This window comes from Sciurus carolinensis, chromosome 6 (genome assembly GCF_902686445.1).
Source record: "Sciurus carolinensis chromosome 6, mSciCar1.2, whole genome shotgun sequence".
In the NCBI taxonomy this organism is placed as follows: domain Eukaryota; kingdom Metazoa; phylum Chordata; class Mammalia; order Rodentia; family Sciuridae; genus Sciurus; species Sciurus carolinensis.
In genome coordinates this window covers 45003873-45148051 of record NC_062218.1, presented here as the reverse complement: position 1 = coordinate 45148051, position 144179 = coordinate 45003873, and the positions used below count along the sequence as shown (strand labels likewise).

Genomic DNA, 144179 nt, shown 5'->3' with positions numbered 1-144179 from the left:
AGGCCAAAGTCAGGTTATGGAAGGGCCTTCCTGAAAACCTCTGTAGAGAATGGTGTCAAATAAAGTAAAATGGGAGCCCGAACAGATAATAAGCAGATTACTTTGCCACCTCAGTGATTCTCCATGGAGGGTACCAAAGTACATACTTGAGCTGCAGACAGGAAATACAAACCAGAGATGAGATGTCACCAGTGGAATCTGGCTAAATTCTAAGAACCCAGAATTTTATATTATAAACCCTCATAAGAAACATGAAACCCTAACACATTTTACAACTTTGGCCTAGTTGCTTGAAAATTACTATTTCTAACAAATATTATACATAGTCCTTTTCATGTCTTTCATTCTCACAAGTGCACTCAGGACTTATCACCTCAGAGAGGAAACAACTGAGGTTCAGAGAACAAATGACTGGGGACTGAACCCAGGGTCACCTGCCAAACACTTGCTTACCACTGAGCTACAAATGACTTACCAAAAACTTTCCAAATAGAAAATGACCAAGTCAAAGCTCAAATCCAGATCATCTTACTAGTTTTTCACTAATGCATTCTACAAACACCAAGTAAGCAGTCACGAACACCAAGCATTAGGTTCACAAAGATAGATAACTCATAGCCACCACTTTAGGGGTCTCATGGCAATTATATAGATAAATAGAAGCAATAACTATAGATGTCAATAATACCTTTTCTAAATATCTCAACATTTGTAATTGGGATGAATGTGTATAAAAGATCTATGAGCACTTTTCAAAAGTAAAAAGTCTATTTAAATGCAATTATTTCATTCTTGGATGAGGACAGCTGAGAATGACCAGCTGCAGGTGCTATAAATTGGGACCAATTTCTAAGGTCTGCCAATAATTCATTCTTCCCCACTTCCGTTTCTTTCAAGTAGAAGGCAAGCGCTGCTGATACAAGCCTGCCACCTGCTGGAGACAAACAGAACACACCTCAAGTTCCTGGGAAGTGCAATGACCAGAGTGGACCTTAACAGACTGTTCTCACCTTCCGAGTTTGGAGTGTGTGCTCACACCCTGCAACTCCTCCAGGCCACCCTCATCTTTAATAGGGAACACCTGGTGAAATCGAATACTGTCGAAGCTTTCAGAGAAGGAAGGTACAAAGGATTTGCCTGCAGCAGAGTCAAAGAAACCTAATCATAAATCACAACTTGGCCACTTCAGCAGCTATATTACCTGACATGTTGTTCAACCTCTCTAAAACCCAGTCTGGTTATCTGTAAAATGAAATTCCTGGCACTTGAATGTATTTTGAATGAATGAATGAATGTTAGAATTAGAAAAAATATATATGTAGAGCTCTTATTGTAGTAAATGGCATAGAGTCAAAAATAAATTACTATAAGCAGTTTTATTTAAATAATCCAGTCTTTCTCCACATTGAGCATCCTCAAACCTGCTTAGCAAACATGTGTGTGGTGCAGAACTATTTTAGGGGAAAACAAAATAAAACTTGTCCAAACCTCTTTTCTCAAATTTACACAAGCTAGGACCAGTCAAGCTTTCACTCATCCAAGATCCAAGATAAAGAGATAAATGTTACCCATGGAATATTATCAATTGAGAAGAAAGGTTGTTCTACCTATTTGACTGTGTTGTTGGGATTTGATGTCCATTCATACCCATGTGTGAGATTTTTAGAGATTTTATTTTTTTTATTTTAATTTATTTTTATTGTAAACAAATGGGATACATGTTGTTTCTGTTTGTACATGGAGTAACTCCCTCCATCCTCCAGTCCTGCCCCCCTCCCACCCCCCATTATGTGTCATCATCTGCTTATCAGTGAGATCATTCGTCCTTTGGTTTTTTGAGATTGGCTTATCTCACTTAGCATGATATTCTCCAATTTCATCCATTTGCCTGCAAATGCCATAATTTTATTATTCTTTATACCTGAGTAATATTCCATTGTATATATATACCACAGTTTCTTTATCCATTCATCAATTGAAGGACATCTAGGTTGGTTCCATAGTCTGGCTATTGTGAATTGAGCAGCTAGGAACATTGATGTGGCTGTATCTCTGTAGTATGTTGATTTTAAGTCCTTTGGGTATAGGCCGAGGAGTGGGATAGCTGGGTCAAATGGTGGATCCATTCCAAGTTTTCTAAGGAATCTCCACACTGCTTTCCAGAGTGGCTGCACTAATTTGCAGCCCCACCAGCAATATATGAGTGTACCTTTTTCCCCACATCCTCTCCAACACCTATTGTTGCTTGTATTCTTGATAATAGCCATTCTAATTGGGGTGAGATGGAATCTTAGTGTAGTTTTGATTTGCATTTCTTTTATTACTAAAGATGGTGAACATTTTTTCATATGTTTGTTGATTGCTTGTAGATCTTCTGTGAAGCATCTGTTCGTATCCTTAGCCCATTTGTTGATTGGGTTATTTGTATTCTTCGTGTAGAGTTTTTTGAGTTCTTTATATATTCTGGAAATTAGTGCTCTATCTGAAGTATGAGTGGCAAAGATTTTCTCCCACTCTGTAGGTTCTCTCTTCGCATTGCTGATAGTTTCCTTTACTGAGAGAAAGCTGTTTAGTTTGAATCTATCCCAGTTATTGATTCTTGCTTTTAGTTCTTGTGCTATGGGAGTCCTGTTAAGGAAGTCTGATCCTAAGCCAACAAGTTGAAGATTTGGACCTACTTTTTCTTCTATAAGATGCAAGGTCTCTGGTCTGATTTCAAGGTCCTTGATCCATTGTGAGTTGATTTTTGTGCAGGGTGAGAGATAGGGGTTTAGTTTCATTCTGTTGCATATGGATTTCCAGTTTTCCCAGCACTATTTGTTGAAGAGGTTATCTTTTCTCCGTTGCATATTTTTGGCACCTTTGTCTAGTATGAGAAAATTGTATTTATTTGGGTTTGTGTCCATGTCCTCTATTCTGTACCATTGATCCACCTTTCTATTTTGGTGCCAATACCATGCCATTTTTGTTAGTATTGCTTTGTAGTATAGTTGAAATTCTGGTATTGCAATACCCCCTGTTTCATTCTTCCTGCTAAGGATTGCTTTAGCTATTCTGGGTTTCTTATTCTTCCAGATGAATTTCATGATTGCTTGCTCTATTTCTGTAAGGTACATCATTGGGATTTTAATTGGAATTGCATTGAATCTGTATAGCACTTTTGGTAGTATGGCCATTTTGACAATATTAATTCTTCCTATCCAAGAACATAGGAGATCTTTCCATCTTATAAGGTCTTCCTCAATTTCTTTCTTCAGTGTTTTGTAGTTTTCATTGTAGAGATCTTTTACCTCTTTGGTTAGATTGATTCCCAAGTATATTACTTTTTTTGAGGCTATTGCAAATGGAGTCGTTTTCCTCACTTCCCTTTCAGCTGTTTCGTCGCTTGTGTATAAAAATGCTTTAGATTTATGCGTGTTGATTTTATAGCCTGCTATTTTGCTGAATTCATTGATGAGGTCTAGAAGTTTTCTGGAGGAGGTTTTTGGATCCTCTAAATATAGAATCATGTCATCAGCAAATAGTGACAGCTTAAGTTCCTCTTTTCCTATTCATATTCCTTTAATTTCTTTAGTCTGTCTAATTGCTCTGGCTAGAGTTTCGAGGACAATGTCGAATCGAAGTGGTGAAAGAGGACATCCCTGTCTTGTTCCCATTTTTAAAGAGAGTGCTTTCAGTTTTTCTCCATTAAGAATGATGTTGGCCATGGGCTTAGCATAAATAGCCTTTACAATGTTCAGGTATGTTCCTACTATCCCTATTTTTTCTAGAGTTTTGAGCATGAAGGGGTGTTGTATTTTGTCGAATGCATCAATTGAAATAACCATATGATTCTTATCCTTAAGTCTATTGACATGATGGATTACGTTTATTGATTTACGGATGTTAAACCATCCTTGCATTCCAGGGATGAACCCCACTTGATCGTGGTGCACGATTTTCTTAATATGTTTTTGGATATGGTTTGCCAATATTTTGTTAAGGATCTTTGCATCTATATTCATCAAGGATATTGGTCTAAAATTTTCTTTCCTTGATGTGTCTTTGCCTGGTTTGGGTATGAGGGTGATATTAGCTTCATAGAATGAGTTTGGTAGGGTACCCTTCTTTTCTATTTCCTGGAATATTTTGAGAAGTATGGGAATGAGTTCTTCTTTGAAGGTCTTGTAGAACTCGGCTGAGAATCCATCTGGTCCTGGGCTTTTCTTGGATGGTAGGTTTTTAATGGTTTCTTCTATTTCATTGCTTGATATTGATCTGTTTAAATTGTGTATGTCCTCCTGGTTCAGTTTGGGAGGAGCATATGTCTCTAGAAATTTGTCAATGTCTTCAGTAGTTTCTATTTTGTTGGAATACAAATTTTTGAATTTATATATGTATTTCTCATTATGTTATGTATCTCAGTGGTGTCTGTTGTGATATTTCCTTTTTCATCACAAATTTTAGTAATTTGAGTTTTCTCTCTCCTTCTCTTTGTTAGTGTGGCTAACGGTTTGTCTATTTTGGTTTTCTTTTTCAAAGAACCAACTTTTTGTTTTGTCAATTTTTTGAATTGTTTCTTTTGTTTCAATTTCATTGATTTCAGCTCTGGTTTTAATTATTTCCTGTCTTCTACTACTTTTGCTGTTATTCTGTTCTTTTTCTAGGGCTTTGAGCTGTAATGTTAGATCATTTAGTTGTTGACTTTTCATTCTTTTCTGGAATGCACTCCATGCAATGAGTTTTCCTCTTAGTACTGCTTTCATAGCAGAGATTTTGATATGTTGTATCGTCATTCTCATTGACCTTTAAGAATTTTTTTTATCTCCTCCCTGATGTTTTGTGTTATCCATGTTTCATTCAATAGCATATTATTTAGTCTCCAGGTGTTGGAGTAATTTCTCTTTTTTATTTTGTCATTGATTTCTACTCTCAGTCCATTATGATCTGATAGAACACAAGGCAGTATCTCTATTTTTTTGCATTTCCTAAGGGCTGCTTTGTGGCATAACATATGGTCTATTTTCGAGAAGGTTCCATGTGCTGCTGAGAAGAAAGTGAATCCGCTCATTGATGGATGAAATATTCTATATATGTCTATTAAGTCTAGGTTATTGATTGTGTTATTGAGTTCTATGGTTTCTTTGGTTGGTTTTTGTTTGGAAGATCTGTCTAGTGGTGACAGCGGTGCATTAAAGTCACCCAGAATTATTGTGTTGTGGTCTATTTGATTCCTGAAATTGAGAAGGATTTGTTTGATGTACAGGGATGCACCATTGTTTGGGGCATAAGTATTTACTATCATTATGTCTTCCTGATCTATGCTTCCCTTAAGCAGTATGAAATGTCCTTCTTTATCCTTCTGACTAACTTTGGCTTGAAGTCCACTTTATCTGATATAAGGATAGAAACCCCTGCTTTTTTTACTGAGTCCATATGCGTGGTAGGTTTTTTCCCATCCTTTCACCTTTAGTCTGTGGATGTCTTTTTCTATGAGATGAGTCTCTTGCAGGCAGCATATTGTTGGGTCTTTCTTTTTAATCCATTCTGCCAATCTATGACTTTTGATTGATGAGTTTAGGCCATTAATGTTCAGGCTTATTATTGAGATATGATTTGTATTCCCAGTCATTTGGGCTTATTTTTCATTTTTCATTTGACTTGGTTTCTCCTTTGAGTGGTTTTTCTCTAAGGTAGTTCCTCCCTTTGCTGACCTACATTGTTGTTTTTCATTTCCTCCTCATGGAATATTTTGTTGAGAACATTCTGTAGTGCAGGCTTTCTATTTGTAAATTATTTTAATTTTTGTTTATCATGGAAGGATTTTATTTCATCTTCAAATGTGAAGGCTAGTTTTGCTGGGTATAGGATTCTTGGTTGGCAACCTTGTTCTTTCAGAGCTTGAAATATGTTGTTCCAGGCCCTTCTAGCTTTTAGAGTCTGGGTTGAGAAGTCGACTGCTATCCATATTGGTTTCCCCCTATATGTAATCTGAGGCTTTTCTCTCACGGCCTTCAAAATCCTATCTTTATTTTGAATGTTAGGCATTTTCATTATAATGTGCCTTGGTGTGGACCTGTTGTGATTTTGTGCATTTGTTGTTCTGTAAGCCTCTTGTATTTGATTTTCCATTTCATTCTTCAGGTTTGGGAAGTTTTCTGATATTATTTCATTGAATAGGTTGTTCATTCCTTTGGTTTGTATCTCTGTGCCTTCCTCAATCCTAATAATTCTTAAATTTGGTCTTTTCATGATGTTCCATAGTTCTTGGAGATTCTGTTCATGATTTCTTACCATCTTCTCTGTTTGGGCAACTTTATTTTCAAGATTAAATATTTTGTCTTCATTGTCTGAGGTTCTGTCTTCCAAGTGGTCTAGTCTTTTGGAGATGCTTTCCATTGAGTTTTTTATTTGGTTTATTGTTTCCTTCATTTCAAGGATTTCCATTTGGTTTTCTTTGAGAATCTCTAGCTCTTTGTTGAAATGATCTTTTGCTTCCTGCAGGTGCTCTTTCAGCTTATTGGTATTATCATTCATTGCCTGCATTTGCTCTCTTATCTCATCCTTTGCTTCGTGAATCATCTTAATCATGTATAATCTGAAGTCCTTTTCTGACATTTCTTCTAACATACTGTCATTGGATTCTATTAATATAGAATCTAGATTTGTTTGGATCATTTTCTTCCCTTGTTTTTTCATGTTGTTTATGTATCTTCCCCTCTAACAATGTGGATCTGGGGTATTGCAGATTTCCCCCTATAGACTTATAGTGGCCCTATAGGTTTCCAAAACCTTTTCTTTAAGAGGAGATCAATATTAGCAGTGCCCAATTCAGACACTATGCAATCCTAGACCAAATAGCCCCTATGAGGACAATAACAATATTGTCATAATAAACAGAATGAGTTCAAATATTATCTTCAGTAAAACAAACAGATTTGCAATAAGGTCTGCAGTTTCTAATGGAGGACAAAGAGGATGCAGAGGGATATAGAATGTATCTGTTAATGGGATAAGAAAAGAATATACACAAATTCTACATAATAGAAAGGGTGAGAGTGTAATCAAAAGAAATTGGATATTAGCATGCAAAAAAGGGAGAAAGAGACTCTGAGGGAACTGGTAAACAAAAGGAAAAGAGAGCAAGAAAAGTAAAGAAATAAAAACTTAAATTTTTTCAATAAGGAGAAAAAAGAAAATCTACAGTATAACAGTCATATAGTAATGAAACCTCCCAGTGTTCAGTAACCTGATGCATGAGAGGTACCTGACAATGAGCTTCAAGCCTCCAGCAGGCGTCTCAGGATGGGATTTGCCCCACCTAAAGATCGGAGCTACAGCTTCCAGGATTATCCAAGATGGCCCCTCTGGCTTCCAATTGTGTTGGCAAATGGGGAGCTGCAGCTCAGGGTGTGGCTGTGGTCAGCAGGAGGTACTGGAGGCGAGGTGCAGTTGGTCAGGCAGGGGTCCTGGAGGTCGGGTGTGTTTGGTGTGGTTGTGGGATCTTGGAGGCCGGGTGCAATCAGTCGGTCTGGAGTCCTGGTGATAGGGTGCAGTCAGTTAGTCTGGGGGCCCTGGAAGCAGGGAGCAGTCTGTCGATGTGAGGCCCCCAGAGGCAGGGAGTGATAGGTTGGGCTGAGGGATCCTGGAGATGGGGCTCAGTCAGTCTGGCCAGGGGTCCTATGGGACCTGGCTGTTGTCTCAAAATGGTGGCAGCCACGTGTAATCAAACCTGCAGGTACTGTAACAGTGAACTTCCAAGCAACAGCAGGCAGCTGGTGCTCCACTGGCGGTCAGCAATCAGTTTGCTGACTGTTGTCGGACAATCGGGAGGTGAACCTCATGTGTTGGGTGATGGATAGGTGTAAGGCAGGCGATGGACAGGCGAGGGGCAGGCAAATGGCAGATGATAGGCACCTGACAGTGAGCAATCTGCACTCAAAAAAGGCGTTGATATGCTGGCAGACTGCAGGTGATCACAGCAGACAAATGGGGTAAACAGCAGGGGATCAATAAGCAGTAAAAACTGTCTCACCAAGAAACAGATATCCTCTGCTTGAAACTGGAGTTACGGAGCGACAAGGAACGCAGCCTCCCTCTAGTCTGCCATCTTGGATCTCCCTTTAGAGATTTTAGTAACAATTTTTGAGGTATTTTCTTTCATCAGGAGCCTAATAATGACAATTGTGTCAATAGCTAACATCACATGTGGTAGGTGCCTTCTGTGCATTATTGTGTTTAATCTTTATAGCAACCACGCGGACTAGACATTATTATTGCCCCATGTTGCAGATAAAGAAACTGAGGCTAAACAAACATCAGACACCAGTGCTATGTACCCAGTACCCTCCTTCCCTCCTCACTGGCCAAGCCTAGGTTTTATTCAGGTGCCTTCCCTCCTTCCCCAGGTGGCTCTGTATGCTGCTTGGAGGCTCATCCCAGGAACCCCATTCTCCTTCTGGGCATTGACATGGCAGAAGCAAGTGACCTAGTTATGTTTGGTTATTCATGGAGGAAGTCCGCTGGAGGGCTTCTGGGGAAGGATTACTAACAAATAAAAAGAGACACGTGGCAAGAAAGTTTTCTTTTTCTTCCATTAGACACTGTGTCTGGAAGCGACTCAGGGAACCAAAAGGCTAACAACGATACTTACGTATTAAAGATGGCAGAGTAGAAAGATGGAAAGAACCCGAATTCTTCTTGATGTTATGGAACTGTTAAGTTAGTCAACCCTAATTTAACAAAAAATGAGAGAACAAGTGATTCTTCTTCTTTCAGCCTTTGAGGTTGGGTTTTTGCTACTTGCATTCGAAGTCTTCTTAGCAGATTAAGAAATCTGGGGAAGATCACACATCCAGGAAAGGCAGGTCCAGCTCTTAACCTCCTGCCCTCTCACCTCACCTCTGCTCCCAGCCCAGGTCTCCTGGAAGCACAGCATGGGAAACCTGAGCAGCATCAGGACCTGGAATGCTTCCAGGGGGTCACTGAATAGCAGACCAGACAGAAAACTGGGCAGATCATCCCTGGGCCGATCCCATAGCTACTCCTACTGCCTCTATCAATGCTCTTCCAGATCAGAGAGACCTTAAGAATTTTATGTCCTTAAGAATTTCCTACACACCACTCCTTTTTTCTTGACCTCATGGTTCCCACTCAGACCACACACACTTCCTTGTCATGTGTCTGAATGCTCAAGAGTTTATTGTTTTACATTAATTTTATCCAGAGTTCTAGGACAGTTACAGTTACATATGCTTTTTTTTTTTTTTTTTTTTAAAGACCGGTATTGAACACTGTGGGTCAGCTTAACCCAAATCATGAATAGTTGTTTTGTTTTGTTTTTTAATGATTTTCAATGAAAAATGTCAGTGCCACATGTGGTTTTTTTTTTCCTGTTAACATGAATGCAAAGCAGAATTAATTTGATCGATTAAGTTACCAAGGTTATTAATCTTTTAAATATAATTTTCACCATGTTTTCAACGATTTGAAAGTAATTTATGCATTGTCTGGGCTCCAACTTCCAAAACAGTTCCTCTTGAATGAATAATGATTGGTCTGTTCTTATTTTCCCCTTTTATTCTGAGGTTTCCCCAGTCTTGGTTTAGTTGGTGCCACCTGAGAAAAGCATTCAGAGCAAGTTTGGGGTGGGGGTGTGATTTTCCAATAACAATAATTCTCTACTGCATATGCATTAGCTGAGCAGACTACAGGGTGCTCAATGCAGATTAGATTATTTAAATGAATTATTCTGTGCTCATAAAGTAGACTACTGTGGAGTCTGAAAACAAAGGAGAAAACTTTTTGTGAGTTGATATGGTGCTCTAAGAAATATTGAGAATAGGAAAAAATTCAAGTGCAGAACAAGGATATAGTATTTGCATTGGTCAAGATAGGTCCGGTTGTGCTGCAGTGACAAATGAAACACAAAATCTTGGTGGCCTAACACAGGACAGAGGTTTATTCCTAGCCCATGCTTAGTGTCCAGTACAGGCTATCAGAGGGTAATACTGTCCCTAATAATTCAAGACTGATGGAGGCTCCAGTCACTCGTGCCACTGCCATCTGGATATATGGCTTTCAGGGTTTTTATGTCAAAACAAAGGTGTAGACCATCTTGGACTGGCAGTGGCAAGAGGTATCCAAACTGCTCATAACCATTGCCCAGAATTTCTTACATGAATATCCCTAAATATAAAGGGAATGGTGTGCCATTCTCTGAACCCATCAGGATATGAGAACCAGAGAACAATAGTTACATTCATCATTGAAAATTTCTATTGGAGTTATTTAGTTTTTAAAGAAGATATTTCTCCCCTACCCTTACCCATATATCCCATATATGTATATATGGATAATATACCTCTAGAAGAATAGCCAAAAAGAGAAACTAAAGCTGAGAAGGAGAGGGGTGAGAAGGAAATTTTCCAATGTTTACCCTCATGTCTTTTGAATTTTTAACGAAATCAAAGGGAGAGCAGTACAACAGAGGAGAGGGACCAAGGGGTGGAAGGAAGGGAGGAAGGGGAGAAGGGCTTGGAAGTGATATTGGCCAAAATGTATTGTGACATTGTGTGCATGTATGAATATGTATCAACAAATCCCACCACTGTGCACAACTATAGCTCACTAACAAAAAATGTGAGGAAAAAAAATAAATGGGAACCCCCTAAAGTAAATATCCTTGCTTCTAAAAAGTAAAAAATTTAAGTTTCACCAGAAAATTTTCAACTAAGCAGTCTCAAAGTATGGTTTGGGAAATATGTCTCTTTTGAGACATTTGTGAGGTCAAAATTGTTTTCATAATATTGTTAAGGTATTTTCACTGCCTTTTTCACTGTATTATTCTGTTTTGTGTTGCTGTGATAAAATAACCATGACTAGGTACTTCACAAAGAGACACATTTAGCTCTGGATTCCAAGTTCTGGAGATCTGAGGACATAGTGCAAGATTCCTCTCGGCTGCACCACAATACAATAGAGAAGAGCAAAAGGGCCCAGCACATTGGGTGTCCTCACTTCATAATGAACTAACTACACTCACAAAATCTCACTCACTCCTTGAAACCAATATTATGTCCTTCTGAGGGTAGAGGACCCATGATCTAAACATAATCCCCTGGCACCATGTCTTGAAGGATCTACCTCTTCAACACTACCCTATTGGTGCTAAGCTTCCAGCACATGAACCTTTAGGAATACAACCAAACCAAATCCAAACCATAGGTTCCCCATGCTTATTCTCTCAAGGGATCATGATCATTTTCCAGAAGCTAAATGATGTGTGATATCACAAGAGACTGAATGCAAAAATAGATATAAGAATCCAATTGTCTTCTAACAAAAGGCATTTCTCTGAGATTTCCCAGTTATCACAAAGATTTGAAAATATTTTATAGGAATAACAAACAATGACATTCTTTACTACTTTTAAAAGAAACAAGTTGTTTTTCATAAATTTTTGGTGGAAGTATGGGCTTGTTATTTTAAATAAATCAATAAATGTTTGCAGTTTACAGTTTTTAGTTCAACACAGTGTATTAGTCAGTTTGGTCTTACTATAATGATATACCTGAGGCAGGTTAACTTTGTTGAGGAAAAATAAAGGTTTGTTTAGCTCACAGTTTTGGAGGCCACAAGTCCAAATGGTAAGGTGCACTTTCTGGGGGGGCCCCTTTGAATGCATTACTTCATGGTGGATGGCAACAGTGAGAGCGCATGCAAGAGGGTAAGAAGTGATCACATCTTGAAACAGGAAGACAAAGAGACTGGGGTCCCTTCCAAGGGCATATCTCCAGTAACCTGAAGACCTTGTAGTAGATCTCACCTCTTAAATGTTGCATCACCTCTCACATCACCCTGGGGATCAAGCCTTCAATATATGAACATTTAGGGTCACACTGCATCCAAACCATAGCATATGATAAATATTGAATGATATAATTCGCGCATACCAAAAGTTATTTTGGGTCCTCAATAATTTTGAAGACTGAACAGGAGTCCTGAGGCCAAAATATTTGAGAATTTCTGTTCTAGATTAATGTCTGATAATGTTGGATAACTTCAGAATTCCATCTTGAGTAACAGGATTAGCATACCAGTTTTAGCTCCTTTCTACTTTTCTTCTAATGAGGAATGTAATTAAACTTTTATCCACAGATTTTGTTGCCCGTACTCTCTTTATCCTCCTCCACATTAAACTTCAGCATACCTTGAGTTTACTCAAGGAGACATTTGAGCCAGTCTCCAGCCCCAGGAAATGATCATTCTGTACCTGTCAGCCACTCCACTCTCTTTCCACATATTCACAGGGCTGGTTTTCAATGCTGGCCATTCCAAGACTCTTTTCTCATTTTCTATGTCCACTCTGTTGTGATGAGTCCAACCACAGACCAGAACATACATGATAGAGATAATAGTGTTTCTACCTAGAAGGACACACACATCAGGATATTCAGGCCTTCAAAATGAGTACCTGTTTTAGTCAGCTATTTCACCGCTGTGACTAAAAGACCCAGCCAGAACAATTGTAGAGGAAGAAAAGTTTATCTGAGGGCTCACAGTTTCAGAGGTCTGAGTCCATTGAAGGCTGGCTCCATTCCTCAGGGCTGGAGGTGAGGTTGAACATCATGGTGGGAGAGTGTGGCAGAGAGAAGCAGCTCACATGATGATCAGAAAGCAAAGAGACTTGCCAAAAACAAATATATACCCCAAATCCACACCCCCAATGCCCACCTCCAGCCACACCCCACCTGCCTCCAATTACCACTCAATTAATTCAATCAGGACTGAGCTTTGGGGAAACACCTCATATCCAAACATAACAGTACCCAAGAACTCACCCTGGAACTCACCCTGCAAGCAGGATTCTGAAGTTTTTCGATGTCAATTAAAAAAAAAAAAAATCTCTATAACCTGCAGAATAGGTACAGGTCCTCCAATAGAGTCAGAATGCCTCCTTTCATGCCTTGCTGCACTCAAACATACCTGACCGAAGTCATTTTCATTGCAGTGGCTGTAATGAAACTGGGGTTTCGTCCATTCATTCAGTGAGAGGGTCAGCAGAGGGCCTCCCGCCCACAGCTTCAAGGAGTATCTGGGGCAGGCAGATATGTTCACAGGCCCCTCTGCAGGAGGCGCCAATGCTAATCTCCAATCCGTCAGGAGGTGGAGATGTACTTATATGGGGAGAGCATGTTGTGTATTCACACAATAGGGGTCCCTACTCTTTGCACACAAACAAGAGAGACAGTAGGAGGGACCATTTTCTGAAAGGTTATTTCCTTTGGGAGCTCTGTCTGTATTTACTGAGATGTGGGACAGTGTTTCAGTCATAGACTTCTCACCTTTACTTGTTTTGGGGGAAGAAGAGGAGGAGGAGGAAGATGGAGAAAGTTTCATGAAGCTCTTCAAGTCACAAAAAAGAATAAAAAGATTAAGATTCCTTGCAGATATAAAATTCTATAATCTTATAGTTTTACTTTTTATGTTCTGGAAATCTTTTGTTTAAATTCCACTGAGGCCAAACCCCAACCCCAGCACACTTTCCAGACCATCTTTCTATAACTAACTGATCTAAAGAATGTTGAAAGAAGGGCCTGCCCCCAAAGTGTTGCCACCACTGGCTTCCCACAGGGCTAGAAGCTCTCGGCATCAGAGTCAACACTATCCTTGCAAAAAGGGAGTATCCTAGTGTAATCTGAAAACCACTCATATGAATGACCCACACGCCCCAAGATGATACCGTCAACGACTCTCACAATATTAAAGCTAAAATGGCTCAGCTCTAGTCTAAGTCAGACGTGCATCTTGCACTCTTTCAGATTCCCTCATTGCTCTCTTCTCTTACTTGGTGCTTCATTCCCAGCGTTTCAGATAAATACTACACAGAGGGACATGTGGCTGACACCCTGAGCAGCTGAGGAAGGAGCCACCCCAAAGTGGAAGGAGACTTAGTCTTCCATGAAGTAAATCTTGGACAATGGGAACAGGAGATGAGGCAGATTAGGCAGGCACAGGTCCCTCCTTCCTCCCTCCTTCTTCTTGACACCCTCCACAAAATTCACAGGTGCCTAATGAAGACATGTGGCTCAGTCTCCTTGCAGCTCATCAGGAAGATGGCGCCAGCACAACGCCCCACACCACACAGCTTCGTGTGTTCTCTGATTCACCTCAGTTTGTTTCATCATCCTCACTATCCTGAGCTTGCACCTCCAAAATCCAGAGTCAGCACTTTGATCTCTCCCTGGAGAATTTCAACAGAAAAATAAATCTATTTTTAAAAAGAAGTAAGCAATTGGTAAACTTTCAAGCACAAAATACGTCAATTATGTAACTCAGCTTTGCTTTCTGGAACATCAAGGCTGAGACTGTCCCTAAGAAGATCATTGAGAACATCCCAACAAATGGCAGCCTTCTTTCCACCTAGGTCCTCAATGACTTGAGGAAAAGATAAACAAATTACCTATGCACGGAAGCCAAGGCCTGCACCTGTCCCAGTGTTACCGGGGGGAGACTGCCACATGGAAGGACCTGCCCAGGTGAGACACAAATAAGAGAGAAAGCTCATGTTTTCTGTGGGCATTATGAGGACAGCATTGAGCTAAATATAAACCACTATTCTTTCTAAATTTCCTAACTAGAGAAGTCATTCCAGTCCCTAGGGACAGAGTGAAAGGGCTCCCTTCAGAGGAAGGAAAGAAGAATCCCCACTGACTTGCTCTCATTCCCTGTGCACTCCCAATGCCGTGGCGCCTAGTAATCTGCACATCTCTTGGGGGTAACTTGCTCTCATTTCCTGATTTCACTGCATCTTTATCTTCTTACAGCTCTATAGTTCTCTGATTGGTCTCTTCCAGCCACTCTGTGCTGATCCCAATGTGAAACAGTATTTTTTCCCTAAGTTTCCGAAAGAAACCATGAAAGTGATGTCATTGAATTTTGAAGACATACTGAAGGTTTAAAGGTAACAGACAGCTCAGCACAGAGAAAACTTTAAGTCTGAATAGTTAGAAGATTTAGGATTCCAGCCCTGATGGAGTAGTTTACATTATACTAACTCTTTCTTCGAAAGCAATTATAAGGCTGGAGTTGTAACTCAGTGATAGAACACTTGCCTAGAATGTGCGAGGCACTGGGTTCGATTGTTAACACCACATATAAATAAAATAAAGGTTCATCAACAACTAAAATAATCTTTTTAAATTATAAATGTTGGACAAATCACATAAAGCAATTGTCTGAAGGCAAGACTTGAAGCGAAGGAAGCCCATGACATGCATTCCGCAGTCTTCCTAGATATTTTTCTGAGAACCTTTACAAATTGCAGAATCGGCAAATATGAAACAGCAGTATTATTGAGCTGAAAAGGCAGAAATCAGGATTTGGATCAAAGTCTTGGAGAAGGGGGCATCGTAGAGAAGAATGGTAGATTCTTAAACTGAGCAGGAACAGGATAAAACTAGGCAGAATGGAAGGAAGGAAGGAAGGAAGGAAGGAAGGAAGGAAGGAAGAAAGGAAGGAAGGAAGGAAGGGAAAGAAAAGGTGGGAAGAAAACAGAAAATAGCAGCTGTGTAGCTGAAGAGCTGGCTAGAAATGTCAGCAGTACTAGGAAGGCAATGGTCATAATTAAAGCCAAATAAAGATCAGTCCATAGCCATAGGGGAAAACTGGAATAAACTAGCCCTGAATAGCATAAAACTATCTTTTTCACAAGATCTTGACGAACTAGTCTGCCAAGAAAAAAATAAATAAATAAATGTAACCTTTGGGAAAAGATAACATCATCTAAAGCTTCTATAATTTTTCAGTTAAGACATCTGGCATTTGATCAAAAATGACAATGCGTGCCAAAAAAATTGTAAAAAATAAAAAGGATCAAATTTCTAATTTCCAGTGAAAAATATGTAGAATCAAAACAGATCTGTTGATGATTCAGATACTGACATTAACTAAGAGGGAGTTTAAAGCATATATGATGAATATGATCAAGAGTACAAAATGTTAGTCAAATAGAAAAAAATGCTGGAGAATTTCAACAGAGAAATAAATCTATTTTTAAAAAGAAGTAAGCAATTGGTAAACTTTCAAGCACAAAATACGTCAATTATGTAGAATAACTAAAGTAAATATGTACAAGATCACTCCTCTGAAAGCTACAGATAACTTCTGAGAGAAGTAAAAGAAGACCTATGTAAATGATTGACCGTAGCATGATCCTGGATTTCAAAGGGGTAACACTATTAGGACATCAACTTTTTCCAAATCTGTCTGTAGATTTAGTGTAATTCCAATCAAAATCCCAGCAGTTTTTTATAAAGTGGAAATGAACAAGCTATTTGTTAACTTTATGTGAAAAATGTCAAAAACTTAGAATAACTAAGGCAGTCCTGAAGAAAAAAAACAAAATCTGATTTCAAAGCTAGAGAGATTAAAACAGACTCACACCCACACGATCAATCACTTGATTTATGACAAAGAGACCACAGTAATTCAGTGGGAGAAAACGATTTTTTTTAAAACTTAGTGGTAGCTCATAGCAGGGGCAGGAAGGGGATAGGAGTTTTGGCCCTTATCTCAAACCATGTTCAAAAACAATATCAAGATGAACCATATCTCCAAAGTTGAAAAGAACAACAATAAAATTTCTAGAAGAAGACACAGGAAATACCTTCAAGATCTCAGGATAGGTTACAGTTTCTTAAATAGACAGAAGGAAATATTAGTAAATTGGATTTAATTAAAATGAAGAAATTTTTTTCAACAAATTACACTATTAAGAGAATGGAAAAAAGCAAACCTCAGACTGATATTAAATATTTGTTATGTGGAAATTGGCACACACACACCCTTGGAAAAAAGTTGCTCTATGATAAAATAGCTCAAGAATATCTTCTCCAACCTGTCTCATGAAGGACTGCTATGGTTTGGATGTGAGGTATCCCCAAAAGCTCACATGTGAGACAATGCAAGAAGGTTCAGAGGAGAGTCTTAAACCAATCAGTGATTTAATCCCATGTGGAATTAATTGAAGTGGTAGGGTGTGGCTAGAGGAGATGGGAATTGGGGTGTGGCTTTGGGGTATATATTTTGTATCTGTTGAGTGAGACTCTGTCCCTCTGCTTTCTGATGATGTGAGCTGTTTCCCTCTGCCACACTCTTCCGCCATGATGTTCTGCCTCACCACAAGCCCCAAGGAATGGAGCCGGCCTTTTACGGACTAAGATCTCTGAAACCGTTGAGCCCTCAAATAAACCTTTCCTCCTCTATAATTGTGCTGGTCAATTCATTTAGTCACAGCCATGAAAAAGCTTACTAATACAAGGACATTGTGCTAGGTATAATCACCCAGTCACAAAAAGACAAATACTGCATGATTCCACTTGTATAAGGTATCTAAAGTTGTCAGATTCACAAAAACAGAAAACAGAATGGAGGATTCTGGGGGAAGGAGAAGTGCTGGTGAATGGGTATAGAATTTCAGATTTTCAAGATGAAAAGCTTCTGGAGATGCATTGTACAATAATATCAATATATTTAATGCTCTGGGACTGTAAGCTAAAAAAAATGGTTAACATGATCAACTTTATACTAAGTTTTCTTAACCACAACAAAAGAAAAATATGATTAAAAATCATATCTGCTCCCTGGAACCACAAGTGATTATTCCTTCCTTTAATTCCTTTGGGATTCTAAATTTGAGGTCCACAGCTCCCTCTCCCAAGGACTTTATGAATTCAGGGATTCAATAAGTTAAAAGGGAAATTCTAGCTGCAATGAGCATTACATTTCAGTTAGAAACTCAGTTTCTTTTTTTTTTTTTTTTTTTTTTTTTTTTTTTTGCGGTGCTGGGGATCGAACTCAGGGCCTTGTGCTTGCGAGGCAAGCACTCTACCAGCTGAGCTATCTCCCCAGCCCTCAGTTTCATTTCTTAAGGAAATTTAACTTTTCCTTCGATCATATATCAAAGTGGCACTAGATGTAATTTTTATATTATATATTTCTTGTATTTATCTCAAAATATTGTTTATGCTCAGTCCTACTTCAAAATTAATGTAGTTATCAAGCTCACTAGATCATGCTTCATAATATATTAATCAAGAAACTTTTGTGTTAGTATATCACTATATTTTAAAACTTTTTTTTAACATATTGTTAGGAGGTTGGTTTCCTTTGTAATCCTATGCTTCTATTTTATGCATTTACCCTGATAAGGAATTCATAGGCTTCACCAGAGTGCCCAAGGAGTCCCTGGTACACTCACACACACAAAGGCAGCACTTCCACCCAAAAGTCCAGTAACCTAATGTAATAGAACAACTTACTGCTCTATCACATTCATCATATAACAGGTTGTGCTGGTAAATGTGTGTTGCATAGGTTCCCAGACATCTCATTCTGGCTGGAAGTCGCATCCATCACAAAGCCTACCTGGGTGTCTTGCTGGTAGAGGATGCTCAAAGTGTTTTGTTGATTTATTAGTAGTAGAGTTCAGTGCTTAGGCGTGGAGTTAGAAGACTTCTGTGCAAAATCTAGCTCTTGTATCCTGGCAAGTCACTTTACCACTCCAAATCTTGACTTTCTTATCTGCTACTATGGTCTGAATGGGCCCCCCAAATCCATGTATTAAAAACTCAAATCCAATGCTTCAGTGTTGGAAGGTGGGGTCTTTTAGGAAGGAAGTAGGGTCATTCTCTTCTGTTCTTCTGTCATGTGAAGACACATAAGACCCTCCCAGAACCAGCTTCTGGTACTGTGATTTTGGACTTCCAACCTCCAAAATTATGAAAAACAAAATTCAATCATTTATAAAGTATTCAACACCAGATATTGTGTTATAGCAGCACAAAATAAACTGAGACCCTTGCAAATGGAGCTATTTTATAGCACATATCTCAAGGAACTGTTAAAATTAAATGAAAAAAAAAAAAGTCATAAACAACCTAGCATTTTAAAAAGAGAGAGAACCTACCATAATATCTGCAGAGTAAACTCTTAATACATATCATATGTTAATGATGAACATAGGCACAATAGTTTTGGGTGACATGTTGAGGGAAAGAGAGCATTTGGGGCACAGAAATTAAAGAGATTCATGGAAAAGGAGTCAGGCAAGGGGTAGGTGAACCCCTTCAGAGTATTCTGATGTAGGGGCTAAACTGCATAGTCGAGTCCACAGGGCTGATGCTATCCTAGAGGCAGACATATCTATGTGTTCAAAGGTGCAATTAATGATTCGTGACCCCTCCTATCACCCAACTCAAAGCTGCAGGTCCTCGGTTAAGGAATCATCCCCAGAAGGCATCTGTGATAATAAATTGATAATAAACCAGCATTAATTTTCAACCACTGAGCAAGAGACAGTAGGAGCAGTGCTTGTCCACGTCTCTGGGGACCTTGGTTTTTCCTTTGTAAAGCAGGGTGTTGGTTTGGGAATCCCTGTGATGCTCTGTAAGAATGCTTATCTCTGAGAGGGTTACTATGTTGTATGAAGGAGTTGGGTCGGGAATAGCTCATCATTCTTATCCTACTCACAGACACAGGCCCTGAAGGGTGGATATAACTGCAAAGGAGGCAGGGAAGGTTCTGATTACATGAACATCTGTTCAGCACTTAAACAAGCTGATTTCCCCATGAAACTCTTGAAATTATCTTTGTCTCCCTGAGACTCGTCATGCCAAAAATTTCATGCTACAAATTGAGATCTCTTCTTTTTTTTCCATTTCTCAATTTGAATTTCAATAGACTTTCTTTCCCTGAAGAAAAGAAGGAGGAAATGTCAGAATATAAACTCCTTGAAACTCAAATGCTGCAGATAGGTGACATATTCCATCAATTTAAACTTGCCTAAAGGCTGATATATTGCTGCATGTGAAACTCATACATTAAATTTCTCGCAAACATAGAACATATTAGGTCAAAAAAGGATTCAGTCAGCATTTCATGAAGGAACCCATAGGTTGTGTAGACATGATATCAAAAAGATGGTCACTCTTGGAACCCAAAGTCAATCAAATCAGTCATTCAGCATAATGGAAACCAAATTATATACTCTGTATTTTAATTAAAATTTTAATTTTCAGTGTGTAAGCTTAATATAAATCTATTCGCTCTATTTCCAGAGGGAAGAAAATGGTTTTTAAAAGATGTATCTTTTAAAAAAAAGATTGTGAAATCAAATAGGAAAGAGATTGCTGTTAGCACTCAGCATTTCACAACGTATCTGGCACAACCACATGTGAAAGCATACTTTCAGCCATCATATGAAGAGAACTTTCAATCCCTTGACATTATCAAATTGTTGATACTGCATTTGTGCAGTGGGAGTGACAACTTAATCAGTCAAAAACTCTTCAAACTTTCCTATTTTTCTTCCTACAAATAAAGAAAATTATATTCTTTGATGATTATTGATTTAACTATTAACTCTCTGTGTCTGTGTTTTAGTCAGATTTTTGGCGCTGTGACCAAAAGACCTGACAAGAATGACACTGAAGAGGAAAAGTTTATTTGGGGTTCCTGGTTTCAGAGGTCTCAGTTCATAAATAGCCAACTCTATTGCTCTGGGATGGAGAAGAGGCAGAACCTCATGGTAGGAGGATGTGGAGGAAGAAATCAGCTCCAAGATATGGCAAACCAGAAGCAGAGAGAAAGAGAGAGCTCTACTCACCAGGGACAAATAGACAGGCAAAGATGTGCCCCCAGTAACCTGCCTCTTCCAGGCACACCCTACCTGCCTACAGCTAACAGTTAATCTATTCAAATGGGTTAATGCACTGACTAGGTTAAGGCTTTTGTAACCCAATCATTTCACCTCTAAACTTTCTTGTATTGCCTCACACATGAGCATTTGGGGACACCTAATAGCTAAACCATAACACTTTGTAAAATGAAGGTAGTTAAGTTAGCTTTTTGCTCAATATAGTTTATAATTCTCTTAATATTGGGAATCTTTTCAAGAAAAATGACAAGAAGAATTAGAGGTTAAGATTCTCCTGAGAGAAAAAGCAGCCTGGAGGCATGGCTCTAGAAAGAAGAGATAAATGAAACTAAGAAATGCCTAATGGCTTCCACTGGGGAAGATTTCCTCTGAGGCCCAGCTCTCCATCTACAAGGGCAGTTCCGGTTCCTGCAGCGACCTCATCAGCACCTCATCTCCCTGCCACAATCTTCCTTCAGAGAAAAAATCCTTTCTGACCCCTTCCTTGCTAATTTCTGCATGAAAACACCCACTCAACTGCTGCCTAGGCTCTGTCAGCATTGGACTCAACCTGGAGAGCTTGTGTATTTTTATAAAATTAAGAAGAGTCCTGAGTGATTTTCTGGGTAAATAATTCATGTTGTTTAAATAAGTCTTGGTTGATCATCTACCATGTACAAAGCAAAATGAGAACTTGAGCCCAGGTCTTGTGACTCCAAGTTCACAATTCTTTCAACCATGCCACATTGCTTAGGCTAAACTGCCAATGTCCCATCTCTAACCCCAAAATGATACTGGAGGCTTACATGTAAAAAGTCCTGAGATTTGAACCAACCTAGATGCCCTTCAGCAGACGAATGGATAAAGAAAATGTGATATATATATATATATATACTATATATATCACTAGTATATACATATATACACACACACACACACATATATATATATATATATATATATATATTATGGAATATTACTCAGCTTTAAAGAAGAATGAAATTATGGCATTTGCTGGTAAATGAATGGAGTTGGAGGATATCATGCTAAACGAAATAAGCCAAACCCCCAAATCAAAGGTTGAATGTTTTCTCTGATATGCAGACACTAATTCACAATGGGCGGGGTAGGGGGGTCACTAGGGAAGAATAGAGTTACTTTAAATTAGGTAGAGGGGAGTGAAGAGAGGGGAAGGGGCACGTAGGTAGAAAGGATAGGAGAGAGAAACAGATATTATTATCTCATGTACATATATGACTGCATGACTGATGTGATCCTACAACAAGTACAATCAGAAAAAAGTGAAATTACACTCCATTTATGTAAAATTTGTCAAAATGTATAAAAGCATTCTACTGCCAGGTACAACTAATTAGAACAAATAAAAACTATTTTAAAAAACTCCTGAGATTTGAACCTGTATGTTTTTCATAGTACAAGCTGCCAACCACCTCCCCAAACTATTAAACACCTAAGCGTGATCCCAGAGAACTGGAACCATCAGAACAGTTGTCTATTTTGAGTAACTGCAACAGCTACAGAGGTAAGACCAGACTGCACAGATGGGAGAGAGATGAGTGGACAGGAAGGAAAAACGTGAATATAGATTTTTTTGTTTTCCCAAAAGCATGTCAGAAAAGAAAGAGTAGATCTATTTAAAGAAACACTCCAGTTTTGTTTGTATTTGTTTTTAAGGCAGAGAGATGTGAGCATATGCATAGGCTAAGAAAAAGTTTCTTAAGGAGGGAAAAGGATGAAATTGGAAAAAAGATGGAATAACTGGGGAAATCATAATAGTAAACATATAAATTACTATGCAAGGCATTGCTCTAAGAACTCAGTGTAGGGGCTGGGGGGATAGCTCAGTTGGTAGAGTGCTTGCTTTGCAAGCACAAGGCCCTAGGTTTAATCCCCAGCACCGCAAAAAAAAAAAAAAAAAAAAAAAAAAAACTCAGTGTATTTAAATCTTTTTACTTCACTCAAAAACATTCTAAAGGACACATTTTGATCTTACAGATGAGGAAAATAAGGCATGTTTACAGTCTCAAGTCCCAAGAGAGGGACTGGAACCTGGTTAGTCCAGAGCTCATGGTCTTAATGGTGGTTTAAATCTGCTTCTCAGGGAAAGTTTTTGGGTAGAATGAGGGGCATTAATTATGGCCTCACATTCTTCACAGCAGAGGGCATTGAGGAGAGGCCAAGAGAAGGAACAGAAATTTAGAGCAAGAGGAGAGAACAACAGAGGGCATTCTCCTTGGATGGCTAGGCTGACTCTTCGTACAGGACAGTAAAGCCATGTTGTCGGCTCAAATGCACGCAAGGAAATCACCTACCTACATGCTGTGGCAGGTGTCATCTTCAAATGAATACACCACCTACAATTATTTAGGTGAATGTGTAAGCTTGTGCCTGGACCTAGACCTACTCAATAGCAAGAACAAATATTCTATCCCTCCCTGCTGATTTTTTTTTTAACCACAATAGAAGATGTTTATTTCTCCACTTTCAGTCCCTCCTCCCAAAATCAGTGTCCAGTGACCCAAAACCTGAAGGTCCAGTACCTGGGCAGATCCCAGAAAATATAAGTCTAAGGGCTCAAGTCAGAGTTTCAAGTTCAGACTTCGAAGCAGACCAGTGTCAGACTTCACCAAAATCAGAAACCGAGGTTCATGTGTGTACTCAGATCCCCTTCCAAGCCCTGTCCTTCTCCTCCTGCTTTCTGTTCTCCCTCCGGCTCACTGTGACCACTCCAGGGGCTCTCTCTCTCTGTCCCAGACACAGCCCTAGGTATCCTGAGCTGGGAAGCATGTGACTTGGGGCTGGGGTGCTGGTCTGTAACCCAGTCCTTGATCCTTCTTGAGGACGGCGGGTATAAAGTTGGAGCAGCCCTCCCCCTCGGGTCCCATTCCTGGTTCCCAGCTTCCCCTCTGGGGCAGCTTGAAGCCAGTGCTGGAGGTGGGCACACCCCAAGGGGAAGGTTGTGGGGCTGGGGACCCTGGACAGTGACAGCAAATGAGCAGTGGGCATGCAGTGCTTGGAGTGTTCAAAGTGGGCATCACAGGTCTCGCAGTGCTAAGGGGAGGAAGAAGGAACCAGTTCTCTGGGCTCCTTCTCTCTCCATGGCTCTCCCTGATCATCCGGGCCACCTTGGGAAAGCCTGCTTCTTCATCCAACTGAGCAGCAGCCCTGCCACCCAGCTAACAGGCCCCCACCCAGGCAGCCCCTCAGCCCAGGAGACAGTGCGCAGCAGCACCCTGGCCCGCTCAGACAGCACACGACAGCCAGGAGGCATCCGAGCGTTGAAATTCCCTCCAGCTCCCCCCGCCTCGCAGGGCTCCAACAGCCTTTGAAGTTCTGCCAGGTCCCCCTCTTGGGCAGCCTTCAATATCCAGTGGGTCATTTTGTCCTCAGCCTCAAGGAATCTCCCTTGTCCAGTCTTCCTGACACTGCTGCGGCCACTGCTTCTGCTGCAGCCTTCCTCGTCACTCTTCTTTTCTTCCTCTTTCTCTCCCTGACAGGATCAGGAGGAGACCTCTAGGGTTCAGGTGTACTGCTCCCATCTGCAATCAGGGCCTCATAGAGAGCCCAGGCTGCGCCCCACCCCGGGTGGGCTCTGGCTTTTCAGACTGTGACTGCTGCTGCCCATCTTTCCATAGTTCACTAGGGTCTGTGGTTGGAGTGAACATGATAAGGGACAGCCTGGCCATGGTATCAAGAAACATCAACCCGGCCCTTTAATTCTGCTCAATCCTATTCGGGCTCTCCTCTTCCCAAATAAAAACAGAGGTGACGTTTTTCCAGAGCATCTTGGGGAAAGGCTCCTGTCTGCATTGCTTTGTAGCTTCCGTACTGCAAACTGGCCTCCCTGTGCTGGTGGTGACATGCTTGTCACACAGTGAGCTGCAGAGACACCTTAACACTCTGGGATCTCTCCTGAGACTGTACAGCGTGGACTCTGAGCTTCCTGTGGAGGGGACCAAAGCTGTTAGAACAATGAGCTCCCCAGATTCTGAAACTATGTTTCGTGTTTTCCTTGAAGGGATGAAAAAGCAAAGCATGGAGAATGGCAGATTACAGTCACACTTTGTTCTGCATCCAGTTTGGAGACCCAAGGCTACCATTTCTTGAAAAGAAGTCAGTTACAGAATTTATTGAGAAGAAAGTTGGTATAGAATACCCAGTGCTAAATTATGCATTTCAAACTATAGGTACTGGAAGATTTTAGCAAAGGTAGTTATGTGAGTTGGCTTTTTTGTTACTGTAACAAATACTTTAAATAATCAACAACAAAAACAAATTTTTTAAAGGGTTTATAGGGCTGAGGGTGTAGCTTAGTGGTAGAATGCTTGCCTAACCCGCAAAGGCCATGGATTCAATTCCTAATAATGAACACACACACACACACACACACACACACACACACTAAAAAGAAAAAAAAAAAAAAAGACCTGTTAAACCAGGCATGTCTGAGGTACAAAAGGAAGAGGTTTATTTGGGTTCACAGTTTTGGAGGTTCCGGACCATGATTGGTTGGCCCTGTTACTTTTAGGTCTGTATCAAGGCAGCACATCCTGGTAGGAGCACATGATGGCTGGGAAGCAAAAAGGAGATAAAGAGAAGAGGTCAAGTCCCAGAGTCCCCTTCAAAGGCTCAATGACCGGAGGACTTCCCACTAGTCCACCCTCTCTTAAAGGCCCCACCACCTCCCAATAGCACTGCACTGAGGATCCAGTCTTGAACACTCAGACCTTTGGGAACACTGAAGATCCAAATTATAGCAATTGTTAGGGAAGTCGCAATTAATCCCTACTGAGCTCTATTAGGTACCAGGTACCTCATATGTGACGGTGTGGTGGTAAATCCAATTCTAAAGGAAAAAAGGAAGGAAGGGAGGGAGGGAGAGAGAAAGAAAAGGACAGAACAGAGCAGAGCAGAAAAAGACCCATCCTGACTTACAGCAATTTCTGTGGTGTAAATCATCCACCACGGCTGACTCCAACCTACCAAAACCAAACCCAAGCAAGAGCCAGTTCCAGCACATCACCAGTTTGTGATCCCATTTCATCCTCTCAACCACCTTGGGTGGGGGGGTACCCTTATTATCTCCAGCATTGTATATTAAGAGAAATATTTAGAAAGATTTAATAATTTGACCATGTGTGTAGAACTAGAACGGAGCAGAACTCTAAGGGAATCTCCAATACATATGACCCTAATAACATCTAGCCCTAAGACAACTTCATTTTTACCCAAAAAATAACTGCAGAAGTTCAGGGCAGTAATATTTTCCAGTCATTACCCAGTTTCCACCTCTGGCTAACTTCTGATACAGATTTTTTATTTGTTTTCTGTTTTTTGGTTTTTTTCCTTTTTTTTTTTTTTAATTTTTTGAGACCCTTTGAGGGCTTAGTTTATATTTCTGTGTTTTTACTTTTCAGTAGTTGAATCTAAAGCAAGGGGTGGCGGATAGTAAAACACCACATCCCTGAATGCCCCCTTTCTGTTCTCAAAAAGCTAGCCAAGTTAGAGGAACAAGAGGGCAGGCCTGGACACAAACGTCCAGATAAACATTATCTTGAATGACACGGTTTTCTCTCATGCACACCGGGAACTAGAGCAAGTTAGTGTTTTCTGTAGAAAACTACTTGCTTGCGTCTACACCAGGCCAGTTGCTCCTTGGGATGTTGGTCAAATTAAGCTAATGCTGATGACGCCAATGCTTCTGCAGCCTAACGTGTACAGCCCATTTCTCACTGGGGACAGAAGTGGAACTGAAGACACTATGGAAAGGATTCATGTCACCCATCTAGCCATCTGCCACTGGACCGAAGACCATAGGGAGAGTAGGCATTCCTGGGCAAAGCACCTTGAGGGATGGAAGTGCTACCTGTCAGTCTGTCACCACTGACTTTTCTTCCAGCAGTCTCCCATCTCTTGTAAGCTTTTCCCAATAAACCATATGTATTCCATGCTGACTCTGGGCACTTTCTTTGGCTTTCCCACAACCTACACCACTGCCCTGGCACAACTGGGTTGTGACAAGGCAGTCATAAACATCTATATAAAAGCCTATGAGCACAGTTTTTATCTAGTATTTGAAAAATATTCTAGCTTTTTATGACAACAAAGGATAGACCAACTACCTGCATCATCTGGGAATTTGCTAGAAATTTAGAATCTCTGGCACCTACCCAGGTCTATTAAATCAAAATGTGCATCTTAAGTTTGTCCCCAGTTGATAATGTGTGCCCAGGAAAATTTCAGAAGCATTTCTTTGACCTAAAATAATCAAATGGGGGCTCTCGTATACCAAGAGTGTCTCGCATTGTAAGTTGTTCTTGCAGTTGGCAGGAATTGGAACTGAAGCTACAAAACATTCAATGTTATGTCCGCTTTGTGGCAGGAAGGGGTATAGTCTGTGGTCACAAAACAGAGCAACTCTTCAGAGTGAAACTTTTGCCTCCTTAGCAACTACTTTAAGCAGTCAAACAGCCACAGGCTTCTCTTCCACTAAACGTCTTGGCAACCTCACACTTTGCTTCTCTAACTCTACAAGGAACTTGGAGGAGCCAAGTTCAATTAGACTCCTCTCAAGGACTTCCTCTCAAAAAATTAATGCAAAGAAACATTCTCCTAAACACTCCAGAGGCTGCCAGGAAGGGAGAGAGGGAGGAGTGAGATGCTGGAGCCAGACTTCTATGAAGTGATAACTTAATTCAAACCGCAGAACTTCATTTGAGCCGATCATTCACAAGTTAAAAATAGAAGGAGAGGATATGTGGTCAAAGTCAGAACTTCTTAAAAACACTTCTGAGATGTTCAGCAAATTCTCCATCCACAGAGACATTTAAAAGCATTGTGGGTTGCTTTTGTTGTTCTGCTTTCTGTGTTTTCTCAAATCTGTTGGTTTGCTGAGGAAGTGGACCCCATCCAGATGCAATTGAATGCAAATCCCCAAGGTTTCCAACTGAGATGGGAATGTAGGAATGAAACAAATGCATTTCAGAGAAAGAAAAAAAGTTTGCAAAGATATCTGTTTGGGATTTTTAAATGAAGGCCAAAATTATTCTGAGTTTTGGATACCCAGGACAAAAGCAAAGCCTACCAGACAGTATAAACCTGAATATATCCAAGTATGGAAACGGTGAGAAATCCTTTCTGTATTTCATCTGGGTGAGGTAACCTAGCAGACTTGCAGCAGGAGCAGTAATTGTCAGCAGGGTAGAAGGACATGTAGGGGGGCTTCTTGTCTGCCCAGTTATGGGGAGGGTTTCTGTGTTCTTATGAGACAGGGGCAAAGGATAGATATTGATTATCAAAGAAAAGGAAATAAGTAGATAGCACTTCCCCTCAATCAGTTGCTAACACCCCCAGAGGAGGGGAAGGATTGCACTTTTCAACACAAGTAATTATTCCCTGGGACTACTCTTTCCTTCCCATCCTCTAGGAAGACAGGAAGTGGGGGAGGGGTGCTATAAAAATCAAGACACTCCCAATCTTAGGGGTACCAGCATTGGGTCCCCTTCTCCTCTCCAGAAAAGTCTATTTCTGTTCTATTCCTTAAATAAAACTGGTTTTCTTGCCTTGGCATTTCTCCAGTGTTTAATCTTCAACACCTAGGCAATGAGGACCCTGTCCTAATTTTCAAGTCTGGTTTAACTTAGAGAAGATGGTCATTTGGAGATTTCCCCTCAAGCCTCTGGAGACCAAGAATTTCCCCCCAAGAATTCATGTTCTCCAGGTAAGGGACAGCAGGCAAGGGACAGGGGAGAACTTCTAGAGTGATAGAAGTATGCTACATCTTGAATGTGATGCTGGGTATACAACCTGTGTTCAAAATGCACCGCAAGATACAACTAAATATTATCTCACATTGGACTTTGGTTGCAAAGAAAGGCCTCTAAGTTTGTAGCAGCCCAGGAAGTGGACTGAACAATAACAACAGTCAATTCACAAGAAGTTAGGGATGAAGTTTTTACATCACAGATTAAGACAGTGAGACTCAAAATGTCACGCAGTTGGCCTAAATCACACTTACAAGAAACAAACTCACACTCACGTCCTTTCCATTCAATTTGACTATCTTTCTTCATAAAGACTCCAAGGCAGTTCTTTTACAAATGTGGATGTGTCTATACATTTTAATTTGGTTTGAGTCATGATAAATGCTCATAGAAATGTAATCGTTTTGGAGATTTTTGCATGGGAGTGGGTTCCTCCTTAGCTTTGATTTTCTAAAGTTGCTATAACAAATTCTCATAAACTTGGTGACCCTCAGACAATCGAATTTTTTTCTCTCACAGTTCAGGAGACCAAAAACTCAAAGCCAAGGTATTGGCAGAGTCTCACTTCTACCAAAGGTTCTCAAGAACAGTCTGTTCCTTACCTCTTCCTGTTTCTGATGGCTACATGTGTTCCTTGGCTCATGGCTGGATCCAATCTCTGCCTCTGTGTTCACCTGGCTTCCTCCTCTTCTCTGTGTGCCTCTTGCATGGACACTTGTCATTGGATGCAGGGTCCACCCAGAGAACCCAGGAAGGTTTTAACTTGAACTCCGTTTTATGCAGCTTTTGCATCACTGTGATCAAAATTCCTGACAAGAATAACTCAGAGAAGAAAAAGTTTCTTTTGGCTCACAGTCTCAGAGGTCTAGTCCAAGGTCAGCTGACTCCATTGCTCTGGACGAGAGACGAGGCAGAACATCATGGTGGAAGGGTATGGCAGAGGGAAGCAGTTCAGGACATTGCAACCAGGAAGCAGAGAAAGCAAGGAGCCAGAGACAAAATAAAACCCCAAAGTCAGGATGTCAGTCACATTTTTCCTCCAGTCACACCCTACCTGCCTATAGTTACCACCCAGTTAAGCTACTCGACTGGATTAATCCACAGATTAGGTTAGATCTCTGCTAATCTAATTATTTCTCTTCTGAATTTCTTGTGTTGTCTCACACATGAACTTTTGGGGGACACCACCTATCCAAACCATAACAAGCTCCTTAACATAGTTACATGTGAGAAGACCTCTTTTCCAAATAAGGTCACACTCACAAGTTCCGAGGATTTGAACCTGAACATAGCTTTTTGTGGGCCATTCCACAAACCACGAGACAAGAATATGAAAGGAACCTGCCTCTCAAAGAACACAAATGACAAATCAGATTGGTCCGGGTCAAAACAAATGAGGTGAGGGTTGGGGGTGTCATTTAGTAGTAAAGTGTTTGCCTAACATGGGGGAGGCCTGGTTCCATTCCCAGCCTCAGAAAAACAATAAATAAATAAAAGTTTATATATACAGAAAAAGTGCTTTCTGATTTTATTTCCACATTCATGCACTAATTCATTAAAAAGAAAGCAGTTCTTTAACATTATCAGTAGCATTTATGAGAACAGTTACCATATGACTGCTTGACATATCCAAAAATATGATTGTGTCTAGAATGTAGAGCCTGGTTCATTTAAATTTATTATATTAGATTTTTGTTGCAAATATAAAAAAACAAAGTGTTATAATAAGCCAAAAAAAAAAAATACAGAGATTGATAAAGAACAGGCAATTGCCATCTCCTGAGGTAACCAATATTAACAGTGTCTTTCTCAGTGTGTCTCTGAATGGATATAAACACTTATAATGCAATGAGTGGTCACTGGTCTTATAAAAATGCAACCAAATAAAAACATAATTTGTCTGCTTTGTTTAACAATAGATTAGTGACATCACAGCCAGATGAATGTATGTAATTTACTTACTTCTAATTTTCTATCTAAAGTATAAATGTACTGCCATTTACTTAGCTGCTCCTCAAGTGAAATATATTTGGATGATTTTTCAGGTTTCACCACGCAATGCTGCAATATACACGCTTGTGCCTGCAGGCTGTTTTAATTTTTGTCGTCACAAATTCTTGAGCCTAGAAACATAACCTTTCCAATGTTACTTCTAAATCCCAACCTCCCTGTCAATCACAGTCCAGTGCTGAAGGGAGCCTGAAGCCGAGGTGCAAAAGTGGGTAATTACTCCGCACAGCACATGGCCAGCAGCCTCCTGCTACAATATTTACGTCCTATTCCATTGAGATGGCACTCTCTGCTCACATGACCCAAATGCAGTTCTCACTCCACCAGGAACACTGCCGAATGCAGTCTGCATCGGCAGCTCTGCACATGCTCCGTCTGGTCCTCTGAATCCTCACTTGCCCATTGAGATTTCTGATGGTTTAAAGCTACGTTCCAGCTGCTGAAGCTCCATGACCTGCAGCAGTTTCCTGGCCCAGATCCAAGGCAGGTGGCCCCTACTGATACTGTTTTTTAAGGTTTGGGCTGTTTTATAGATCTGTTTGGAGTGGAGGGTGTATAATACTTACATACAAGTATAGCCAGTGAATGAGGCTATAAGAGTAACTGTTTTCCTGGCAGGTATTACAGGAGGAATATTTACCTATTTTCATCATTTGCCTTGATAACAACCTGCAGCTCTAACGCATCCTTAATTCTCCAATAGGGGTCTTGGCAAGCGATACCGTATCTGACTGTTGTGTTGACTGCAATGTGCGAGATGGTGTTTTATACTCTGTAGAGACCTGGATGCTTTCTGCCACTCTGATGATAGATGATGAGACAGGCTACCATGGATTTCAGCACCTCTTCTATGTTTGATCAACAAAAAGGTAAAATGCTGCTTTAATACTTCCTTTGGTTCTTAGCATCTTTAGTTTGTGGTTGCAAGGTTCTTAGCATCTTTAATTTGTGGTTATAAGGAGGAAGGTGTGTGTGTGTGTGTATGTGTATACAGAGCATTTCACCAAGAAAACAAACCTGCTCTGAATGTTCACTTCTAATTTAAAGTGTTTGGAAGAGAAAAATAAGCTTACAGTCTGTCTGTCTTGTTGAAGTGTTCCTGCCACAAATTTTAAAAATTGGGTTTCGAGTATACTGTTTCAGATAGTGTCATCTTTATTCGGGTTTTTTTTTTTAATTCTTAAAAAAATATGTTAGAGAAAATAACTAAGGAGAATACATCACATGTCTCTTTTCTGTTAACTTCTTATCTCACTGATATAGCTTCATAAGCACCTCTTGATTCCCTTCAGGAATAGAGGTCACCCACATATACCATGGGTTGATACGATATCTCCTCTGAGATTGCACATTGACTTATCACTATGTCATCACTTTCAATGACAGAGTGTAACTTCCTTACTCATAATTTCCAGAGTGGAGATAATTTTCTACGTGAAAAGGTTGCTGTGAAATTAATTCCCCCTTATGGAAAGCATGTATGTAGTCATTCAGTCTATAGATGTATAATTTGTATACACAGTATGCATTTATGCATGTATGTGTAATTATACATTTTTTTCTATGTATGTGTAGAAAATTTCCCTTCTTTAAATCTAAGAAATATAGTTTAGAATCTTTTTAAGTATCTGATATCTAAATCCCCTTCTACAGTCCCTGAGTATTCTTCAAGGTCCTAAATTCCTCTGATGATTTCACTTGTTTTAGATAAAACAGGAAATGGTGGTTTGTGAAAGCTTCATTAAGAAAACCATTGCTTCTCTTTCCCATTATCTGCCCCAAGCTATAGTGTTTACCACCCCTCCATCTATATCTGGCTTCATGGGCGAATTATTTGAGCCCAATGAGTTCCTCAAATAATTTATATTTAGATTTCTGAGTTAGCAAATGTATATCTGCATATAGTGTATTCCCAACTCATTTTGAATAGTGTTTGTGTGTGTGTCTATATTCAAAGTGTGCTGGTTCACATTGCATTTGGATACAAGCACCATAGAAAAAGGGATTATTACAGCTCTGCCCATCACCACCCTTTCCTCTTTGTACATTTTGTACCACTGATGGCAATCAGCAAAAGTAAAAATCTAAATGCAGTTCTGCATTTAGAACCAAAACACTCACACTGGCTAAAAAAATGATGTTGTTGTGCCATGTAATCCATAGAGGAACACAATGGGTTTATTTTTGAAGACTAATTTGAGGGAACTGGGACTGACTGCAGAAGAGCTAGCCCTTCATTATGAATTCATGTGTTCCAGTGCAGTACCTTCCAAGAAGAATGAGCCCAAAACAGTTAAAATAGCAATTTGGAGTATTTATTTTCTTACAATACCTCTCATGTGAGCCATCCACAGCAATCCCTTCACCCTAGATCTGATTGGCCCCCATGAAAGTTAACCCTTTCCTTGCCATTTCTATTTCTTAATCCTTTCTCTCTTTGTAAAGATGTTAGGATTTGATGGAAACAGCAGGAGCTTCTAAATCCTATAGACATAGGTCAGAATGGCAGATAGTTACTTCTTAGCTGTGTAACCTTGGCAAGTTACCTAACCCCTCTGGCCCTTAGTTTCTTCAACAATGAAATCAGGGAAATGATTCCTATGTATCAGGATTGCAACAATAAAATCAGGGAAATGATTCCTATGTATCAGGATTTGCTTCTAAAATAATACATAAGAAACCCCTATCACATTGTCTGATGTGCAGTATTTCCAATTCATACTGCTGCTGTTGTTACATTACCACCTCAGACTGGGAGTTTCTCAAATGCAAAATGCTGTACACCGCCAGCTTCCTCCAGCAGTCCTCAGGCCTAGGTTACATTATTTATTTCTGCTGTGCTGTGGCTAGGTTACATTAATTATTTCTTTCAGAACCCCAGGATATCAAGCTCTAGAGTAATAATCAACAAAATGATATCTGAATAGTTTTATTATTTCATTAATCCTTCCTCTTCCTTTTTTATTTATTTTTATTGGTGATTTAAAATTATGTATAATAGTGGATTCATTATGCCATATTCATACATGCACATAACATAATTTGATCAATCTCAAATTATGAGTTTTGAGTATCTTCCTTTTCCCTCCCTTCTTCCCTTCCCCATTCACTTGCTCTACTCTGCTGATCTCCCTTTTATTATTGTTATTGTTATTTTAACTAGTACATTTCACCTGTTAGTGTATTATAATTTTAGATACATATGTGTGTGTATATATATTATGTGAATATATACATACAATACACATATGTAAAATGAATAATATATGATTATTACACAATGAATAATATATATTATATATGGCTATATATTTTATAATATATAATATATTATATATTGACATATCCAAAATTATATAATATATAATATTATATTTTATATGTATTATTCATTGTGATATATTATAATAGATATAGCCTAATTTGCTAGATTTCATTCCCCAATACTTCTCCATACCCTCCCTTCCTCCTTCCCTCTCAATTCCCTTTCTCTACTCCATTGATTTTCTTTCTATTTTCATGAAATTCCCCACCACCACCATTTTTTTTTTTCATATTCCTTCCCCCTCCCTCTATCTAGCTTCTGCATAGGATAAAAACCATTGACTCTTTTTTGGGGGCAGGGGGTACTGGGGATTGAATTCAGGAGCACTTGACCACTGAACCACATCTCCAGCCCTATTTTGTATTTTATTTAGAGACAGGGTCTCACTGAGTTGCTTTAGCTGAGGCTGGCTTTGAACTCGTGGTCCTCCTGCTTCAGCCTCCCGAGCCACTGGGATTACAAGGTGAAAAATTGACTCTTGACTTTATGAGTTTGGCTTATTTTACATAGCATGGTGTTCTCCCAACCCATCCATTTACCAGCAAATGACAAAATTTCATTCTTCTTCACAGCTTAGTAAAACTCCATTGTGCATATTATTATCACGTTTTTTGGTTTTTTTTTTTTTTTTTTTTTTTTTTGACATTCACCTGTTAGTGGACACCTGGGCTAATCCTTCCTCAGTCTTAAAAGCATGAAAACTCACATTAGATAGGTTCAGATCACTAAAGAGATTTCAAATATTCTATCATTAGGCAAACTTTTCTCTGGAAAAGTTGAGTATGGGGCTTTAGTGGAGAATTTTCCATTAATTCTTAATATCTATCTGAAAAATTGAAACTCTGGTGGCACCCAGCTCACATGCAGATGTTGCCAGAAGACATCTGGAAGAACTGTAGAAAAGGATGGGATCCACTGGTTTTCAAACCTGACTGCTTATAGGAATCATCTGGGGAGATCTGGAAAATGTGGATGCCGGATCCCTCCCATGGAGATTCCAATGTAATTGGTGTAAGTTATAGCCTGACAGACGCCCCACAGAGTGTTCTGAGATGCAGCAAAGATTGAGAACCAGTCATCCACTTCACCCCCAGACATTTCAGATGGGTGAACAGAAGCACAGAGGTTCAGGGTGGGCCCTCTGAAATAACAATAATCATACCCCACTATTACTAACAGAGGGGACCAAGACTTTGGCATCCTCTATCCAGAAAACAGACCAACAGGCCACTTCCTGTTCATCAGCAATCTCTGATCCCCAAAGCTGCTCTGGGACGGGTGTAGGCCAGGATTGGTTTATGGTTTTCCAGAGGATGCTGGAGCAATGTGATGCAGAAAGACCTGCAGAGCTCTAACGAGGTTGGTTTGGTAAAGTTGAATCTGCCTGTATTTTTCTGCATCTCCCTTTAGCTAGAAGTATCAAGACATCCTCTGTCAGGGTCTTTGTGGCAGATTGACAGTTGCCAAGTTTTTTCATAGCCCTCTTCCATTTGCATGAACTTGGACAACTGATTGATCTCCTCTGCTTCAGTCTTCTGTAGAATGTGGGTGATATTATGCATCCACAAGGTTGCTGGAGGCTCAAAGCTCCCATTATCTGACTGGCCACAGGATCAGGGCCATGTCTCTGGCCTGCTTTGTGAACTTGGGAGGATGAAACCTGGATTTTCAATGCTCCATCCCTGTCAAATGCTTTCTGCTTTCACCATAGCAACAGCTCTCTGTTCCCATGTGCTCTTCCTGGCTGTCTTCCCTCTAAAAGCCCACATGCAGGAAAGGACCTGTAGTAAAAACATTTACTATAGAACACAGAGGTTCCTGCTGGAGTCGACATATTATGTAACTGAAGATATTTCCATTTTAAGCTTTGCTACTACTTGTAGAAAGAAAAACTCTGCTATACCTGAAGATATCCCAGATCTCAGAAACAAGGGTGGTCCCCACGTCCTCATTCAGCCCTCCATGTGACTGAATGAGGAGGGTCGAGCCCTGCCCTGGTCCTGTAAGGAAATGTGTTTGATGAGGCACAGTGGAGTGTTTGCAGGCACCTGGGAGACTCTGGGTCACCTCACCAGTTGTTTCTTTTATAGAGGTGCTGGAAGAATGAAAGGAAGGGTCTGTCTTCCAGTCTAGATTAATACAATGCATTAGTGTCACCGGCTGCTATAACAAATTACCACTAGCTGGGATGCTTAAAACAACAGAAATTTACTTTCTTGCAGATATGGAGACCACAAGTTTGAAATCAAGGTACCAGTAGGGGCCATATTCCTTCTAGAACATTTAGGGAAGAATCTTTTCTTGCCTCTTCTAGCTTCAGACTACCATCCTTCCAATCTCTGTCCCCATCTTCACGTGACTTACTCCATGTGTCTCTCTGTGCATGCCTCAAATTCCCTGTGTCCCCAGATGATCCAGGATAAATTCCTCAAGATCTTTGAGTTAACTGCATGTGTTCTCATACCTAAGGTAATTTTCATTCTTTTGCCATAAAAAAGTAAGTCAGAGGTTCCAGGAATTAGGACATGGACATATCTTTAGAGCCAACATTTGACCCACTATGTGAAGTAAGAAGTTAACTCTCAGAAAAAAGCATATAATCCTTATGACTTGATTTTAGGTAAAATCCATTCTTATTTAAGTAAGAAGGAAAGTCATCCTGTAAGAGGGGGGGAGGAGGTATCTATGGGTGCAGACTCTGTGCAGGTACTTTCATGGATAATGTAATGCTCAGAGCTAATGTTTATTGAGCATTGAGCAGAGTCAGGCATCTATGCCTAGGACTGTACTTAGATAGCTCAGATAATCCTCATATTAGCCCCATTATTTTCACCCCCTTTGACCCATGAGGCAATCCAAAAAGTTTTGACCTACCCAATATCATCACATATTAAAATGACAAAGCTGGAATTCCAGTTTAAACCTGTTTGACTTCAAGGCCCATGTTCTCTCCACCATGGTATGTTTCTTCCTTGGCCAACTATAAAGTATAATGAAGACAAAAAAAGATATCAACAAAAAGTCAAATTAATGGAACGTTTATTTTCACAGTTAAGCTGGTTTCCCTTTGTGTTTTAGATTTTTAAAGCTCCCACACACAGATGTGCTGATTTTGAATCCTAACGTCTCATCTAAAATCATGCTAAACAAAAAGATTTGCACTTTGCTGAAAAAGCAAAAGTTAAAATTGCAGTGTGACAACCAGATGCCTTGAAAGGAAGAATAAGCACACTTTGAAAGTTTTGGGAAAAAAACAGAGGTTAGGCAGGAATACCATAGGAAGTAGGAAGGAGAGGACCATGATTTGCTCTCAATTGATTTCAGGCCCAGAGACCTTGAATGGGAACTTGGAATGAAACCCAGGCACATGGAGGAGCTTTGTAATTGGTTTTTCAGACCTGCGATTGACAGTTCAGATACAGGGAGAATAGCAGGCAAATCACCAGTCCCCTGGTTTAGAGTCAGATGATCTATTACCTCTGAGGAGATAGTCGTCTTCCTCTCTTAACTGAGAAAGAGGAGCATAGGAAAGAGGAGTGGAAGAATCTTTTTTCCAATGTTCTTGCCCACTCAAGATGAAGCCTAGGCAAACCTGTTAGGCGGAAGTCTGCCCCCTTCTTTCTCTGTCTCCCTCTTTGTACCACCCCCTTCTTTTTCCCATCAACCAATACCTGGGAAAGATTGTGACAGATCAATCCATTCTGGAGTCTCCCATCTGTTAGCACTGGGACAGGCTTGGCCTCCAATAACCTGAGTGTTCCTCTCCTTCCACCCTTCCCAGATCCTTTTATGGACATGGATAGAAAGAAGTCCTGGCTGAACTTATCCAGACAATTAGCAGTCACAGTCTGAAAGAGCCATGAAACTGAAAGTGATTTAGAATCAGAGACTAGAGGGGTGGCCCCACTGTCCCAAGGGAGAGGCTTCTTGCTGAAGTATACATCCCAGAAAGGAGTCTCCAGGAATGGTCTCCAGAGGGGAAGAAGGGCTCACGGCACAAAAACACAACTTTACCAGATCGACTTCTGAAGGCTTAACCTCAATCCAGCCCCAGGCCCTGAAGTCAGCAGTTCACCACACAGAGCTTTTCCTACCATCTCTACTCATTAACTCTACAACATCTCCAGAGCTAGGCCACTCTTTGCTTAGGAATATCCATAGATTTTCCATTCGATACCACCATTACATTATATCAGGAATGATCTGAATCCCAGATTTTTTTTTTTTAATTTATCTTGTACAGTCATGATGGTTTTGCCCTATTATCAGCTCTCAACTAATAAACAGGTTTGCATGCTAAAGAGTCCTTTGTTCAGTTTCTTTTTGTGAAAAAGTGAGAAGGGCACTTGCTCATGGATGAAACTTTTCTTATTTTATTGAGAATATTAGGGGGGGAAGAGAAGAGAGGATGTTCCATTCTACATAAGAAGTATTTCCATTTCCAAATATGCCCTCAGAACATAATCTGTAATAGTGTTCTAATCTTTTAAAAACTTTTTGTTTGAAAATGATTTCCAACTTACAGAAATGTAAGACTAAGAATAGTATAGAGAATACTTGAATCTCTTTTACATAGATTCACCTACCGTTAATGCTTTACTCCATTTGCTCTATCTCTGTGTGTGTACCCCCCCCCTTTATGTGTGTGTGTGGACTTTTATCTAATCCAATTTTATCTATTGGCCCAATAATGCTTCCTATAGCATTTTTCCCCAGTAAGGAATCCAGTCTAGAATTAAGTATTATATCAGTCTCCTTAGTCTCTTTTAATCTGAAACATTTCTACAGGCTTTATCTTTATGATATCAACATTTTTGCAAATTTAGTCTCTCTCTTTTGTTAAATATCAAGTTCTTCTTTTTGAGTTTATCTGAGACTTCCTTGTAATTCAATTTGGAGTTTGCATTCCCAGCCAGAATATTGCACAGGTAATGTGTGTCTGTCTTAATTTTTGAACAATCCTGTGGGATTGTTCAAATCCTTTTAAATCATCATCTGGGGGTAGAAATGTTGCAGTATTAGATGTCAACTGTTTCTAGCAGAGTTAATTTTTTTCTAATTATGAAACTGATATAACTGTCAAGCAATACAAGAATGGATATAGTTAATATACAAAGCCTTGTATTCTCTCAACTAGCAAAGGGCTGTGTTCTCCTATCCCCAACCTGTTTCTAGCTACTCGCCAGCAAGATGGATCCATGGCAACTCATGCTCCATACTGGGACTGGGGAGTCGCTTCCCAAAGAGAAACAGGAGATCAGGCCAAGAGTATTAACCAGAATTCATAATTAGAAGAACAATCACTCTCGTTTATTAAGCAGCTTCCACATGCCATATACTGTACTGAAATCTTCATTCCTGTTACCTCATTTAATTCTTGCCATAGCCTCTGAGATAGGGTCCATGTTTGGTCCATCTGAGGTTACATGACTTGCCCAAACCACACAGGACAAGGGGCAAAGCTGCCATGATAACTCAGGCTTATGATCCCCAATCTCCCTCACAATCTCCTTCACACATATCAAGCTACACCTCTGGATTCTGCCAACCCACCCCATCAATCCCTTCCTGACATTTAGCATGAGAAGAAAAAGAAAGGTGAGGTTGCTAGAGTCCTCAGCCAAGGCCCAATTCCCTCTCTCATTCGCTCAAGCTGGGCCTGCTGCGGTGCCCATGGTGCGGGCCTCCCTCTTTGGGGAGCTCTGCCCACGGGCCTGGACTACTGTGATCACATGCTTTTGGAGCGAAGAATGGCCTCAGCCTCTGAGGAGGTTGAAAAGGTGAGGAGACCCTGGCATGTAAGGTAATGGAACCGGGATTTGCAAGGTGAGGACTTGGCTTCCCTCACCGAAGGCTCCGTGGGCGGACTCTTTATCATTCTCCTACTTAGTCTGTTTGTTCTGCACAGCGACAAGTTGACATTTCTCCAGGAGACATTTCTGAGAGCTCTGGCTCTATAAACAAGGTCACATGAAAACAGCAGCTGAAAAAAATAAAATAAAAAGAATTCTTCCAACCTTGGCATCCTGTACTTTGGACATGTTTCCACCAACTTTACTCTTGAGACTACACCTTTGATCTTTCATTCACTGTGGTAAACAGAACACAGTCTGCTATTTTTTTTTTTTAATCTCATTTTTAAAAACTGTGAGAGGGGCACCTGGAATTTACCCAAAATGACACTTGCATCCTTCTGGTTGCATAATGTTACTCTAGAGTTTGGGCTATAAGTAGACTGTCTTGCAGGGACCACTGAATAGAGAGAAGTGTTGAGATGGATGGGTGGGTATTTGGTTTCAGGTGACCACAGCAGAAACCAATTTTAGGATGGATCCTGGAGGTGATTTGCCTTATAATAGTAGTACTTTTAAAATTGTAAAAAATCTTAGTAAAAATATAATCCAACTCCCTCACTCTTTATATGTGAAGGCTGAGACACAGAAGGATTCACAGTGATACAGTGCCCTGAGCTGTATGACCCTGGAACTGCCACTTACTGTGTGAGCCAGCTGTTTAGCATCTCTGCTCCTTGATTTCCTCCCCTTGTAAGTGAAGATGATGATACTGCCAAGGATTGCAACAGACTAAATTAACTGATAAATACCAAGTGTGTGGATCTGTACTGTGTGGCCCACAGTAATTGCCCAGTTATGAGGTTATAGGGTGGTTATAAAGATGGTTCTAACAATCCTCTAAGGATTTAATGAAGTAATACGTACAAAGTCCTTGGAACAGCACCTGGTCCAGAGTAATCACTTAGTAAGTGCTAGTGATTATTATAAGTGACTCAACTAAGGTCACATGGACAACCCATCTTCCAAGGTAAGAGAACAGCCACCTTTCAAGCTGTCTCCTCCTCCACAGCAAAGCACCCATTTTCACATTCAGAAGGGCAAGAATTGGCCTAACCAGGAAAATCTCATCAGAAGGTAGTTAATTCTGTGGGGACGCTCATAGACTTCAAAGCATTCTTACTTCCCCTCTCTGCTCCCAGTCCTCTTTCCTCTGAGTCTAAGATGACTTCTAGATCAAACTCTGTCACTGACTCAAAAGCCAGTCTAATTTCTGGCTTCCACCTTCCATGTGGCTGCCACACACATTTCCGAGCTTCACGGTGCTCTAGTGACCTCTCTAGTTTTTAGGCAGAACCCCATTATTTTAATTATTACAATTTTATAATGGACTGTTTAATAGAAGAATTCTCCTTCAATATTGATAGTTTTTTCAATTATGTTGGATATTCTTAGCTATGTTTTTAATCTCCTTTTTTTTTGTTTCTTTTTGTTTTTGAAACCATATTCACACACTTTCAAGATTTAAAACACGTCCAGTCATGTTCACCCACTCCCCTGTTTCCAGTTATTCAACTCCCTTCTCTGAAAGTAAACACTGTGAACAGTTTCTGATATATCCTTCCAGAGATTTTTCTTTTAAAGTATAATCAAATACTTGAATATATTCTTTTTACTTCATTGAAACATACCCTTGTCCTCATATTGTTACAAATTAAAGCTAATATTTTCCTGACCCCCACTTCTCCCCAAATTGTAGGAAATTTGATTGAAGTTAAGACACTAAACATAAATGGATATTGGCAATAATTAAATTTTCCTTATACTATTTAGTCTTTCTAATTAGGAAAATAGTATGTATTTTCATAAATTCTACTCTTCTTTTATCTACCTTGCAATAAAGTTACATAGTTTTCTTAACTTGAATTATGAATATTTTAGAGAGGTATATTCCTGAGTTATATTTTCATTGCAATGGGTTATTTTTCTCCTTGTATTATTTATGGTAGACTATGTACTTTTATACTTACTTTTAAATTCCAACTTTGTTAACTATTTTAATCATATTGTATTAATTCTTTGGTTGACTCCCTTGCTCGACCTTATGGGTAATTACCATGAATCCCCTAAGGATAAGGGGATAAGACCCCCAGGGGATGCCTGAAACCACAGATAATACCAAACCCTATATATATTGTTTCTTCCTATACATACATATCTAGAGTCAAGTTTAAGAATTGCCAAGAGATTACCAAGCAAGAGATTACCAAGCATAAATGATAAAAACATGGAATAATTATAGAAGTATACTTTAAAGTTATACAAATGTGGTCTCTCTCTCTCTCACACACACACACATGCACACATGCACACACTATCTCTTTTTCCCTCTGTCTCCCTCAAAATATCTTAGTGTACTTTCACCTTTCACTTAAAGGAAGCACTTTATGGCTCCTCTTTGGCATATCTGAATTGGCAGCACCACTACTCTTACCCTTTGGGGCCATTATTAAGTAAAATAACACTTAATAATGTAAAAATCTACATTATTAAGTAAAAAAAGTGTTATTTGAACATAAGCACTGCAATACAGTGACAGTCAACCTCATAAACAAACTGGCTACTATTGCCACATGTCCCGCATGGGTGAGGGAAAGGGTTCCTGTAGGAGGGATGGGCTGGCTATGAAATAAGAGGCTGATGAAATTTATCAGGAATAATGACAGAAGACAGAATTATGTCTGAAGCAGGGGCATGACTGATTTAGCGGTCCATAAGGGTTTGGTTTTAACAAAGGAAGGGGCCTGCACTTTATTTATAAAAGTACAGATCAAAAGGGGACTGGTAGGAGCTTCTTCCATGAAAAACAGGATGGGGTGGAGTTAAGCAAGCCATTTGGCTCTAGCGGGTCATTCCCACCTCCAGGTCCTGCATTGGAATTTCCACAGTGAACTAACTCAGGCAATCTTGATCAGTTATTAATAACTGAGAGTTCCTAAGACCAGATTTTCCTGGTTAATAGTCCAGCTATGCTTGGTTCTCATACAGGTCATGGGTGGCTTCCCACAGGCTACTAAGTGACAAATGGGTAAATAGCATATACAGCATGGAGATACTGGCCCAAGGGATGATTCACTTCTCATGCAGGACAGAGTGGGACTGCAAAAGATTTTGTAATGATACACAAAATGGGGTGTAATATAAAACTTATGAAGTGTTTATTTCTGGAATTTTTCATTTGATATTTTCAGACCACTGTATACTATGGGTAGCTGAAACTAGATAAAGGTGAACTACTGTAAATTATTGAAATTATTTAGTGCCGCATAGTGGGTGAGAATTCTGGCTGCAGGTCAGATGAACTGGTTTCTAATCTTGCTTTACCACTTAATAACTTTGAAACTTTCAAAAAAGCCATAAAACCCTTCTTTGCTTCAATTTCTTCATACTACCTACTTCATAAAGTTGTTAAAGCAAATAAATGGCCTAAGATGAAACTGTTAGGAAAGTGCCTGTAACAAAGTCATCTATAAAAATTAGCTATGACTAAGTTATGATTGTTTTGCTCTTGCTTTGTGATTATTATATCCCACTTCCATTTTGCTTATCTTACATTATCAGTTCAAGTTTGTCATATATCTTTCTTTCTGCATTGTTTCACTATTAGGTATGATGTTTGCAATCAATTGGAAATAAATATTCTTAATGATATTAAATAATATAATCTATTGCTAAAAGCAGCTTTTTAGGAACAGATACCAAATTGTATAAAATGCTTTTCTGGTCTTTGTTCATCTAATCATATATTACTCCTTTGTCCACTTTTGTGATATATTTTATTAATGGATACCCTAAAATCAAAGTATCTTTAATCTGAAATGAGCTCTATTTGGCCATGTTATATTGTTCTTTTAACCCAAATGAATTTGATCCAGTAGAATTTAATTTACAACTTAGAATTTTTTGTTTTGTGTCTTTGTGTGTGTGTGTGTGTGTTTACCAGTTTAGGCTAACCTTAGAAAATAAAGTAGAAAATGTTCATTCTTCTTCTGTGCTTCAGTTGAGAATTATTTTTTCCTCAGTCATTTGTCATTTATCTTAACATGTTAAAAACATTCACTCTTCCCCATGTAGAACCTTTCTATCATTGCCAGTAACTTGCCCTTCCCCACCCCTCATTGTACAGCCAACTCTCCACAGCTGAGTTCCAACTTTGGGTTATGTGTCAAACTCATTTTTGCTACAGTGCGTATAAACTCTAGTGTGAATCCTAGTGAGTTCTCATGAAGGGAAGGTTGGTTTTATTCTATGCCTTTGATCAAGTAACAATGAAACCATTGTGGGTACCCAGAAATTATCCCAATGTCATGAGAAGCAATTCTATTTCAGTTGCTTGTAAGCATCTTTAGGAACCCATCATACAGTCTTCAAGGAACTACTGTCAGTCTGTGACCGTAGACTGAAAGCACACTTTAGAGGATCAGTGAAATTTCAAAGAAAATTTAAAGAAGGAAGAAATCCTGTACCATCTGAAAATACATCATTGATAACAATGGGGAAAAGAGAATTCAAATGGCAAGAACATCATGGAAGTCCCTCTGACAGAGCAAAGCCACAAGAGAGCTTCAAGGACAGCATGAAGTTCAAGAACCATAGAGCGAAATAGACTTGTTCAAACTGGCACGTGGGCCAGCCACCTAACATATATTTGGTTTTATAAAACTATTTTCAGAGGATCAAGGCACTAGGGACAGTTTTACAAGTGGCACAGGAAAAGGCCTTTACAACATCCAGGAAGACCTCCTTCTGTAAATCTTTCCCAGCCCAAAAGTCATTCTTGCAAGGGCAGGTGATTCACTGTTTGGCTCTCCACACTGGTTAGGTAGTTACAGTGATGTTCTCATCAATCATGTGGAAACTTAGGGGTCTGCCTGCTACTCAATACCAGTGTCTCCTTGAGAACTTCCACAGGATACATTTGGTCAGAACCTGCTAAATCTGGGTAGTAGAGAGGAGTACACTAGATCACAAGGTAATCTTTTCTATTTCTGAACATTTCTGTTATTCAGAAGTCTCATTTATTCCAGTCATACCCACCAGAACTAGTTTGGGATCTACAGAAAACAATCCTAAACTCTCTTTCCAGTGTTTCCAATATGCAGCTATCACGTTCCACTGGCCCCAAACTACACAAACCCTGCTTCTCTACCCACCTGTCACCACCACCCCTACCCCAGAGTCTCCAGTTAAAATAGCAAATACCTGACTCCAACCCTTGCCCTTTCTTAAAAGCAAAAGAGGTAGGTGGAGTCATATAGACTACTCCGAAGATAATAAGGGAGATTAGAGGAAGGACAGTTGACATAACACCATGTGGTTTACTTTTCAATTTCCAAAAGCTAGCTAGGCTAGCACAATCAAATTAAGATGTACACTTCCTAATTACCAAAGAACTTTCTGACACAATGCTGCAACATCAAAAATATTTCCACAAAACTTCAGAGTGAGTGAGAAAATTCATTTGAGTAGAACTTGCATACTAAGTTGATCAACAAATACAGTTACCCCACTCTGAAGGTTCTATGCATTAAAGGGAGTCTTTTTAAGAATTGGTTTATTACAGTTAAAGTGCATTCTATAAAAATGCATTCCAGAGAGTCATCTTTACTGAGCACAGACAAGCTTCATAAAACAGAAAGTCCATTTTCAAGGTTGCCCTCCGTGTAGGAGATAGACTAAAAATGGTAAAGCATCCACACTTCAGAAGAACTCCCCCCAGGAACACAGGGATGTAGAGATTCAAAGAAACACAACAAGTATGGCAGGATAAATCTGGTTACAGAGAAAAGTCTGATGTTGACCAGATATCACTCCTGAGGTAATGTTCTTGCAAGACTCTCCTCCACTCAGGGTGAAATCCCCTCTTTTCCACCCCACACCATGAAAGCTGTTTGGACTCTTTCTCCTCTCAGCTGGTACCTATAGGAAGTTTGGAGTTATTTTTCTCTTTAAAATGTTAAAACACAAGACTCTTTCTCTTCTTCGCACATGATTGACACTTTCTAAGAGAATGCACACTGAGGGAGTGGAGAAGAAAACGTGAGAAATAGCAAGCTGCTTCAGTTCACCACTCACAACAGCCTGCTGAGAGCATCTCTTCAGGGAGAAAGGTGACAGGGTGCCTATCTATGTCAAAGTAGAAATGTGGGTAATAATACTAATTAACACACTTTGAACACATATTGGTCCAGGCATTGCTCTCAAATCTTGGTGTGAATTAAGTCACTTAGCTCTCTGGACAGTTCTGTGAGACAGGCACTATTCTTATCCCATTTGACAGAGAAAAACAGGCAGAGAAATGTTAAGCAACTTGACTGAGGTCACATGGCTAGCAGGAAAGCGGCAGTGCCGGGATTCCACCCCTGGAGGTTAAGGCCCAGAGTCTGTCCCTAGCATTTTTCTATATTGCCTCCATGTATGTGTGCTGCATGTCACATGCTGTATATGATAAGGGTCACATGAGACTAATTTTGATTCAATGCTGGACAACTGTATCGATGACCTTCAACTTGTTCCTGTGTGGACAGAGTTCCAGACTAGATCTTAATCCTACCTAGCAGCACAGGCACCATCCTGGCTCAAAGCCCAAGTCAAGGCCACAGAGGCTTTCCACCACCAGTGGGTGGCAATGTTGTCACATGGAGACATCAGGGTGCAGTGAAAGCAGGCACCCTCCCTCAAGGTGGAAAGACCTCGCCTTCTCGGGGATAGTCTGTTCTGGGTGGCCCTGAGAGTGCCATTTCTGCACTGTCTCACAGCATCCAGGATAATTCTGCAGGAGGAACTCGGGATTTCAATTAGGAGATGCCTGGGAAGCCATTATTGAAGTGATTCCTCCCTGTCCTGCCATAAAGTTCCCGTATGTTTTAATCATGAATTAGACATTTGTCTTCCTACTAGGGCATGTTATGTTGCTCTTGGAGACTGAGATTCTACCACTTTTGTACCCACACTTTCACTAGTCTATGGTGGAAGTGGAGTAAATGGATGAATGAAAAAATGTGTGTTCTTCAGAGGCACTCAGTTCTAGTTCAAGGAACAATCGAAGAAAGTTCTGTAATCCTCTGTAGTTGCCCAGAATGAATCCAGACTTCATGAGTGACTCTAGGGTAGGTTTAGTCACCCAAGAATCCACAGAATAGAATAAATCAAAGAAAGTTTCTCAAACCATCTGGATTGGACTCTTGAAATTGCATTACTCAAACTGCTCTTACACCAGCCTGGCCCTTCCACAAAAGGGTCACGACTTAAGCAGAACAAGTGTCAAGCAGACCTCTAGGTAATTAGGACAAAATATGCTTGGTAATCAATGCAGTCAAGGGCTTTCCTGAGGAACTTGACAGAACCCCACTATAGAAAGCTCTAGAAAAGGGGCCCACATTGGTGTAAAATCTGAAGACCCAGAGCAAACAGCCTATCATACATCTGAAAATCCATCATTAACAACTAGGCCCTTGAGATTAGATCCATAATTTATGATACATCCAGAAACCAGTAAGTTTTTTGATCATGAGAAATGAAGGAAAGAGAGGATTTCAAGAACATTATCCTCCCAGTTTGTTGATAAAAATTGATGACAATTTAAAATATTTACTCAGTTTTTTAAAAATCTACTAGGGTAGTTTTAAGGGTCAAAATTAGTTTAAAAAGATTTTTTTTTTCCCTGTTTGAGAACTTTGTGAAATATCAAGGACTTGTTAGCTATAGACAAACTAGGCTCTGTCTTCTTTAAGAGTAGCATATTGATATAAAGCTAAGAAGTCACACTCCTCTTTCCACATTTAAGAAAAAAAAAATGCTTGGTTAACTTTGATGAGTATAAACAAATGTAAATTCATCACAGAGAATGTAGAAAACATAGAAAGTTCAGAAAAATATCTAAGATATTCATTGTTGATGCATGTTCTTTCAGTCTTTTATATGTCATATATATCACACATAATTGTTTACAAAATATAACCTACATCTTTTCACATGTGTCTTTCTTCATATTTCTTCATGTCTCTCCCATTCTCTCCATGGTCAGTCTCTCTTCCTCTGTGTACAGTGTACATTCTGGAATCTCTCTCCCTCCTCTCCTCCCCTCCCTTTCCCCTTCTCTCTCGCTCTCTCTTTCTCTGAGGTGAAGTGAGGTCGTAGGCTCAAGTGATCCTCCCACCTCAGCTTCCCAAGTGGTTGGGACTGCAAGCGTGTACCACCACACCAGCTCTGGAATCTCTCTTTATACCCTTCAATGTCTAGCTTTCACACAGAAAGGCAAGAGTCATTCAAAACATGCTCCATGGGAACAAAGACAGGCATCTGATGAATAGATGATGAATGAGTAGATGGTGGTTATTTCCATAGATCATTTGGACATCTTAAGTGCTTCTGTGGCCTTCGTAGGAAAGATTTCTCCTGCCTCCATTTTAGATTCCATAAGAGCCATCAGTTGTCCTTCTCTTTGAACCTGTTATTCCTACACCACCCGTTCTCGTTTCTGCAGAGATTCTTTGTACCCTCGTGAAGGCTAGGCTGGTTATTTGCAGTGACCACAGTTTATACTAGCTGTTTCTACACAACCTCTAGGGAGGTTCCCTCGTTTCCTATTTCCTAATCACTCTGTGGTTTAGAATCATATCCCAGGGATAAAAGGAGCTCTGAAGTACATTCTGTTCTGCCTCTCAGGTCTTCCTTCACCCTCCGCTGTACTTCATTCTGTTTGAATTCCTACTAAACACGCTTCCTTGGTGGTCACCTAGCCATGACTGGTCGTTTTCAATGACAGGAAGTTTATTACCTCTTGCAGTGACCTGGAACATTTTTTACAAAGCTGTAACAATTAAAATACCTTTCTGTCACTCTCACCCACTGCTATTTCTAATTGCTGAAGTTTCACAGAACAACTTACCCACAAAATTGACTGCATAAAAGCCCTTCGAAAAACAATCCTATTTACAATAGCATCAAAAAGAATAAAATACTTTGAAATAAGCAACCAAGGAGGTAAAAGACATACACTGAAAACTACAAAGAATTGCTGAAAGAAATTAAAGTAGTTACCAATAAATGAAAAGACACCCTATGTTTCCTGAATTAAAAGACTTAATATATTTTTTTTCTTCTTTTTAAATAAGAGCATTATATTTGTACATAGTAGCTGGGTTCATACCCAAAAAAAATCATACATGCATGGAATTTGATTTAAGTTGACATTCTCCCTCTTTTTCCTCCCCCCATCCTCCTTTCTTTACTCTACTGATCTTTTATTTTTTAAATATATTTAGTTGTCAATGGATTTTTTTTTTCAATATTATTTATTTATATGTGGTGCTGAGTATTGAACCCAGGGCCTCACACTTGCCAAGCAAGCACTCTACCACTGAGCCACAACCCCAGCCCACTACTCTACTGATCTTTCTTTCACTTATCTATTTATTTATTTCTGATTGGTTCTTTCTACTTCTACATAAAGGTGAAATCCCCTGTAGTCTATTTATTTATGCACATAGCCTGATTTTAGATTTAATATTGTTAAGATGTCAATACTACCCAAAGCAATCTGTATATTCAATACATTTCACAATGTCCCTGTTTTTACCGAAATTAAAAAATCCATCCTAAAATTCATTTAGAATCTCAAGAGACTTCAAATCGCCAAAAGAATTTTACAAAAAAAGAACAAAACTAGAGAACTTACACTTCCTGATTTCAAAATTTACTGCAAAGCTATAGTAATTTTAAAAAATGTGATACTGGCATAAACACAGGCTATGGATGAATGGAAAAGAACTGAGAGTTCATAAATAATCCCATACATCTATGGTTAACTGCTTTCCAACAAGGGCACCAAGACCACTCAGTAGGGAAAGAATAGTCTTTTCAACATTTAGTGCTTGAGCAACTAGATAGTCACATGGAAAACAATGCACTTGTACTGTTACCTCATACCATATTCAAAAATTAACTAAAAGTAGATGAAAGACTGATACATAAGACCTAGAATTCTTAGGAGAAAGCATAGGACGGGGCAACTAGGGAGGCTGAGGCAGGAGAATCCCAACTTCAATGCCAGCCTCAGCAACTGGGCCCCTAAACAACTTAGTGATACTCTGTCTCAAAATAAAACAAAATAAAAAGGACTAGGAATGTGGCCCAGTGGTAAAGCAACTCTGGGTTCAATCCCCAGTACCAAAGGAAGAAAGAATAGGTGGAAAGCTTTGTTGACACTGGATTTGGCAATGATTTTTTTTGGATATAACACTAAAAACATGGGCGTCAAAAGAAAAAAATAGTCAAAATGAACTCTGAAAAGGTAAAACTTTTGTTCACCAAAAGATAACATCAACAATGTGAGGGCTGGGGAGATAGCTCAGTTGGTCGAGTGCTTGCCTTGCAAGCACAAGGCCCTGGGTTCGATCCCCAGCACCAAAAAAAAAAAAAAAAAAAAAAAAAAAAACAATGTGAAAAGACAGACCACAGAACGGAAGAAAATACTTGTAAATCATATATCTGATAAAGGTTTAATATATAAAGATCTCCTATAAACTCAACAACAAAAAACAAACAATCCAATATAAAAGTAGGCAAAGGATGTGAGTAGACATTTCTCCCAAAATATAAAGGGGAATGGCCAATAACACATGAAAAGATGTTCTACATCACTAATCGTTAGGGAAATGCAATTGAAAACCACAATTAGATACACTTCACACTCATTAGGATGACTACTATCAAAATACAAAAACCACACGTGTGCATGCATGCGCGTGCACACACATGCACGCAATAAATAATACGTGTGGGTGAAGACATGAGGAAATTGGAACATTTGTGCACCACTGGCGAGAATATAAAGTAGTGTAACTATTATGAAGAACTCTATGGTGGTTCCCCCCTCCACAAAATTAAAACAGATTACCTCATGAGTCAGCAATTCCATTTCTGAGTATGTACCCACATGAATTGAAAACAGTGTCTCAAGAGACGTGTACACCCATGTCTATGGTGGCACGTTCACAACAGCCACAAGGTGAAAACCACCCAAGTGTTCATCAGCAGATAAGTGAATAAACACCATATGGTACATATGTACAGTGGAATGTTGTTTAGCCTTGAAAGGAGGGAAAATCTGATATTACAACATCACAGAGTGGATGACCCTTGTCGACATTATGATAAGCAAAATTAGCTAACACAAAAACACAAATTTTAATGATTCCACAAATATACGATACCTAGAGTAGTAAAATTCACAGACTCAGAAGGTGAAATGGTGCTTTCCAGGGGCTGGGGGCAGGAAAGAGTGAGGAGTTACTGTTTAATGGGAGATGGGACTTGGAAATTGAAGAGTCCTGGACATAGGTGAAGGTGATGTTCGCACAACAATGTGAATGTACCTAATGCCACTGAACTGAACTCTTAAAAATGGCTAAAATGGTATTGCCATTTTATGCTATGCATATTTTATATATCTAAAGTCTACTATCATGACTTCATAGAATAATGATCTCCAGAGGAAACACATTTATTTCCTTGAGCCATTTCTCATGTCACATGAATGAAATTCTGGTCACTCTCTGAATGCTCTCCAGCTATCTAAAAATTGTAGACCTCGATATGACACTGTCTGGTTAAGAACGAGAAGGTGGGGCTGGGGATATAGCTCAGTTGGTAGAGTGCCTGCCCCTCAAGCACAAGGACCTGGGTTCAATCCCCAGCACCGCAAAAAAAAAAAAAAAAAAAAAAAACAGGAAGGTGGAAAACAGTAGAATGAATCAGACAAAACATTCCTATGTTCATGTATGAATGCACAACCAGGGAAACTCCACATCATGTTCAACAACAAAAATGGGAAGTTATACTCCATGTGTGTATGATAGGTCAAAATGCATTCTACTTTCATGTATACTAAAAAGAGCAAATAAAAATGAAAGAAAAAAGAATGGGCAGGTGCTATCACCTTCCTCATTGTGATATCTAGACTCAGTAATGCAACCACTGTTCCTTCTAGTTTATTGGAACTAACTGTCCAAATAAAACCCTAAGTTCTTTTGTATTGTGCCACTGCTAAAACCTCTTATTTGTTAGAATACTCTCAGTGACTAAAAAGAAAACCAAAACATACACACAAGATAATGCAAATTGACTTAAGCAAAAAAAGAATTGATTGGCACATGTAAATGTTCTAGAGATGCTGACATAAGATGCAGCTTGATTCGGGAGTTTGAGTTATGTCCCCAGGTCTCAATTCTTTTCTTCTCTTGAGTCCTGTCTGTTCATCTCCTTGTTTTTAGTTTTCATACTTAAACATGGTCTAAAACCATGAGATGTCACCACATTCCCAGGTTCATGGGTAGTCTAACTGGGTCACATCCCTGAATCAGTCTCTGTCCATGATAATACAAATGTAGAGTGGTTTTGATTCAGGTCACATATTCTGTCCCCTGACTAGGATACAGTCAATTCAACTGAATTAGCCTATGGGCTGAAAATGGAACAGAGGTGGTCCCCAGAGAACATTCAGGTTCAGGTTAACAGCAGGGTGAGGGAACTTTGAACAACTAAATCCATAGGTTCAACCACTCTTCATTGTGTTTCATGGACTGAAATATGCTACTTTCAGCTTATGCCTATTAAATATGATCTATCCAAATCCTTCTGGCAAGATTTTGGGGATCCTGATTCTATCAGGAAGGCAGCTCCACAGTGTGATGAATTTGCCTTTGCATATTTTCTTGCAAACAGTCCTGTACAAGTCATAAGTTCATTAGCATATGTTACATAAGCATATTATATACAGACTATGAAGACCCACAATTCTAGTGTCACCTTTGGAATCTCCTTGGCCCACCACCAGGATCTTCCTTCTGAAACGATGCTGCCAGCATCTTCAGATGTGCACATATAACCAGATACCAGGCCCATCTTTGTCTTGGGTCTGGGACCCATTTCTTGTATGCAAAGATATTATGAGCCATGTTAACAAAAAGTCTGGATTCTGCGAAGGTCTTTAATAAAGAGTTAATGTTCTGTGCAACATATGGATTCTTTATTAGCCATCATCAACAAGAGATATTTTTCTCTACATATCTCAGATTTCTCATGCTATCTAAATAAGGACCCTCACACACACACCAAAAAGCAGCACTAGTAGTAGCAAAGTGCATACAGTGTTTACTAAAGGCTGGATCCTGTTCTAAAAGCACACAGGATTAAACATTAACACATTATCTTTCTCACTACAACCTTATGGCACAGGGAGTCATGATCATCATCACCACCATTTTAAAGAAAAGGAAACTAAGGCCCAGAAAAATTGGACCACATTCACACAGGTGGTCAGTACAAGCAGAACTTGTACCCAAATGTCTGGTTCCAGAGTTCTCATACTTACCACAAAAGTGGCCCTCAACCTGGACACCCCTAACCTTCCACTTCCAGCCCCCATGCAAATGCACAGGTGAGTCTGCTTATGGAAAAAAAATACCATGGACAAATTAGAGAGCTACCACCTACTGAATTGTTTTCAATAACAAGTTGCTCCAAGTTAACTGGTTAAAAATCATCAATGACTTCTTAGAAATACTGGGACAGAGAACCCAAACCAATGGGTTAGGAACCCTGCCAACTAAAGATCAATTAGAACTGAAAAGTATCACTAGCATAATGTCAACATTAGTAGAAAATGGCAACTTAAAAAAAACCAAAACTTTTCTTTCTTTCAATTTTTTTCTCCAAACAATGGCTGTCTATGCTAGAGGGGGAAAACATGTCTGGGAGAAACTGTATAGAGGAACTCTGCACGGCATCTCACCAGGAGTCTTCTTATTAGAAAAGCTTGCTTCTCGAACCTTCTTGTGCTCCCCTGGGGTCACATGACCCATGATTCTGTTGTCACCTTCGGCAGCACTATTCGATGGTTCAGTCGTGCAAAACAGTATAATACAGGTGGTGACCTAGTTCAAAGGAGACGCACACCACCCTACTGCTTCTGGAACTACCATCTCATGAAACTCCAGGGTTGAAATGAAGGACCTTTCATGAAGGAACAACATGCAAAAGTGAAACAGGATTCCAAGGACATGCACCAAAGGTGAACAGGTGAACACCAGCAGGAAGCCATTACCTAGGTCACAGCTGAAGGAAAGTGAGAAGGGATGGTTGTCATGGAGCCCAGTAAGAGCTGGCTCTGCACAGGAAGACCTCCTGGTGGGAGGGACACCACTACTGCTAGACACTGCACTGGGCAGGGGGAGAATGCAGAGCCAGACAGGAAAGAGTTCTGAGTGCATCTGGAGGACAGAGAATGAGGAGCACAATGCCTCTCTCAAGGGTGGGTAAACTGAGTCACTGAGAAGTAACCTGATTCCGACCAAAAATGAAACAGAACCAAGATGAGGGCTCCCTTCCCTCTCTGGTCTCACTGATTTCGAGAAACCTGAATGCTGGAAAGAACCACAAAATCTCAAAGAACGTCTAACCCTCAGGCTCCTTTCCAGCATACAGTGGTGTCACAAGTAGCCCACCTTCCTCCAGAAGTGGTGAAGGTACAGTGCTCTGGATGACTCAGCTGTCTGCCCAGATTCACCAGAAAGGTTTAATGAATCACTTGAGTGGGTGACGACTTAGGTGGTTATTCTTTGAACAAACTCGCTCCACACACTAACAATGTGTCTGTTTGATTCATAAAGGTGACTCATCTGAAGAAGTTGACCTGACCATGGTCTATCAGGCAGCATCTAACGGAGATGTCAATGCTCTGACTGCAGTGATCCGGGAAGACCCTGCCATCCTGGAATGCTGTGACAGTGAAGGTGAGATTTTTACGCACTTTAAATCCAGGGTGTTGTATTTCATCCTTTTGGAGATGATATTTTGAGATAAGCATGATTTTTTTTAAAGTTACCTGTGACAGGCCACTTTGGTACTGCAGGGACAATGGATACATTGCCTGTGACTATGTGTAGATACTGCAATATTTCTTTACATAAGACTGTTAGATACAAAGTCTCAAATTCTTTTGCATCATCCCTTAGAATAAAGTCAGTTAGTTTATTTCCATTATCTTTATATGAGTGAGCAAAATAGGCCAAGTAGTTCCAACAGGGTTGTGGAAAGAACAGGTTACTTTTAGTGGCAATGGATATTGGAAAAATGTAAGTGTTAGAGAGCAAGGACTTCTGCTTCTGGGAAGAGGGAGTGGATGTGCTTTTTCCTCTATTCTTTCTGCTAAGTACAACTAAAAACCCCAGACATTATATATAAAATCAACATAAGAAAACTCTGGAAGATGGAGAGAAAATGACAGACTGGAGCCCCAGGAATGACATAGTGGTAATATCCTGGGTTTCTTTTTGCCTGGTACATTCCAGAGTTGGAGTTGAAGAAACTGGCAACCCAGAAATGTCAACAGACACAGACAAAAATGTCCCAACAAAAACTTGCATTTTCTAGCCAAACCACCAGGAAAGAAACAGCTTAGCAAGACAGAAAACTTTTTAGACAATGATGGCTGTGCTCCAGACACACACACACACACACACACACACACACACACACACCCCGTCGGCGGCCCCAGGCTACCCATTCCAGCAAAGACCAAGTGGGGAGCTTGGACTTCCACCCGACCAGGCACTGAGGTCCTCCTTCCCTTACCTAAGGATGATGTGAGAGGGAGGCCTTGTTGAAAGTTAGGCTTTTGACCAGCATCCAGTAATAATAGAGTCCTCTCCCGCAGATGTCAATGGAAGCCAACAGGGAACCTGAATTTATAATCCCACCTTGCCGTAACAGGATGCCACCCCCTTCACTTCCTTTTTTTGGAGCAGTATCTAGGGAAGCCAGCTAAAATAAAGTGGATCAAAAATCCCGTAAGGTAATATCCAATATACAAATTTATGTAAATTATTTGTCAAATAGAGAAACAGGAAGATCTCAAATTGAATGAACAATCAATAAGTGCCAACACTAAAGCAATGCTAAGAGGGAACTTTATACATGAAAAGAAATGCATATTTTAGAAGAGAGGGGAAATTTCAATCATTAATTAATCTAAGCTGTCACCATAAAAGCTTAGAAAAAAAAGAGCAAAACAAATCCAAAACAAGCAAGAGGAAAAAAAATATAAAGAGAAAAGCTGAAACTGAAAACAAAAACAACAGAGAAAATCAATCAAATAAGGTACTGATTCTTCGAAAAGATAAAGTTGACAAACCTCTAATAATGCTGGCAAACAGAAAATGGAAGAAGATACAAATTAACACCATCAAGAATGAAAAATCAGGAGATCACTACAAACCCCATCTAAATAGAAGAAGGAAATACTATAAACAACTATACACGCATAAACTTGACAATTTAGATAAAATGGATCAATTCCTCAAAAAATAACAAACTAGGTGGAAAAGGGGAGATTGGATTTGATTAGTGCACATTCTGTGCATGTTTGGAAATATCACACTGAGCCTTATTAGTATGTACAATTAATGTGTTAACAAAAAAAATTTTCAGATAAATTACCATAAAGCAGCCAATAGGAAATTAGTGATTTGAATATTCCTATGTAAACTCTTCAGGAAACTGAATTTATAATTTTTAAATTCCCCATAAAGAATATCTTTAGGCTTAGATGGTCTTACTGGAGATTTCTACAAACTTCTAAAGAAAAATCAACATCAATTCTACACAATCTCTTCCAGAAAAGATACAAAAGGAAACACTTGTCAGTTATATTTATGAGCTATTATTATTTTCAAATCAAAACCAGACAAAGATTATAGTTTAAAAACTCTACAGACCAATAGTCCCCATGAACGTGAATTCAAAACTCCTTAATAAGAGTAAATCAAATTCAGTACTATATGGGAAGAATTATACAAAATGACAGGGGTGGTCGTTCCTAGGGATATAAGTCTGGTTTGACATTCGAAAGCCATTGTAATCCACCAAATTAACCAACTAAAGAAGAAAAAGCATGTATTCACATCCACTGATACAGAAGAAGCTTTTGACAAAACTTAGTACACATTCATAATTTAAAATCTCAGAAAAAACAGAAAAAGATGAGAACTTTCTTAATATGATAAAGATTAGCTACAAAGCTAGGTGTGGTCAAATGAGCCTGTGTACCAGCTACTCAAGAGGCTGAGGCAGGAGGATCATGAGTTCAAGGCCAGGGTGAGAAATGTAGCAAGATCCTGTCTATTATTAACAAAAAAATTTAAAAATAAAAAGAAGAAGAAAAAGAAAAAACACAAAAACAACGAAAAACCCTTAAAGCTAATATTTTACTTAGTGGTAAAAAGTCAAATGTTTTGACCCCCAAATCAGGAACAAGGCATGGATGTCCACTCTGACCACTCATGTCCAGCCTCCTGCAACATGAGCACAAAAGGCAGTGTAAAAAGTCAATGAAAGGAAATAAAAAGCACATATACTGAAAATATTTGTGATATTTGTGAGGTAATTTTTTATATGTTCATTGGTTTGTGTTTTCTCTTTTGTGAATTGCTCGTATATACATATGTGTCCATTATTTTTCTCCTAGGTTGTTTATGTCTTCCTGGTTGTATTGTTGAATTATTCTTTATTTACTTTAGCAAATAATCTTTTCTTGGTTTTATAAATTAAAATAACTCCTCCAAATATGGGGCTGGCCTTTTCATTTTGTTTATGGTAACTTATGTAAGACAGAAATTTAAAATTTGAATATAATTGAATTTAACAAAATATTTTCCATGCAGTTTGTTGATTTTACATCTTCTTCAGTAAAGCCTTACCAACCTGAAGGTTATAAAGATATGCTTCTATATTTTCTTTTAGAAGTTTGTTAAATTTTGCTCTTCATATTTGGTCTCTCATCCATCTGACTATTTTTATACATGGTATGAAGCCTGGACTTTGTTTTTAACTTATCCCTTCTGTTTTGCTAGTTGGTCAGCACCATTTATTAAATAACTTTTTTTATCTTACTGATTTATAATGTCACTTAGCCACACACTGAGTTCCCATGTAGGTTGGAATGTTTCTTGGGCTCACTTTTCTGCTCTGTTGATCTATTCATTGTTTCAACAATCAAAACTTCATAATAATTCTTGTCAGTTCTACGTAAGGCAATTTCCCTCCCTTTGTTCTACTTTTAAAGTTGTCCTGGAAAAAAAAAAAAAAAACTTTTTTTCATATTTCACAACAGTTTGGTTGAATTTGTATTGAAACTGCACTGAATTTATCGGTTTATTTTCAGGAAACTGATATTGAATTTTCCCTTCATAAACATAGTCTCTTTCCATGTTTAGTTCTTCTTTTATATCATCCAGTAAGTTTAATAATTTTATCCACATATCTTGTTCTTCTTCTGTTAGATTTTTTCCTAAGAACCTTATGTTTTCGGTTGCTAGTCTTTGTTACTTCCCATTGCTTTTGTTTATAGAATACTTCTTATACATTAATTTTACTTACAGCAACAATGCTGTACTTTTTTATTTGTTCTACTTTAGGTTTACTTATTTAACTTGTATTTTTGTATTACTGACAAGGACAGACAGGCATATCAACTTAAAATAAATTTTGGAGCTCATTTGGAAATGAACCTTCCATCACTTCTCTCTAAACCTCAGAGATACCTCAGTAAGATTATTTTAAAATAAAAAATGCTGTTCAGGAATCATTCTGCTATTCATTTCAAAATTGCTAATATCTTCTATGCACTAGGCAGAGTGATTGATACCCAGGACATAGTGATGAGCTCAAAGAATTTGGTCCCTTCCCTTTAGAACATATAACTTAGAGGAGAGAATTTCTAAATAAACAATTACCCCCCAATATGCATAATTACAAAGTGGTAGAAGAGTTATTAAGGAAAAATAAAGGATGATGAGAGCCTGTAAGTTGGAGATCTAGTTTACAATGGAGGGTCAGGGAGGGATTCTGTAAGGAAATTCATATGTAAGCTGGGATCTCAAGACAGATAGAGCTAGGTGTGGTGGTGCACACCTGCAATCCTAGGGACAGGGAGGCTGAGGCAGAAGGTTTACAAGTTCAAGGCCAGTCTGGGCAACTTAGTGAGACTCTGTCTCAACAAAAGATAAAAAGGACTAGAGCTGTAGCTCAGTGGCAGAGAGCCCCTGGGTTCAATCCTCAGTTCTGGGGACAAAAATTAATTAATTAATTTAATTTAATTAAAAAATAAACAAACATTAGCCAGACATGGTATGTACTTTTTTGAAAATAATATCAGGAATTCTTTAGCTTTATTTACTGACTATTTAAGATTTTTTTAAAAATGCTTCAATAATTGCCTTTTTCAACATGTTCTTTTTTGTCCCAGTAGTTATAACTACCACTTGTTGACAGGAACAAGGGAATAAGGGAGGTAAGAGAGGAAACTTACCACTATTTTAAGACATAGCACTTCATTGCTGCTTCCACCCAGCACAGATGCCTGAAAGAGTTTTGGAAGGGAGGGGTTTAGGAAGAAATTGGGTTGCTGGACGCAGTCTTTCTGTGAGAACATCCTAGGAAATACCCATTCTCAGGGGTCTCTGAGGGTCATAGCTTGCAATTCATCCAGAGAAGAATCACAATTCACCCTGAATCTCCAGTCAAAAGACATCTGAACGAGTCTCAGTTGGGTGAGGGGCTGTGCCTGGTATTTGGTTTCTTCGCCTGAAAGAATGTGAAGCACCTGGATTCTACCTCACTAGGCTGGCTGGTTCCAACAGCCCTGCAAAGTTCATCAACATGTGGAATTTTCATCTCTCTTTTTACTCAGGAAGAAAATATACTTAAAAATCAAACTTAGCCTATACTGATTCTGAAAACAGAGAAGTATTTAGTACAGGTAGATCCTTTTAGTAAGAATTTCTATGAACCAAGACTGGTATCCCACCAGTACCTTCAATAAAAGTGTGCCTGGCTGGAGCTGCTTACCACACATTTCCAGATTCTTCATTGTTCAAGCCAAGTCAAGAAAAACCTGCCTATCAGAGTCCAAATTATGCTGATCCCGGGAACAATAATAAGTAATTTTTATCATCTTCCCAAAGTGTTTTAATCAATTATGCAAAATTACAGAAGATTGAAAAAAAAGCAGAAAAAATAGTTTATATAAATGTAGCAACAATCCTCTTCATCTCTCTTCAATCCCACACAGTTCAACAGCTGAGTTTGTGTTGCAAACAGCAAAATAAATGAAGAGGCAAATAAAATCCGTTCATAAATTTCTTAAGTCAAACATTTTTTTTTATTGTAAACAATGGAATACATGTTGTTTCTCTGTTTGTACATGGCGTAAAGGCATACCATTTGTGTAATCATAAATTTACATAGGGTAATGTTGTTTGATTCATTCTGTTATTTTTTCCCTTCCCCCCCACCCCTCCCACCCCTCTTTTCCCTCTATACAGTCCTTCCTTCCTCCATTCTTGCCCCCCTCCCTAACCCTAACTCTAACCCTAACACTAACCCCTCCCTCCCCCCATTATGTGTCATCATCCACTTATTAGCGATATCATTCGTCCTTTGGTTTTTTGAGATTGGCTTATCTCACTTAGCATGATATTCTCCAATTTCATCCATTTGCCTGCAAATGCCATAATTTTATCATTCTTTATGGCTGAGTAATATTCCATTGTATATATATACCACAGTTTCTTTATCCATTCATCAACTGAAGGACATCTAGGTTGGTTCCACAGTCTGGCTATTGTGAACTGAGCAGCTATGAACATTGATGTGGTTGTATCTCTGTAATATGCTGATTTTAAGTCCTTTGGGTATAGAGCAAGGAGTGGGATAGCTGGGTCAAATGGTGGTTCCATTCCAAGTTTTCTAAGGAGTCTCCACACTGCTTTCCAGAGTGGCTGCACTAGTTTGCAGCCCCACCAGCAATGTATGAGTGTACCTTTCTCCCCACATCCTCGCCAACACCTTGTTGTTGCTTGTATTCTTGATAATCGCCATTCTAATTGGGGTGAGATGGAATCTTAGGGTGGTTTTGATTTGCATTTCTCTTATTACTAGAGATGTTGAACATTTTTCCATATGTTTGTTGATTGCTTGTAGATCTTCTTCTGTGAAGTGTCTATTCATTTCCTTAGCCCATTTGTCGATTGGATTATTTGCATTCTTGGTGTAGAGTTTTTTGAGTTCTTTATAGATTCTGGAGATTAGTGCTCTATCTGAAGTATGATTGGCAAAGATTTTCTCCCACTCTGTAGGCTCTTTCTTCGAATTGCTGATAGTTTCCTTTGCTGAGAGAAAGCTTTTTAGTTTGAATCTATCCCAGTTATTGATTCTTGCTTTTATTTCTTGTGCTATGGGAGTCCTGTTGAGGAAGTCTGGTCCTAAGCTGACATGTTGAAGCTCTGGACCTACTTTTTCTTCTATAAGATGCAAGGTTTCTGGTCTGATTCCGAGGTCCTTAATCCATTTTGAGTTTAGTTTCGTGCATGGTGAGAGATATGGGTTTAGTTTCATTCTGTTGCATATGGATTTCCAATTTTCCCAGCACCATTTGTTGAAGAGGCTATCTTTTCTCCATTGCATATTTTTGACCCCTTTGTCTAGTATGAGAAAATTGTATTTATTTGGGTTTGTGTCCGTGTCCTCTATTCTGTACCATTGATCCACATTTCTATTTTGGTACCGATACCATGCCGTTTTTGTTACTATTGCTTTGTAATTTTAGCAAATCGCATACAAAAACATATTAAAAAGATAGTGCACCATGATCAAGTGGGTTTCATCCCAGGGATGCAAGGTTGGTTCAACATCAGGAAATCAATAAATGTCATTCACCATATCAATAGACTTAAAGTCAAGAATCACATGATTATTTCAATAGATGCAGAAAAAGCATTTGATAAAATACAGCACCCCTTCATGCTCAAAACACTAGAAAAAATAGGGATAGTGGGAACATTCCTTAACATTGTAAAGGCCATCTATGCTAAGCCCATGGCTAATATCATTCTAAATGGTGAAAAACTGAAAGCATTCCCCCTAAAAACTGGAACAAGGCAGGGATGCCCTCTTTCACCACTTCTTTTCAATATCGTCCTTGAAACTCTAGCCAGAGCAATTAGACAGACCAAAGAAATTAAAGGGATACGAATAGGAAAAGAAGAACTCAAACTATCCCTATTTGCTGATGATATGATTATATACTTAGAGGAACCAGGAAATTCCACCAGAAAACTTTTAGATCTCATAAGTGAATTCAGTAAAGTAGCGAGATATAAGATCAATGCACATAAATCTAATGCATTTTTATACATAAGTGATGAATCTTCAGAAAGAGAAATTAGGAAAACTACCCCATTCACAATAGCATTGAAAAAAATAAAATACTTGGGAACCAATCTCACAAAAGAGGTGAAAGACCTCTGCAATGAGAACTACAGAACACTAAAGAAAGAAATTAAAGAACACCTTAGAAGATGGAAAGATCTCCCATGTTCTTGGATAGGAAGAATTAATATTGTCAAAATGGCCATACTACCAAAAGTGCTATACAGATTCAATGCAATTCCAATTAAAATCCCAATGATGTACCTTACAGAAATAGAGCAAGCAATTATGAAATTCATCTGGAAGAATAAAAAACCCAGAATAGCTAAAGCAATCCTTGGCAGAAAGAGTGAAGCAGGGGGTATCGCAATACCAGATCTTCAACTCTACTACAAAGCAATAGTAAGTCAAACATTTTTAAAGGCTGTCAAAATGTCTCATTACAGGATGTACACCCTTGATGCATGCAGTTTCTGGACGTCAAGTGGACACAGTGAAGCTGCTGCTGAAGATGGGAGCCAATATTAACATGCAGGATGCTTACGGCCGCACAAGTTTATGCCTGGCAACATACCTGGTATGGTTTTGGGTCTGTCGAAGGGGCCAAGGAGCAGGGTGTCCTGGGGGTCCCACTTGCAAAGGGTGTTCTTTGTATTAATGCAACTGGTCAAATAGAACTTGAAGCTTTACCTTAATCATCTTCAACATTTATATCACCACTTTGAGTTGTTTCATGGATTTAATTCATTTGGGATCCTCCAAATGTTAAGACAGAAGTAATATCACCACTAGAGAATATTCCTTTCTGTTTTAACAACATCAGAATCTCCCTTGGGACATTTCTGGACACTCTTGATACTCTAAGAACCTCTTCCATAAATAACCCTGAGAAGGTGGTAACGCTTTGAAGATCCAGGTAGCATCTGTGGGGTAGGATTAGTTGAGTGGAAGCTCCAGGCTGAGGAATGTGAGAAACAATGAGGACTGGGATGGACGAGGGGAGTAGGGAGCAGGGGGAGGACCAGCTCACAGCTGATGCTCAAGTTAGAGGCTGTGTGATACCAGTCCTAACCTGAGAGATTTCAGTTCAGCATTTCCTGACATTACAGCAAGCTTGGTTAAGACTCACTGAAAATCTCCAAACCCTGTCCTCTCAAATCCTCCCTGTCATCCTTTTGGGAGGCCCCACGGCTGACTTGAGTCCCTGTCAAACAAGTCCTGACCACTTCGAAGAAGACATCATTCATCTTCCTCTCCAATAGGTACCCAGAATCCTTCATCGTGACCACCACCTCCTTGCATCTGCTGCCTCTTGCATTTGCTGTTGCTGCCCATTGCTGGTGGTGTATTCACTCTGGACCAGTCCCATTAAAGGGGCCCTGCTTGAAGTGAAAAGCTTCCCTTCCCCCAAGATACACCACCCCTTCCCGCCATGATCCAGCATATATGCAATGATATGTTGCCCAATTCTCACAGAGATTTTCTTCGGAACCTAATTTTTCATTTTCTATGGGCATGCCCTCTTTATCTTGGACTCACAAACAAATCTGGGAAGAATTTTTCAAATGAGGTCCACAGATCTCTTGTGTCAACATCCCTTGGAGTGCTTTGTCAAATGCAGTTTCCTCTGTACATCCAAGACCTCCTTGGATACTCCGAGAGCAGGACGGGTGGGAGATGGGGGTCTGCACATTGAACATCTTCCTGGAAATTTTTGTGTCCTCTCAAGTTTAAAACCACTGCTCTGTGTGTGCCAGCTGAGGTCCTCTATGTCAGACAGAAGCATGACTGTCTTCCCAGTCTGTTCTCTTCCAGCACATTCCCTAGTGATTTTTCTTACTACAGATGTTTTTGATATCTGAGCTGAGGAAAAAGGAAAATTTGGGTAAGGGTGTCAAGGAAAGGGGTAGAGGTGTTGTCTAAAGTTGATTGCCATTAGCCCACAGAATATTGTGGGGAAAATTGTATTTCTTTTGAAATTCTAAAATTCAAAATTTCCAGTTTCTTTGGCTGAGCTTTTATGCGAGGGAAGGGAAGGAAGTACCACTCTAGACAGTGAATTATGAGGGGCACCCATGGAGCCTAGAAAGGTGACACGTGAGGAGCTATGTGAGGGCATCTCCTTAACTATACCTGGCCTCTATATGACTCCCCAGGGCAAGTCGTCTCCCTGGCCCTGCTGAGGTTCACTGGGAAAGGGGGTGTCCTGGGAGTACACTGAAGCCCACCACCCCGACCTGGCAATGTTCCAATTCAAGTATTAAAGAGAAACTTGGCAAAAGGGATATTTAAAGGTTAAGTCTCAGTCACAGCTCCAAACTCAGTGTACAAAATAAATTTAGCATAGGTGTGTGACCTCGGACAAACCATTCCACCTCTTTTTTGCCACTTTTCTCATTTATAAAGTATAGTAAAAATAATAACCTAAGTTTATCACAGTGGGAGAAAATCATGGAATCAGCACACGATAGGTACAAAACTCATTTATTAGTTCAGAATAGTGACAAAGGTTTCAGGTACCTTCAACGCTGTTCTGATTTTTTTTATACTACTTATAAACTTTATTTATATTTTCTGTTTCGAAGTATTTCAAGTATTCTAACTTAGAATCAAAGAAATGGGAGAGCTTATCATATAATGAATTGAGACAAACACCAAACACACCTGGCATTGTATGTATCAAAACTTAGTCCATCATGGGAGGAACTGCTGTAACTTCAAATTTAAAAAAATCAATGACAAGGCAACTAGAAACATGGCTCAAGGCATCCTGTCCCTAAATTTTTTTGAAAGAAAAAAAAAAGAAACACACACACACTCCAGGAAATGTTGCAAAATGATTCTTTAAAAACTTTCAAATCTTCCCCCACAAAAAGATCTGTTTTTCAAACACTGTAAATGTTAGGCAACCCTAAAATTTGTCCAACATGCCTTTCTTTTGGGTCTTCTGATCATATTTTCTCCTTCTAATTAGAGAACTTGATGACCTAGACATTAGCAACTAAAACCAGATTGAATACATTAGTAAACTCTGAGTCAAAACTGACAATACCAGAAAAATATTTGCTTCTACTTAAGACTTACATAATATTGGTCGATTCTATAGAACCATGTTCAGTATCATAACAGGATTTTTGATGCGCTTTTGTTGACAGATATTTTCCTGACTTTTCAAAACCAAAAGGTTCTTTTCTTATCATTGTCTTTCTTCTTCTTCATGCATTTACTAACATTTGGGGTTTTCATGCTTCCAATATTGTGATATTAAGGGGGAAAATCTTTAGTCATCTTTCTCATCTTACTGAGAAATCTTAAAACTTAACTATACAAGAATGAAGGAAACTGGGAAGCTCGCTCTGAACAAAAGAGAGAGTTGTCACATTGTTCTTCATAATAATAGTTTCATCTACTTATTAGTCTACTTATAACCCAAGCGGTTCTAGATGAATGTCGGGGGCCTACTCATCAGCATAAGCTAACCCTGGTTATCAGAGTTAGCTCAGTTGAAGTAACATGGAACAGAGAGAGGACTAGCTTAGGATGACTCCTGAGATGGAAGAGAGTGAGAAAATGACCCAGCTGTGTTGGCCAAGCAGGGGACAAACATGTGATGTGGCAATACTGAGGTCTCCATCTGCACAAGTAGTAGACAGCAGGGAGTTTCCACAGCTTCTTAGGAAACTCCCTGGTGAATAAAACACAATGAGAAGCCCTTGGAAGGTGCTGGAGGTATTCACCTATTTAGGGATTCAGTCATCAGTATCCACATGCCAGTCATTGGAGTGGGATTCGGGGTAGGTTTTTAGGCACTGGGAAGGGGGACTGAGTAGAAGAAGCAAGATGCTATCCTTGTTGTTACTAGAAAAGGAACCTGGACTAGAGGACCAAGGCCTGTTTATCAGACATAGATAAAGTGGGGTGAAGAATGGAGACTGAAACTCAAAATGGCATAGGAGTCCTGTTAGAATTGAACCATGACATGCATGTCAGACCATTTCCAAGCATGATCGGGAGTCACGCCCCGAGCTGGCTCATCAGCCCCATCACATGCTAACTGTAACCCTAGGAACTGGTACACCCCAAGATATCAGTGTAACAGTAAATGGCTCTGGAAACAGGGAAAAGGAGGCACAGGAGAGAGTCTAGGATCAGGCTGCATCTGATGGAGTAAAGGTTCTTCAGAAAGCTTGGGAATTGGTGCTTCAAGACCTTCAGCTTTCTGTTGAGGTGTCTCAGTTGGAGTTGTGGTCCTTAACACTTCGAGTCAATTAAAATACACTTTTAGCCAAATCAAAGAAGGGAAGAAAGCTAGAGAAAGCTTGTTGGCCTGTGTTATGAGAGTTTGTGTTATATAATGATGCGGTTGCTCCTGCATTTCAGGGTTGGCTGGAAGGTTGTGTGAGTCTGCTCCGAAACGGTGCCAAGCACAATATTCCAGATAAAAATGGTCGTCTGCCGCTGCACGCTGCCACTGCAGAGCCGGATGTGAGGTGAGCAGCCAGGTTCAGAGGACACACAGGTTGGGAGGGACCCAAATTGCCTTAGAAAGTCATCTAATCCACCCATCCACTGTAGCTGATAATAACAAAACCCACCCTTTGTTTTTTTAAGTTGCAACAGACGAGGGCACAACAAAATCCCCTAGAATAATCTTAAACTCTAATCTCATTCCTTCCCCTCCTACTTTGGTAAAACCTTTTGCTCCTAGCTTTTGGTTTAAGAAGATATGCTATTTGACATCATTAGAATTTATGTTTTTAGTCATTTGAAATTAGTCGATCAGGAAATTATTAATTGAAAAGCTATTTACTGAGCACTTATTATGGACCAAAGATGGTTCTTGTCCCTCACAGTTCCACAGGAAGCAAGACAGCTGAAAGTCTATTAAAGGAATTCACAGGCACACTGATAAACAAAGGAATGAAATAACACCTAATAATGAGAGGAATGTGATAATTTCTAAGAATGACAAGTGCTTTGAAGAAAGTCAAGCAGGATAAAAGAGTTCTGACTGAGCAAAAAGGTTAATGTCTAAACCAAGTCTAGCCCATGTCCAGCAGTTGGAAGGAAGCAGTGGAGCCTAAGACAGGGAAGCCAAGGGGTTAGAAGGAAAACCAGGAGTGTATGCTCCTAGAAGCCATGTGAAGAGACAGACTCCAAGGAAAGAGAGGATGCAGAGGGCCATTAAGACACCAAGGGAAAAGTGGTATCTTCCTCATTCCTCTGTGTCTAATTGGTCTCTCTCCCCATTCTTCTGAAAGCCCCCTCCCCCCTCCCCCCCAGCAATGGCAACAGCATTTCCTAGTAGGGAACAGTAACACTGTGGGCTCTTCCTTCACCTCTGCTGTACAGAACATGCCTCTGACAGGGCTCCACGTTCCCAGTACTGGGCGGCAGGCCAACACCACAGCCACCGGGAGTGCATTCCACATGGCTGATCCTCCACACCTGTGTCCAGAACCAAAACCTAAAGCTCTGCAGGACTGCAGAGAACCAGGCCATAATCTTCCAGTCTAAGGGACACCAAGGGTTCTTCATTTCAATCACTTTTATAGTAACGTAAAAGTACCTGGGAATTTCTAGGACTATCCTCTTATTATCTTGGACTATATCCAGAAACTAAGATTTACCCAAAACCCAACAAAACGAGGAAATGTAGAGAAGAAATAGCAAGTCCAGACAGCTAACAATCAATCAATACCCAATGTAAGGGGATGACTCCATGGTTCTGATTAATTAGGGAGAAAAAAGAAAGAAAGATGCAAACAAGAATGACTTTTTTAGACAACCCACACAAATATTTAGTCACAAAATTATACTGTTTTTCCAAGCACGGTCTTTAGAAAATAAGTTTGTTAAAATCTACCTTTTAAGATGATTTAGCCTTCATTTACTGCACTTATCTGCCTCTCAGAGTTGTTACTGTAAAATCTACTAACTGATCCTGGAAGAAAAAAGCCTACTTAATAGTATAGCTATTGTAACAAAACCCAAACTTCAGTGTTTTAGCACTATAGAAATTTACTTCTCTCCTTGCACATGCTCCTGGATGGTGGGTGGTTCCTCTCCACAAGGTGGTCAGGGACCCACGCCTGCCCCATCACGGCTCCAGCATCCCCTAAGATTGCAGAACACTCTTCTCTCAGTCCTCTGTGGGTGGGAAAGAGGAGTAGGGAGAAGCCTCACTCATTGCTGTAAAACCTTAAGCTGCAAACGACACAATTCCCTTCTTTTCACATTCCACTAAGAGGAACAGATCTTTCAAACGTGTCTCAGTATAATGAGCTCCAAGGGAATGCAGTCCATACCCAGGAGTTGACTTCCCATCTGTAATTCTGATCAATGAAAGGGGGACATGGGTTTTGGTGAAAAGCCAGCTGACCCTGCCGTTACCCCCATTGCACCTGAGGTCTGAACTAAGCCTTGTCAGTCAAAATCCTATGCAAGGTCAATAAGGCCAATCAATCAGGTCCATCCTCTGAGATCACTGCAGAAATAATCCAAGTGTCCTTCCCCTTTGGTGGACTTGTATGTCTATTTCTTATGATGCCCAGAAGTGCCTCTGGATACTCTAGGATTTACATTATATTTCCATAACTGGGAAAGCAGAGTTGTAGCTTTCCTCTCCTCTAAAAATTGTACCTAATGACATAGTCACCACTCTTGGGTGAGATGAAGCGAAAAAAAAAAAAAAAAAAGATCACCATATGCTGATGACATAGTTATATTGTCCTAAAAGGACACTTGATTCTGAAAGATAAAATTCTGCTTTAGTTACAAGACTACCAAGTGCCTTAATTAATAAAACGCAAAAGTTGAGATTATTCCAAAACCAAAACTATTGTTTTTAATAAGTGTTCTCCAAAATTTAATTGGGTTAAACTCTAACAACCCCTATAGCAAATCAACTAGTTTAATTACCTACAGAACATTTGGTAACCAACTTGCCTTTCAGGATGCCCTGTGGAATTACATTGCTAAAAATTAGATATTTATTGTAGTTTTATTGAGAAATGTTATGGTCATGGCACGTTTTAATAACATTTGCATTAAATGTTTAAAGCAGAAACTAACTAAGCCATCCTCTGTGCAGAGCTGGCCATAGACACCCATTTGAGTATCAGCACAAACTTAGAATTGTTTTCTGAGAAAAAAAGAAGTGGTCCAGCTTGTAGGTACTTTCTAATCCTACAACCACAATGAGGAAGGCAGAAACCTTCTATTAGGTCATGTGAGTCTGTTTGACCACTCTATTTTCTTAAGTGGATACAACCTTAGGCCATCTTGGCTGACCACTAAAGCATACAAGTCTGCAATTAATTTACGACAGTGAGGAGGAGGTGGAGGAAGATGACTGGTTAATACCACACCATGAGCAAAGTTCTAAGTGCTTTCCATATTCTACCTCATTTCATCTTTACCATACCTCTATACAGTAGGAAACATTTCTATACCCGTTTCACAGATGAGGAAACTGAGTTACAGATAAGCTAATTAATTGCCCACTGCATGTGTGAAGATAACCTGCCCAGTGGGTCTGCTGTGCTCCTGGGACTTGTTACTGTGGAACTTGTAGAATTTATTTATGACCATATTTTGCAATAAGCAGTTGTCCTTATAAGAAACAGCCTTACTGGCTCATTGTCAGGACATATTTTATTCATTACAGCATCTAAAAAATCCTATACAAGAAACCACAGGAAAAAATATTCTACTAAAGGAGGAATTGATGTGCTTCTTCAGAGAAATTATTTTTTTATATGGACACCAAATTATGATGGTGTTTCTCTCTTTCTATGTTTAGAAAATTGAAACCCCAATTTGAGTTTCACTCCTGGTCATAGGACTGTAGATCACATCTTTATCCTGCCCTTGTTTTCTCTTTGTCTTGTTTCTTCACCTGACTAGTTTTACTCCATGTAGCTGAAAGCCACCTAAAATCCTCATTGGGTTGAGGTCAAGGGTGACCAGGAGTTAGACAGCCCCTCTTTTGCCAATCATTTTATCCAGAGCGATTTAATATGTCAAGGCCCAGCTAGCTTTCTTTTCTAGAAAGTAGGAAGAATGTAACTCTTACCTTATAGGAAGGAGAAGTAAATAAGAAAAATGTACAGAAACTGCTGAACACAGCCCCCAGGACACTGCCGTGTTCGGAAAGTATTGGTGATGATGAGGAGGGTGATGATATCGATGACAATGAAGATGATGAAGATGATGATGATGGTGGAAAATAGAAATGAATACCACAGATCACCAGTAAGGAATGAAACCCTTTAACTGCCCCTCTACCGCTCCCACCCATACATAGATCTGTGAACATGCAGTCCCACATCCCAGTGGCCCGCACACATTGACTGCAAAGGATGCTGGGGTATGAGGAGCATTTCTATTGTGTTGCCCAGGGACATGGACTGCTGCTGGACTTCAGAGCCCAATGAACATTCAGTTCAAGGATCCAACTCCCCCAAACTCCCTTCACTTCATTTGTTAGTGCAGATATATCTGCATTTTCCTCCTAATAGGAAGTGTGTATGGCCTTGTACAAAAGTGTTTATACTGGTTTCAAAATCTGCTGACCCTTAGGATTCCAAACAGCAAGCTCCTACTTGGCACTCACTGGAGGTTATTCAAAGGGAAGCTTCAAACTGAAGCTGCTTATAAACAAGTCAGAGGGACACTTCAATTAGCCCTCTGCCTGCAGAGGTTCTCCGATGGAAACAACTCTGTCCTAAACCAATCAGTCCAGTCCACATCTTTAGCTGAATTCCACTGCAATGCAGATCGAAGCAGATGCGGGGATAAGTGGTTTCTGTCATGACATGAAGGTATATTGGGTTGATAAAAGCAAAAGAGCACAGGTTTCAGATCACAAGTCCCCTTGCTGCTTTGAACCCTCTGCTTCTCAGCAGGTCCAAGTGTTCTCCCTTTCAGCTCCCCAGGACTTTTCTTGCTCCCTCAGCTGGGACATTCAGAGGGCGCCTGTGTGAAAGAGGGGGCATGATCATTAAGACAAAGTTCCAAAGAGAACAGAGTCGTGTTTGTACAACGCTGCACATGCTAATGCGGGAAGGCAAGCAGCAATTTCCTCTGAAAGCAGCCACGGGGCTCTTCATGGTCTCTATGGTTACCGGCAGGTTCCACCACCTCCCCGCCCCCGCCCCACCCCCCAGCTCCAGCAGCTCTGCCTCTTTTCAAGGCTCTTGACTACAGCCAGAGGGAGGAAGGAAATCGTTTCCTTGGGGTCCTATTCTCTAGTTACCAAGCGATGTGCTCTAACCTGTGGATCAGACGTTTCACTGCAGCATACTGTCACATGCTGGCTGCTTCAGGGCAGAAGGGAAGACCATTGGTATGAAAACCATTTCCCCCGTTCATAACTGGGCTAGCCAGCACCAGGGCTGGGAGCTCGAGGGGCTAGCAAAACAAAAATATTACAGAAATAATTGCCCATAGGACGCTTCTAGCTGATACGCTTCCCCCCATGAATCACCTCATGGTGATCAGAGAAGACCCAGAAAAGACAGCGTAGGGGCCTTTAAAAATAGCAATCATTATGTAGAACCTACTGTAGCTCGTAAAAGCTATTATTCTAAGTGCTTTTCGTACATTGACTCACTTAAGTCATAGCCAATCTTAAGGAATTGATACTGTTTTTACAGATAAGAAAATGTAGTTTCTTTCCACTTTTACAGATAAGAAAATGTAGGCCTTAAGAGTTTGCCCAAGGTCCCTACTTGGCAGGGAACAAAGATTCTAACAGGCAGGTTGAGCTGGCCCTACCTCTGTGCTCTTGTCACTCACACACCAAAGATCAAACCTGCTGTCCTGGGACTTAAGATGAGGTGGACCTTAAGCTGCTGCCTCGGAGATCAAGAGCAGCTGGGAGTTTGAAGTGGTGTTAACAGGACTTACAGGCAAAAATACTCCTGGTCACCATAGCACAAAATGGGAGCTCTGGGAAGACAAGACGAAGAGGTCTGCAAAGCGTCTGGTAATTGCAACCCATGTGAACAAGTTCTTGCAGATTACTTTCATTCCACAGAATAGCAAGGAGGCACCAGGCTGGAAAACAAACCTAGCTTCTGTTCAGGCTGGATTGCCAAGGCATCCTGTGGTAGCCTTAACTAGCTACGTGGGCCTCCGTTTCTTTGCTCTCTTAACATAAGAAAGAGAGAGAGAGTCTTTATCTGTAAATTTGTGTCAAATCTCAAAGATCAATGAGTCTTAAAGACTTGGCATCAGATGGGCCAGGCAACACAGATTGGCATACATCATTTAGGGTCATAACAGAGAAGATGGGATGTCGAAAGGAGGCAACTGAGGAATGTCTAACAAAAGACTATTTAATAATAACCACAAAAGATGATAATGTAACTCCTCACTCACCCCACCTCCCCGCAAAGAGCAGGAAAATGTCTCCATCACAATGGCCCAAAGGGGCAAGGTAAGGGGCTCTTATTGGACCCTCTTAGAGCTGTGGTCATAGTTGTGACTGTGGAAGAGGCTGTTGCTAGTGGAAAGCAATCACGGCCAGTAGGGGAGCTGGCTTTCTCCCTCCTGCTCGTGCTTCCACTGTGGAACCCAATGGGAAGTCAGAGGCGAGAGGACCTGGTTGATGCCGTCCTTCAAGGTCAGCCTCAGAACGGGTCACTGCAGAGCGGAGAATGATTTGAGAGGCAAAGAAAAGAAACATCCAGGTACAGGGTTCATCCCACAACCTTTGGAGGCCCACCGAAAAGTGACAAGAGGTCTTGCTCTGCCCACCCTCACTCTAATCTAGTCAGAGCTTCTCCCCTCGCTAAGACCACTCTGTGCTGGAGCAGCCAGGAAGAGCCTGTATGGCTACGGACAAGATCAGTGCGCTCAGGATTAGTGGAGGGTGTCCACCCTGGACCACAACTCATCTCCTACCTTCCCCTCCCACCACCCCCAGCACTTCAGACCAAGAAGGCCCTGAGATTAAATAAGGGCCCGAGAGAGAGGGAGGAGAGAGTTGCTAGTGAAGCCCTGGCCCCCCATCCATAAGCCGCCATATGGGATCTTTCCACCTGTGTGTGGCTCTATCCTCCACACTCCTGATGTTATGACCTCTGTTGTACATGTGAGGATACAGAAGCTCAAATTCAGCAAGGCCAGAATTAAACCTCAGCAGCCTCCTGGCTCCCAAAAAGACCAGGATTAGACTAGGTTCCAACTATAGGCTTCCTGGCTATTTCACCCCCACAGCAAAAAACGAGAATTCCATCCCTGTTGAAGCTGTCCTTGTTTTACATTTACTATGAAAGCAACATGATTAGTCCATCTTTTCTCTATTGTGAGTGGTAATTTAATAGGTAGGGCTTTAGATGTCATCTAAACTGAGAGACAATGAAAATTGGATTGAGGAAGAGACTAAACAATTTTACCTTTCAAATAATTTTTCCAAAATAACTTTGAATTTCCTTCATAGCCTACCCATACACTATTCTTCATCCTCTTGATGTTGTCCATTGATTAACTCATTTAGCGTCTTTCTCAATGGTTTCCAAACCTGGATGTTTTCCAGAATATTCCAAACCACTTCTTTTTAAACTGTAAAAGTTGGGCTTCTCCCAGATCAATGGAGTTAGAAACCCTGAGTACAGAGTCCAGGCATTTGAGGTTTTAAAAATTTCCCCTGGTTATTCTGAAACAGGACAAAGTTCAAACTTCTAGGGTTAAGAGTTCCAGAAATAACACTTTCTGCTTTCCAGGCATTCTCTAGATGCTTTATGCATATTAACTCATTTAATCCTCACACTGAGCTGTTAAATGGGTATGTATTACTCCCTTGTCATGGATGAGGAAGATTATGTAAAGAGATTAATAACTTGCCTGGGGTCACTGAACTAATTAGTGACAGTTGGGGTATGAACCCAGGCAGTCTGGCTCCAGAGCCAGGGGCCCACTTGCCTCTCTTTCTCAAGAGGGAGTGTTGACCACAGTCAACGTAGTATGGGACTCAAATGGGGCAACAGCTTGAAATTCAGAATCATGGATCATTGTTTCACACTGATTATTGTCACCTCAGGCTCAGACACTTGCATATTTTACAAAGAAGCAGCAAACTAAATGCTGACTCCCTGCCAGTATAATCTATGCATCTAAAAAGCATGACATAAATATAGCCAGGAGTGAAGCAGTTTTGAAAGTCCTGTGTAAATATATACGAAGTTAATAGAGTATGCACTGGATGATTTGGGTTCTTGGAGTGCATGTCTAGGTGACATAAAGTGGGCCTGGGGAATAAGTTGAGCCTGAAGACTCATCTTCTCCATCCCCTTCCAGGAATACCATAAGGGGAGAAGGTGGGAGAAGAAGTGGGATTCTTTCCAGGTGCCTTCTTACTACTCTGCTTTCTCTTCTCAGATAAATGGAAAGACCCTCATCTACATTTGGAGACCTTCAACTGATTATATTTCTAAAGTGTTTTTATTCCAATTCTAAGAGCCCTGTGACTGTTCTCTTGATCCCCTTCTGTTTTTCCTTCCAGACTCTTGACAGTCCTTCTGCAGCAGTCCAACCCCAGTGAGATCAATCACCAGGACAATGAGGTGAGTCACCCTCAGGCCACAGGTGGCCTGTTTGCCAGTCTGCCAGGGTGGAGGGAAGGGCTTTTTTGAACCTTTGGTGCTTCCTCTTATAAAGGAGGAAATGGAGCACATTTTTGTGTTCCTACCCTGAAAGAGTAGGTGTCTCCATTGTTAATCCTCAGGAGGAAATGTGGGTGTGAGTAGTTCTAATAAGGAAGGGCTTTATTGCATTAAGTACATAAGCATTAATCATAAGACTGAAATTTTGTAATTTCCCTCTGGACATTGAGAAATAAATACTGCCCTCTCTCCTGTCTTCTCGAGTCCCCGAAACTTAGATGACAAATGATGGCTCCAGATGTGTTCTCTCTGAGTGAAAGAGGACAGAGAGTGAGTCATTCCAGGCTATCTACTCCAGAGACCGCGTAATTAATCTCAGTGATCACAATCGCTATTTTCTTCATGTTGCAAAGGCGATATCATGGAAGGCTTCCCAAAAGTGGGACGCCCCCACCCCTCTGCTCTTCAGTCAAGTTCTTAAGAGAGGGTGGGTGGGTCCCTACAGAGCTGCCCTGGAGTAGCTTAAGTCTTGTTATATCTCCATAACACTTTTAAAAAGCAGCATCGATTTTCATTAGTCAACCCAATTTAACAAGCTTCTTAAAACCAACTTAAATACCTGGTGTTTGGTGGAATTTCTTCATAAATTTATGCTTGGTTTGGCTGCACTTCACCAAGAAGATCTGGTAATACTATGAAGGCTTAAAAACACTAAAAATAAATTTACTCAAGATGCCATACTACACTGTTTTTCAAGGAAGCCTGCTGGTCAGACAATAGTGTAGGGGTGGAGCCCCCTCAGAGTTTCCTCCTGGACTGGACCCCCATCTGTCTTGAGCCTTTTGGTGACAGGCCTCCTCCTGACCAGCATTAATGACCACAGCAAAAAGCCCCTGTGGCAGCCTGGGTCTGAGGTTGGATGCCTCCCTGTCTTAGGATCACACGCTGCTTCACTCCCCAAATGTTCAGTGGTTTGAAGCCAAACCCCAGAGGACAGAAGATTGCACTGTTTTAAACTTCTGCTTTAAAAATGAGAAGCAGAGATGAGACAGGCCCCCTGATCACTCTCTGCCCATGATGTGAAAGCAGGACACTTGAGTGGTCAGCAGATTGGGAACTTCTAGATCCAAGGTCATTTACCAACCACTTCCTCTACCTCCAGTCCCTGCTGTCACCCATCTACTGTGGTTCTTACTTAGGAAGGTGATCAATCATTCATACCCTAAAGCTGAAGTCCACTTACAGACCTCCAACACTGTCCACTCCTCAGTTGAACTAAAGTCCCTCAGTAAGGCATAATTCTTTCTCCCCGCTACCCTGGGAGGCCCTAGGTTGGTGGAACAATGCAGGTGATGCAGATCTTTCGAAGAATAGCCATTGTAGATTTACCTTGCAGATAAAATGTGGTAGAAGTCCTTGATTTTTCCTCATGCAAAGTGGCCTCTATGAAGAAGATTGTTCCTGCTATTACAGGACCCATTGGACTTTAAGCTCAGAAAGCAGCAGCCTCAATACTTTCTTCTCAGTGTCACAGCTTCCTCTTCAGACTTTGTCACAGCAGGTCTGAAACCCATCTGAAACCAAGTGCTAATGCTTGCCTGTGTTTTTCATACTATGTATATATTTAATATACAGTTATCCCTCTGTATCCATGGGGGATTTGTTCCTGGACCCCCTTATGATTCCAAAATCTAAAGAGGCTCAAGTCCCTTATATAAAATGGTATAGGCAAGTACAGTGGCACATGGCCATAGTCCCAGCAACTCTGGAAGTTGAGGCAGGAGGATTGCAAGTTGGAGGCTACATCACAACTTAGCAAGACCCCATCCTGAAATAAAAAATAAAAAGGGGCTAGGGACTTAGCTCAACAGTAAAGTGCTCCTGAATTCAATCCCAGTACTGCAAAGTAAATAAATAAATTCTTTCATTTGTTCATTAAACAAAATAAATAAAATGATGTAGTACTTGCAAATAACCTATGCAATCCCTCTATACATTTAAATCATATAAGATGACTTATAATACCTCAAACAATGTAAGTGGTATGTAAATAGTTATAATATTATATGTTTAAGGAATAATGATAAGAGGTCTGTAAATGTTTAGTATTGACAAAATTTTGTTTCCCAAATATTTTCTAACACCAGTTGATTGAACCCATGGATATAAAGCCCACAGATATGGAGAAAAGGATATACACACACACACACATACACACACATATACTTACATGTGTGTATATTTTGTATATATGTTTATGTATATTACATATATACATATGTATATATATGTAATTACTGATATGAGCCAATTAGTATATATTTGCAAAGGTGGAAGGGCCAGATGATTAAGAAATGGAAAGAACACAACTCAGGCTTTTCATTACTTTCATTACATATTTCTCTTCTCAATATTTTGAACAAACACTCTCCTTTTCTTCCAATTTTTCAATGAGCTCCAAGTATGAGGTAACTTACAAATTGCATATGGGGGATGGGAATAACAGTTAAAACAGATGGACCCACCCTACATTTGCTAAACACCTAGAAGCAAAAGCAGCGAAGCCAAAAGCAATGAGGAAAAGGGTAAATTAGTGCTGATGAAGTATTCTAGTTTCCTGACAGCAAGAACACAGAGCAAGGCAGGCCTGGCACCTTCCAAGTTTAAAGTAGTTATTTTCCAGAAACAACTAAAGGAATCCCAAGCTTATCACAATAAGAGTGAAGGGTTAAAGAATCAATTAGTAGAAATCTGACATCATTAACAAAAATATCAGATTAAAAACTGAAATTAAAGAATGGAGAGATAGAGGAAGAAAAAGACTAATTTCTGAAAGCATTCTATAACTGCTCACATAAAACGAAACGATACCATTTTATTTCAGCGAAGTGAATGTTGCTTTAGAGGCCATCCTGATCTGAACTCAATGACTTTTGTATTGCTATTTTTTCCTTACCCACACTTGCTTTTAAAAAATTTAAATATTACCAGTAATACTAGAAAGTCCTGATTACTTTACCTGCTCCCTTTGCCCTCTAGAAGTCACTGTCTGATAGGTCTCTTTCACAACCTTTTATGATACATAAGAGGTATCCCCTTCTCTGTGGTTCTACAACCTTGATTTTTTTAACTAAAGAATATGCCTTAGAACTATATCCACATTGATAGAGTCTTTTAATGGTTTTGTGGTGGTTCATACTACGAAAATCCTCTGTCTATTGTGTGGTTCCCTGTGAATGAATATTGAGGTAGTCTCCAGTTTTTCGCCATCATAAACAGTATAGAGTTGTCTTTTAGGACTCTTCTTGAGTAACTTATGCAAGCATTTCTCCAGAATTGTCAGGTAGCAGAGAATGTAGGTTTTTATTTTAATACACACTGCCTAGTTATTCCCCAAAATAACTGCATCTGTTAATAGTTCCACAAGTAGTCTAAATGATACCCTTTTCCAATCATCACTGGATTTTTCTTGTTCATTTGGACCATCTTGGTTAATGAGATTGTACTTCATTTCATTGGTATAATTGTCTGTTTTAAATTTTCTTTTCAGACTTGCCCATTTACATCCTTTGTCCATTGACCTATTGCATTACTCGTCATTTTCTTATAGATTCACAGGAGTTTATTTTTTAATCAAAACATTATTCCTTTGCCTGCTCTTGAGTTTAAAATACTTTTTCACAGTCTGTTACTTACTTTGGAACTGTTCGTAGTCTCTTTTCTTGCAGAGAAATTTTAAAATATGATGTAATCAAAATAATCATTCTTTTCTGTTACTGCTTTTGCTCTTAGTGTCTTTTTAAAAATGTCTTCCCTACCCCAAAAAACTCAATTACCGTATGCTAAATTTTCTCTTTTTTTATTTGTGGTTTCATTTCTGAACTCTTTGTTCTGTTCCAACGATCTGTTTGCTTTTCTTGTTTCATTAACCACACTGCTTACTTGTAAAGTGATTTCTTTAGACGCTACCCATCCACACTGCAGAGTTTAACGCTGTGGGAAAGGCAGGATGGGTCGGATTGCCCTTTGCACTTTTGTTCTTCTAATCAGGACCTCCAGGGAATCATTGACACAGAAGCTTGCCTGTTGCAGCTGCGGAGAGTTTGCAAGTCGCTAAACAGCGGAAGTCTAACCTCCTCTGCTCTCATTGTAGCTTTGATAGGAAGAGCACCCCATCAGCAGTGGTTCTAAGGGTTGGGCATGTAGCTCAGCAATAGAGCACTTGCCTAGTGTGTGTGAGGCCCTGGGTTCAATCCCTCGTACTGGGTGGTGGGGGAAAAAAATAAAAAACTAAGAGTTTCTCTGAGCTGTTGGCATCTAAGTTAGAACTTTGAATTCATTGATCCAGAGAAGTGCCATTAGGCATAGTATTTAGGACATATTCTTGATCCCATGTGCATTCTTCTGTTAGTAAACTTTTATGAGCAGCCTGACCATCCAAACTTCAATTATAATAGCACTCTGAGAAAATAATTCCAAGTTGCAAAAACAGATGTGAACTTTTGGACAGGATTCTCAGTACCAGTTCCACTTACCACATTCCTAAGATACAACCACCAGCAGACATTGTGCACTCTGAAGGCAAAATCAAGAGAAAGAGACCCTGACTCTAAAATTCTTCTCACTTTACAGTTAGCAAAAGGTAAATGCACCCAAATTTTTATACCAAAACTGTCTATTTTAAAATGTGGAGTAAGGTCAGCATGACTTAGGAGCCCTCACTTCCCTCTCCCCTACCCTAGTCCATAAATGTCAGAGGCAGACCATGGATTTCCCATCTTTGTATCCCTAGAATCTAGCATGGTACTTGCACATAATGAAAAAAAATCATACTTTTATATATATGAGGATGAATGGATAGATAAATAGATAGGAATTCAATTCAAGAAAAATCCATGTTATTTTATTTTATGGCCCTTTCTCCCTTTGTTTTATTGATCCAACTTAATTACCCACTTTATTTACCAGACCTGACTCCAGATGATGTTAGCTATTTCCAAAATCTACTCCCCCAAAATAAGATTTTATATCATTTACAGTCTTAAAAAAAAAAAAATGTCCTGCAAACTTTCATGTGTTGGTGAAGCCTAGGGATCCATTCTCTAAAAAATACTGAAATTCTCTAAAAATAATAAAAGAAAATAATATAGGATCACAAAAATCACTTATACTCAAATAGACTCATTAAAATATTTTAAAGCACAGTCTGGTATGGTGGCACACACCTGTGATCCCAGCAGCTCCAGAGGCTGAGGCAGGAGGGTTGCAAGTTCAAAACCAGCTACAGCAACTTATCAAGGCCATAAGTAATTCAGTGAGACTCTGTCTCTAAATAAAATACAAAAAAATAAAGGGCTGGTGATGTATCTCAGTGGTCAAGTGCCTCTGGGTTCAATCCCAGTACCAAATAAAGAAATAAATATATTTTAAATTACAAATATAAATATAATATAATTTATAAACTTTTTAATTAATGCATTAAGAAGATTTGATAGTGCAACCAAAAACTCCTGCAGTTTTGAAGTGGTGATGCATGTGTAATATTTTGAGATAATCTACAATAGCTAATTGATATAAAAGTAAGTTATATTGGTGGAAAAGTCACAGGTGCTGTTACAATATCGTGGTTTCTTGCCTGTATTTATATTTAAAGAAGATAATAAAGTTCAACCAGAAGTTAGTGAAAATAACTTTAAGACATAACTTAGTTTTCTGATGTAAGTACACATAAATTCTGATTTCTATCCATGAATAGAACCTTTGCTCTCGCAGTAATTTTAAAAAAATCTTTCAAAAACATTTCGAAGATCTTTCAAAAACACTTTGAGCAGTTAACGTAATAGTTGCAATAGTTGCCTCTCAAAGTGATCTTCCTCAAATAAGAAGATAGTTATTTTATTCATTCAATAAATATTTAAGTGTCAGTCATGTCATATGTAGGCTTCATCTCTGTTCTAAGAGTGCATTCACTAGAGCAGAAAAATCTGTTTTCTACTTTGTTGAAAAATAAATACAACAACTTAGGTCTCTGTTCTAAAGGCTTTGTTTTATATTTATTCTTGTCAAAATTTGTTACTATACATCCATGATTTAATTCATTAGTGTCTCTTTTAAATTACAAAAATCTCCATTCTAAAGACATTTTTAATGTCAGGGACATTATTTTTGCAAATATTGTATGAAGAGAGTGGCAGTTTTAAAAAATAGCATTATTAGTGTCAATTACTAGTGTCCTAAAGTCCAACCTCAGTTTATTTTTGATCTTCAGTTATAATCTTTGGTTATTATGATGTTGACTGTTTACCTGTCTAGATTAGAAAACTCCCAAACAATGATGAGTACTAATCTTTATGATCTATAGACTTTTTCCAAATAAAATTGAATTAAAATGATTTTCATTAGTGCATTTGTAACACTATCTAGTTTTTTTAGAAATCATTCATTCTACTTCTCTGAAGAAGATCTTCTATAACTTTTGTGGGGAACAATCATAGGTTGCTAGGGATTGTTAGTAAGTGAATTTTTAATGTCAGCCAGAGCCAACATAGTTATGAAATTCTAGATCCTTCAGAGGATATAGAATTTTTTTTGCTGACCCCTTAACCATGCTATAATTCTGTCTCCCAGTGCACCAAGATAAGTGGGTACCAAACACCCAACCCTAGCAAAGTTTCTCTGTGCCTTTCAAGACTGGTTGAAGCTGGCGTTAAAGCGCAGTTCTGAAACATGAAACCTGCTAAACACTAAATCAGATTTCTGACTCAGAAAATAGAAAAGTTATGGTGGTTGTTAGTGGTGGGGGGGGAATATTCTGAGAAGCTGCTAGAACTTGTAAGTTCATAACTGAAATTGTAGTGGCTCAGCCTCAGAGCACGGAATCACTTATCTGAGCAAGAACACTGTTCCAAAGCAACCCTACTATGCACCCAGCAGTTTCACTGTGCATTTAGTCTTGGCAATCTAAAAACAGACCCTAAGTCAACTGAAGTTAGCACTTCCCTTCAAAACATTCTGGAGAGTTTATATTCATAACCAAATGTGAATTGCGCTTCAATCTGAACCAATGCTTTTTACTTTTTAAAGGAAATGGGACTTTGCTGTCAAAGTCCCAAGGCCATCTTGGTGTTGTTGCAGTACTTCTGCAAGTGATTCCTAGATTTTCAGCTCCTAGTTGCTTTCAAGGTCCAACTGAGCTCCAGAGAACTGGTAGGAAAGGTCTCCACAGTTTGGACACAAGCAGCTGTCTCTTTCACATCCAACAGACTCTAATTTTGTCTCCCGCGTGTCCAAGAAACCTTGATAAACTGCATTTCACTAGTTATCTCTAATGCACATTTCTTGAACACCTACTGTGTACTTAGTTGCTTAGTATGGGGGCATTCCACGGTGAATACAACACAGCGTCTGCTTTACCTGTGTCACAGCTTCATTGTGATTTCTCTCACTGCTCAGTGAGGACACCAGTCACCAAGCCTGAAGTCCACCCTGTAAATGTTCAACCACTGCAATGCCTGCAGGGTCGGCAGAAGCTGAAGAAAGGAAAAGGAGGCAGTTGTAGGAAACTGTTCCTAAAGAAAGAGTGTTGTGCAATACCAACTGCTGCTCATGAGCTGATTTTGAAAGTTTTGGTTTTCATATTATTAACTTTAAGAGGATTTATTTTTATTTCTCATTACTCAACTGAAAAAAAAAAGGCAACAGCAGGAAATTTCTCTTAACTTGAGTGAATGTTCACAAGTTGTTTATATTGTGATAGTAATTTAGAGAAGTAGTAAATTCTAGTCTTGATTTGGGGCCATTTCAGAGGACTGCCATTCATTTCTAAAGGGGCTCCCAAGTTTCAGAGTGGGGGAGAATAAATATTATATAATATGATAGTATATATTTTACAAAAATAAATGTTGCCAGCTGCATTTTTAGGAGGAACCTAGAGACATTGCCAAATGAGACAAATAATAATAAAGGGTAGCAACCCCTGACACTACTGAAAAACACCATCTACAAAGTGAGACCTTGAATTCAGCTAAGATCACAAAGAAAAGAATTTTCCAGCACCAGAGCTCATTTCCAAATATCAGGGTGATATATAGAAAGAACATTTTCCTCCAGAGCCAGAGAACCCTGAATTTGAATCTCAGACCTACTGTGTACTTGATCAGGGCCTTAAGCAAGTTAGTTACTCTGTTTCAATTTCCTTATGTGTGAAGTGGGTCTAAAAATACCCACCCTTAGACAGGATCATTGGAAAGATTCAATGAGTTAAGGTGTATAAAATTCTTGGCACCAAGTGGCTGTATCAAAAATAGTAGTAGTTTTCTCATCCCTTCCCTTTACCAAAACATGCAAGAATTGGTATTTGAAGGAGTTTTGTTGTTTCTTTAAGATAATAACTCTGAAAAGTCTGGCAATTTTGTTTAGGTGACTGCACAATCACAATTTAATTCACAACTACATTTTCATACTGAATTCCCACATCCCTGAGTTGTATCTCTGAATATAGTCATTGCTATCTACCTCACCTTTGACAGTAGGACAAAGGACAAGATTACTTGTCCAAAAAAATTCTAAGTGTTAAATAATAAGTTGAGACCACAGAAGACCAATTCATTCACTATAAAGGTAATGTTTTGTCTTTTCTTCAGAGTGTATGATTACAAAAAAGCAAAGCCACATTTTACAAAAGCAAGTAATCCAATCACAAACAGTGAGAAGTCATTTATCCACTTATTAAGTAGTATTTACAGTTTTTACAATGTGCCTGGCACTGTCCTAGACTCTAGGGATTTAGACAGGCAGACAAGGACCCAGATCTCATGACTTGAAAATTGACTCAATGTCTTTAATCTTGAATATTGTTGGCACTAAATGATGAATCCAATGACTCTGAAACAAATGGGACTCAGAACTGAGAAAGGAGGGAACCATGCAAAATAAAAAAGAATCTGATTCTCTCAAGTTCAAATTCCAGTGAGTTCAGTTGAAAATGAAGAGGACCCATTAAAATGCACTGAGTTACTCAGCATTCCCCAAGTAAAATTTCAACTGTTGGAATAAGAGCAAGACATTCCACAGCATTCTTTTCCATATGGAACCAATTTTTTTAAATAGCCTCAAGAATATCTCTGGAGGCTCAGTATTATATGACATTTGAAACTTGAAACCTGAAAGTGCACCATAATTTAAGGATTTAAAATATGGAACTGGTTGAGGGGATTTAGCATTCTAATCCCAGCGCCCCACAAACCTCAAACCCTACATTCAGTTCCGTGCTTACTCACAGACTTGGGAACTTCTCTAGAGTTCAGTTTCCTCTTCTATAAAATGAGGACAATTGCACCTGTCAGACTTGACTATCTGCAGTGGCAACTCAAAATCTCAGTGGTCTGACACAAGGAAAACTTATTTCTTGCTTGCATTATAGTCCAAAACTAGTCGACAGGATGGACCTGTTTGCCCTTATCAGTCAGGGACTCTGGCTTTTCAGTTACATGGTTCCATCATCTTCTAGAGCCTTGTCTTTCTCTGCATTCAGTTGTTGGATGAATAAAGAGAGGAGGTGGGGAGGAATACCTGATCTCTTTTCTGGACCAAGCTGTTTTTCTCCCTTCTGTCTCTATTTCAATGATCAGTACACAGTCACATGTCTGTAGAAACCTTGCAATGTAGTCTGACTATGTGCCTTGGAAGAAGAAGAAATAGAATTTGGTGAACATGGAGTAGACTTCACCACAACACAGAGGTGGTTTGGAGGGTTAAGTGAGATAATACATATATAAGAACTCGGAAAGGTCCCTGGGTAAATAAATACTAGCTCCCGCCTATTATTACTACATTCCTAAGTAGGCAAGGTCTGTCTTTTCCACTCAGCTTATGCTGGATGGAGCAAAGAAGACCAAGGTAATGTCTCCTATCTGCCAGGGTGACTATAAAAAGAGAAGCTTCAAAAGTGTCTATGCCCTTGGGCTGGGGTTGTGGCTCAGTGGCACAGCGCTTGCCTAGCATGTGGGAGGCACTGATTTCAATTCTTAGCACTGCATATAAATAAATAAAATATAAGTCCATTACCAACTAAAAATATATTTAAAAAAAGAAAAAAATGTGTCTATGCCGTTTGCTTCCTTTAAGGGCATCTTGATTTCAATTCATTTTGGATACATTTTATATAATTGAGAAGAGTGGGCAAGGAGACGAGTCTATCTTTCAGAGTACATTTCCAAATCATACCAGTTCTTTTGGACCACAATTTTCCAGAATAAACTCATTACTATTAAGTTATACCTTAACTATATGAAATTGTGAAAGAAGCTGAGGTTCACCAGATTGCCTCTCCCAGCTGTTCTCCTAGCTTCCAAAGAGTGATTCCTTTGCAACAGTATAAATAGGATCATACCAACATCTGCTTTTAATCCTCACTGTCTTTCCATTGAATTTAGAATTAAATCCAAATGATTTATATGGCATCAGTATCTACCCTCCAAACTTCCCAGGATCGGTCCCTGCCTCCCTCTCCAACTTCATCCCGGGTCATTCTCCTGTCTTCTACTCCATTAATTAATTAATTCATTCATTCATTATTCATTCATTCAACAGCTGTGCATAGTCTCTATTCTAGGCTCTGCAAACACAGCAGTCAGACATCCTGCCCTTGCAGTGGGAGTTAGCGTTGACTCAGTCTCAGGGGTCTTCCTTGAACATACTCTCTGCCTCTGTGGCTTGGTGCTGGCTGTCTTCTCCCTCCAATTCTTTTCACAGACGTCTGTTTAGAACTTGACTCCTTTGCTTACTCTCTAACAAAGCACCTTGGGTACACATATCATCATTTACCATTCTAGAAAATCCTCTGGCTTATTTGTATGCCTTTATTTCTTTCTTTACCACCACATGATTCCCCTGAGGGCAAAGTCTGTTATCTTACTCACTTCTGTGTCCTCTATACCTATTTGCCTGGCAAAAAGCAGAAGCTCAACAAATATCTGTTAAGTGAATTATTTAACAAATAATTCAACAAATAACAAATGAATGAACAAGCAGTAACCAGCCGTGTGCTCAGCCCTGGGGAGAAAGCATGAGCCCTGGTTTCCTTCCTGGGAGCCCGCACTCATCTCTGCCCGCCTCTGATTGTTGTTTTGTAGGGTATGACACCACTCCACTGGGCTGCTTTCCACAACCGACCTCAGCACACCCAAATGCTGTTGAAGAAGGGGGCAGACCCCACCCTCGTGGATAAGGACTTCAAAACAGCTCTCCACTGGGCAGTTCAGGTGAGAGACTGACCAGTGGGCCCATCTCTAGTTTATGTGGTATAAAAAAAAACAATGCTAAAGATTTTCTGAGCAGGTTGAACGTGAAGGATGGAATTCTCACAGGTACAAGGCCTGGTGTGAATATGAGCGAGTGAGGTATGACAGAGCAAGTAGGATATACTCTGCCCTCCTATGCGTATAGAGAGGGGCAACAGCAAAGCCGTCACTTTGGAGCCTCTGCCATGCTGTATGTCTCTCTCTCTCTCTCTCTCTCTTTCACACACACACACACACACACACACACACACACACACACACCACCCTCTCTTTCTTCATCTCAGTGCTTGCTACTAGCTTAACAGTAAGCTCCAAAGGATTACTGGGGAAAATCCCTTCAATGTCTTTGAATTATGACTCTTTCTTCTATCCAAGTCCTGCACAGAGGTCTCCTTGCAGGTGATCCTAAATTCTATGCTGAACAGTGAAAATAGTGACCCATGATCACAGGCGGGGGTCAATGCCAAAACACAAACCAAATGTAAAATGACAGAAATCAGAGTAGACCTGCAAAGTCTAGAGTCCAAAGAGGGTAAAACAGAATGAGGCGAAAGAATGGCAGCTAACCTATACAGAAGCGCCTTCCATTTCCAAGGGGAATGATTAACTGGTGTAATAAATTAACCAAGGAGTTATCTAGTCCTCCTTCAAGGAGTGCAGTCCTATGCTCCCTTCGACAGACTGTGAGACCATTCTTTTGATGCCTAAACACAGGCAACACTGCTGATTATTTCCATTGGCCCAGTAAGACCACCCTTTCAAAACTGCTGCCAGCATCTTTGTGAGAGTCATTTCTGCTGTGGTTTCACTCATTGTTTTCATATGCCAAGCATAGCAGAGGTGGGCACCTGGGACTTTCAGGATTGACATATGTGCCTGGTAAGGGGAAACAGAAGTGATTTGGAAACTGTTGTTTTTGTCCCTCTGAACTTGTCTTCAGTTACTGTGCATCAGAGTCAACCCTGGGTCAAACTGCAAAGTGAGCAAAACTTGTTTTTGTCATTTCCACCTGCCCTTAACACCCTCCCACATACTTTCAGTATCTAATCACCCCCCATGCCTGTCCTCCCTGCCAGTCTGTGCCCAGAGCCCCCAGAGCTGGTATCTAACTAATCACAGATAACCACTGTAACAGAGGCCCTAGAAGAACATGGCTGACTCCCAAAAAGTGCCCCATGATGTTGGTTCTCAGCTAAGGTGAAAGTGGCATCAGGATCAAGCATTTTCTTTAACTTCGCCCTCAACACCCCTGCCTTCTGATTCCCTAGTTCTGGGATGTATGTGCATTTTGGAGAATTTCCCCCAGCTAATTCTGACTGACATACCTCTCCCTACCTCCACTCCAGCCCCAATTTACAGCTACTGCCCTAGACCTGGCCTTGCAAGGAAATTACTAATAGTATTTGTGAAATCACAGATTCCCAGACCCCACTCCAGGCCTTTTGAGCCTGGCTCTCTGGGGATGGGACCACTGTTCTGATTGTCTCAGAAGCAGTTTTGCAAAACTAAAAGAACAGCATATTCAACCCAGGCGATGTGTGTTTGTATCAGACAGATCTGGATTTGATCTGAGGAGTCACCAACACCTCTTAGCTTAACTATCTAGATCTTTGTGGGGTATGAATGAGACCAGGCATATGAAAGTGATATGTAATGTGCTATGAAATTGGAAGAACTAATCATTTTATTATGGTTCCTGATTTCCTCCCTAAAATCTTGGTTATTATACACGTGTTCATATCCTGTCTCTCTATTAAATGTTATATCTTTCAACCTGTTGCTTTCATTAGAAATCATCTGAAGATATTTTAAACAAGACTGATGCTCAGGAGCCAACTCTTAGATTCTCACTCATTTGTTCTGGGGTACAGCCCAGGTAGCAATACTTTTTAGAGCTCTCTCCCCAGAAAAGTAAAATGTATAGCTAGGGTTGAGAACAACTATGATAAATGAATCATATGAATACCTTATCCACTTCTAGCCATGATGTCTGCCTTTTGACCATGATTGTATAAATGAAATACCTCACTCATTTATTCACTCAATCACTTAATAAATATTTCTTCAGCATCTACTGTGTGTCTGGCATTGGTGGTAAAATTATTAACAAGACAGGTAACTTTTAGTACTTCCACAATTGTAAATGAAATCGTGTGTGGTTGTATGAGTATGTTTGCATTCATTTTAATGAGGAAGGAATCCATATCTTTTTTTCGTGATTTTAAGAATCACAGCTTTGCCCTCTCTCCCTTTCCTGTGGTTAGCAGTAAAATTCAGAAGTGCGTGTTCTGCCCTTTACATTGCAAAAACAAAGGGTAATTCCAAATGTCAGTTGAAATCATGATTGCACTCGCCTTCTTTAGTCTTCTTGTTCATCTGTAACACAGGACCAGCATTGTGCTCCTTAAAGTTTTTCCACATGAATGATTCTATTTCCCATTGTCATTTATTCCTTTTGATGAACTTCCTGTTTTTCTGTTGAACCATATGAGATCCCATTTAAAGCTATAGTACTCTGAAATAATAAAGCTTTTGTATTTGAAACAGTTAACCAAAGCACTAAATATTTGAAACATCAGGTCCCAAAATATGCTGGTTAACCTTCCTGCTGCCATGTTTTCAAGCGTCCCTTGGTCGCTGGTGACCCCCTGCGATAGGCCCATTGCCCTTTTTCTCACTCCCCTGTCTGCTCAGTAGATGCCACTGCTTGACTGTCCCTGCACTAACAATGAGCAGGGTTACATCCTCCCCAGAACAATCCTTCTAAGTGGCATTCCAGTCCCTTAGGTGCATGTCCTTATGTACCTATGATGACACCAACTTACCAGGAGTCTAGCCAGGTATCTCCCGGCCTCATCTCCCCTTCATTCCTCAACTGGATAGAAGTTTAGTTCTTTTCCCACTCTGCCTCAGAAAGCTCATCAGCTTCTGTGGCTTCAATTACCATGAAACTCACGGAAGTCTCAGATCAATAACTTCAGGTATGACCTCTCCTAACCCTAGACCCACATTTCCCATTCTCCTGAACATCTCCCCACAATTTCCCACAGATACTTCATACTCAATATGGTCAAACTGAATCTTTAATCCTACCTTCCTATCACACATCTTCATCCTCCTACTAGCCTAAGCTAAAGACCTTATACACTCTATCAATACCCCTTCCTTATCACCCTTTATATCCAGTTAGTTATCAAGGTCTCTCAATTCTACCTCCTCGGGTCTCTCAACTCTCTCCCCTCCTTTCTGTCCTCAGGGTCAGGGTCCCAGCAGGAAAGAGATGGAATACTCAGATGGGGATAATTGAGGAAAGAGAGTTATGAAGAGACTCAACACATAACATATGAGCAGGTTGCCATTAGGACATATGGGCCTAAAAAGTATGGGAAGGAGTAATTGACTATGAAGACTTTTTTATTTTTTTTTAATTTTTAGAGGAGAAAAAGTTTAATTTGGCTTACAGCTTCAGAGCTTCATTGGATGGTGGGCTAAATTTATAGTTCTGAGCCTGAGGTGAGGCAGAACATCAGGGTGGAAGGGCATGGCAGAGGAAAGCAGCTCAAGACATGGCAATAGGAAACAGAGAGAGGACTTCACTCACCTGAGAAAAAATATCAACCCAGAGGCACATCCCCAGTAACCTGCTTCCTCCAGTCACACCCTACCTGCCTACAGTTACCACCAGTTAATCTGTATCAGTGGATTAATATCAGTGACAGCTCTCATAATCCAATCATTTCACCTGTGAACATTCTTGCATTGCCTCATGCATGAGCTTTTGGGGTCACCTCATATCTAAACCATAACATTCTGCCCCTGTCCTCCCAAAACTCATGCCCATCTCACAGTGCAAAATACAGTTACTAAATTTCTAAGAGGTCCCATAGTCTTAATAGTTTCAGCATTAGCCAAAAGTTAAAGTTCAAAATTTCATTTGAGAGTCAAGGCAAACTCTTCACTGTGAGTTGAGATCAAAAGCAAGTTGCACACATGCAGTTTATTATGGCCCAGAGTAACATTTCCATTCCACAAGGAGAACTAGCAACATAAAAAAAGGAATGGGACCAAAGCAAGACCAAAGTTCCACAGGACAAACAAGTCTTGTAGTTCCATGTCCAGCATCTGGAGTACATGTCATTGTGATGTTACCTCAAAAGGGCATGTATCTCACCCCTGTGACCTTGCTGGTTGTAACCTACATGGCCTCTTTCTTGACCTGTCTCTGCTCAATTCCTGCAGCTTTCCATGGTAGACATCCCATGTTACTGAATCTCAGAGGTTTCCACTGCAGCTTAGGCTTCCTTCTTATATCTTCACATGTTGCCCTCTCAGGGGTTATCTGCAGGGATTCCAACCCTGCTACACTTTTCCTAGCCTGCCATTCTTTCCTTTGAAATCTTGGTGGAAACCTCCTAACTTTAGCATTCCTGCATCTCTGCAGAACCAGGACCATGTGACTGAAGCCAAGGTCTTATGCCATCTTCAGCAGTATCCGAGCATCCTGGGGCCACAACTGCAGTAACCTTTGAGTGCCCTGGTGACTGAGCCTAAAGAAACAGCTTCTTATACCACTCCCCCTTTTCCACACAAGCAAGGTACCCCCATGATCTTTCTCAAAGGAATTTTTACTTCTACACACTTGAACCTGAGATGTATTTGGTCTTGCCAATTCCCAAGATGCCCTCAAGTCATCTTCCCTATTGTTTCTGAGTAAAATACTTAGTATCTCTTTAGTGGCTATAATCTCTTCAACAACCACAACTTCATTAGCCCCAGTTTTACTTGCACTTTTCTGGCCAAACTGCAAGTCTTTCAAATCTTTTTGCTTTTCTTTCTGTTTCTTATTATCACAGTAAACTTGGCAAAAAAAAAAAAAAAAAAAAAAAAAAAAGTCACCAGAAATATCCATGCCACCCCCAAATGTTAGGCTGCCTTGAAATTTCCTCTGGCAGATTAATTAGTCCATTGCCTTTAAATTCAGCCTCACAGAAAGTCTCAGGACATGGACAAAATATAGACAACTTCTTTGCTAGAATGAAATATGAATGGCCTCTAGTCTAATTTTCAGTGAAGTCCTCCTTCTCCTCCAAAACCTCATGAACATAGTCTTTACTGTCCACAGTTCTATTGGCATTCTGGTCTTTCGAGCTTTCGCCAGAATTGATCATTAAGCTCCACTTGGAATATTCTAAAGCTCTTCCAGCTTGCATCTTTAAACTTCAAAAATTCTTCCTCGCATACACTATCTCCAAAGTCTTCTGAACCACATGGTCAAGTTAGCAATTGACCTCAGTACCAATTTCTGTTTCAGTTAGCTTTTTGTCACTGTGACCAAGAGACCTGAAAAGGACAACTTAAAGGAGGAAAAAGTTTATTTTGGCTTATGGTTTAGAGTTCCAGTTCATGGTTGGTTGACTCCATAGCTCTGGGCCCAAAGTGAGGCAGAACATTATAGCAAAAGGACATGGTGGAGAGAAGCAGCTCAGAACATGACAACCAGGAAACAGTGAATACAAAGTCTTATTCTATTTGTGCTGCCTTAACAAAATACCAGACACTGGATAACTCATATTTTAAAGGGATTATTTATCATAGTTCTGGAGGCTCAAAATTCCTAGGTCAAGAAACCTGCATCTCATGAGGGCCTTTATTCTGCATTATTCCATGGCAGAAGGCAGAAAGACAAGAGAATACACATGAGAGAGCAAGATGGAAGGGTGTTAAGCTCATTCTTTATAAGGATGTCTTTCCCACCAGAATTAACCCATTCCTGAGAGAGCAACATTAATCTATTTATGAGAGCAGAGCCCTCAAGATCTAATCATCAACTAATCTCAACACGGTTGCATTGGGGATTATGTTTATGTTTCATTTCTTTCTTCTTCTTTTTTTTTTTTTTTTTTTTTTTTTTTTTGGTACTAGAGATTGAACCCAGAAAGGGCATTTAATTACTGAGCCATGACTCCAGCCCTTTTTATATTTTTATTTAGAGACGGGGTCTCACTAAATTGCTGAGGCTGGCTTTGAATTCACAATCCTCCTGCTTCAGCATCTCCAGCTGCTGGGATTACAGGCATGCACCACCGCACCTGGCCTAGGATTATGTTTCTAATACATGAACCTTAAGAGATACATTCAAATCATAGCATTAAAATATAGCAAAAGTTATAGCTGTGGTAACACACCTGGGACAGAAACTGTAACCTTTCATGAATAACAAAACTGTACTTTGGCAAGAAGGGAATTGAGGGATAAATAATCCAAATTTTCTTTCCTCCTATACCCACTTTCTGTCAATGCCACCCACTTGCCAAACCCAGCCAGAAGCCAATGGGCCAAGGAGCCATTTTGATGCAATTCCTTTGATGCTGAAGGGTGGACACAAATGGGAAAAGATGGGGAAGCACTAAAGAACACATGAAAACAATTTATCACACTGCCATAGGTCAAGCTTGTACCTTCTCTCTTCTGAACAGTTACAGAAGCTGGTATTCCTACTTTCTTTTAAAAAATTTATTTTATTTGTTCTAATTAGTTGTACACAACAGTAGAATGCATTTATACATTTTGGTAGATCATAAATAGAGTGTAAACTCTCATTTTTCTGATTATACATATTCCTACTTTCATCACATCCCTTCTCTATATATTCTTATATTGCCATTGAATGTTTTTCCTACAAATCAAAAAGAAACCAACATAGCGGTTATTTTAGCAAAACAATTATGATCATTGTCGATCATTGGTTCAAAAACCTTCACCAAGTTCATTATGTAGTAAGGGCAAACTTTACTGCCATAAATAAAACTTCCCCACTCTACTTCAGTCACCCACAACTCATCCATTTCAGTCTATGTAGTTTTATCCAATCACATTGGGTTATTAATAATCCCCCAATACATCATATAGATCCATTCTATCTCCCCTCCCCCAATTATGCTTTTTTCCTTGGGGGAAGTGATTCTTCTTACATTCCTCACATCATCTCTTCTACCTGTAGAATTACAGAATTTCTGCTTATTCTTTACCATTCCCCAAAGCCCAACTAAATGCCATTGTCTCTGTTAAGATTCCTTTCAGAATTGTTCCCTCCTTGCTGTCCATCCAGTTGTCTTGCACTTAGGACTTGTGCTGCACTTAGACCGGGATCTGTGTCTTCCCTTCTAGACTGTGTGCCTAAGAGCACTGTGCCTGATTCATCTAAATGCTAGGTGAGAACCGAAGCAGAGTTTTCTGAAGCTTAAGTCCCCAGAGATGTATTCACTGAATTCAGTCCCCAAAATGAATCCATCTCGCCAGTGGCTTATCGGGTTTTATCTGTGGAAAACTTTTATTTAAAGATTATTTTTAGAGGAGTGTTAGCTTTGCAAAAATTGAGGGGAATGTACAGAGCAATTTCAAATATTCCCTGCACCCATATGCACCCCCTTGTCCACTATCAATATCCCCTAGTACAGTAGCATATTTGTTACAATTGGTCAACCTACATTCACACCCGAAATTCATGGTTTACATAAGGGTTCATTCTTGGTTTTGTACGTTCTATGGATTTTAACAAATGTGTAATGGCACACAGCCACCATTACAATATCATACAGAGTAGTTTCACTGTCCTAAAAATTCTCTACACTTTCTTTATTCTTCCAACTTTCTCCCCCAAGCCCTGATCTTTCTACTGTTTCCATACTTATATTTTTTCAGAATGTCATGTATTTGTTTCCTCCGTACCTTTTCATTTCTTTTTAATGTTGAATAATATTCCATTGCCTGGTTGTATCACAATTTATCCATCTGCCTACTTAAAGACATCCTGGTTGCTTCTAAGTTTTGGCAATTATGAATAATGCTGCTATATCTACCCATGAGTTGGTTCTCATGTGGAAATAAGTTTTCAACTTCTTTGGGTAAATAACCAGGAGCAAAATTGCTGGATTATAAGGTAAGAATATGTTGAGTTTTGTAAGAAACCAATAAACGCTCTTCCGAAGTGACTGTACCATTTTACATTCCCTCTAGCAATGAATGTGAGTTCCTTTTGTTCCACATCCTTGCCAGCATTTGATGTCATCAGTGTTCTGGATTTTGATCATTCTTACAGTGGCATCTCATTGTTGTTTTAATTTGCATTTCCCTGAGGACTTCTGATTTGGAGAATCTTTTTATATACTTATTTGACATTTGTGTATCTTCTTCAGTGAGGTGTCTATTAAGGTCTTTGGTGCATTCTAATTGTATTATTTGTTTCTTATTAACAAGTTTCATGAGTTCTTTACATATTTTGGACAACATTCCTTTATCAGATGTGCCTTTGGCAAATATTTCCTTTCAGCTTGTAACTTTTTTTTTTCATTCTTCAGACAGTATCTTTCAAGAACAGAAGTTTTAAATTTTATTTTAAAGAATTAGACTTTTATTTTTAGTTGTTGATGGACCTTTATTTTATTCATTTATTTATATGTGGTGCTGAGAATTGAACCCAGTGTCTCACACATGCTAGGCAAGTGCTCTACCACTCAGCCACAACCCCAGTCCAAGAAGTTTTAAATTTTAATGAAGTGAACTTTATCAATTCTTCTTTCATGGATCATACATTTGTTGTTATGTCTAAAAAGACATCATCAATCCCAGCATCATCTATGTAATCTGAAAGCTTTATAGTTTCATGTTTATGTTTAGGTCTGTGATCCATTTTGCATCAATGTTTATGAAGGATGCAAGGTCTCCTGTGTCTAGATTCATTTGTTTGCCTGTAGATGTCCAATTGTTCCAGCACCATTTGTTGAAATGATTCCCTTTTGTCAATTCTATTGCTTTTACTCTTTTTTGTAAAGATTAGTTGAAAATATATAGATATTCATATATATACAGATGAAGATATTAAATATATCTATTGAATATACACACATATATAAAATATGTATGTATATGGATATACTTTTTATTCTTTTCCATTAATCTATTTGTCTATTCTTCTGCCAATACCATATGGTCTTAATGACTACAACCTTATAATAAGTCTTAAAGTCAATCCTCCAATTTAATTCTTCTCCTTCAATATTGTTTTGGTTATTCTGAGTCTTCTGCCTCTCCATGTAAACTTTAAAACCACCACAATTTGCTGGCATATATATTGAAAATGCATCTAATTTATATATCAAGTTGAAAGAACTAGCATCTTAACAATATAGAATTTTACTAACCATGAACATGGAATATTTCTCCACTTTAAATTATTTAGTTTTTTGATTTCCTTATAAAGATCTTGTACATACTTTGTTACACTTATACCTAGGTGTTTTATTTGGGGTGTCCATATGTAAATTGTATTATTTTTGTCTTAATGTATTTTCTGTTACTATAACAGAATATCTGAAACTTAGTTATTTCTAAAGAAAAAAGGTTTATTTAGCTCATAGTTCTAGAAGTCCATGTGCATGCTGATAGCATCTAGTGAGGGTCTGATGCTGCTCCATGAAGAACAAAAAAGCAGAGGGCAATTAGGCATGTGCAAAGATAGAGTGAGGGGGCAGAAAGAAGCTGACCTTCTTTATTACAAACTACTCTTGAAATAACCAACTCCGTCTCTTGAGAACTACATTTATCCTTTCATAAGGATGGATACCCCACATGACCTAATTACCTGTTGAAGGTGCACCCTCTCAATGCAATTGCATTAGGAATTAAATCTGACCAGGAACTTTGACAGGAACAATCACATGCAAATGACAGCAATTTAATTACAAACTCTAATTGTTCATTGCCGCTGTATTGGAAAATAATTCACTTTTGCATATTAACCTTGTGAATTTACTAAAATTGCTTCATATTCAGGGTGCTTTGTTTTGCTTTAGCTTTGTTGTTGCTTCTTATCTATCTTTCCAGTTTCTGTATAGACAACCACATTATCTGCAAAGAGAGCTACTTCTTCCTTCATAATCAGTGTGTGTGTGTGTGTGTGTGTGTGTGTGTGTGTGTTTACATTTAATTTCCTTATCTTATTACATTAGCTATAAAAGGAGTGATGAGAGGGAACATCCTTGCCTTGTTCTTGATCCTAATGAGAAAGCTTCTAATTTTTCACAACTAAATTTGATGTGAAAAACAGGTCATCTATAGATGTGTTTTATCCAATTGGGGAAGTTCCTCTCTATTCCTAGTTTGCAAAGAATTTTTATCATGAATATGAATTAGAAATCTAATACATATTTATGATATTCTACATCTATTGATATGATTGTGTGATCTTTTTTTTATATCTTAGCTTATTGGTGTGAATGAATTACTTTGATTTATTTTCAAATGTTGACCCAGTTTTTCACACTTGGATCAAATCATACTTGGTCATGTTTTATAATTCTTTTTATACATTGTTGGATTTGATTTAGTATTTTGTTGAGTATTTTTTGCATAATTGTTCATTAGAGTTATTGTTCTGTAATTCTCTTTTCTTGTAATGCCTTTGTCTAGTTTTACTATTAGAGTGGTGCTAGTTCCCAGAATGAATTAGGAAGTATTCCTTCTGCCTTTATATTCTGAAAGAAGTTGTGGAGAATTGGTGTAATTTCTTCTTTGAATGTTTGGTAGAATTTACTAATACCCTCACTGATGCCTGGTGCTTTCTGTTTTGGAAGGTTATTAATGAATTATTGATTAAATTTATTTAACATATATATAGATCTATTTATATTTTCTATTTCTTTCTGTGTGTTTTTTTTCAGGTTGTATTTTTTAAGAAATTAGTATATTACAAAAAGACCATCAAGTTGTGAGCATAATATTCTTCGTAATATTTATTATCCTTTTAATGTTCTTGGGATATATAGTGATGTTTCTTCTTTCATTTCTGTCCTCTTTGTTTCCTCAATTAGTTTGACTGAGGCTTCTAAATTTTATTACTCTTTTCAAGGAACCGACTTCTGGGTTCATTAATTCCCTCTGCTCATTTCCTGTTTTCAATTTCATTGATTTCTGCTCTAATTTTCATTTTTATTTTCTACTGCTTACTTTGGATTTAAATTGCTCTTCTTTTTATAGTTTTAAAAAGTGGTAACTTGAATGATTGATTTTTAGATCTTTCTTTTTAATAGATGCATTCAATGCTATAAATTCCCCTCTAAGCATTCCCCTTCTGCACCCCACAATTTTTGGTAAGTTATGAATTAATTAAAATGATTTGTAAATTTCACTTGATATTTGTTCTTTGATATGTGTTATTTAGAAGTGTATTATTTAATCTCCATATATTTGTTAGCTTTCCATTACTGATGTATTGTTTTAATTCTGTTTGCCAAGAGCATACATTATATAATTTCTATTGTCTTAACTTTACTTCAGGTTTGTTTTATGACCCAGAATGTGGTCTGTCTTGGTGAATGTTCCATGTGAGCTTGTTAAGAGAGTGTTTTGGGAGTTGGAAGTATAACTCAGTGATAGAGCACTTGCCTAGCATATGTGAAAACCTGGGTTCAATTCTCAGTACCATGAAAAAAGTACGTATTTTTGTTGTTGCTGGTTGAAGTAGTCCATAGATATCAATTATACACTCATTGAAGTTCATTGAAGGTGTTGCAGCTCAACCACGTCCTAACTTATTTTCTGCTTGCTGGATCTATCCATTTCTGTGAGAGAGGTGTTGAAGTCCCCAACTATAATACTAAATATATCCACTTCTTCTTGCAGCTCTACTCATTTTTGTATTTTGAGACTGTGATGTTGGGTGCATATATATTATTTAATTTTCTTGGAGAATTAATCCCTTTATTGCTATGTAATGTCCCTGTTTATCCCTTATAATTTTCCTTGCCTTGAAATCTGTTCTACCTCAAATTAATATAGTGACTCCTGCTTTCTTTGGATTAGTGTTTTCATGGTAGAGTCTTCTCTATACATTTACTTTTAATCTACATGCATTTTTATATGTAAAGTGAGTTTCTTGTAGACAACATATAATTGGGTCTTATGTTTTGATCCACTCTGACAATTTTGTCTTAATTTATACATTCAGGTAATTTACTTTCAAAGTGATTATTGATATATTTAGATTAATATTTGCCATACTCATTACTGTTTTCTATTTGCTGCTTTTTTCTGTTTTTATTTTGTCTTTTACCCTTTTCCACCATTTGTGCTTTTAATTAGCATCTTATGTAGTTCCACGTTCTCTCCTTTCTTAGCATATTAATTGTACTTCTTCACTCTTTTCAGTGGCTGCCCTTTACAAGTCCAAGTGCACTTTCATTTAACACTGTACCACTTCACAGGTGGTGTGAGTACTTTATAACAACAAAAAAATTCCAGTTCCTTCCACTTGTCCCTTGTATGGTTGCTCTCATTCATTTCATTTACTTGTAAGAATAACTCAATGAATATATGTATCTATATAAAGATAAATGCATAACCATACATAATTGAATTCTTTATTGTTATTATGATTTTGAACAAACTGTTATATGTTAGGCTAATCAACAATAAGAAAAGTTAAGGGGTTTTTTTTTTTACTTTCATTTAGTTCTTCTACAGTGTTCTTCTTTCTTTTATGTAAATCAGAGCTTCTAGTTTATATTTCTCTTCTAAGGAAATTCTTTTAAAGTTTATTGCCAGGCAAATTACCAGCAACAAATTTTTAATTTATTTGTCTGGGAAAGTATTTATGTTCTATTTGTTTTTGAAGGAAAATTTCACAGGGTACAGATTTCCAGATTGGTAGGGGTTTTTTTCTTCTCTCAATTTTAAATATATCACTCCACTTTCTTCCTGCTTTCATGGTTTCTGAGAAGTCTGATGTAATTCTTATCTTTGCTTCTCTGTAGGGAAGGGTTTTTCCATCCTTTGGCTTCTTTCAGGATATATTTTTTTCTTTGATGTTCTGTGCTTGATCTATCTATCTAGATGTAGGTTTTCTTTATATCTGTCCTTCTTAGTGTTTCCGAGCTTTAGAATCTAACATTAATTTGGGGGCTATCTTCGTCATTATTAATGGATGTTTCAGTGATTTCTCCTCTTCTACTTTTCTTTCTTCTCCTGGTATTCCCATTACCTATATGTTATACCTTCAATGTTGATCCACATTTCTTTGACATTCTGTTCTGCTTTTTACAGTCTCTGTTTTTCAATTTGGGAAGTTTCTACAGAGAATTCTTAAACTTTGAGATCCCTTAGTCAGCTGTGTCTAGTCCACTAGAATTTCATAAAAGGCATTCTTCATTTCTGTTAGTATTTCTCATCTCTAGCATTTCCCTTTGACTCTTTCTTAGGAATTCCATCACTCTTCTTACTTGCCCATATGTTCTTGCATGCTCTCTATTTTATCATGAGGGCCCTCAGCATATTAGTTGTGGTTTCTTTAAACTCCCAGTCTGATAAGTCCAACAAATCTGGTTCTGACGTTTGCTCTCTCTTCAATTTGTTTTGGCTTGTTTGTTTGTGCTTTTTTTTTTTTTTTTTGTTATTTTCCTTCGGGTATGCTTTGTAATTTTTCTTGTTTGCAGATAATAATGATGTAGTAGGTAAAAGTAAATGCTGTAAAGAGGCTTTTAGTAATTTGTTAGGGTTTGGGGATAGGAGAAGTGTTCTATAGTCCCATGATTATGTCTCGGTGACCCTGTACCTCTGGACTGTGAATTTTATAAGAATTTATTGGGGGTTTTCCTATGCTTTTAGGTGGAATAGGAGGACAACAGTGGGCTAGAGTCAGGCATTTCTCTTCCCCAACGTCAATTAGGCTCTGATAAAACCATGGAGGGTTAGGCTCTGATTATCTAGCTTCTCCTGAGTGTCCTGCTTTCTTTCTTCCTTTCTTCCTTTCTTTCTTTCTTCCTTCCTTCCTTCCTTTCTTTCTTTTTTCTTTCTTTCATTCTTCCTTTCTTTTTTCAAAATGAACAATTTATTTGCCTATAAAAGATTTCCTAATTTTTTTATTGTTTGTTCTATTTAGTTATACATGACAGCAGAATACATTTTGACTCATTGTACACAAGTGGAGCACAACATTTCATTTCTCTGGTTGTGCACGATATAGTCACACCATTTGTGCAATCATATGTGTACATAGGGTAATGATGTTTGTCTCATTCCACTGTCTATGTTTCAAAATGATTCTTTTACCTCCCCTCAGCCAGACACCTGTGAAGATTTTTCTCTGATATTTATTGTCAGAACCTAGTCAAGTTCCTGGAGGTACAACTCACAAAAGTATAGGGCCCCCAGTCTGTCTGGGTTCCTCTAAAGTTTGTAGCTCTCCTATTTGTCCACTCCGAGCCTTCAGCAATTCACCCCTCCAGTTCAGGGCTTCCTGCCCCAGTAATTGTCCCCAGAGAGGTCTCTGTTCTGAGATGCCATGGTTCTCTGTGTGCGCCTGTCTGCTGTCCACTTTGGGGTCTGTAGTTAGCCCTGTGACCTTACTTCTTTTAAGGATCTGAGTTCTGCTTTTCAGCTTCACCGAGCCTCCCAGGAGTAAAGGGTTTTATCACAAGTTTTGATAACGATAAGAATTCTAGGTATCAGGGCAAGTCAGTTAGAGGGGCAAGTATCTACTGCCCCTCAAATTTCACCACTAGTTCCCTCCCTGACTTACTAGAAAATGAGCTTATTTAGGATAAACCTAAGCAGCACTGTTCTTTCAGCATACTGTTCAAGGGAGGATAGAAAGAAAAGAACTGCACTAATATAAAAGGACTGTTTCATGATTGTTTATTCAGTATGTGGTGAGGTGATTAAGGAATTTTCACACACACACACACACACACACACACACACACACACACAGAGTTGATCTGTGCCAACTATTTGAACTGTGTCAAAATTCTGTAAATATAATTTAGCTCCAAGTAAATTCAGAATGCCAAAGGGTAATTATGAATGTGACAAATCAGTGGATCCAGTTCAAAAGGCAAAAGAACGTTCGAACTAGAAGGGATCACACAGGTCATTTAGTCCAACCCTTCGACTCCTATGTGGAGAAACTAGGGTACAGATAGGTCATCACCTACCCGAGTGCACACAGTCCCCTAAGGGAACTCAGGCCACAGGACTCCCAGTGCTTGATAAGAGGATGACTTACAAATCACATGAGCCCAGAGTAAACAATGAGAAAGTCAAGTTTACAAAATCCATCCCCATTACCCTGGGAGCAGACTCTGACCTGTGATATTAGTCAGAATTCCATTGTTGCGACAAAATACCTGACATATAAGAAATTTTTTCAGAGATTTCAGGCCATGGTCAGCTGACTGTGCTGCTTTTGTGCCTGTGGCAAGGTAGACTATCATGGCAGGAAGTGTGTGGTAGAGCAAAACTAGTTAACTCATGGTGGCCAGGAAGCAGAGAGAAGAAAGGGCAGGGTCCCAGGATTCCCTTCTAGGAATGTCCCCAGTGAACCAACCTCCTTCTACTGCCTCTCAGTAGTGCCACAATTAAACCCTTAAACATGAGCCAAACCATAACACCTTCTTAGGAAGCTGGAATCTTGAAGGGCAAACTAAGCTGATCATATCAGGTCCCCCATGCTCACTTGTAGAGGGGAAGTGAGTGGAGAGGAGTGAGGAAAACAGGGACTGCCCTGGGAGTAAACACAAGTGGAGAAAAGATAGAGAAAGGGAGCGGGCGGGTGATGAGGAGAAGAAAGAGAAGCCAAAAAGGATGGGTAAAATTCAATTCCGTTTGACTTTGCCCATAGTTCATGGGGCTTGTTTTACTCATTTATTTATTCATTGCTCAGCACATATTTACAAAGAGTTACTCTTTACTAGGTTTCAATTCAGCAGAAAGTTCCTAGTCATAGTTTAGTACAGACTCTCCAGTGCTGGAGATTTCACCTTGTCCAGCCGCTCAAAGCAGAGGCCAGACCTTTCCTACACACTAACACTGCAAGAAAGAAGTTTGCTTTCCGTGCTAAGCATTAGTCTCTCTGTGAAATGAAGTCATTCAGCAGTGTGCCTTACCCGCTCCCAACATTTCTGTCTTCCACTTTCCCTCCAGGAGAGTCAGCCCCACGTTATTGGTTTCTGCAGTCTCTGGAATCCAGGCCAAGCGAAAAGCCTGAATCCAAAGGGGATAATCGTCAGATGGTGCAGACTCTATACCAGGGATCATGAGCTCCTTTCTCCCTCTGGCTAGGCCCCAACCTTCAAGTCTCAAACATTCACATGGCACAGGTTTGCATATTCCCATGCCAGTCTAACATGTTTGACTCCTGCTGAACTTTGGGGACAGAGTGATCTTTTCACATCACAAAACAACCCAGCCCTTTAAGAAGGACACGGGACTAAAACACTAGCCTCTAATTTATATTGTCACTATCACATGACCAGCAATGCAAACATTCCATTGTTCAAGACAAGGAAGATTGGAGTTCCCTCCAAAAGGAAGTTACCATGGAATTCATTCACCAGACATATATGTGTTAATAAATAACCAACTCAGCCGAAATCTCCCACTTAGACTCTCTTCAGAGGTCTCCTGGAATAAAAGGATCCAAAATCAGGATTTGGGAATCTTATTTTTGCTTTTGTTCCATCTTCCCATAGCAAAATTTTAATGCATTAATTTAACTTTCTCCTTGATAAGGCTTCTTCTGAGTCAGACTTTCCCAACTCTGCTCCTCCTTGAAACCTAAAAGAAAACAACTAGAATTCAGATAGTTCTGGAACAACAGTTTTCAGAGCACATGAAGGCAACATTATGGATTACCTATGGACAAAAACAAAGTGAATAAATACAATAAAAACAAATAAATTCACAATCCTGGGCTGGCTGCCCCTTGCAGAATTCTGGAACTCTACCCCTTTTGAATAACATTCCCACCAATGTAAACTCATTCTCCATTCTTTCCAAGGACTCCTCTGGGCAACATTCCCATTTCTTCTTCTTGGCATTTCCTGGTGACCCTCTCTGTCCTCCCAGGTCTGAGCATACCTTTGGCTGACACCCAGCCCAGATTGCTAAGAAAGGAAATCTGTCACCAGGAAACCGTCATCCAAGGACTTGGCTTACAAACCAGTGCTCTCAGGGCTCCTTCAAATTCTCATGAGGGTGTACCATGGTAACCTTCCTAGGAGAAGCTTTTAAAGTACCTATTATTTAACCTTAAAGAAGGCCTCAGTTGGCAAGGCATGCATCATCGCCACTAATATTGCAGGTTGAAACATCAATTTCACTTTAGCTCCTCAAGTATGAACAGGCAGAATCAAAAAACAAACAAACAAAAAAATTGACCACTCCTTTTATCAGAGACAGAAAGATGTAAAGCACAAGGATGCAGAGTCGATCCTGGCTCATTTAAATCACAGCTGTGACCTTGGCAAGTTACTTTATCCTGCTGGGCCTTCCTTCTCTAACCTCTACAACGTGGGGAAAATAATAGTGTGATCCTCTTGGGACTCTTATCAGGATTAATCGAGTTAGCACATGGGATGGTTTAGAAAGGTACGAACACAGAACATTCGCTCAGGAAACGCAGTTATCACTGTTATTCCTGGGAGGATCCTAAAGAAAAGAAAAATACAAATGATAATGTTATAAGTGGGATCCATCCAGATGTAGAGAGTAAAGAACTATCTGGAAAATTCAGGACAAAAGGCATTTTGGAGGAAAAGTATAAACGGGGTGGGGAGCTTTCTTCACTTACCCAGAGAGGTGGACTACAGTTTTCCAGCTCCTAAGACACCTGCTGCCTGGGACTGACTGGTTGAAATCCCAGAAGGGGCAGATGCAGGGGTCGTGGGCAGCAGCCCTTATTTCAGCTGACCACTTTCAAGTGACTTCGCAAGGTGAGAGGAGGAGAGAGGTGAGGAGTGTGTCTGGTTTTTTCCATCTGTTCTTAATGCTCCCTCTTCCACAAAGAGGGGCAACTGTGACAGGGTGTTTTTGCCCTTTGAGTCACCTTGGCGACCTGAATTCCTTGACTCTTCCAGGAAATGCTAAACAAAATAAATTTACTGAGCTGGCACTCCTTTTAGTTTTGCTTCTTCAATGACTGGCTGGTGCTTTTCAAGAAAAGTGTCTCTTACGGCTTAAAATGTATTTCAGACACCTACGACATGTACTTAGTAACATCAAGTGAAAGAATCTTAGAAGAGTTGATAAAGCAAGCATGAAAACCCAGCTGTGTTCAGTGTAGAGACTTCTGATGACAGGTACACCATGGAACATAAATAGTTGGTCAAATTGACTTAAAAGTCCTTGTAGGAAAAGGTAAAATGGAGGGAGGAAGAGGATAGGAGGGAAGATGAGAGGAAGGGAAGTCTGTAGGCCAGGACCACTTTATGGGTACATGGCCAATGCACAGGTAGAGGGCCCAGTGCTCAGAAGAGAACCCTGTGCTCAGGGTACAGTGCATGGACCTCACTGTCTGGAAATCCTCGATTAATTTTGTAAAAATCCAATAGGACAAAATCTAATAGGACCTGAGACAGAGTCTCAGTGCCCTGCTCCTTGGTTCCCACCCAGCAGCTGCTGCTACCCTCTGCCCCCGGCAGGGATCTGGTCACAAACCCAGAGAGGGCCAGGCTCGATCATGTGCCCAGGCACAAGGCAGTCAGGCACCCTCAAGGTCTGCATTTTCCTAGCACAAGGGATGCACCCTTAAACAGTATATAAAAACCACTGTAACAAGTCAAGAGAGACACGGTGGTTGAAAGGAACTAGCTTTTTCTCTGTATCATTGGGCCACTGACTGGCGCTCACCTTTTTTTTTTTTTTTTTACATTAAATTAATAGCCAGGCCCAGTGGCATATGCCTGTAGCTACTTAGGAGGCTGAGATGGGAAGATTACTTGAGACTAGGAGTTCAAGACCAGCCTGGACCACAGAGTGAGACCCCATCTCAAAATTAACTAACTTAATTAAATCAACTCTACCAGTTTCTTAGCAGTAAACCTCTACAGAAAAACAGGGAAACCAAATGAACAGACCTAATGAACAAGTTGTTATCTAAGTGACCCATCCATCAAGCCAGTTCTGATGTTAGTCATTTATACCCATACTGAAGTCCATCTTTAGCTCACTAATTATAGAAGACAAGTTAGTTCTTATGGGAGATTAAAAAAAAAAAAAAGCCTGAAAAAATTGAGACAAGTGGAAATTTGTTGGAGATATTAAATAAAAATTGTAGGAAGCTATTGTTTTGAAATAGGTTCCCATACTGAGCCCCAACAAAACAGACTAAAAATCAAAATGGCATCAGCCATTCTTAAGATCCATCACATCAAAGCAAAATTATTATCTTTCCTTCAGCAAAAGTAGGAGAAATAACAGTCATATTTCCTAAACAAACCAACCATCATGACAGTGAAGTTCCCTCTTCTTTAATTCTTATATCCTTTTTTTAAGATACGCAGCTGTTCACAGTATCTGTATTCACTAATTCTTATATTCTTTTAACCCTTAGAAAAAGTAATCTGAAATCTTCTAGTATTAATCAGTTATATTTCTACTGTTCTGTCTCCATTCCGCCTTACAAGGAAAGTAACTTTGAAATGACCAATTTTCTTTTTGTTCCCTGTTTTTGTTTGTTTGTTTTCAACCCTTTTCTCTCAATAAAAGCAAACTCCTTTGTTTAGCCCATTGGGGCATATATTCTAATATCATAGAATGAAGCATTTCCTGGTTTTAGAATAAAAAATAAAAGCAATTAAAATCTTTAAATTTAGTAAATTTGTCCTTCAAGGTATCATTTGCGTATAATATATTTTCCTTCTATTTTTTTCTTTCCTCTCCATGGTTTGTTTTTTTTTTTGTTGTTGTTGTTGTTTTACTTTGTTTTTTTATACTAACAGGGATACACAGCACAGGATTGTTCACATGGGCTTTCTCTGACTCTGCTTTTCAGAGTGGAAACAGAATCCTGTGTTCCATCATTCTGAGCCACCATCAGGGTCCTTCCATAATCAACTACGACGATGAGAGTGGGAAGACGTGTGTGCACATTGCGGCAGCTGCAGGCTTCAGTGACATTATTAACGAACTGGCAAGAGTCCCCGAGTGTAACCTGCAAGCCCTGGATGTGGATGACAGGTATCCATGGCAACACAGAAAGTGCTGGGAACAATCAGACATCTTCCCTGAATGCAAATCATAAAATAAAGATATTCAAGGAGTTATCCTATATGACTACAACCTTCTTGCCTGTAATACACATATGTCTGTGACAATAAAATCTGCTCTATTTTAGTAAGAGAAGGAAAAATCATTGTTGTGGAGAGAAATACTATGACTAGGTATTGTCAGATTTTCCACTTTTCGCTGAATGTTTTCATTGTTCTCAGAAGGTTTTCTGTAGATTGGTTTCCTGTTCTATGCCCTTTTCTCAACTGTAGGTTTTATTTTCTTCATTCCTGCATTATATCATAATATCAACAAATTTTTGTTACCCAGAGATGAGCATAAGTGAAGCTTTGTATTCAGAACTAGTGGGCTTCTAGAACTGGAGGGACTGTCTCAGGTTTTGTTCAGTCATTGAAATGTATTGTCTGGAAAGGAAACTGGGTCCAGGAAGGTAAAAAGACTTATCTCAGAGCTAGTGAGCAACTCAATGAATATTTGTAACTCTGTCTTTCCAGATTTAGAGTTTTTTACCTACTCTCTCTTAACTTTTGTTTTCCTTAGGCATTGAGTTGATGAACATGTAAGAAAAATATAACAACAAACAAGACTATTGAATATAAATAGAAGTTTTGCACAGTTTTTTTTTTTTTTTTTACTCTCTTCTACTGAAGTGCAGAATTAGTCACCCACTTATCATGATGTTAGATGTCCCAAGAAAGCACTTCCCCTCACACCAGAAATTCTTGTAACAGGGAAAGAATTTTGGGGTTCCACATAGCTCTCAGAAGCTAGAAGTGGTTGACATGATGATTTTGATAAAAATGAAGAAACAAAGAATTGAAAATAGACATTTTTCCTAAGAGCAGGTGTTGACCCTGAACAGATTTTTTAAAAAAGTAGAAGGATGTTAGTTGCGTAGGGGAAAAAGTGAATGATCCATAAGTAAAATAAAGGAACAAATTTCAGAAAGGAGGGATGAAGGGAAGTTTTCCCAGTTCAAAATACTCCTAGAACCATCTCTGAACTATTTCCCCTTTTGCGGTACTACGAAATTATCAAAGAAAATCCAGTTCCCTGGGCCTCAGGGAAAAAAGTAAACCAAGTGGGAGTGGGGGAGGGGGCGGTAGAGAAACAGGACAAAAGGTCCAAGGGAAACTTAAGGCAAATTCAAAGGAAGGACAGTCCCAAGGAGAGTCCAGTTTTTCTGCTTCGAAGCTCGATTTAGATAACTTGTGCTCAAATCAAATCATTCAACGCCTCCATTTTGTTTTGTGGTTTTTGTTACTGCAAGTGCAAAGGTGCCTCATGCTGAGACTAGAAGCTTCTGTGAGTGGTCGAAGTTTTAAAATTTTTCAGTCTTCAGCATTTTAAGTTTTTATCATCATCGTGATTTCCCTTTCCTTCTCTTTCCTAATGAAAATTTTCCAAAAAGAAAATTTTTGTGGAAAGGGAGGAAAAATAAAGCAGTGATCAAAAACAAAACAAAAAAAAAAGGAAAAATATGGAGAATTAGTCCTCCTCAATATTTACTTCCTAAATCTACACTATTTAAGACATTGTGGTACCTACCTAAGATTAATGGCACAGAAGCATAATCCATAACCAGTCTATGTGTTTTATTTTATTTTTTCAGTCCACGTATTTTAAATGTCCCAAATTCATCTATCTCTGAGGTCACGATTTCTTTCATAAGGAGCTCATTGTCTTTAAGAAGGACATTCTTCTACCAAGTTCTCCTCCTTGCTATGCATTCTCTGGGGAATGTTCACATATTTCATAAGCCATCCCTTGGCCATCGGTATACCAACCAATGCTGCATCCTTACACTCATCATCTCCAGAGACAATCGCATCAGTCCGCTGCTTTCTCTGTTGAATTTCTCCTAGATCATGGGCCGTGATCTTCAGTTACCACTATGATCGCTGAAATAGTGTGTTATGTTTGCAGGACTCTCCTGAAGCTTAGGGATAAGAAAGGAACTATAGCTTAGATCATTTGAAATCAGGTGCTACCTATTTGCCACAAAGACCCTTGGTATTTTAATCAGAAGTTTTCTGTATGTTTCCATCATTTCTAATCAAAACAAGGTTAGTTTTCCACCCTATTCTTCTGGATCGCTTCAATGGGAATGATCAGAGGAATTAAAACAGTTCTGTCTTAGAAATTGTTTTAAGGAATATTTCACAAAACTTCCAAGAGAATTGTCACATGTTGGTAAGCCTGAATAGATCAATGTCCAACCCTTCAACTACTGAATTTATTGACAATATATTCTTTAAATGGGAATTGCCTCATATTGTTTTAGAATAAATATTGTCTGGAGACCTCTTATGCATAGAATGGAACAAACCACATCTGCCACATTCAAAAACACTACGTGATTGATCACTGAATTGCAAATAATATGTGGCCCTATTAGGTGTTATAAAATTGCTGCTATAGCATAATAAGAAGGGGGATGTCTGACCGAGAGCACAATCTATTTTGGGGAACCATGGGGCCACCCTGTATACATGGATGCTCTCCAAATATTCTAGTCCAGGCCCCTTCACAGATACCCAGCCCTGAGTACTGTTCTGCCAGCCAGCAGTCTAATATTACCCTCCATGCCTGAGCAATCGCTTGGGTCTCTCAGGAATGCCCTTCCACCCAGGGCTTGGATCTTAGCCCAAGGCCAAGGAGAGGCCTCCCACATCCTCCTTTCCTGCCTCGGGACTGGCCCATTTCCAGAGTGACTGACAGGAGGAATAACCATTCTCTTTGTGGGAGACTCCATTCATAAGGATGTCATCTTGCCCTTTGCCTCTCCTCACCCTACTCCCCAGAAAAAAAAACCAGAGCATGCTGGTATGACATCAGCCAAAACATGGTTTACTCAATCTTGAACAAACCAAGTACAGAACTGAATGTCCAGCCCCTTCGCACAGTAATTTTCAGGATGGCCTAAGGTTATTCATCCTCTGCCATCTCCAGGATCTCCTCTGATCTCCTGGTGGCAACTTCCAAGCAATTGCAGGTTCATAGTTTCCAAGATAATAACCTATAGGCACAGAGCATCATAAAACCACACTTAAGAAAGAAACATTACTTCAGAGTAAATATAATCTGCAGAGAAGCAACTCTCTTCCAGCAGGTTGATTTCTATATGCTTCAGTTAAGCCATAGCTTCTCAAACTTCTGTTTTAGATAAAAGTATTTGCTATTCATTGGAAACACTTAAAAACTCCCTGGGATAGATACCAAATCAAATAGTACAAATTCTCATTTCTACCTACAGAGTTTTCTTAAAAATTAGTCTAATATTATCCAGAATTATTGTGTCATTAGTATAAAACAAAAAGCACTTCCCTTTATTGACCATTTTTATCGAGTTCCTAAATATGCCAGGCACAGTGTTAGGTGCTGGAAGTAACACAATGTGAAATGCTCCCATTTTCTTCCCATTTGGAGTTTATAGTGTATATAGGAGGAAAGGGTGAGCAGAGTGTGGTGGCTCAGGTCTGAAATCCCAGCAACTATGGAGGCTGAGGCAGGAGGATCTCAAGTTCAAGGACAGTCTCAGCAATTTAGTGAGGCCCCAAGCAGCTTAGTGAGATCCTGTCTCAAAATTAAAAATAAACAGAGCTGAGGATGGAATGTAGCTGAGTAATAGAATACCCCTGGTTCAGTCCCAGTAATCTCCACCACCAAAAAAAAGGGAAAGGATTGTTTACTATGTCAAGTGTTAATGTTATGTTACAGCCCAGATGTTTTCAAATTATACTGATTGTTATCATCTATAAATTAACCTAACTTCTGGTTTTCAATCATCTCAGTAGAGTAGTGGTAAACCCAATTCACCTCCGTCTTTTTCAGGTGCCTGTTTTTCCCTTATTGTGTCACAGTTCTGGAATTTTCTAGAGTACCAAGATGTGTAGTAACAGAGGTGGAAGGTGGCTCCCTCATCTTTTGTCCTTGTCCTTTCAGGTCTGATAACATTCAAGCACATGTTTCCAAGCTGTGCTTAACAGTACAGTGACCTTGGGCTGCCAAGACACACTCCACGGTCATGCCAGGCCCTCCTCCCAGTGGTTCCACCAAGAAAGCAACATTCTGGCCCCAGCTGCCCTGGAGTCTGAAAGTCCTTCATGTTCTTCTCACCAGCTGAGGGGGGTTCTCTTTCCAACCATCTCTCTTTATATGTTCAGTCAAATATTTTGTCTTTGCTCCAGGTCTGCTCTTAGTTTTGAACCTGGCTTTTGGAAACAGACATTACTCCCCTTATCTACCCAACCACGTCCCTCCCCTGAGGTTGAACACAAAGTCAATCATCCTCCTAAAAAAGGGAAGGAGAAAAAAAAATATGCATATAGGGCAGTTTCTCAAATAAGCTACCACCTCATTAATAAGTAGTGTTCAGAAAAGAGGGCCACATGTTGGAAAAAGAGTTTGGCCCCATACCTCACTGCACAGACCAAAATATGCATATGAAGCACATACTTTTTATTTTTAATCCAAATATATTCAGAAAAAAATCTGCTTTTCTTATCTCCATCCAGAAAAATTTACTCTTTTTTTAATGTGTGAATTTACACACTTTAACATGAATAGATTCATGTAACTACCACAAACAAATTTCAAAACAATTCCATCAATTCCAAAATAAACTCATGTTGATGACTATAAAAGTTGTCCTTTTATACCGTTAGTTCCTCTCCCATCCTAAGCCCTGGCAACCACTGATGAGTTCTCTGCCCTATAGATTTGTCTTTCCCAGAATGTCATGTACATGGAAGTACAGGTAACATGTTCCTTGACCAAAATGCTTAGGATCAGAAGTGTTTCAGATTTCTTTTTTTTTATTTTGGAATACTTGCCTATATATAATATCTTGGGGTGGGATTCAAGTCTAAACATAAACACAAAATTGTTTATATTTATTTCTTTATTTACTTGGTACTAGGGATTGATCCCATGGGTTTTTAACCACTGAGCCACATCCCCAGCAACTTTTTTTTTTTTTTTTTTTTTTTTTAAGACAAGTTCTCACTAAGTTGCTTAGGGAGTTGCTTAGGGCCTCGTTAAGTTGCTGGCTGAACTTGTGATCCTCCTGCCTCAGGCTTCCAAGTCTTTGGGATTACAGGCATACACCATTCTACCCAGTTAAATTTGTTTATATTTATACACACAGGCTGAAAGTAATTTTAGTGCACCTGCATTATAACCATGACCTTTCATATGGAGTCAGGTGTGTAATTGTCCATTTGGGGCATCATAATGGTGCTCCAAAAATTTCATATTTTGAAGCATTTCAGATTTCAGATTTTTGAATTAAGGATGCTCGACCTGTCTACACTATTTAACTTTTAAGATTAACTTAGGTTACCTAGCAGAACGCATTAAAATTCATCCATATTGTTGCACCTATCAGTAGTGTGTTCTTTCTTCTCACAGAGCAGTATTCCACTGTATAACTGAACCGCATTTTGTTTATCCATGGAGGATACTGTCCTCTTGAAGGACCTTGAAGGACATTGGGTTGTTTCCAGCTTTTGATAATTAGGATAAAGATGCTATAAACACTGAGAAATTTTTTTTTTTGACTAATGTAAGTTTTTATTTCTCTAGATCAACATATAGAAGTGGGATTTCTTGGTCATAGGATCAGTATATGTAACTTTAGAAGGAACTGCCAAACTGTTTTTCAGAGTGGCTGTTACCGTTTTACATTTTCACCAGAAATAAATCAAAGTTCCAGTTGCTCCATGTCTTCACCAGCACCTGGGATTGTCAAGCTTTGTTTTATTTTAATTTGGTTTTCCTTATTTTTGTCATTTTAATAAGTGTGTAGTAGAATCTCATTGCATTTTAATTTGCATTTTTCTAATGATAAATGATATCGAACATATGCTTATTTACCATTCTGACATCTTTGATTTGTCTATTCTGGTCTTATGCTAATTTTCAAAATGGGTTTGTTTTCTTATTGTTCAGTTCTGAAAGATTTAATATATCCTAATTACAAAGTCCTTCATTATATATGATTTGCAAATACTTTTAAATAATTTCTAGCTTTTCTTTTTTTTTAAGAAAATGCTGATTTTGTTATTTAATAAATGTTTAAATATTGGTGAATATCTACCTTCTGGGCTTTCTAAGCATAATATTAAGAAAGATATTTTAAAAAAAGAAAAAGTAATAAAATGGAATTGTTTTAAATTTTTTTTGGAAAAAATCACTAAAAATCAAAGCTTAAGTAACAAATTCAAGAAAATATAGGCATAAGAATAATCTATAAAAGATCAATGCCTTTAATATATAAAAGGCCCATATAAATTAGTAAGAAAAATACAAACGCTCAAATAGAAAAATAGGTAAAGGCATTAAGAGTCATCTCAATGAAGAAATTCAAATAACAAATAAACATATTTCAAAAGTTCAAACTTACTATTAAAGGAGTGCAAAAGAAAACAACAGCAAAATATCATTTTGCCTCCGAATATGGCAAAAAATGCTAAACAGGGTGATAGGAGGAGGAAAAGGGCCCTACTGTGGGAGGATAAATGGAGGCAGTCTTCCTGGAAGTCATTTGGCACAGTGTAAGAGCCTGAAAACTCTTCCTAACCTTTGACCTGCTACTTCCTCCTCCAGGAAATTCTCAGAAAGGCCAGAGAAGACGGAAAACCAGAGAATGCTTGGAGGTGGAGGAGAGGCTCCTACGGGTGCACCCATCCTCTTCCCGCCCCTGTTTCATACATAGTATTTCCGCACTATAAATAGCAACAATATTTTGCTATTTCAACCTGACGTTGGGTAGGAGCTCTGGTGGCTCAGCAGCCTGTTCCATTCTTGTGCTTAGACATTTGTGCTTTTCCCCATGTGGTTGCTCCAGGACACCCCTGCACTGGGCTGCAGCTGCAGGCAAAGCAGAATGTGTCCAGTCGCTGCTGGAGCTGGGCATGGACAGCAACCTGCGGGACATCAACGAGAGCACACCGCTGGCCTACGCGCTGCACTGTGGTCACACCGCCTGTGTCAAGCTCCTCTCCCAAGAGAGCAGGTGCAAGTGATCACAAGCACTCATCTGTTTCCTCCTCTTAAAGATTTATAAAGTTGATGAGTTTTTCTAATAATTTAATATTCTATAGCTTAATATTATAATTATCTAACATTCAATAATTACACAATGAATTCTACAGGTTTACTGTTATCTAACAGAGTGAAATGCTCTCGATTATGTGGAACAAAACGGGAGTAATGAGTCTGAACCCATCAGCCTAAAGCTAAGGATCTTGACTCTTCTTTCCTTTTCCTTTTCCCTTTATGCCTTGTCCTCTTAATCCTCCTTTTATCTAACTCATCAGTTCTCAAACTTTCTGTTCTCAAGAACTTTATATATCCTAAAAAATTGTTGAGAACCCCAAAGAGCTACACCTTCTATACCTATCAATATTTATGACATTAAAAATTAAAACAGGCCAGGAGTGATGTCTGTAATTCCAGCAACTCCAAAGGCTGAGACAGGAGAATCGCAAGTTCAAAGCCAACCTCAGCAACTTAGCACAACCTTGTCTCGAATTTTTAAAAAATTTTTTAAAGTCTGGGACTATGGCTCAGTGGTTAAGTGCCCTTGGGTTCAATCTCTGGTACCAGAAAAAGAAAAAAAATTTTTTTTAATTTTAAGGAAATATTTATTTAGTAATTCATTTAAAGTAATAAACAACCAATGGAATTTACATATTAACATAAATGTAAATTTTAGTTAACAATAAAAATATTTTTAATTAATTATTTCTAATTTCCATATATTCTATTTTTTTAATAATAAGAGCAACATTGTTGCACCTTTTTTGCAAATATCTTTGATATCTTAATAGAAGCCTAATAGAATACAGCTGGATTCTCACATCTGCTTCTGCATTCAGTCTGATGTAATATGATGTTTTGGTTGAAGTTTTTTGTTTGTTTTGGAGTTTGGGGATTTTTTTTTTTTTTTTCTTTTTATACTGAGGATTGAACCCAGAGTCACTTAACCACTGAGCCACATTCCCAACCCTTTTTTATATTTTATTTAAAGATAGGGTCTCCCTGACTTGCTTAGGCCCTCACTAAGTTGCTGATGCTGGCTTTGAACTTCGGATCCACCTGCCTCACCCTCTAGTTGAAGTATTTAAAGACAATCTGGCCTCATGTAGATAAGTCAATGGAAAGGGAGGAGTATTTCAATAACCTTTTTAGATCACTGTGGGAATTTTTCTTTGATACTACAGCAAAACTTGACAAGTAGTTGTTTCCTAAAAGTTAACTGTAATATGAACTCTGTCAGCATATTAATGAATTTTTTACACTTTATTACATTAAAATCCATTATTATATCTGACACACTTTAATGGGTCTTATACCCAAGCATGATTTATAGCATCTTGAATTGGTCATTTGGAAAATATTGGTTCATTTAGTTATGAAGAACTTTAAATGAGACCTCTAATTATACAATATCAAAAAGTCATATTTGTTAGTACCACCAATGATCTCATCATAAAAGCCTTTATATATTGAAATGCTATCAAGCTTATAGAATGAAAAGGGGTTGTCCAAAATTCTAATTTTTACTTAAAAGCTAGACTTTTGTCATTGGCAAAAATAAGTCAGTCGTTTACCTTGAATGACAAGTTTACTTTGTGCATTTTTAATATATTCTTATTATATATACTTAAGGTATATAATACAATGTTTAGTGTGCATATTTATAGTGAAATTAACTACTGGTCAAATCACTTAACATACTCTTCATTTTACAGTTACCTTTTGTGTGTGTGTGTGTGGTAAGAATACCTAAATTCTACTCTCTTACATATTTCCAATATATAATACAAAAATATTGCTATAGTTTGAATCTTGAATATACCTCAAAAGTCCCAAATTTTAAAGACTTGGTCCCCAGACCATGGTGCTATTGGGAGGTAGTGGAGCCTTAAGGAGGCGGGTCCTAGTGGAAAGAAGTTAGGTCACTGATGGGACCTTGAAGGGGATATTGGGACCCTCCCCTGCTTCTCTTTCTCTCTCTTTGCTTCCCAGCACCAGAAAGTGAGCAGTTTTCCTCTATCATGCATTGTTGTCATGATGTACTATGCCATCACAGACCCAAAGTTACAAAGTCAAGTGACCGTGGACTGAACCTCTAAAAAATGGACAACATTAACCTTCTCTCCCTTTAACATGTTTGTGTCAGGTATTTTGTCACAGTCACAGAAAACTAACACAGATATTATTAACTATAGTCCTAACGGTGAACTTTAGATCTCTAGATTTATTAATTCCATATAATTGAAACTGTACCCGTTGGCCTATATCTCCCCATCCCTCCCACCCACTCCACCCTCACCTCTAGCATCCATAGTTCTACTCTCTATTTCTATGTATTTCACTTTGTTTTTGTTTGAGAAAGTATCTGAAAATGCCCAACACCACCTTGTTTGCTGGTCATAAAAATAGTGTCAAATGAAACAAAGTGACTAGTTCAGCGGGCAACCCAAACAATGTCCCACATACTTTACCTCAAGACAACCATCAAGTCTCAGTATGTGGTGGAAGTGCTCTTGAGTTTTCTTATTTTGTCAAATAATATAAACTCAAGGGTAAATATTTAATTGGCTTAATAACTTTTTCTTGCTTCAATAGGTCAATACTAAGTTAAATAGTTTTCTATTTTTAACTGCATTGATGTCATTATTGTCCTGATTTGTGCTAAGGTGCCCGCAGCTTTGCCCACACCCTCCATTGCACAGGCAGTAAAAAAGAAAAATGAGATAATGTCTTGGTATTACTATGAATGTAGTGTTACCTGCATGGAAACTCCCAAAGAGTCTTGGGCACACCTTCCCTGGGTTCAGTGGACCATACTTTAGACACACTGGCCTAAACCACAGCCTGTAACAGGAGAAAGAGATGGTTGTAGAAGATGCTAAAGTAGCATTAATTAGCATAGAAATAGAAACCTATTCTGTCTGTATGGGAGAACTTAGAGAATGTCAGAGATCCCAGGACTTCTCTCTGGTTGTATTAGGAGTCCAGAAGTTGTGTTGAATACTTCAAAACACATAACGGAAGGTGAAATAATGAAAATAAAAATACATCATGGAACAATGATTGAATCATGTACTATGTGACCTGTAAGAAAAGCATTGATATATGCATCCAAAAGAAGTGGTGATGTTTTTCAAATTACAGATTACAATACCTCACTCCAAAGAATAATGCTGCAATCTGACTCTTAGGGACCAGGCACATGGGTCAGGTTTCATCATCAATTCATACTGCAGAAAGCATTAACTCTGTGGCCTCAAAAGAGAATAACACAGAATTTTCCAAGGAACAAAAAACAGAATAGTGCCTTAGGGAAACTCTTGCCATAAGTAGAGTCAACAATTGCTGACCTTTTTCCTTTAGAATTTGCCTGCGCATGGGGTATTGTTCACTTTTCTTCTGCTGCCACACCCAACCCCTGGCATGCACATTTCCTCTTTAGCTGGAACTCAGACTAAGGTTGCTCTCCTGTCTCCTTTAGTACACTTTTTTATAAAAAAGTATTTTTCAACAGCAAATTTAGCAAAAAGTGAAAGAAATTTTAAAAACACGAATAGCATAAAATGGGTAAAGTTTCTGGGGCGCATAAGGTTGGTGCTTTGTCCAGATTCCCTGGGACCCCCTTCACTGAAAGACTAAAGCACATTCTCCCCACCTCTGCAACTTTCACCCTCTGCTAGGCAAGGACTGAATTAAGCCCTTGACCTTTATCTCTTCACTTGAAGCTTTTTCTTTCTTCCTTCCTTCCTTCCTTCCTTTCTTTCTTTCTTTTTTGGTACTGGGGATTGAAACCCAGGGGCACTTTATCACTGAGCCACATCCCCAGCCACTTTATTTTTATTTTGAAACAGGGTCTCACCTAGTTGCTTACAGCCTTGCTAAATCACTGAGGCTGGCCATGAATTTGCAATCACCCTGCAGGCACGTGCCACCAGTCCCAGCAAAATCCTTGAGAAGAAAGTTAACACTAGAAGCTATTTTCAGTTTAATTGATCTCCTAGTGAAAACAGATTACCCAGGGGTAAATTTTGTAAAGATGTTCCATAACATCCAGGGGACTGAAGTGACAAGGAACCCCTTCTGCAAGGGAGTTTGAAGGCTGAGGGTCCTTGCACAGCACCTTGAACTTGAGAGGACTTTGCAGGTATCCATGGATGATTCCAAACAACCTTACCAAGCAGATGGAATAATGGAGGTCAGCATTTTTGTCAACAATATTTCCACTTCCTATTCTCACATACCATCCTTATCTTTTGATATTTCCGTAGAGCAGAGCCTGCTCAACCCCTTCCCTCCCAGAGCAGTCGCCCCCAGAAGAAGGAGGGTCGGTTCAGCATGCTCAACCAAATCTTCTGCAAAAACAAGAAGGAAGAGCAGAGAGCCCATCAGAAGGATCACAGCAGGGACCGACACAGGGGGGAGGACACCTCGGAAGTCGATGACATCATCACCACCTTTGACAGCATCGTGGATACCAACTGCCAAGAACAGCCTGGTGACCAGGTGGCTATGGTTGACTTTAAGAAGAGGACCTCAGAGAATTCAAAGTATCTCTTGCCAGAAAAGAAACCTCTGGTCCGTAAAGGGCTTCCACCAATCAGAACACAGAGTCTGCCACCTATCACCCTGGGCAATAACTTCCTGACAGCCTCCCATGGAACCACTTCCCATGCTGGCCTGAGCTCTGGCACTCAGCATACTACTCAACGATCTCAGAAAAGCCGAAGTGAACAGGATTTACTAAATAACAAGACCGGCTGCCAGCTGTTGCTAGATAACCCCTGGAAGGGTGACTCTAATCAGGTGTTCTCCTACAAAGCGTGGACTGTGTCTTCCTCTGATAAGCTGCTAGACAGGCTGCTCACTGGCCGGCCTGGTCACCAGGAGCAATCTGGGCCACCACACCTTCCTCATCTACATAACCCTTCACCAGGTAATGTCCTTGATTCCATCTTCTTCATTCCTGCCAGTGTGTAAACAGGAAACATCTGTGCAGTTCTAGGCTAGGAACTGGAAGCTCAGTAGCCTAGAGGGCAGGTCAGGAGTAAAACATGGGAGATTTACAGGCTATGAAAATATTCTGCTTTTCCACCCTGAGACCTATCAGGTGAAATTGTGCTGTGTGCGTTTCTCATCCTTCCAACAAATAGGCATGATGTCTGCCAGCTTGAAGCAGTAGGACCATTTCCATTAAAAAGGACTCTTAATCCCAGTATGTGGCAAATTCACCCATGGGAGAGTTATTTGCATGATTGTCTGTTTTAAACTTAGACATCAAGTCTCCACCCCAGGCCTACTAAACCAAATCTTGGTGAGGGAGGAGGGGAAAGGCAATGCCATATTTGTATATATGTAGAAACAGAACACATTTGCACATTTATGGTCAAGTCTCAGCAGTACCAAAGGATTGCATGGCAGTTCTCCCCCTACTTCTTCCTCAGCTGCCTAGTTCTCCTCATCCAAAGCTACCAATATCATTAATGTTTTTATCTTTCCAGAGATATTTCACACACATACATATCTGCATTTATACACAAAATATGTGTGCATACCCTTTTAAAAATATGACATATCACTTAAATTTTTTTAATTTTTATACACAAATGAGTATGGTCCCCTCCTCATAAATAAATGCATCACACGAAATAATTCTTTTTTATTGTTTTATATGATCCATAGGTGATTCTCATGCACCCCAGAGGCTAGGAACTTTGGGTGCTGCAAAATAGCTTTCAAAACTCTGTTCTGTTACACGATGCCTTGCTGAGTTTTTAAATGAATCAATTGCCAATATTTAAAACTTATGACATTGTACATAAAAATTGAAAAACTCTAGTTTCTCTTGAGAAATATAAAAAATCTGACAGCACTGAACACAAATTCCCATGTGGAAATAATTGATTGGATATGAGTAACCACTGTGCCTTTGGACTTCACTAACCCTAGTTTAACTCCATCTGCACTCTTACTCCTTATCATCATGTTTCTGTTGTTACAGTTGTTATAAAAGGGTTAAGAAAGAAATTATGTGTTTCTTGAACCCATCTTCTGTCAAATGTAGAAAAACAAAAGACCAAGAGAGCAATGTGTTTTTAAGAAGTAGTGGAGGGCTTTGTTTCTTTTAGGATGAGGAACATTCTTTCCTGTTTAATATGCAGTATGTCTAACTCTCTTTTCTCATTGGCGTATGTCTGGTGCATGAAGCCTCTGACATAGAATATGCTTTCCCTCATATATATTGCAACATATTTAAGAACAGGATACAACTTTTAATTTCTATGGCTGTGCACCATGTAGATTCATACCATTCATGCAATCATACATGTACATAGGGTAATGATGTCTGTCTCATTCCACCATCTTTCATAACCCCGCCCCTTCCTCCCTCTCATTTCCCTCTACATAATCTAAAGTTCCTCCATTCTTCTCTCACCCCGCACTCTTCCACCCCCATTATCAGGGGAAGCATTCAATCTTTGGTTTTTTGGGTTTGGCTTATTTCACTTAGCATGATATTCTCCAATTCCATCCATTTATCAGCAAATGCCATAATACTATACAATGAATCAAATGCAGTCTGTAAAAATAAACAAATAAATAAATTATAAAAAAATAAAATAATAAAATCAGTTTTATAAAAAAATAAAAATAAAGGAGCTGGACATGGTGGCATCTGCCTATAATTCCTGTAGCTCAAGAGGTTAGGGCAGGAGGCTTGAAAGTTCAAATCCAGCCTCAACAACTTAGCGTGGTCTTAAAGCAACTCAGTGAGATATTATATCTAAATAAAATATTATAAAAGGGCTGTGGAGGTGGTTCACTGATTAATCACCACTGGGTTCAATCCCTGGTACCAAGAAAAAGAAAAAAAAAAGATAATGTGGAATGTGTTCATATACCCATGTAATACAGAATAATGGAGAGACATGCGATCTCTAATCAGAGAACAAAAGCAGGATCCTGAGAGTGAACATGTCAAAGCTGATAGACATCAGAGTGTAACAGCACATATCTTTAATGAAATCTAAGAATTATTTAATCCATCATATTTTGTGTCCCGTCCCTCCATTTGTTCTGCAAGTTAATACTTACAAAGTTGTGATAATGTTCCAGTCGATTGTATAATTCATTTCTTATTAAAAGAAATTGTTTGTCACACTGATTAGCTTAAATATATACTTGTAGAACAACAGTTAATAAAAATGTTCTAGTTAATAAAAAATTTCTAAAACCATAAAAAAAAGAACAGGATAAATGTGGATAAGCACATAAAGGCTATTTCCTGTTATCTGAGAAAAACTCCACTCAAGATTTTGCTTCCTCTGCAAAACACTTAAAGTATTTGTCTGGTGACATGGGTAATGTTTTCGCATTTTTTTCTGCAGAAGGGCAGGGAAGGGAACACATGGTTTTGCCACCTTTTAACACTTTAGTGGCCTCTAGGACATCAACCTAGCCTGCTTTCTGGAGTTAGTCTTGTCCTGAGCAAGCTAATAACTTCTTTTCGAAAATCTTTTGAGATTTTAAGGTCTTGTTCTCTTTCTGTTCCAAGGACAGCTTTGGACTGTCTTTTCTATCAATTGGGTTTGGGTTCAGCTACCTGAAGCAGAAACCCAGTCATAGTGGGTTAAATAACATAGAAGTTTATTGCAGTTATTACCAAATCAGGCTGGTTTTTCCCGCTGCACCGTATGCCAATCACTGAAACAAGTTTTGCAGAAGAGAAAGAGTTTATTCACAAGGCAGCCAAGCGTAGAGGAAGTAGAAGAGTCACATTTTAAATCTGCCTCCCCAGGGATAGGGTTTAGGGATATTTGTGAAATAAAGAAGCAGGCTGATTTGAGGTTTGGGGAAAGGTGATTGGAGGGGAAGTCGTCAGTGGTCTGCATGTGCATAATCAATCATGGCTCTTCATGGGACACATGTTCAGAAAATGGTGGCATTAGCATGATTTGAAGGTGTTTTTGGCTTTGTAACATCGAAAGGTCACCCGTCAAATACCTCCAAGGTCTAAACGAAGAGTCAGTGATTTCAACGAAAGCAGCCTTCAAGTCCCTAAAAAGCAGCCTAGGCAGCCATCATCATAACCACATGAGAGGCGACAGTATAGTTAACGGGAGACTACAAATATATTGCTCAACTACATGAACTACATGACCTTCAAAATTAGTGATTAAAAACAAAAATCAACTAAGCCGGGTGTGGGGGTGCACGCCTGTAATCCCAGCGACTTGGGAGACTGAGGCAGGAGAATCGCAAGTTCAAGGCCAGCCTCAGGCAGCAGAGAGGCACTACGCAACTAGTGCGACTCTATCTCTAAATAAAGTGCAAAACAGGGCTGGGGATGTGGCTCAGTGGTTGAGTGACCTGAGTTCAATACCTAGTACCAAAAAAAAAAAAAAAAAAAAACTAAACGCAAGGCTCGAGGGCTCAGAGTTAGAGAAGTAAAAATCACAAGCTGAGGACTGGCTAGTGTATTGAGGGGGATGAGTGTTTTGCAGCACTAGGGATAGAACACAGTATTATTGTTTCTGTTCTTGAACTTCTAGACTGAAGAGATACTGCTGTCTCAGCCTCTGGCATGCACAACCATGCCAAGTCGTGCTTAGTGTGAGGCTAAGGCTGCTGTGTTTGTGGACTGATTGCCAGAGTTAGGATCCTGTCCTCCCATGGAGTCTTTGAGATTGAGGTCTTGTTCTTTGGATGGTTACATTCTTGAGAACGGCTCTAGGGTCCTTGAAGGATGCTTCTAAACTGCAAAAGATATTTACTTACAATTGCAAGAGCTGCTAGTGAATGCCCAGCAGAAGGTTGTGGTCTATGGAACAAAGGCTGGGCTTTACTTTCCTATGAAAGAAGTACGAAGTATGCATTTTGCATTTTACAGACTCTTGGTGGCTGTGTGTTCCAGGTCTAACAAATGACTTCTTCCCTCCAGGTCACTTCATAGTCAATAGTTGATGGTGCAGGAAGAAGGAAGGGTGGGGGAACACATTTCACCCAACTAAATCAGCTCCCATTATGAAGTCATTTGCCATAAGGTTCACACTGCTATTTGCATTTCATTGACCAGACCTTTTGTCACATTGCAAAGAAGACTGGGAATAGTAGTATTTTAGTTGGACAAGTCACTGTCTCCCCCAAATTGGATTTCTGTGTAGTTTTTTATATTTTTTTTCATTATTTGGTTTTTGTTATTTGTTTGTTTTGCAGTGCTGGGTTTGAATCCAGATTCTCACACATGCTAGGCAAGTCCTCCACCACAGAGCTATGTCCGCAGTTCTATTTTTTTTTATTTTGAAATAGGGTCTTACTAAGTTGCCCAGACTAAACTCAAACTGCAAATCCTCCTGCCTCAACCTCCTGAATTATAGGAATAGTTTTAGATGGAATTACAGTGTGCACCACCATCTCTGGTTTGATTTGTTTTTAACAGAGAAGGAGTAGAGATTGGATAGAAAATTAGTAGAGAGATTCTGCCTCATGTGTCATCCAAAAATTTCTGTGTTATTTGAAATAAATGGACATTTATAAATATGGTTGGGGATTTGCTCAGTCTCCAACAAAGTAACTGGAAAAAGTCCTAAGGCAGCAGAATAGCACAAAGGAGAAGTGAAAGTTTCCAAGGAATTCTGAAGAAACTAATTGTGCTTATTTATCCTGAAGAATCAATGTCAGCATACTATAGTGACAATGCTTATCCATGTTTATAGCAGCACAATTTACAATGGTCAAATGAGGAAACCAGCCTAGGTGCCCGTCAATAGATGAAAAGATAAAGATAGTGTGGTATATATACACAATGGAGTTTTATTCAGTCAAAAAAGAAGAATGAAATTATGTCATTAATAAAACTGGAGAACAATAGGTTAAGGAAAATAAGCCAAACTTAGGAATCAAAGGTCATTTATTTTCTCTCACACGTGGAAGAGGGGAAAAAGGAAAAAAAGATGGGGGAGCAGGTCTCATGAAAATCAAAGGGAAATCAGTAGAATAGAGGAAAGGGGCAGGAAGGAGGGGAGAGAAAAAGGGAGTAGTAGGAAATGATATTGGCCAAATTATATTGTTATGTCAGGTGCATGTACAAATGCATAACAACAAATCCCACCACTATGTATAATTATCATTCACCAGTAAAAAATATGAAGATAAAAAAAAGAAATTAGCTGTGCTTATCTCAAAGTGTTTATTTTTGCAACCAGTATTTTTAGTGCTAATTAAACTAGGAACCATTCAAGAAAACTGAGTCATAATAAGATAAATCTCCTAAGAGTCTTCAGCCTACACTTGAGTTTTAAAGGATATGGATTTGCTAACATGACTGTGCAACTGATTTTTTTTGGGGGGGCGAAGGTGGGGGGACACTGGGGATCAAATCCAGGGCCTCATGAATGCTAAACAAGTGCTCTACCACCGAGCTTTAAACTGACTTTAAATTGACTTTCTTCTCATGCTTAGACACTAATCCTAGGATGTTTAAATGCAGGGAGTCTTAGTTATCTAATCACTCATTAAATGATTATGAGTGTCTACCACACTCATTTATGAGGAGGCAGTGTCCACCAGTGCTAAAAAGAGCGTGTCTAAAGCCCTGCCTTCTGGATTCAGACTCTGGCTCTGCCACTTACTTGCTCTGAGCCTTTGTTTCCTCATCTGAAACATGGAAGAAAATACCTAATGCATAGGGCTGTTGAGAGTAAGTGAGCTGATATGTGTAAAGTTGAACAATGACTTGCACATAGTATGTCTTACATACACACACTCACATGTGCTGTTTTTCACTGTGCATCAGGCCCTATGCTAAGTACTGCATCTTGGCAATAAGCTATGCGTGAGTTTTATTTTTAAATGAAGAGATTTAAACCTGATGCAGTAACCCATGCCTACACTCTCACATATTTGGGAGACTGAGGCAGGAGGATCCCATGAGCCCAGCAATTTGCAGCCAGCCTGTGCAACATACCAAGACTTCTTGTAAAAGAAATAAAAGAGAGGGGCTGGGGAGATAGCTCAGTTGGTAGAGTGCTTGCCTTGTAAGCACAAGGCCCTGGGTTTGATCCCCAGCACCCAAAAAAAAAAAAAAAAAAAAAAAATAGAAAAAAAGAAAGAGAAAGGAAAAAGGAGGAAGGGAAGGAAGGAAGGAAGGAATTACAGGAGTACTTGGGCCAACTTTGTTTCTAGCCCCCCTTGCCAGGTAGTTTCTAGGTAGTTTTGGCCAATAGGAGACACTGGCAGAAAACTAAGAGCAGAAAAAGAAAACCAATTCTCCAGGCAGCATCCCTGATTCCTGTGGTATCTCCAATAGGCTCACTTCCTCCAGTTCTCTCTACACAGCCCGTCCCTCTGTAGTTCTGGCTCCTGCTAGCTTCTGGGCCTTAGTAATGCCATCTCCTCCTGTTATCCCTCCAGCCCAGCGGTGTGCTTTCCGCCATGGCTAATCTCTGGATTGTTCTTTCACCCTGCCCTCTGTTTGGCTTCCCAGCTTTTCCATCACGATTATAACCAATTTTCTTCATGAAACTCCCTCTGTGTGAATAACCTCTCTTCCTGGATGAAGCTTGATTGACAAAGCAAGAAATTTTTGTCTCATGGGGCCCTTTCCAGTTACAATTAACATGCCCTAGAAAAGCTCAATGATTTGCTCCAAACTCTTACAGTCAATTAGTGATATATTCAGAGCTTGAGTCAAGAGCTACTAAATAGGAAGGACTCACCACAGTGACCTTGTGTTCTTCTCTTTAAATCTTTAAGTTTGCTAATTTGTTGATATGCATACCAGTTACCTACTAGATAATTTTCTTATCAATTACATTGTCCTCCCTACAATGAAGATTTCCCTGATGTATGGATTTTATTTTTGTGAACATTTCCAACCCCATTTGATACATGATTTTTAGACTGACTGAGGCTCCTGCGTTACGATCAAAAGAGTTCATTTAAGTGGTTTAAGTTGTTAGTCTAAGCAGGTTGAAATTTAGCTGATTTCTACATTGAGATTCTATATTTTGTGTGAAAATACTATGGTAAAGCAATTGGATACTGTAAATCATATTACTGTACCACTGACTTGAGCTTGGACAGTCCTTTTATCTTTGAATGTTTTCCTTTCCTGCCCCAAGTTCAGTAGAAATAGCATGGGCTAGCAGTGCTACTCTTTGAATTCTGGGCAACTGCTATCCTGTGCTGACATCAGCAACCCTGAGCATTTAGCTGTGATGATGATTACTTAACATGTATTGAGCCCTGTCCACAGGCTAAATGCGGAGAGACGGAGGATGAGGCACTTATCCTAATGAGTCAGAATTTGGAGCACCTCAGCTTAATTCATTGTGAGCAGTTTTCAGAGAAAATGGAACAGAAAGCTCTGTGGTGTTTTCTGCCAGCCTGGTTATTTATAAGCCATCACAAGAAAAGTAAGAAAGTGCTCACTTCCTTTCTCCCTCTAGTGACAACTTCCTTCTCCAGAATTTTCTAGACTATCCCAGCAGCAATGCACTTTCCTAGGTCAGATCTTGTGGCCCCTTTGTTTAAAATCAGCAGCAGCTTTGCATCTTTCCAGGACAAAATCCATATCCCTAAACTAAGTACGCAAAGCCCTTAGCATGGTCTGACCGGGCTTCCCATTCTCAACTCACCCCTCCCATCTGAGATCCCTTACCCCATCTCTTTTGCAGTTCCTTGAATATCTCTCAGTTCCTTGAAAACCTGCTACCTTTCCACTGTATGGCATCTTCGTCTGTGTTATTACTTTAGTTCCTCACTGCCATGCGTGTGACTGATTCTGCAATCTCTTAAGAGCCAGCTCAAAATTCACCTCTATTTGAAGGTCAACCACTGATCCCTGTAGGAGAGGTGCCTCTTCCTTACTATTCTTAATAAGAATAGTTCCACCTTATTAGATACTTCCCTTTGCATGAGAGGGACTTTTATTCCCATTTTATAGATAAAGGGATTGAGACTTGCAGAGACTTTCTGATTGAGACTTGAGGAGGTAGCAGAGCAGAGCAGACAAACAAGCCAGGTGTGTGAGATTCAAGAACACGTGGACCTCAGTGCATCCTCTATTCCACTGTGATGCCCTCACATACTCTATCACAGCACTATGCATGGGGCTTCAAAACTACAAGTTTACCTGTTTGAAGAGAGCTCTGGGCTGTGCAGAACTCCACCCTGTCGCTCACAACGAGGCAAAACACCAGTGTGACATAAAGTTGAACTCTTCTCCCAGCTTCCAAATCACTGCCAAGGCCCCTCTGCCCACTTCTCCCACCCTAAGAATATTGCTCGTCTCCGAGGGAAGCAGAACATTACCAGGTTCAGTGTCAGACAGATGTGGCCTGGAGTCCAGGTTCTGACGCTTCTCTGCATGTGAACTTGAGCACATTTTAGAACACCTCCAAGCCACAGGGTCCTCATTTGCAGAATGGGGAAGAAAATAGTACCTATTTCACAAAGAAAGCTGGTTATCAGAATTAAATGAGATTATGCCTACAGTGATTAACCTACTTCCCGACACTCATAAATGTTCACTATTAATAAACATCCTCCATGATTAGCAATATCTCATTTCTTGGCCTTGCAAATTTCTGCCCATGCATTCGTGGATAATTAAAAGTATGAGGCGATTTGGGTTTTAATGATATTCTACCCAAGAATGTTTTCTTTATAAATTATGGCTCCTGCAGTTATATGACTTCCAAAATTAAAGGAATAAAGTGTAATGGAAAAATATCCACCAAGATAACTGGAAATTTTGCTCAGTCTCCATCAAATGAGGCTGCTTAGGTGACTGCCCCTACACAATCTACCACTGTATTCACATAAGTAGATGAAGGCAGATCGTGGCTAATACTCTTTTTTATTTCCCCTCATATACCAAGAACTACTTAAACTCCATGAGCCTTGCAATGATGATTCAAGTTCCTCCTTACTAGGCCAGTAGGCAAAAGGTCAACTTGTCCTTTTATTGCTAATGTTGATGGAATGCTTTACCTTGTAAATTGTTTTACACTTGTTCTCCAATCTTCTTGACAACTGGAAACACAGCTCCAGTTATTTTCACCATTTTAGATTTGAGGAAATCAGAGTTTAGAGAAGTTATGTCACTTGCCACTTCAATAACTTTTGTGTGTTCCCTTCTATTTTCAGACATCTGGGACACCCATCTCTTATAGTCAGTATTGAATTTTCAACAGTTGACCCTCCAGGAGAAAAATCAGTTCTTCCTTATTTTCATGGTGGGAATAACTCCCACTTGATGGCCAAGTTTAAAACACCAGGATAATATCAACCAGTTCACAGAATTTCTGAAAATGTAACCATCAGCTAGCTCTTAAGAGTAGGTTCATATGGCATACACAGCTCCAGCACACGACTGCCAACCATCAGAGTTAGAGAATAGTGATTTCCTAAGCACTTTGTCCAACTGTCTTCTAGGTCACTGATTCACAATCCCGGTGGAGCATTTGCGTCACTGGGGAGCTAATGACAATCTGACGCCCCACCTCCAGAGATTCTGATTTCATTGACCTGGGGTATAACCAGGGCAGCAGTAATTTTATTAAAACTCACATCATTCCTCTGTGCAGCCAGGATTGAGAAACACTGCTCTGGGGAAAAGATATCCTTCTCATCACTCATACAAGATGCAATGAAAATGTGGCATTTATTCTATGTCAAATCTATATTTCCTTTGCCTTTTCCAACTGAAGTTTTGTAGAGAAAGTGAACAGCTGTGCTTGTTTATAAGATTATATTTAAACTGGTTCATTCAAGAAATGATTTCTGATATCTTTTCATTTAAACAGTGAGCGGCATGTAATAGAAATGCAATTGAGTGTGGTTATTATTATTTTCATTATTAGCATCTTGCATTTAGTGATCTCTAACAACACATATACACTTATGATTCTCTCCTCCACTGATTTTATAATCTTCTCTTGGTCAAGACTCAAGTAATTGATCCAATTATGTTTGTCTCCAGGACAAAATTTTCAACATCTCTCCCCAAACAGACCCAAAATCAGGGATCTTCCTTTCTCTCGGAACAACCTAGCTCCCCTACCAGACCAAAAATGTAAGTATGATGTAGCTTCCTGTTCTTCATTTGCAAGTGTTAACATGTCTAGAGGCAACTCAATGTTATTTCACTTTATTTTAATTTTTAAAAAGAACATCAGGTACTGACACTTGTAAATTAGTGGAAAACAGACAATCTTAAAGTTCCATAAAACTTGGTAATTCTTACTTTGTATAAAAACTGAAAAAAGAGTACTCCCTCCCTTTAGGAATGTTTGTGCTTGAACTCTAAAAGCAATAACAGAAGTTTATTTTGCTTAATGTCTTTAAGAAAGTGCTTTAAAAATTCTTGATTTTAATTTCCTCACAAAGAGAAATGTACATCACTTCTGAACTCATAGTCCACGCACTCCTAAGAAAAGGAATACTGTTCATCAGGATCATTCGATGTATTTATTTGGCATTATTGATACATTTTATAGTATTTATAAAAAAAACCCCACAAAACTTTCATAATATAAAATATTAATATATACTATGAGTCAGTGATCTTCAAATTTGAGTGTGCCCAAATATTACCTGATTTATCTATTGTAAAATAGATTGCTAGGCATAACACCTATTGATTCTGAATTTATATATCTGGACTTTAAGGCCAGTTATATTATTATTCCCATTTTACAGATGGGAAACCCAAATTTAGAAGAGTTACATGACTTCCCCAGCAGCACCCAGGTTGTAAAAGCAGAGCCAGGAGCAAAGCTGCAAGATTCTAAGTCAGGTCCCTTGCCTCATGAAACCAGCAACATGCTGGATTCTAATTTCCTTCCTTCTTTGTCTTCCTGCCCCACCCTGCCCTGTTTCTCTCTCATGGGCCTGCCCTCATGCTCGCTCTCTCTCTCTCTCTCTCTCTCTCTCTCTCGCTCTCTCACACACACACACGAGGCCCCATTCACATCCTCTTAATTGTCCAATTATTTGAGGACTGTTCTATTTCAGACAAGTTCCTTAACCTTTCAGTACTTCACTTTCCAAACTGTAGCTAGAACAAGAGTAGAGCCTGATAAAATGGTTGGGAGGACTAAATAAAATAACATATTTACATAGGTAAAACACTTGGCACACGTTTGCACAGAGTAAAAACCCAATATGTCCTCTTTCCCTCAGGGTACATTTTGAACCCAGAGTTCTAGAACTCTTTAGGTAAAAACAATAAACTATGGGGTCTTATTACAATGCTCTCTTTTTGTAGAGAGGAACTAAGGGGTGGAATATTTTGTCCAAAGTCACACAGAGTTAGAAGCAGAAGCCTAGAACCTTCCCTGACAGATTGACTCTTCTGCCCTTACTAAATTTGTGTGAAATCAGAGTTTTGGATCAGTCAGAGTTCCGATTTTGTGTCTGTTTTTATCATTGCATCAAATTCAAACCTGAACCCCTCTTTAAGGAGAACTGTAGCCACAGAGACATCTGGTTAAGGAGTCAGTCTTGAATCCTGGTGGGGCTTGGAAGAGTCAAACAGATTTTCTTTGACTGAGCTGGAAGTTTGCTTTTCACAATTAAGTTTCAAGAGAGAAGCCAAAGATCTCTGACCAATTTAAGACAAGATAAAAGAAATACAAGGGCACACTGAGCTCTTCCTAAAAGAAGCCTGAGAAACTGGCAAGGTGGCACACACCCATCATCCCAGCTACTTAGGAGACCGAGGCAGGTGGATTGCAAGTTTGAGGCAGAATCGGCAATTTAGCCAAGATGTTGTCTCAAAAAGAAAAAGAAACCTGAGAACCTTTGGAGGTTTACTTAAAAGCACAGTACAAATGTCTTGGGGCTTATTTAGATCCTTGTGCTGACTTGACCATCCACAGCTGCCCCACCCTAAGGAAGAGTTCTGCCAGGCACACACAGCCCAGTCATGTTTTGATCAAAGTTGGCAACCTTGTATTTGTGCATATTTGAAATCCCTGGCTACATATCGTAAGTCTGAATAGATACGCATACCCAGCGTTCCTCTTCAGTCCAGCTCTGGCCAACATCTTAGAAATGCCTCCCCTCTGGTAAGAAATAGCACAGTCTCCCTACACAGTCCCCCTTGAGCCCAGGAGAAAACAGTTCTTGACCATTTCTCATTCTGTTCTTTCTCCACAGTTCTATCTGGAGAACCGCTAAGAACAAACCGCGTGCTTCCTGCCATTCCAAGTCAAAGGGGACACAGCACACCATCTGGAGAGAGCGAGGGCCTTGCCAATCCCACCGACACTCCCAACTAACTGTGGGTCCCCAACTTCAGGAACAAGGATAGCATATATTTTCAACTCTCAAAGGGCGAGATTACTCTAGTTTGTAAGAACAAAGACTAATTTAGTGAACTACACTCTATAAGCCATTCACAATTTTATAACTCAGAATTCCTTTACTCCAAATAAAGACAGTTCCTAAATAAGCACTTAGAATCTTCGAGTGTGGGTATATTTAAGTCAGTAAGTTTCTGTGACCTCTACTTGCCAAAATTTTTTAAAATATGTTATTAGCAGGGAAACTTAGCTGTGTTTGGTTTGCTCTGTGACATGTTTGCTATTTTGTCTGCTGAATGATTTCATGTGTTTTTGTTTTTTAATGCTTTACTGAATAAAAAGCAAAAAAGGATATCCCAGACTCGTTCTTCACATTTTTTTGTAATTCTCCCTTGGCCATTTCTTATTCTGACAAAACTTAATGAAAATTTAAGTAATAAATTTCCATAAGCATCATGGTCTGTGACTTTTAAATGTACGATCTTCTGCAAAATATTTTCTAACATTGTCAGTTCCTGGTTGCAGCCCAAATCACTTGACAATGTTTATGTCCCTTCTTTGTTATTTGATGATTTCCAACAACTGTTTTTGTTCAGATATGATTGATTATTCCAATAAGAAGAAAGTCAAGTGAGTTGGCAAAGTGTAAATCCTGGCCTACCAGAATTGAATAGGCATTTCTCACACATTCCTCAAATACTCTACATATTTAAAAGTTCTTTTTTCTGTTTCAAATTAATGACTTCTGTTTACTCAAGGTCTTCTCAAATCTAAGACTTAGTAAGATTTTTGAAAGTCTACTTCTAATAGCAGATCTCTTTACTAAAATGTGTATGTGCTGTTTGGATTTATTTTGACTAGAGGCCTGTATATAGTTCAAGGCTTAGCCATATCAGATGACAATTACTCCATGTCATTTCTGAGTCTGCATATAATTTTGTAAATATCTCAACTATAGCATTTACTACTTTATACTAGTATTATTCATATAAAGAGGGCAGATTCACCAATTAGCTACACAGAAGCTCCTCTGGGGCCAAATTATAGTTCTTTGGCTTTGCACTTCTAGAAATTTGTATAGAGCCTGGCACAAAGTAGACACTCAATCATTTAATATCTTTCAGGAAGGAAGAGAGTTGGACAGGGAGTTGGCAAGAGCAGAAATGTAGGAAGTGATAATGAAGAAGTCACAATCCCATTTTGACAATGACAGTTGTCATGATTGGATTTTTTTTTACTTAAAGTCTATGGTCAATCTCCAAGCTGAGCCACAGCTAGAAAGAAGGCAAATTCTGGTACAAACAGAAGAACTCTCAGGGCTTAACTTCTGAAGAATTTTCTTTTTTTGTTGTTTTGTTTGTGGGCTGTGTTTTTCTTTGAAGAAGAATTCTTTGTAGCATTAAGATGCTCAATGTGTCACCAGGCTAACCCATATCCATGAGTTAGACATCTTGCCACATACTACCTAGATTAGTCAGGAGAGACTAGCTTCTGCTTCAATAATAAACAACCCCCAAAATCTCATTGTCTAACACAATTTGTTTCTCATCCACAATACAAGTCCCACATCAGCTGGCAGAGATGGATGATGTAGATTTCTTCTTGCCATGTGCTTCCTTGGTGATCAAGGCAGAGGAAATGAGACATGTGTTTCATGATTTCCTCTTGCATTTCATTTGCCAAATCAAATCATGTGGGCATGACTAACTTCAAAGGGGGAGGGAAAGGAGTAGAGAAATGCAATCCTTGCATGTTTCTGGAGAGGGAAGAATTGGAATATTATGAATTATCCAAAAGAGGACAGCATTAACCAAAGCTCAGGTCCTGAGTTATCATTTAAGGACACTGGTATGACCCTTAGAGTTCTAAGTGAATAACTAAGAGATCAAAGCAATTTAAAAACCAAAATGCATATTGCTATGAGAGAAGCCACTGTACCCTGATGTCTTCACTTACTTATACACACATACAAAGAATCTTCTGAAGTCGGGACTTTCCTTCCAATTTGGTTTAGGAATTGTTTTTAGCTATGAAGAAATAAAACGCTGCTCGCTTCCACCTCTTTCAATAGAGCAGCTTTCCGCTAGAGCAGCTTTCCTTTCTCGCTCAAAAGTTGCTTACTGGGCAGATTCAGCCTTGGCTAATATTTTACTGACCAAATTCGATATTAAGCACTATAGTTTTGATCTAAAATATCTACCAAAGCCCACATGTTAAAGACTTAGTCCCAGCTTGGTGTGATTGGAGAAAGTGAAATCTTTAAGAGGTGGGATCAAATGAAGGTCTTCTATTATTTGGGGCAGGCCCTTGAAGGTGATGGTGGGACTCTGGTCCCTTCCACTTTCTCCTTTTTTAAAATTCCAGCCATGAGGTAAGTGGCTTTGTTTCACCTTGGGCTCCTGCACTATGTGCTGCTTCACCACAGGTCCAGATTCAATGGGGCCAACCTCCAAAACTCTGAGTCCAAAATAACCCTTTGCTCTTTATAGGTTGTCTCATGTATTTTGTTACAGTTTGATGGAAAACCGACTAAAACATTAAGCATTTTCTAATTAGTACCTAAGTTTTAAAAATTAAAAGCAATCTTTTCTTCTAAAATAACGTCTTTTTCTTCTTTTATCACATATTTCTCTTCATTGCTAGGGGACGGATCATTCACTTACATGTGTAAAAATCATAGCTCTGCATACATTATTTCATCTGAATCATAATATTAGCCCTGTCACCAGACAATTCAAGACAGAAAAATAAATTAAGAAATTTTCCCAAATCATCCAGTTAATAAATGGAAGAGAAGGGCTTAGAAGTAAAGTTACTTTAGTTTTATTATCCACATACAGAGTACCCAAACCATTGTTTTCAGAAAATTAACTCACTTTTCATAGTATGATATAGTTTTGGCAAAGTCTCCTTTCTGATTTGTACAGTAGAGTAGAGCTGCTGTTGCTATTGGAGGAAAATGCCCACCAACTCAGTACTTTGTGCTGAACCATTTATAGATTTGCTGATTTTATCCCATTTTCTTAGTTTCCTTTGGTAATCACCTGGTTTAACACAGGTATTATTTCTTCCAGTAAACACTTAATCCATTATTCTCATCTTCCTGGAATTGAGCCAATACAAGTAGATTTATATAACTTCGATACATTATCCATTCCAACTCTACCAGAACATAGAGCTTGACACTCAATATAATTTTAGAAAACTCCACCAAGTGACTGATTACAAAGATAGTGACTTCCAGAAATACAAACATAACCATCAATTGTGCTTTTGCCTCTACCTTTTGAAATTTACCAGTGCATGTCTCTAAGCAAATGCTACCTTGCACTTGAAAGATACTCTTGAAAACAACCTTTTTCCCAAAGGACTAAATGGGGTAACAAAGAATAAACATATTTGACCTTAGCATAACACCCAAGTCAAAAATCAAATAAAAAAGGAGCATGATAGCAACCCTCACTTGTAGTAGTTTGGCCTTATCATGGTCTCCCAGGAGAAAATTATATTTTTAAATGAAGAAATTCTATCAGAATCACATATTTCCTAGACATTGACATAGGAATATCAATACTGGTGAATTAAGACTGTCAATAAACAATAAGTTCCTATCAAAACTATAGCTTTTCAAAGCAAATGTCTTCAATTCTGACTTCTATTCTCTCCCCACCCTGTTTTGGGGGCATTTCTGAGTGAGTTCCCAGTCAGCATATTACACTAGCAAAACTGTCACTGGAGGGATAAGGGTAGTTATCTTGTTGATATATGTAAAACAGGAAATAACTTGTTGATCATTAAATCTGTACTAAAAAAATTTTTTTTAATTACTGGGTATTGAACCCAGGACACTTTACCACTGAGCCACATCTGCAGTCCTTTTTTTGTTTTTTATTGTGAGATAGGATCTCACTTAAGTTGCTTAGGGTCTTGCTAAGTTGATGAAGCTGGCGATCCTCCTGCCTCAGCCTCCCAAGCTGCTGGGATTGTAGGCATGTACCACCATGCCCAGATAAAAACGTGTATTAGTGGTGAATGGTAAACACCTTGCAATTTCTAGTAGGAACAATGAGCAAAAGGAAGACAGCCAGTCCCTTTATGAGGATGAGGTAGAATCTAACTGGTTGACAGTAAAGATAAGAAGCTGAAGTTTTTGGAGACTGAAAAGGTAGGGTAGAGGACAGAGTAGACTGTAATTAGCCCTACACAGGCAGAAATCCAAGAACCGAATCCAGATACAGATAACCATGAACAACATCTCTGGTGCACCAAAGGTGAACCTGAACCAGAGACATAACAGTGAATGATATAGAAGAATGAAAGAAGGAAATTATCTCCATTGCTTCTATTCATGTGACACAAAAGTGCTCCAAAAATGCTTTTAAGAGAAACCAATTATACTTACTGACTACTTAGGCACTGATAATAAGAAAGACAGGTTATGAGAAAACAAAACCACATCTTAGAGTCCAGAAAATTGTCTTCTGCAATGAGCAAGCCATGACCCAGCCTCAGCCTCAGAAGAGGGAGTTCTATTTCCCTTGACTAATACCTCAGACATTGCTCACAGATCTCTTGGAACATATGAACTGCACCTTCTATATACTTCATCAGGGTTTAAGAGATAGATTTAATCAGGTCTCACCTATCAGCAAGATACTGGGTTACAAGTATTATGCTCCTTCATCAGGTTAGAAAGGAAGCTCAAGACCCTAAAATGGACTTTAGATGCATTACTGCTGGGTCAAACACTAACTGTATTTGAAAACACTTATTCAAGCTGCTAAACTAGATGAGAAAAGCAGAATTCTGGAAGTATGTAAGGGAATTAACAGTAAGTGGGAGGTGAAGTCAACCAGCCTTAGGTTTTACAGTTAGAGGGAAGCTTCAAGAGGATTTATATGTGTCACACATACATGATCAATTAATTCAGGAAAAGGTAAATACCAAGGCAATGCTTTCAAGTGTCCAAAGGCTCATTCTATCATATCTATGCCAATGTTCTCTGAACAAGTGATTCAGGGCAGCGAGGGTGTAGAAGAATAAAAAAATAGAAAAGACAAAAGGAACCAGGCAAGGTGGCACACCCCTGTAATCCAAACAACTCAGGAGGCTGAGGCAGGAGGATGGCAAGTTCAAGGTCAGTCTCAGCAATTTAGCAAGTCCCTGTCTCAAATAATAATAATAATAATAATGGACTAGGGATGTGGCTCAGCAGTAAACCACCCCGGATTCAATCCCCAGTAGAAAAACAAAAAGATATAAGGAATCACCTCTCCCTAGAATCTCTACCCATTCAGTCTCCACAGCAGGGTTGGGCAAACCTGTCTCTATAAGCACCACCTCCCCTTTGCCACAGTCAACCCAGGATGAAGACTGGAACTTCCATAAAACCCTTTGTATTATAAGATTTTATTGTGTGGGGTGTGCTGGAGCCACCTCTCAACCGTTTGCAAGAAATTCATTGTTAAATGAAATATTCAGGAACTTCATGAACTTGTTTAGTCATTACTAAATTGAAATCAGCCATGGTGGGAATATTTGCACCATGGAAATCATTAGGGTTTTTTTTTTTCTTCTTCTTTAATATCCGATACAACATTACTGGTTGTAACTTTTTTTAAATTGAATTATAAGCATTCTAAATTAAATAATATATTTTTAAAGATATTCCTTCGATAACACTGATATCAGTGAGCCTGTTCTTAAGGACCATCATGACACACCTAGGTTTTACCATATCAGATTGTAATATTTCATGGGATATAATTTAATCCAAGGATTAATAAACCCATGTAATATATGCATGTATGATTCATTACTGCACCCAGAATGGAATTTCCCCTGAGACCTCATCATGAGCCTAACAAGTCTTCATGAGTGTTTACCACGATCAGTGTTTCGCCCTGTGACCCTGCAAGCCTACTAACAGCTGCAGCTTGCGTTAGTCAGTTTTTCTATTCAAAGCAAGTAACCTGGTCTTCATGGAGATAGCACTTCCATGGCTTCAAGCCTGATCTTGTTACCACCCCACACCCTGTTCACCCTCAGGAAGTGAATGTGTGCCCCCCTGCAACTCCCCTTGTAGCTAAGAAATAAACACCAAACCAGCCGGAGTCAAGTCAGGCGGGAAATGGAAGTGACGATGTCTTTCCTGGAGCCAGCTCTTCCAGAATTAAGGGGATTGCTATAGTTTAGGTATGGTGAGTGTGTGTCCCCCCAGGAGCCCATGTGTTCAAAGTTAATCCCCATTGTATTAAGAGGGTGAAATTTAAACAGACTATGGTATTTTCGGGTAGGGCCTTTGAGAGGCGATTAGAACCAGAGAAGGTCATCAGGGCAGAGGCCCCAGATTGAATACTGGTGGTTTCATAAGAGGAAGAGAAACCAGAGAGGACAGACACACATGCACACGTGCATACACATACATGCACGCACCTGTTTTTCCTGTCTCCTACCATGTATCATCCTGTGTTATCCCAAGACTCTGCCAGCAAGAAGGCCATCACCAGACGTGGCCCCTCCACCTTGAACTTCTAAAGCTATGAGCCAAAATAAACCTCTTTTTATTTAAAACTTACCTGGTCTGTTGAATTGTGTAATTGGCAACAGAAAATGAACAAAGGTATAAACAAGTGTTTAGTCAGGCAAAATACACATAGTCTTTTGTGCAGAAATGGATATATATGGATCTGAATGACTTAGCTAATTACATAATCAATCACTATTTGTTAATAAAGAGAAAAGTTAGTTTAAATCCCATGACCCAAAAACTCGGACCTCACTAAATAAACAGGAAGGCCTCTTAGGGATTCAGTCCTAATGTCAAGATCTGGAAATTATCTCCTTTTATGTTGCCTATGTTCTGGACTTGGCTTAGCTGGTTCCAGACCAACAACAGATGATTGTAGTACATTTGTGCATTATTCTTTCTTTCAACAAATATTTATTACTTGCACTGTGGTAGGTTCTGTGGGAAAAAGAACACATAAACTAGAAAGGATATAACTAATTTATGAGGTTAAGTGACGTGGGTTTTCCTAAGTGTTTTAGAGAAAAAAGTCATTAAGCTATATATTCTCTATTTGGTTTCTTTATTTATGATGTGAGGCCAATAAATTACCTTTTAATAAAACCAAATATTAAGTCTCAAAATTATTTCTCTACTTTTATTCTTCCACTTGTAGCTATGGAGTCCCAGAGTTACAGTTTCAGAGCCTTAATATAAAAGACTCTAGAACAACTTTTTTCAGCTCTTTAAGATTATTAGCAGGGTTTCTTTTTCTTTTTTTTCTGTAGTTAGAATAAGACTCCACTACATATTGCACTTGAAAATGCACTATTTTCATCTTTTGGTCTTAACACAGGGAAAAGAGGTTTCATACGAATTATTCAGTAGGAATTATCCCACTAAGATGAGAGAAATTAAGGCATTGTTTTCAAACTAATCTAATCTGCATAGAATATTGATGAAAAAATGAAAATGCTCACCAGAGAGACAAATGATATGGATGAGAAGGTTGAGCGACAATATTCCCTGCCAGGTGAAGCATTAAATTTTAGAATATTTGCATATCAAAATAATTTCTAAATAAAAGTGTATTTTTGTTCTTAGAATAGGAATAAAACAGACCATATTAGTTGAATCTTCATCAATATTTTGTATATTATTTACAAATACCAAAAGTATGGACTATCTGGAATGAAAGCATTTGTGTATCACATAATCTGAGAAAGTTAACATATAGAATGGTAGAAGATTGATTTTATTCAATATTTAATGTCACAGAATAGTAATGCATTTCTTGCGACAAATAATGATTTAGCCTAGCTTGAAATATGTACTGGTTTGAATAAAACTTCAGTGCACGTAGGATTCCACAGGACATCACAGCTTAGAAATTCAGTCTGCGTGGATTCATCTATTCCTGAAGCAACAGCCTTCTGTAAATGTTGAATGTTTTCAGTTTCAGAGGTCTTAGTCCACAGAAGGCTGGCTCCATTCCTCAGAGCTCTAAGTGAGGCGAGATGTCATGGCGGAAGATGTGGCAGAGGGAAACAGCACACAGATTTTGATAATTTGAAACACATTTTGATTATTCAAAAGAACAAATTTTGATAATTCAAATGTTAACATTATAATTCTTCAAGATCCTGAAAACTCAAAGGTATAGAGTCTTTTTTTTTTTTTGGCACCTGGGATTGAACTCCAGGGTGCTTAACAACTGGGTCACATCCTCAACCCTATTTTGTATTTTATTTAGAGACAGGGTCTCACTGAGTTTCTTAGGGCCTTGCTAAGTTGCTGAGGCTGGTTTTGAACTTCTAATCCTCCTGCCTCAGCCTCCCAAGCTGCTGGAATTATACGCATAAAGGGTCTTTTTTATAGCTGGTTCATGGTAAGAATATGAGAAAAGCTGCCCTGGGTCTTTTAAATGGTCACCTTACTAGGTTGGAGGAAAGAAATCTTAGCGTAGTAACAAAGTTGCCCCTGTTTCATAAGTGTTGGCACCACTGACTTTTTCTTTCTAAAAATGGTGCCCATATCAACCTGACTTCATTTCTTCATCAGCTGATCAACAGGAAGGGAGAGCCTGCTGGGGAGACTATAGGAAGTAGGGAAGACAATAGGCCAATGGAGAGCCCTTTCATTAGCAGGTCCCGCACCCGGCCAAAGCCCTTTGATGTTGACCCAACATGGATTCCTTCTTCAGCAGCAGAACCAGAATGCAGCAACTTTCCCTGATGGTAACGACCCCAGCAGGAAGTAGAGAGGCATTCATAGTCCTTCCAAGGCTCAGTACTTTAATGGATTATCCATTACTTTCTCTTTCTTCACTCAAACCTTTATTTTTTAATTTTTTAATTTGTTTTAATTAGTCATCACTCAAACCTTTTAACACAACTGCTTTCAAGAAGCAAAACAAACTGATTTTCATGTTCCCATTTTTTTCTTAACCACTTACACATCCTGTGGGTGTGCTCATGAACTCCAGAAGGTGGAAAAGGAAGGAAAGAGGCCTGAAGACCTGTAGGCTCTCAACACAGTCCCCTCGTGTTGGAGAATGAGCTGTGTGCAGCATGGGCCCAAATGTGTGTGGACACAAAGACACAGAGCAAGGGGTAAAAGAAGTCACTTCTTTCTGTGATTTTAGTGTGAGGTTGGGTTTTTATGAAAGAAGCACAGAACAAAACATAAAAAAGCCTCTCAAGCGTGTTTTATCTTCAACATTTGCAAGTTAACTTTGCAGACCACTTTAAAATCAAAGTTAACAGAGTAATATTTTACTCTAATTGTTTTTGTTACTTTAAGATTTCACCCACGTGAACATATGAGTAATTGCCTTTATTTGATTAAACTTAATCTAGAGAATGTGTCTTCTTGAAAATTTTCAAAAGAAAAATGAATAATAAGTTGGAATGCCATTCAGATCCTGAAGACTCACATTCTTATGAAACAAGCTAGCCCTTCCAATGTCCTTTTAGATGCAAAGAAAAATAATTGATAATTATGACTTCAATCCTTTACTTTAAAATACCATAAAAAGTAGGGTGTTGAATATCAGAAGAAATAAGGTAAGCAGACTTTAACAAATCTGTTCCCTTGTTCTCATTCATTAGTTTCCATCTCTTGCTAACTTTCTTTCCCTAAATAAAGATTGATTAAGCAAAACAGTTGTGAACACCTACTATTTGCTCTGCTCCAGATAAGAGAGCGACAGTTATTAATAAAACAAGATGCCTACTTTCATAAAGCTCCTGTCACAAGATGCCAATTAAAATTCTCCAGATTGTTACTACCATGACACAGTCACATCAATGTTAACAATAGTTAACAATAGTTAAACTATGGAAGCAACCTAAGATGCCCTTCAACAGATGAATGGATAAAGAAAATGTGGCACATATACACAATGGAATATTAGCCTTAAAGAAGGATGAAATTATGGCGTTTGCATAAATGGATGGAACTAGAGAATACCATGCTAAGTGAAATAAGCCAGTCCCCAAAACCAATGGACAAATGTTTTCTCTGATAAGTGGATTCTGATCCACAGTAGGTGGGTGGGGAGTAGGGAAGAATGAAGGAACTTTGGATTGTGCAGAGGGGAGTAAGGGGAGGGGTGGGGATAGGAAGGATGGTAGATTGAGACAGGCATTATTACCCTATAAACATGTATGATTATATTACTGTGTGACTCAGCACCATGTACAGCCAGAGGAATGAGAAATTATGCTCCATTTGTGTACAATGTGTCAAAATGCATTCCACTGTCATGTATAACTAATTAGAACAAATAAAAATAAAAAATAAAAAAAACTTTTTAAAATTATTCAGATTGTGTGTACAGATAAGATAATTACTAAGCTCTTAATTATCTCAGGTTCTATTTTTTCACTTTGTCCCATCAAGATCCCAGAGATTCCATAAAACCTGATTCCCAGTTACTAACATTGCTGCTGCTAATGGCTCCAATTCCCCTGGGTTTATTTACTATGAAAATGATGTAGAGTAAGGGAAGAAATAGAAAATAAGAAGGGAATACTCCACTTAATTCAGAGAGATTCTTTAAATGTGCAATAAAGATGAGATTTCATTAAGAGGAAGTTTTTGGGGGCATTTGATAAAGAAGGAAATGGAGGCCACAGGGTGGGGCATAAATAAAAGGGAATTTTACAGCCAGAGGATGCATGATGGAAGAGAGAGAAATAAAAATCAGGAATGGAAACAGACATCCAAACTTGCAGGAAAGAGAAGAGTAGGAAAGAAAATGAGAAGCAGATGAAGAGAGGGCCCTGAACATTAGGAAATAATGTTTTTAGATGAAGTTGTCAATAAAAAAAAGGAGTAACAATAGCTACTGTTACACAAAATGCTGTTGGGGCCATTGGTTTGGACTGAGCTCCTGCACTAAGACCAACAGACCAATCCAAAATGGAGTCACTCTTGCTAATCATCTATGCTACCAAGTCCAAATTTGAGTTGTCTACCTACCCTTCCAAGAAATCAGGAGAGAGAGATGATAACCAAATCTCCAAGGGTGCCAGTTTTAGCTGGCACGATAAAGTTGCTTTTAAAGACCTTTGTAAGGAAAGTAACTCTGCAACAATAAATCTGTTTTTGCTTTGAGATTCTGCTTTCTTCAGCCCTGTTTTGTCTATAAAACCAACCTTCTCTGTTTGGTTCTTGGAAACACTCATTCTATGTTGTGGAATAAGGTGTTACCCAGCTCTAGATCACCAATTAAGATCCTTAAACTAAATTTGTATTAATTTTCTCTTTTAACAGAGCAAATGTTTTCCTGTGCCAGACCTGAACTAGGCACTTCACATTAATTTATAAGAGCTAATATTTCTTAGGTATTTCAAATGTGCAGCCAGTTTTATGTTCAGTCCTTATCCCAGTCATCAGTAAGCACCACTATTGTACCCAGTTTACTGTGTAAATTGTATTATGTAAGACAGTCACTCAGCTAGGAAGTAGTGGGGCCAGGATTTCAGCCCAAGCAGCTGGCTCTGACCCTGGCCTCCTAATTCCCTGCACATACTGCTTCACTGAGACAGGTTTGCTGTTGCAGACAAGGCTGGAGCTGACCAGAGCTGTTGCTTTTCTTCTTCCTGGGGGATGTGCCTATCCCAGCCCCTTGCAAGGAGGGGAGGCATGGGCTGATTCTGTATGTGACTCTCTGTGCTGTGGCTTTCTTCCCTAAACCCCCTGGCACGGTCCTTTACATGCTTTCTCTTCCCTTGCCACCAGCCAGATGCAGAGGACCCAAGGAAGGACTCTGGTGTCCTTGAAGATGGCAGAAATACTAGACAGAAGCTGTCTCAATCCAGTTGCCAAACACTCAATTGAAGTTTTCAGAAATAACCTGTGTAGTATTAAACCACTGAGACTTTGGAGTTATTACAATAGTTATTATTTACCCTGACTCCCTGATTAATACAATGGACAAAGTCAATAATGATTCTATTAAAAGGTTATTCTTATCAGTATGATTTAAAAGCAAAATATTAGGAATAAGAGTCTTCTCTGAATGTCAAGGAAGCTCTCATCAAAACAACAGAGTGATTATTGGTTTTGACTTCTTCAGAACTTGGTGACAAGCAACTGAGGCTAATGAGGAAGCCGTACACTCTTGAAGGATAAGGAGACTTTTAGCTCAGAGTTGGCATGAAGGTGAGTCTCCTACTACAGTCAGTCTGAAAGTGAACTGGGGGATCCCTCAGACTGAAGCAGACATCTTTGTGTTGAAGCCTTATTCTCTGTAGGCTCCCAGTTACAGAGAGGTTGGTGGAAGGCTAGGCTCCTGGGTTCAAGGTCACACACATTTCTCGAGAGATTCCTCAATCCCAAATTCCACATAGTCCTCACTGTCTTCAGTATTCGTATAAACATCTGAGACCCTGACAAACTCACAGCTGCAGAGAGTTGCCTCTCAACCTTGATGTTTGAAACTTTCAACTACACCTGCGATTGGGGGCCATTGTCATTAGGAACATAAGAACAGAAGAGGTATGGGATTGAGATCAATAAATGTCTTCAGTGCTTCATGAACCACAAAATGCTTGCCAGACACCACAGGTAGATACCCCTCTCTTGCCATCAATATCAAGCCACAAAAGAAGGGTGCAGAGAAAGTCCCACCCATGTGTAAAGAAGGTATCTCAGGAGCAAGCTGCAAGAGTGCACCTATTTCCTGGGGCCCAAAAAGGAGTCAGTGTCACCTTGAAATGAGTCTTGCCCAAGATAACTCCCGAGAGCACAGAAAGGGGCCCCAAAACTCACCATAATTCACAGGACAATTGGCTTGTGAGTGATAAGGGAGAGGAGATTTTGTGATATTAAATGGAGAACTCAGAAGGGAGGGGAAGGAGATGAATGGAATATGGCCATTGCTTCCTTCTCTGCGCTCCTGCCTAGATCCTTGACAGTTCATTCTGAATTTTTCTTTGTCATGGGTGGTAAGAGAAAAGAAAAGAAAAAAAAAAAACAGGGATGCAAAGTGAAGCCTTTATGGAAAGACTGAGGTTCTAGAAGCTTGCTGGCCTAAATTTTAGGAAAAGAAAAGACCCAGGTGTTCTCTGAAGGTGATCTTGCCTAAAACAAGGACAATCCTTAAATTCTTGGTGTCAAGCCTCTCAGGCTTGGCTCTTGATCAAGCACTGCAGTTATTTAGGCTGGCAGGTCCCCAGCCAAAAGAAGAAATCATCCTTGTCCTGCAGAAGCAATGAACCAACTAGTAGTATCCTGAGTGCCTAACCAACACCCAAGGTTCCTTGACTCTGTTTCGAGAAAGTCTAATATATACCCCCCAAAAGTATGATTTATTTTAGTATCTTCTGAATAGTTGTCAATACCATTAAGTATTTGTTTTATGAATGAAGGAAAGGAAATTTCAAAGTTATATGACTTAATTGTATTGACATTGGACTAGAATATCTCTAAATATTCTAGCAACTCTCAGTCTTTGGGTACATATGTATGATTGTGTGTGTGTGTCTGTGTGTGCATGCATGTGTGGGTGCACCTGGCACATACACATAAAAGGATATAAAATATCAAGTTGCATGAATTTTTAAACAAACATTCCAAAATGTATACAAAATCCATTTTTTGAAGAAGTTGATCTCAGCAGAATATGAACATGAAAGCAATTTTAATCTTTCCCATCCCTCTATAAGCTGACTTTGTGGACCATTTTTCTAGACTGAAGATAAAATCTTAGGCAAATCCTGTAACTTTTCCAGGTCCCAGAACATTCTGTCATTTTAAAAGTTCAGAGAAGCCAGGTATGCTGGCTCATGCCAGTAATCCCAGAGACTTGGGAGGCTAAGGCAGGAGGACCACAAGTTCAAAGCCATTCTGGGCAACTTAACAAGATCCTGTCTCAAAAATAAAATAAAAAGGGCTGGGGATGTAGCTCCCTAGTACCCAC

At 39.3% G+C, this 144179-nt stretch overlaps 1 protein-coding gene and 1 pseudogene across 3 annotated transcripts; one reads left to right on the top strand and one right to left on the bottom strand.

The window, feature by feature from the left end:
• Positions 1-23330: 23330 nt before the first annotated feature.
• Positions 23331-24384, bottom strand: LOC124986258 (G patch domain and ankyrin repeat-containing protein 1-like; annotated as a pseudogene).
• Positions 24385-30922: 6538 nt separating this feature from the next.
• Ankrd55 (ankyrin repeat domain 55) lies at positions 30923-130634 on the top strand. Of its 3 annotated transcripts, XM_047556415.1 has the most exons (12): positions 30923-30986; positions 31175-31340; positions 54321-54443; positions 62364-62494; positions 66298-66407; positions 74429-74489; positions 85661-85789; positions 105654-105838; positions 112740-112907; positions 117202-117866; positions 127917-128009; positions 130097-130634. In XM_047556415.1, exons 2-12 carry the CDS (start codon positions 31283-31285, stop codon positions 130216-130218), a joined length of 1845 nt encoding a protein of 614 aa, XP_047412371.1. In that variant the 5' UTR covers positions 30923-30986; positions 31175-31282; the 3' UTR covers positions 130219-130634. The 3 variants fall into 3 exon arrangements, with proteins under 3 accessions (XP_047412371.1, XP_047412368.1, XP_047412370.1); XM_047556412.1 differs by lacking the exon at positions 112740-112907; XM_047556414.1 differs by lacking the exons at positions 112740-112907; positions 127917-128009.
• Positions 130635-144179: the final 13545 nt, after the last annotated feature.

Coding starts and splice junctions, on each gene's coding strand:
- Ankrd55 (XM_047556415.1), top strand. CDS start 31,283: ATGATGAGACAGGCTACCATGGATTTCAGCACCTCTTCTATGTTTGAT. Junction 31,341..54,320: donor TATGTTTGATCAACAAAAAG/GTAAAATGCTGC, acceptor TGATTCATAAAG/GTGACTCATCTGAAGAAGTT. Junction 85,790..105,653: donor CTCTCCACTGGGCAGTTCAG/GTGAGAGACTGA, acceptor TCTGCTTTTCAG/AGTGGAAACAGAATCCTGTG.